This window comes from Bos indicus x Bos taurus, chromosome 7 (genome assembly GCF_003369695.1).
Source record: "Bos indicus x Bos taurus breed Angus x Brahman F1 hybrid chromosome 7, Bos_hybrid_MaternalHap_v2.0, whole genome shotgun sequence".
NCBI classification, from domain to species: domain Eukaryota; kingdom Metazoa; phylum Chordata; class Mammalia; order Artiodactyla; family Bovidae; genus Bos; species Bos indicus x Bos taurus.
In genome coordinates this window covers 69966904-70111082 of record NC_040082.1, presented here as the reverse complement: position 1 = coordinate 70111082, position 144179 = coordinate 69966904, and the positions used below count along the sequence as shown (strand labels likewise).

General features: G+C 41.6%; 1 protein-coding gene and 2 pseudogenes across 2 annotated transcripts; 1 reads left to right on the top strand and 2 right to left on the bottom strand.

The window, feature by feature from the left end:
* The first annotated feature begins 45929 nt into the window (after positions 1-45929).
* Positions 45930-49404, top strand: LOC113896310 (annotated as a pseudogene).
* A 31106-nt stretch (positions 49405-80510) lies between these two features.
* Positions 80511-127034, bottom strand: ZNF496 (zinc finger protein 496). 2 transcript variants are annotated; one of them, XM_027546772.1, is made up of 10 exons: positions 126819-127034; positions 126425-126650; positions 124928-125044; positions 124153-124579; positions 123558-123741; positions 117322-117398; positions 91704-91815; positions 91096-91203; positions 89899-90012; positions 80511-83963 (listed from the first exon to the last, which is right to left on the bottom strand). In XM_027546772.1, exons 4-10 carry the CDS (start codon positions 124540-124542, stop codon positions 83206-83208), a joined length of 1743 nt encoding a protein of 580 aa, XP_027402573.1. In that variant the 5' UTR covers positions 124543-124579; positions 124928-125044; positions 126425-126650; positions 126819-127034; the 3' UTR covers positions 80511-83205. The 2 variants fall into 2 exon arrangements, with proteins under 2 accessions (XP_027402573.1, XP_027402571.1); XM_027546770.1 differs by having other exon boundaries at positions 91704-91836; positions 126819-127033.
* Positions 127035-138092: 11058 nt separating this feature from the next.
* LOC113896309 lies at positions 138093-138474 on the bottom strand (annotated as a pseudogene).
* Between the last annotated feature and the right edge of the window lie 5705 nt (positions 138475-144179).

The window sequence follows — 144179 nt, the reverse complement described above, 5'->3', positions numbered from 1 at the left end:
AAGTTTTTAAGTTTAATTAGATCCCATTTGTTTATTTTTGCTTTTATTTCCATTATTCTTGGAGGTGGATCATAGAGGATTCTGCTGTGATGTATGTCAGAGAGTGTTTTGCCTATGTTCTCCTCTAGGAGTTTTATAGTTTCTGGTCTTACATTTAGATCTTTAATCCATTTTGAGTTTATTTTTGTGTATGGTGTTAGAAAGTGTTCTAGTTTCATTCTTTTATAAGTGGTTGATCAGTTTTCCCAGCACTGCTTGTTAAAGAGATTGTCTTTTCTCCATTGTATATTCTTGCCTCCTTTGTCAAAAATAAGGTGCCCATAGGTGCATGGATTTATCTCTGGCTCTCTATTTTGTTCCATTGATCTTTATTTCCGTCTTTGTGCCAGTACCATACTCTCTTGATGACTGTAGCTTTGTAGTATAGTCTGAAGTCAGGCAGGTTGATTCTTCCAGTTCCACTCTTCTTTCTCAAGATTGCTTTGATTATTCAAGGTTTTTTTGTATTTCCATACAAATTGTGAAATTATTTGTTCTAGTTCTGTGAAAAATACCGTTGGTAGCTTGATAGGAATTGCACTGAATCTATAGATTGCTTTGGGTAGTATACTCATTTTCACTATATTGATTCTTCCGATCCATGAACATGGTATATTTCTCCATCGATTTGTGTCATCTTTAATTTCTTTCATCAGTGTGAGAGAGTAACAGGCAGGAAGGCCAGGGGTCTCCAAATGGAGGAAATAACCTGCAAGTGTCAGACATTTTTATCTCTCTTAAGCGGCAGGAGGAAACAAACTAGCAATATTTTTTCCTTCTCTATACAAATTTAAAGGGAGGTTTCTCTTAAAATACTGTGTTGCCATAATGACACCTGGTTTTGCCTGAAGTTAGCTATTCTCGAGCCTAGAGATAACCAATGCCTTTTTCTTATGGAAATGTCCGTCTTAAGCTATGTTAATGTACTATGCCTTTACCCCAAACTCTGTCTCCAAGTCGGTTCCGCCTCTTGGCCCAGAACCTACTTGACAAACCAGTATGGATATTGTTCCCCTAATCTATGTAAATGAAACTATTTGTATGGTGGTCTGCCCTTCTTCAAGATTCAAGTTAATCATTTTATGGCCCAGGATAAACCATTTGGTGCCAAGATTATCCCAAAATGCATCTTACGGGTGAGGGGCCTGGTGCCATTCCTAATTTTAAGACATTCCTTTCTTTCATTAACAGACTGCTAGTGACTATATAACATCCAGCTAAAGACTAGCAGAGGGGTACTCTTTCTGCCCCCTTCTGATGCCTATGTCAGAAGCTTTCTCTGTCTCCTTTATACTTTAATAAAATTTTATTACACAAAAGCTCTGAGCGATCAAGCCTTGTCTCTGGCCCCGGATTGAATTCTTCTCCTCCGGGGGCCAAGAATCCTGGTGTATTCGCGTGATTCAACAACAACCTTTCAAGTGTTTTATTTATTTATTTATTTTTTTTAGTCTCACTACTTTTACTCCCCTAAGATCCTACTGTTATGATTTCTCCCTGTCCCACTGCCTCCCATCTCACATTTCCCATCCCACGCCATCCTTTCATTATATTTCAACTTGCATCCTTTCATGATAGACAGTCATGAACTTGGCCGACAAGTCTTCACAGGGCTTGTATCCTAGTGAAGGGAACAGACAGACTAAAAGTCAACAAAGAAGCAAGGTCATTATAACATGGTGATCATCATTATAAAGATAATAATGAAAAGATGTGATGAGGAAGGAAGAAGAGGAGGGCCTACTTCAGAATCTGGGTCAAGAAAGTCCTCTCTGAGGAGGCAACTGCAAGGACAGAAAGAGAAGGAGGGAGAGAGGTATGAGTCTGAGGTGGGAAAGATAGGCAGAAGCTAAAATGATTCTGTGATTTAATGCCCAAAGACAGTTGGAGAAGGAAAGAGGGCACTATTAATAACTGTGTAGGCATGATACAGATAAAAAGGGGCTGCCCTGTGATCTGAGTGTGGCCCTAATAGAGGCCTGCTTCATAGACAGTGAGGAGAAGATTGGATTTTATTCTAAGGATAGTAGGATCCTCCAAGGGTCTAAATTAGGACAGCTCTGCTCTCTCTCTGTGTTTCAGATAAATGGATTGGAGAGGGTAAGAGTGTGATGGGGTGGAGGCCAGAGGAAAGACCTGTCAAGAGGCCTGCTTCCTCCAACTAAAGATGCTGGTATCTTGAACTGAGGTGACTGGGTTCATGAGAAAGAGAAACGAATGGTTTCACATATATTTTGGAGAAGAAATGTTGAGTTGAATCTGTTGGATAAGGACAAAAGAGAACCTAGGGATGACCCCTCAGTTTTTGGCTTTAACTAATAGGTAGAGAGTGATCTCTTTACTGAAAGGTGGAAGAATGTGAAAGACAGACATTTGGGAAACTAGAACCACAATTGGGTTCTGCATATTGAAAGGTTGTTGTTGAATCACGCGAAGACACCGGGATTCTTGGCCCCCGGAGGAGAAGAATTCAAGCCGGGGCCAGAGACGAGGCTTGATCGGTCAGAGCTTTTGTGTAATAAAGTTTTACTAAAGTATAAAGGAGATAGAGAAAGCTTCTGACATAGGCATCAGAAGGGGGCAGAAAGAGTACCCCCCTTTCAAGTGTTTTATAGTTTTCTATATATAGGTCTTTTGTTTCTTTAGGTATATTTATTTCTAAGTATTTTATTCTTTTTGTTGCAATGGTGAATGGAATTGTTTCTTTAATTTCTCTTTCTGTTTTCTCATTGTTAGTATATAGGAATGCAAGGGATTTCTGTGTGTTGATTTTATATCCTGCAACTTTACTATATTCATTGATTAGCTCTAGTAATTTTCTGGTGGCGTCTTAAGGGTTTTCTATGTAGAGGATCATGTCATCAGCACACAGTGAGAGTTTTATGTCTTCTTTTCCAATCTGGATTCCTTTTATTTCTTTTTCTTCTCTGATTGCTGTGGCTAAAACTTTCAAAACTATGTTGAATAGTAGTGGTGAGAGTGGGCATCCTTGTCTTGTTCCTGACTTTAGAGGATATACTTTCAATTTTTCACCATTGAGGAAAATATTTGCCATGGGTTTATCATATATGGCTTTTATTATGTTGAGGTATGTTCTTTCTATGCCTGCTTTCTGGAGGGTTTTTTTTTTTAATCATAAATGGATGTTGAATTTTGTCAAAGGCTTTCTCTGCATCTATTGAGATAATCATATGGTTTTTAGCTTTCAATTTGATAATGTGGTGTATCACATTAATTGATTTGTGAATATTGAAGAATCCTTGCATCCCTGGGATAAAGCACACTTGGTCAAGATATATGATGTTTTTAATATGTTGTTGGATTCTGTTTGATAGAATTTTGTTAAGGATTTTTGCATCTATGTTCATCAGTGATATTGGCCTATAGTTTTCTTTTGTTGTGGCATCTTTGTCCAGTTTTGGTATTAGGGTGATGGTGGCCTCATAGAATGAGTTTGGAAGTTTACCTTCCTCTGCAATTTTCTGGAAGATTTTGAGTAGGATAGGTGTTAGCTCTTCTCTAAATTTTTGGTAAAATTCAGCTGTGAAGCCATCAGATCCTGGCATTTTGTTTGCTGGAAGATTTTTGATTAGTTTTGATTTGCTTGCTTGTGATGGGTCTGTTAAGATTTTCTATTTCTTCCTGGTTCAGTTTTGGAAGGTTATATTTTTCTAAGAATTTTTCCATTTCTTCCAAGTTGTCCATTTTATTGGCATATAGTTGCTGATAGTAGTCTCTTATGATCCTTTGTATTTCTGTGTTGTCTGTTGTGACTTCTCCATTTTCATTTCTAAATTTGTTGATTTGATTCTTCTTCCTTTGTTTTTTGATGAGTCTGGCTAATGGTTTGTCTATTTTATTTATCTTCTCAAAGAACCAGCTTTTAGTTTTGTTGATTTTTGCTGTAATCTTTGTTTCTTTTTCATTTATTTCTGCCATAATTTTTATGATTTCTTTCCTTCTACTAACCCTGGGGTTCTTCATTTCTTCTTTTTCTAGTTGTTTTAGGTGTAAAGTTAGGTTATTTATTTGATTTTTCTCTTGTTTCTTGAGGTAAGCTTGTATTGCTATGAACCTTCCCCTTAGCATGGCTTTTCCTGAATCCCATAGGTTTTGGGTTGTCGTGTTTTCATTTTTATTTGTTTCTATGCATATTTTTATTTCTTTTTTTATTTCTTCTGTGATTTGTTGGTTATTCAGAAGGGCGTTGTTTACCCTCCATATGTTTGTGTTTTTAATAGTTTTTTTTTCCCTCTGTAGTTGACATCTAATCTTACTGCATTGTGATCAGAAAAGATGCTTAAAATGATTTCAATTTTTTTTAACTTACCAAGGTAGATTTATGGCCCAGGATATGATCTATCCTGGAGAATGTTCTGTGTGCACTTGAGAAAAAGGTGAAATTCATTATTTTGGTGTGAAATGTCCTACAGATATCAATTAGGTCTAACTGGTCCATTGCATCATTTAAAGTTTGTATTTCCTTGCTAATTTTCTGTTTAGTTGATCTATCCATAGGTGTGAGTTGGGTATTAAAGTCTCCCACTATTATTGTGTTATTGTTAATTTCCTCCTTCATACTTGTTAGCACTTGCCTTACATATTGCGGTGCTCCTATGTTGGGTGCATATATATTTATAATTGTTATATCTTCTTCTTGGATTGATCCTTTGATCAATATGTAGTGTCCTTCTTTGTCTCTTTTCATGGACTTTATTTCAAAGTGTATTTTACCTGATATGAGTATTGCTACTCCTGCTTTCTTTTGGTGTCCATTTGCATGAAATATCTTTTTCCAGCCCTTCACTTTCAGTCTGTAAGTGTCCCTTGTTTTGAGGTGGGTCTCTTGTAGACAGCATATATAGTGGTCTTGTTTTTGTATCCATTCAGCCAGTCTTTGTCTTTTGGTTGGGGCATTCAACCCATTTACATTTAAGGTAATTATTGATAAGTATGATCCTGTTGCCATTTATTTTGTTGTTTTGGGTTCAACTTTATAAACATTTTCTGTGTTTCCTTTCTAGAGAAGACTCTTCAGCATTTGTTGGAGAGCTGGTTTGGTGGTGCTGAATTCTCTCAGTGTTTGCTTGTCTGTAAAGCTTTCGATTTCTCTTTCATATTTGAATGAGACCCTTGCTTGGTATAGTAATCTGAGTTGTAGGTTTTTCTCTTTCATCACTTTAAGTATGTCTTGCCATTCCCTCCTGTCTTGAAGAGTTTCTATTGAAAGATCAGCTGTTATCCTTATGGGGATCCCCTTGTGTGTTATTTGTTGCTTTTCCTTTGCTGCTTTTAATATTTGCTCTTTGTGTTTGATCTTCAATAATTTGATTAGTATATGCCTTGGGGTATTTTGCCTTGGGTTTATCTTGTTTGGGACTCTGTGGTTTTCTTGGACTTGGATGGCTATTTCCTTCCCCATTTAGGGAAGTTTTCAATTATTATCTCAGGTATTTTCTCATGGTCTTTCTTTTTGTCTTCTTTTTCTGGGACTCCTATGATTTGAATGTTGGGGCATTTAACATTGTCCCAGAGGTCTCTGAGGTTGTCCTCATTTTTTTAAAATTCTTTTTCTTTTTTTCTCTTTGTTTCATTTATTTCCACCATTCTATCTTCCACCTCACTTATCCTATCTTCTGCTTCAGTTATTCTACTGCTGGTTCCCTGCAGAGTGCTTCTGATCTCAGTTATTGCATTATTCATTATTGATTGACTCTTTTTTATTTCTTCTAGATCCTTGTTAAACATTTCTTGCATCTTCTCAATCCTTGTCTCCAGGCTATTTTTCTGTAACTCCATTTTGTTTTCAAGATTTTGGATCATCTTTACTATCATTATTTTAGGTTTTTTTTCAGGTAGACTCCCTATATCCTCCTCTTTGGTTTGGTTTGGTGGGCATTTATCATGTTCCTTTACCTACTGAATATTACTCTTTCTTTTCATTTTGTTTAAATTTCTATGTTTGGTGTGGCCTTTCTGTATGCTGGAAGTCTGTGGTTCCTCTTTATTATGGAGGTCCTCCCTGTGGGTGGGGTTGGACGAGTGGCTTGTCAAGGTTTCTTGGTTAGGGAAGCTTGTGTCAATGTTCTGGTGGGTGGAGCTGGATCTTTTCTCTCTGGAGTGCAATAAAGTGTCCAGTAGTGAGTTTTGAGGTGTTTATGGTTTTGTTGTGACTTTTGGCACCTGTATTTTAATGCTCAAGGTTATGTTCCTGTGTTGCTTCAGAATTAGCATGGTATGTCTTGCTCTGAAATTTGTTGGTTCTTGGGTGGAGCTTGGTTTCAGGGTAGGTATGGAGGCTTTTGGATGAGCTCTTGTCGATTAATGTTCCCTGGAGTCAGGAGTTTTCTGATGTTCTCAAGTTTTGGATTTAAGCCTCCTGCCTCTGGCTTTCAGTCTTATTCTTACAGTAGCCTCAAGACTTCTCCATCCATACAGCTTTGATGATAAAACATCTAGGTTAATGGTGAAAGATTCTCCACAGTGAGGGACACCCAGAGAGGTTCACAGAGTTACATGAGAAAGGAAGAGGGAGGATGGAGATAGAGGTGACCAGGAGGAGAAGAGGGGGAATCAAAAGGGGAGAGAGCAATCTAGCCAGTAATCAATTCCCTATGTTCTCTTCACAGTTTGGAACACTCAGAGAGGTTCACAGAGTTACACAGAGAAGAGAAGAGGGAAGAAGGAGAAAGAGGTGACCAGGAGGAGAAGAGGGGGAGTCAAAAGGAGAGAGACCAGTCTAGCCAGTAATCAGCTCCCTAAGTGTTCTCCACAGCCCAGAACATGCAAAGAGATTCACAGAGTTAAGTACAGAAAAGAAGGGGGAGGGAGGAGATAGAGGTGATGTGCGGGAGAAAAAGGAGAGTCAAAAGGGGAGAGAGCAATCAAGCCAGTAATCACACCACTAGGTAAAAATGGGTACTGAAGATTAGATTCTTAAAGGTACAAAATTGATAACAAATACCAAAAAGCAAAGGTTAAAAATCTAGAGTAGAAGTTAGACTTTCAAAAATATAATATTAAAAATACAAAACAAAATCACAAAATATATATATATGAAATTTGTTTTAAAAATAGAAGGGGTTTTTTTTTGCAAGGTAATAATAAGTTATAAAAATGAAAATTAAAAGAGTAATAAAGAACTTAAAAATAAAAAATGATAATAGCAAGATATATCTAGGAATTTCTCTGGAGCTGTTGAGGGCAGTATGGGGTCAGTTCAGTTTCAGATAGTTCCTTATTCCAGCTTATACTTCTTCTCAAGGTCTATAGGCCCTTTCCAATGCTTAGTCAATGGTAACGACAGGGTTTTAATCTGTTGCATCTGTCACTTCCAGAGCAGTTCCCTCTTCTTGTTTATTTTGGCTTCCTCTGTTTGCAAGTCTCTTCAGTGTTTAATTTCTGCCCTGACATAAGGGGCCGAAGGTGGTCACTTATTTAGGCTCACTTGTTCAGATGTGCTCTGGGAAGGGAGGAATACTGCAAACAAATATCACTGGCGTGTGTGGGGAGTGTTTGCAGTGTATGGACCACGCTGGGGTTGCCCCAGCTCACAGCGTGTATGCTATCCTGGTCTATACTGCTGAGGCTCCGTGTTGCTCTGCAGGGGAACTCCAAAGTGGGCACTGGGTTTCGTGCACTTCCTAGGTTATGGGAACCTAAGCTGTTCAGGTTCAGGTTCTAGGGTACTCCACAAAGGTATAGATTTTTTTGGGCATGTGTTTTTTGCTGATCACCTCCTCTTTTACCCCAGACTCCTTCCAGGGCAAGGGCATGTTTGGGCTATAAAAAACTCCTCTGATTTCACATCTGGTATTCTACATCCTCAGCTCTTCCTCTCTCTGATTTTTCCTTTATCTCTTACTCATAGCTTCTTCCTCTGAAATTCCCCAGAGTTAACACAAGATCTTCAGAAATGTTATCTCTACACACATGGAACTATTGAGGGAGGAGATCAACTTCTTCAAAATCAAGTCTGTGCTGTGATGAGCAGCTGCCCACAGGCACAATCAGTAGACAATATTTCAACATGGACTCTTCACACCTTTATTTCTAAAATAAAATTATCAAGAAGAGAAAGGAAACACTGTTTATACAAAATGCTGGCAGGAGGGAGCTGTAGATATGGCTTTTAAGGGTGCTAGGGCCTAAAGCTGAAGGGCCCAGAGCTTTGCAGAGGAGGTGACATGTGCTGAAGTAAAATTTAGAAGTGACATGATGATGGTTTGTGGTTCTCAGAGAATAATCCCATATCTTCAGTATCACCGTGCCCTGAGGTCTTGTTAGGAATTCAAATTCTAGGCCCCACTGTAAACTTCCTCAATTAGAGAGGCAATGGTGGGCCCAGAACCAGTTTTTAGGACCTCTTCTCCTCTGCAGGACTCTGCTATATGCTCAAGTTTGAGACCACCCTTGTAGTGGTGGTACACATGAGGAGTGTTTCTAATTATTTGCTGAAAGAAGATAAGTTGATGAAGCCCTCACTGAAGGGATATGTTAAAGTGTCAGCACTTATTTTTCTCAGGCTCTGTTTTCCTTGGAAATTGGACTAAGACACAATTCAACATGCAAAGTGAAGGAACTGTCTAACCCAGTGCTTGCCCACGTCTACCCTCAGGGTGGAAAATTCATAAACAGCTGTGTGTGTGTGTGTGTGTGTTTTTTAAACACCTAATGTTTACCTTATATTTATGCTTCTACCTTGTTTTTAAATTTATTTAAGGCAAAACATTAGATGCATGCAAACAATAAAAAGAAAACATGCTTACTTCTGAGGTGCCCATTAATTTGATCTGATACTATCTAGGTACTCTATTCACAGGACCTGGACAGTCTATCAAATCTCTTGATAACTGGATCTTGAGGAGCAAGAGTCAGTCTCTCCAGAGTGGAGTCTTGTCACCCTGACTCTGAATTTGCTCAGAAAGGAAGTAAACAAGTGATTGCTCCAAATCTCTCTGTTCCTGCCTCCCTCAAGTGACCAGCAATCCCCTGTAATCCAGGTGATTGCTTTACAGAAGGAGGAAAGAAAGGAAGGAGAGGGAAGAGTAAGACCAGGCAGAATTATCCTGGCAAATAGTAAGGTCCTCACTGCTCTGGAAACAGGAACATCAGATGACAAACAGTGCCGTGAGTAATAACAGACTGATAGGGCTTCCCTGGTAGCTCACATAGTAGAGAATCTGCCTGCAGTGCAGGAGACCCAGATTCATTCCCTGGTTCAGGAAGATCCCCTGGAGAAGGAAATGGCAATCCACTCCAGTGTTCTTGCCTGGAGAATACCATGGACAGAGGAGCCTAGCAAGCAACAGTTCATAGGGTCGCAAAGAGGAGGACATGACTGAAGCGACTTAGCACTCACAAGTCTCCTCCCATTCCACTGCTTTGAAATCTGCTCTTAGTCATGCCTCTGCAGCTCTTCACATAATCTCAGTTCCTATGCTGTCTTCCAGGTCTGAAACCATCTGCTCAGGAAGATAGACAGCGTCAGCCTCCCTGGACCTTGAACAACTTCCCTGGGCTGTGACTTCCTTGCACTTCTCCTCTCCTAAGATGTCTTTCCCACCTACATGGAGCTGGCAAAAGGAAGCAGGTTCTTGGTACCTAAAAGGTTTCCAGAGAACGAGTCTTGGAACCCAAGAGTTGCCTTGCTAATTCTTGGTCCTTGGCACATCTACATGAATTTTAGAATCAGGATGGCAATCTACACTAAAAAAAAAACAAATATAGACCAATGGAACAAGCTACAGAGCCCAGAGATAAGCCCATACACATTTGGGTACCTTATTTTTGACAAAGGAGGAAAGAAAATACAATGGGGCAAAGATAGCCTCTTTAATAAGTGGTTCTGGGAAAACTGGACAACTATGTGCAAAAGAATAACTTAGAGGCAGTCTTCCTCTGTGAATTTATCTTTTATGGATTATATATATATATATATATTTAGTTTTTGTGCCAGTATCATATTATCTTGATGACTGTAGCTTTGTAGTATAGCCTGAAGTCAGAAGGTTGATTCCTCCAGCTCCATTCTTCTTTCTGCTTTGGCTATTTGGGGTCTTTTGTGTTTCCATATGATTGTGAAATTTTTTGTTCTAGTTCTGTGAAAAATGCCATTGGTAATTTGACAGGGATCACATTGAATCTGTAGATCACATTTTGGTAGTATAGTCATTTTCGCAATATTGATTTTTCCTATCCAGGAACAGGGAATACTTCTCCATCTGTTTATGTCATCTTTGATATCTTTCATCAGTGTCTTATACTTTTCCATATACAGTTCTTTTGTCTCCTTAGGTAGGCTTATTCCAAGATATTTTATTCTTTTTGTTGCAATGGTGGATGGGATTGATTCCTTAATTTCTCTTTCTGATTTTTCATTGTTAGTATATAGAAATGCAAGTGATTTCTGTGTATTGATCTTGTATCCTGCGACTTTGCTAAATTTGCTGATCAACTCTAATAATTTTTGTGTTAGTTTCTTTTGCATTTTCTAAGTATAGTATCATGTCATCTGCAAACAGTGAGAGGTTTACTTCTTTTTCAATCTGGATTCCTTTCATTTCTTTTTCTTCTCTGATTGCTGTAGCTAAGACTTCCAAAACTATGTTGAATGATAGTGGTGAGAGTGGACACCCTTGTCAACAGTAATCTCTTGATGGTCCAACAACCTGGTCATTTTTGCAGAATGTCCTATATATCCTGGCTCCTCCCTTACCTCTTCAGAGAAGTCCCTTAGAGATATTTGAGAGCCTGCATTCCAGGCTTAAGTCCTCAATTTTGTCTCTGAATAAAAAACTCTAAACTTTTAGGTTGTGCATTTTTCTTCAGACTCAGAAATCAGACAGTGGAATTCTCCCCTAGAACCTTGGAAATATCATGGTTCTGCCAACATATTGATTTAAGACTCTTGGCCTTCAGGACTGTGAGAAGATGCATTTCCATTTCTGTATGCTTACCAGGTTATTGTACTCTGTTGTAGCAGTCGTCAGAAACTGAGAGGTGCTAGAAGAATCAGAAGAGGGGAAATAAGAGTAACTGCTTAATGGGTAGAGAGTTTCCTTTTCAGGTACTGAAAATGTTCTGGCAAATATTCCAAAGTTGCATTGCCAATAAAAATATTTGGAACTACATGAATATTGTGCAACACTGTGAATGTTAAAGCCAGGAAGTTGGTCATTTAGAATGGCAAATGTTATGCTATGTGAACTTTATCTCTAGTTTTGAATATTAAATTGGTAAACCCATCCATTGCACTATTGGTGGGAATGTAATGTAATTAATTAATGTAATGTAATTAATTAATGTAATGTAATGTAATTAATGTAATTAATGAATGTAAGCCACTATGGAAGACGGTATGGAGATTCCTTAAAAAACTAGGAATAAAAGCACCATATGACCCAGCAATCTCACTCCTAGGCATATACCCTGAGGAAACCAAAATTGAAAGAGACACATGTATCCCATTGTTCATTGAAGCACTATTTACAATAGCTAGAACATAGAAGCAACCTAGATATCCATTGACAGGTGAATGGATAAAGAAGTTTGGTACATATACACAACGGAATATTACTCAGCCATAAAAAGCAACACAGTTGAGTCAGTTCTAATAAGGTGGGTAAGCCTAGAACCTATTATACAGAGTGAAGTAAGTCAGAAAGAGAAAGATAAATATCATATTCTAACACATATATATGGAATCTAGAAAAATAGTATTGAAGAATTTATTTACAGGGCAGCAATGGAGAAACAGACATAGAGAATAGACTTATGGGCATGGGGAGAGGGAAGGAGAGGGTGAGATGTATGGGAAGAGTAACATGGAAACTTACACTGTTTAACATTTATCTATGTTAAATAGATTAACTTACACTAAATAGATAGTTAATGGGAATTTGCTGTATGTCTCAGGAAACTCAAACAGGGGTTCTGTATCAACCTAGAGGGGTGGGATGAAGAGGGAGATGGGAAGGACGTTCAAAAGGGAAGGGATATAAAAAAAACACAAGCCCATCCATCCACCCATCCTTCCATCAGTCCACCCATCCTTCCATCAGTCCATCCATCCATCTGTCAATCCATTCATCCTTCTGAAGTTTTGACTGAGATTGAATTGAATCCACAGAATGACTGATCATACTACATACTGGTCACTGCTGCTGCTGCTGCTAAGTCGCTTCAGTCGTGTCTGACTCTGTGCGACCCCATAGATGGCAGCCCACCAGGCTCCCCCATCCCTGAGATTCTCCAGGCAAGAACACTGGAGTGGGTTGCCATTTCCTTCTCCAATGCGTGAAAGTGAAAGTGAAGTCACTCAGTTGTGTCTGACTCTTCCCGACCCCATGGACTGCAGCCTACCAGGCTCCTCTGCCCATGGGATTTTCCAGGCAAGAGTACTGGAGTGGGGTGCCATTGCCTTCTCCGATACTGGTCACTACACTACTACAATAGTGAAGTTCTAACATGTGAATAAATCTTTATGTAAGTCTTTTATGTCTTTTAAAATGTTTATTTATTTGTTATTTATATTTCATGTGAGTCTTCTTACATGTCAGCCTAATTTTTTGTAGATATATTTTCATAGCTTCATTATGCATATGTGAGGAAATAACATTGAATTTTTTTCCTCTGCAAAAATAGCACAATAGACATCCATTCTCACTAAACGATCTAGTGTAGAGATCTTTCTACGTCAGCACATAGAAAACATTCTCATTCTTTCATGTCACACAATAGTCTACTCATATGGATACATCATCACATACCTAGCTAGTCTCCATGGATAGGTTTTGGGTTCTTTCCATCTATGGTAAATCTGTAATAAACAATTATGGACATATGCCACTTCACAAATGCACAGGTTTATTTGAGCAACAGCTCTGACTCCCCACTCTCCTTTAACCTGGTGTGTATGACCCCAACTTAATAGGGATCAGAAACTAAAAAAACAGAGTCTGGAAGAGGTTTCTCCTAATCAAGCCCCCTATTTTCTAGCTCATGGGTGTTGGGAACTCCAGGGTACAAGCCTTTTAGTCTCTGCCTCACCCTAATTCCATTTCTACTAGTCCAAATTCAGTACCCATCAGCAGAGGTTGACCCCATGCACACACACTAACCAAGGTGGAAAGAAACCATTTTCAAGTTCTGTGGTCTTAGCTACTTCTGTCAACTAAAAAAACAAAAAACAAAAAACCGTAGAATCTAAAAGTTGAGAATTATCTTTTATTAAGGGCATTATTGAAGATTTCAGCTTGGGAAACAGCCTCTCAGATAGCTCTGAAGGACTGTTTTGAAGAGCGTTAGGGAAATTAAATGAATAGTCTTGCTTAACTTCAGAGACAAAGCGGAGTGGGCCTCTGACCTTGCTTCTAACCTGCTGGACACTGCCTTGACTAGGAGTGACTGGGAGTGACTGCCTGGTATGAGTGTAAGACTTGCAGCAGCAGAGATAAAATGGGGGAGGAATCTTGAGATTGTTGAGCCCCTGGAGGGGGCCCAACTTAGATAGCATATTAAAAAGCAGAGACAAAGGTCCATCTAGTCAAAGCTATGGTTTTTCCAATGGTCGAGTATGGATGTGAGAGTTAGACTATAAAGAAAGCTGAGTGCCGAAGAACTGATGCTTTGGAACTGTGGTGTTGGAGAAGACTCTTGAAAGTCCCTTGTACTGCACAGAGATCAAACCAGTCTATCCTAAAGGAAATCAGTCCTGAATATTCATTGGAAGGACTGATGCTAAAGCTGAAACTCCAATAGTTTGGCCACCTGATAGAACTGACTCATTTGAAAAGACCCTGATGCTGGGAAAGATTGAAGGCGGGAGGAGAAGGGGACAACAAAGAATGAGATGGTTGGATGGCATCACTGACACGATGGACATAAGTTTGAGCAAGCTCCGGGAAGCCTGGCGTTTTGCAGTCCGTGGGGTCACAAATAGTCGGACAAGACTGAGCGACGGAACTGAACTGAATTGGAAGGGGCCTGGCCAACCAAATCCCAGTCTTAACAACATTCCAAGTTTTACAAGGCAAAATAAACAGGATTAACAGGAAACCAGGCTTGCAATTTGGTCACAAATTGATGATGATATCAGTTCGCGTCCATCCTGGGATTATAAGCGGGAACTCTGAACCGCAATCTTTGAAGTCTCACCCACAGAGCAGATGTGCTACCTGGGACATTTTCCCAATTGGGAGCCCAGATGGGCTGTAACACGGGACTTCCCAGCACTAATTAAGTCTGAATGTTGGTCAAAACCCAATTTAGGGATGTATCTTCTGCTCTATTTCTTTTTTCTTTTAGTGTTAGTATGTTGAAAGTAAGCTAGATAATTCTCTAATAAATATTTGTATTATTTATTTGCAAATAATGAGTGGTTTATTTTGTTAACAAATCTTTTGAACCTGAGATGAAAGTGAAAACTTTCGGCAAAACATTAATTGGCGCTGTGAGTGGGATTTGTGAGACAATGCCACTCTTTAAGAAGCAAGAGATTAAGGTTGATGACGTTTTTATTCCTGGATGGAAAGATTCACCTTATTGCTCATTAGCTAATGAATGGGATGTATTCACTGAATTGTGTGAGAATTGGAAACTTAAAGCAGGCCAAAACTTTAGAAGCTATTGAATGTTTGCGGCTTGTGCTGATTGAGAAAGGTTAAGAATGACTGAGCAAGGTTAAGAATGTGCCATGCTAGGTGAGAGGTTGGATCTTCCTCTCCTTACTGGAAGGCACATGAATTTAACTTGAAATTGTCTGAAAATAAGTTACAGTTGGAAAAAAGAATTATGCTATTTGTGAGGACGATTGTTCATGTTACAATGCCAAAATTATATTTTAGTTGATCATATCGTCACTTTTTAAGTCGGCTCTCCCTTGAGATAGCCCACAGCTCTAACAGTGTCCCCCATCCCCCTTTCTTTCTCCTTTCTTTGTCCTGTTGCTGCCTTACACCACTCCGCCCCCTCCCCACACCCCATCCTCGCCCCCCGCCCCGCCCCCAACCCCACCCCGGGCCCCATCTGCCACTGTCTCCCTCTCCATCAGCTAATCCCCTTCTATCTTTCCCTATCTCTCAGTAGGGGCAAGGGAACCCCAACTTCCTCCACTCCTTCTCCTCTAGCAAGCTTTTTTTTTTTTTCCCTGCCCCTGTTACCAGAGTCAATTTGAACACTATTTGGTCTATATTTTAGCTGTAAAACTATGAAACACAGGAGAAAGGAAAAATGACTTTTATGACACAGGATGGCCATGATATTCTTTAGACTCTGGAGAAAACTGGTTAAAATGATTTTTTTTTTCCTTCGAAACTGCAAAACCAGTTCTTTTTGCATATGCAATTTAAAACAGCTAGCTTTTTACAAAGGCCTGCCTAGAAAAAAACTTGAAGCTAACCTTTGCCTGGGCTTTCCAGATGGTGCTAGTGGCAGAGAATCTGTCTGCCAACGCAGGAGATCCAAGAGACACGGGTTTAATCCCTGAGTTGGGAGGATCTCCTGGAAGATCCCATGAACAGAGGAAACTGGTGGGCTACAGTCCACGGGGTCACATAGACTTGGAGACAACTGAAGTGATTTAGCACAGCATGCAACCTTTGTCACGTCCTTGAAATACAGAGCCCAGTTTGCCAGAGCAAATTAGAATTTCAAGCCAAGGTTAAAAAAAAAAGAGAGAAAAGAGTCAAAGAGACATTTTAAATCTCAAGTGGAAAACTATGAGATCTTTGTCTGTCTGGATTTATCTATGTCTCAGTATGTGTCTTTGTTTTTGGATAATATGGGGTTGATTTCTAAATGAGCTCTAATTCAATTGGCTTAAAGAATAGTTAAGTTACAAATCAATTACAAGAGAAATTAACCTAAATGAATTTCAGGTTCACGTGAACTGGGAAATATTCAATATTAAATATCTAGTATTAATGTTTATTTGCTGATCTAATTGTTAGGTAGTTAGAATAGGAAACAGAAGTCCAGAATGGTGGTGGCTAAAAGACAAGGAAGGGAAAAGCCCTCAAAAATAGAACAAAGGAAGGACCTCAGGCAGAACAAACAACACTCCTGGCTAGTCCAATTTACATAGGGCAGGCCCAGGGGGAGAAAAAAACCTATAAAAAGAAGAGCCAAAGGGCTGGGGCTCTCACGCGCGCGTGTGCACGCGGTCTCAGGCTCTCTTCTCTTCGCATCTTTGGGTCGACATGTCCTCACGCCTCGAGGATGGATTTTCCTGTTATTATCTAAATAAAATAGAGCTGTAACACGGAGCTGTAACACTGATTTGTCTAAGAGCTATAAAACAGTCCTTTTGAGACCTGAGAGCTATAACACGGTCTGTCCAAGACCTGAGAGCTGTGACACGCCGAGGGCTTTAATGTCCGTCAGTCCAAATCTTTGTTGTGATGAGACAGAACTGAGGGGAATACACTCGCCTGACATAATTAAGACATGTCTTGAGTCATCAACATTGTATAATACTTTTATTGTGCCTAGCTTTAATGTAAGCTAAATTTGTCAACAAGGAAAATAACTCAAGTGAAGAAAATTTTTCTTAAAAAAAGAGAAATATAAATGGGACAAGGGCTTTTAAATGAACTCTATTAAGAATAATTGTATTTTAGAATTGTCTGTCTAAATTAGTCTCTCCAGGTTGGGGTAACTTGAATTTCTAGAGTTCTGCTAAACTAAGTGATGAAAATTTATTGAATAGCTAGGTCAACAAAATAAGATTTGAAGACATTAATTACTGAACACTAACTTCCTCTCACAGAGCAGCTAGAGAGATTTTGGACTATTAATGAATATGTTTGGTGCCATCCTGAGATGTTTTGTATATGAAAGCAAGTATTTTTAGAAATTATCACTGGTATTTATGTTCAACAATCTACAGTATGCTAATATAAAGGACAGTTAATGGTTGCTTAAGGAAAATAAGATGTGTTTTTAGAAAAGAAAAAACTATGAGAAATGAAATTACATTTTATTAAGAAAAAAAAGAAAGTAGGTCTGACTTACAGGTGGTTGTTTTAAAATGAACAAAATGATTTTTTTTAAAAGAGATATTTTATTGAAAGTGGACTCCAAGAAAAGAGTTCTGTGCATAAAATAATTTTTCTTGAGATGTTGAACTGCCTTTGATAATGGATTTTAAATGTCTTTACCTCTGAAGTGATCTGTTATATGTTCACCTTTGAAATCTTTTGTTAACTGTGGCTAAGCAAATAACTGCTGTTTCACAATGACCTATATGATCCTATCTGACTGAGTGTTATAAACCCTGTTAATTTTTGGCAAAACTTCCTAAGACTAATGAAGTTCTTTTGACCTCTAGCTGACTTTGGGAAGCTTCAGAGAGCCCTGAGATCTCCCATAGAGGTAATAAACTGCATGGGTTCATTTGACACATGAAAGTACATGGGAAGTACTGTTGAAGTAATGATAAATCTTCTCAGGTTATACTGTATGGTTGATTTTACTAATATAGATATCCTAAATTCTGTGGAATTCATAAAGATCTGATATGTCCTGATAAAATATTGTCAATTTTAATTCTGGTTATCATATTAAAGTGTTACATGTCACAGCAATTACCAGGTTCCTTTGTCAATTGCAATATAATCAGATGTTAAACATACTTTCCATGGCTTTGCTCTGATGCCTTTAGAGGAATACTGCTAGTTTTCAAAATTTATGAAAAAGACTTTTCTAAGATTAACCAGATAAACAAATTTTGTTATTAACAGTAACCTGGTAGCAGACTGGAATTTGGTTTTATCTCTCTGTTAAGAGGACAAAGTTTTCTTAGAATGCAGCTTTTGATAACAGATTGTGAATTTCTTTGAATTTAAGTGATTTATATTTGTTTTTTAAAATCTTTTGCTACTTTGGTGAAGTAAAGAAGTATTATTTTACAGGGATCTATGAAGATTATGGTACATGTAGATAAAGCTTCTCATGCTTCTACAAAATTAACCCCTGACTGTCCAACTATTGCTATCTTGATGTCCTTGACAGTGAGTGTCGCTCAGCCATGTCTGACTCTTTGTGACCCCATGGACTATACAGTCCATGGACTTCTCCAGGCTAAAATACTGGAGTGGGTAGCCTTTCCCTTCTCCAGGGGGATCTTCCTGACCCAGGGATTGAACCCAGGTCTCCCACATTGCAGGCAGATTCTTTACAAGCTCAGCCACCAGGGAAGCCCCTTGATGTTCTTAAAACATGGGAATAATCTCCTCCTAAATCGGGAGGTTTAAAATGAGTAAGCAATTAAATTGTAAATTGCTGAAGTTGTAAATTAAGCAGTCAGGGCTATGGGAAATTTGAGACATCTCCTTGACAAACCTCATTTTTATATACAGGTTTAAAGCCTTCCCTGGCTGCAGGGTTAATGCCCTCACAATGAAAAATGTTTGTTTCACCTAACATCTAATTCTAATCTTGTTATTCACTTCTGAGATAGTTCCCTGTTGTTATGTTGTATTGTTTAGATTTTAATTAAGTTGTTAAAAGGATACTCTAACTTTGTTTCTAAAACTTGTATCAGTAGTTAATCTTTGGATAAAGATCAAATGCTCCATGATGTATAAACCAGGAGATTAACCCCTGGCTATAATCATTTAAGTAAGTCAGATAACTTGTGGTATACTGGGCTATACCTAATGAAAGTTCTTGACTTAAATTCTGGCTTGTGACCCTACTGATAACTGCTAGTTATATTATTTTCTATGTTGCCTGTTTCAAAAAATTTCTGTCTCTTACATTACCAAGTAGGTGATTGAGCCACTGACAAAATTATATATATATATATATATATAGTTCCATATGAGATCAATGATTGATGATTGTAATAATGTAACTCTAGATATGGGAAGAAGCGACAAGAGGGAATATTTTCGTGGACCAAGAGACTTTTGCTATTCACAGGGCCTGGTCCAGTAACAGCACACTGAGTGGCATACCAATGGAATCTTCACTAGACCTGGAAATAAGCCTTTCCAGCACCATGAGACATAATGGCCATGAAATTCCCCCAAAGCATGGTCAAATCAGTAGCTATAAAGGGGCCCTGCTGACTGGAAACTGGCACTTGTAGACTGCGCTTGCAAAGATGAAATCATGGCCACTACAACTGCTGAACTTCACAACCCCTTGAAAGGAATTCAGGGTGGATATCAGAAAAGCACTCATTCTGTGGAAAAAATGGACAAAGCAGGCCTTCAGATAGTCAGATTTTTCAAGTAATGATTTTTTTTTCTTTTTTTTTAATGAGCCCAAATTTTTGAGCCTTCTCATACCTAGAACGGCTATCCACTCTAGTATTCTAGCCTGGAGAATTCCATGGACTGATAGTCCATGGGGTCGCAAAGAGTCGGACAAGACTGAGTGACTTTCACTTCACTTTACTTCTCATACCTACAGAAACACTAACATCATGGGCCAGTGTCTGGTCCTGATTCTCCTCTCTAGCCTTTCTTCTAGGCACCTTGACAGCTCTTCTGCTTTTATGCATTTTTAACCCTCTTGTAAGTTTGTTTCTTTGAGAATATAGCAAATGGATCTCCAAATGGTAACACAAAAATATCCCCTGCCCTACTGTTGGCCAGTAGAAGCATAAAATCATATAATTTTGCAAAGGTGGTTAAATTATCTAGGCTTTGATAGCACCCATTTGCTGACAGACTGTGACAGGGCTATGGCAGGACTGCTGTATGGACCAACTGAAGTTTGAGAACTCTGCTTATTGGAACACTCCATCAATTATTGTGAATGGACTGTTTTCACTAAAACCTAAATATGTTCTACATCGTTACTTATAGAATGAATAAGACTCTATTATTTTGCCTTGTTCCTATGTTCTTCAGCCTAAACAATCCTGGGGCCGACTGTTAGGGAAATTAAATGAATAGTCTTGTTTAGACTTCAGAGACAAAGAAGAGCAATCCATCCTGAGATTATAAGCAGGAACTCTAAACTGCAGTCTTTGAAGTCTCACCCATAGAGCAGATGCGCTGCCTGGGACATTTTTCCCAATTGGGACTCCAGATGTGCTGTGACACGGGACTTCCCAGTGCTGATTGAGTCTGGATGTTGGTCAAAACCCAATTTGGGGATGTATCTTCTGCTTTTTCTGTTTCTCTTTTCTTTTACTGTTAGTATGTTGAAAGTAAGCTAGATAATTTTTTAATAAATATTTGTATTATTTATTTGTATATAGCGAGTGGCTTATTTTGTTAACAAATCTTTTGAACGTGAGATGAAAGTGAAAACTTTCAGCAAAACAAAAAGGTAAGTGAGGAGTCAGGACATATAGGAGTTTTTGCAAACAAAAGCAAAGAAGCCCAGGTAGTCTGAACATGAAAAGATTACTTCTAATGAAAGAAAATCTGACATCTCAAGTTAATGAATTTAATGCTTTTCTAAGTATGAGAAGCTGCAAGTGCCTAGGCGTATTGAATTACACCTTTGATATGCATCTTAACTTCTAGGGACAGCATCCTATTTATCTCCATCCCATCCACAGTTCCCCTAAGCATGCACAGTCTGAATTGGCTGCAGAGGCTGATAACTTGGAAGCTACAACATTCTTCATTTACCAAAATGACAGGTGACATTCTTGGTCTAAATTTCCCTCAGGAAATCAATGCTTGGATGGCTACTGGTCAGGAAAGAGCTGACCCAAGGTGCAGAGCACACTGAAAAGTGGCCTAGGACAAGCCTCCAGACATGAGGCTCCCTTATACAGAAGTGAGCATGTGTGGAGGCCATCACTGGGGAGATGCTGAGATGTACCTGCCAGGCCTGTGGGAACCTTTCTGCAACCTGTGGTGGAGAGTGAGAGCAGAACAAGAGAAGAATGAAGAGGGGGGCATCTGGGATGGCAGCACAGGGCAGGCAAGCACCTGGGGACACCTTCCCTCTCCAGACCTGCTACTCACCTTCCTGTCTAGACTGTTCCAGCACTTCACTGCTGTCCTTTTCAAGCCAGAAGTGATCAGAGTTGTGGGTAGAGGAAGAAATGACAGTTGGAATGAAGAAGTGAAGATGGATTGAGAAGTCAGTGGTCATGCTGGGGCATGCGCCCCTGAATGGATGAATACCTGCTCTCATCCTCACCCCCAGTTCTCTGTTCACTTTTTGTTTCCAGTATTACAGACATTTTCCCTCACATAAAGGATAAAAACAAATTCTCCAGAACCAAGTATAGTCAAGAGAAGAAGTTAAGTTCTATGAATCCTCATATGTCAAACTGCTATATCAGAGCCAAAGTGTGTAATGGCTCAAAATGTGTGATGGTTCATTTCTTGCTTGGTTACTTGGCAAACTACCTGGCCAGCTGACCAAATCGGTACTCACATAAGTGAGTAAATTAACAAACTTGAATTACACTCTCTTTTTTCCCTTAAACTGTTAAGACCAATCCAGCAAGAAAACAGGTGAGGTGTTTACACCTCACTGATACAAAATTAAAAGGAGTAATCTGTCTGATAACAGATGACGCTTCATTAGTTTGACTTTGACTTTCACTGTTCAGTGTGGTTCCAACCAGACCAATCCTGAATGATCTTGCCCAGACCTTGGCTCTGGGACTGGTTTTTACCCACTGAGGAATCCACTTGGGTTTGAACTGAAAACACTGACAGGGTGCAAGGGGCTTGATATTAGAAGTAGGTTTTTGCCTCTGCCCATCTTGTGGGGCTATCACAGAACATGCCTTTCCCAGCAGTCTCTCTCTCTGCTCATTTTTTGTCTCTCTGTCCTTATCTAGTCTCTCCCACTTCTGTCCTCTCATTTTGTTCCTTTTGGCAGTGGGATGCCAGAATTGTTTCATTTGAAAGGATCTGCAAGAGTGCATTTCTAAGTTAATTGTCACCTTTCCCTGGTCAAAGGGACTTTATTAAATCTTTGAGCAATAATCCCCTACCCACCCACCACTACCACCAACCCGAAAAAGCACACACTTAACATTTAATACACAACCTCAGAGTATCCCTATGTCTGCTGGAGCTACAGAACCCAGGAGACATGATCTGAATCCATTTTCTCTCTTCTCACATGAGTGTGTGGACAAAGATCACCTGCCTTTTCAGTAAATGAAGGATGTTGGGGCCTTAAAGCCATCAGCCCCTGCAGCTATACCCTGAGGGGAATTCAGTATGGAGAAAAATGTGGTACCATCATAGATGATTAAGATATATCTCAAAAGAATGATTTCAATAGGCCCAGACTCTTGGATCTGCCCTTACATAGAAAAACACCAAACTTATTAACCTCAGATGTCTGGCTTTTTTGTGTGATTACCAGTAATTTTTTGGTGTTCAACTATATGTTGTTGTTGTTTTTTTTCCTAGCAAAATCTCTTATATATCCTGGCCCCCTCCTTACATTTTTGGAACTGTTCCTCAGAGCTATTGGAGAGATTGTATCTTGGCTATTGATCCTCACTGAGGTCACTGAATAAAACATAATTCTCAACTTTTAGTTTCTGCAATATGTTTTAGTCAGTAAGGCAAATATCCTAAATTCTAACCTCGGAATTTCTAGGGACAAGAATGTTGTCCTGTGTAAGCTAAAAATAGCATATGAGTAAATAACAAGAAAATACAGTGTTCTTCTACTACAAAGATTATTAGAAAATAGAAAGCATAAGTGGACTCCAGAGGTCATTCTACAAGAAAGAATTAACCTCTGGCAGGTGTGGGGAGGCGGTTACAGACAGAAAGGGGACTGAGTGGGCCTTATATAGATGTTGAATCCAAAAACTAGTTCTCAAAATATGTTTATGTCCATTATGAAAATTTAATTGTGCACCAGGCATTAACCAATACCAAGGATTACTTCTGATTTTGTCTGATGTGCCAAGGTCATGACATTCTGTAAGAAAATGCCCCTGGTTTTTAGAAATTCCTTCCTGAATTATGTTGGAGCAGAATAACAAGTTGTCTAGGATTTGATTTGGGATTGTATTCTGCAAAGAAATGGACAGAGACACAGGAAACGTGGTATTAATTGTTATGTAACCAGGGAGGCCTTGCGTGCTGCAATTCATGGGGTCGCAAAGAGTCGGACATGACTGAGCGACTGAACTGAACTGAACTGAACTGAACCTGGTTGGTGGGTATAAGGAGAGGTCATTATATTCTTTCTACTTCAGTGCCTGTTTGAAATGTTTCTAAAATGTTTCTAAAAAGCTTTTAACAGCCTTTTTTTTTCTTTAGGAAAGCAGGCCTAGGGCAAATGCACAAGTGATTTTTCATTTCAAGTTATAATAAGTTGCTATTCTTCTGCCTCAACTGCTTATAGCTACTCTAAAAATACAGTTAATCTTCTTCAAGAAGTTTGATCTTCATCCTTTCCCCTGCCAGTCTTGTATTTGTCCCACAGTCCCCAGGGTCCCTGTACCCAGTAGGTCAGGCTTCAGACCTGGCAATGGCTGGGAAGTGAGGGTAACCCAGTTTCCTCTCAGATGACCCAGTATCTTGTCCATTAAGATAAGGAACCTGTGGAGCAGTAATTTTTGGTACAGTGAGATCAAATCTGCATGTGATCTGCACAGCTCTCTGAGAAGGATTTTAGTCTTGGTCTCTTTCTTCATTAGCTAAAGCAATTTCCATATGCAATATAATAATGTAGTAAATAATCCTTGCAGTCACAACTTTCATCTTAGGCAGTTGCTCTTACAGTTATTACTGTAGTCACTTACATTCCACAGCATTCCCTCATATCAATAAAGAATGAGTTCTGAACTAGGGGGTGGTAAATCCAACCTTGTGTTTGTGTAGGCAACATTGTTCTATTTAATTTACTAGAGAGTAGGTTCTTGTCTCATTGCAGAAAGAATTCAGAGACAAGACACGGAGTCCAAGAAAGCAAACTGAGGATTTATTAAGTGACAGTACACTCTCAGAAAGGGAGAGTGGGCAGGATCATGTGAGTGACTGCCCTGAGTTCCTTTGGCAAACTGGTTAAAAATGTTTGGGCAGAATATCCATTGAGGATGGAAGGGTATTTTCTGATTTTTATCCCAGTTCCACTTTCCCAAGGGGAGGAGGGATTTTTGTTCTTGTTTGTTTGTTTTTTTTTTTTTTCCAGTTTGTCGTCATTTTAAAATATTTATTTACTATCAATTGATTGATGATTGCTTTATAATATTTATCTGATCTTGGTTAGATGTATCAAGGCATTGATGCATGATGGGAACTTCTTATCTGTAAGCCTAATTATATTGTAATGAGAGCATAATGAGGGAAAACTTACCTTCTGACACCAGAGATTCCCACCTTTCTTCACCTTTCTTTGTCTGCCTCTAGGATCCTTGTCACCCAAGATATATGGTTTCTATCAATCTGGAGGTTACTGTTTTGTCTGCCCAAGACTCCCTGTCATTCACAAGATGTATGATTTCCTGCCACCTGATCAATGAACCGTTATTCTCTGCTCATATCTAGCTATCTTCCTGCTCTTACATTTAGAAAGCACTTCCTTACACACCTGCCACTTTCCCTACAGCAGCTGCTGTCCCTGTTGCACCCAGAGTTCAAAGCAGAAACCAGCTAGAAGCAGACTCTTAACAACACAAGCAAGGGGGGTGCTGCTTTTCCTGCTTTTGCCTCACTTACACCATCTGGAAGACACGACAGAATGACCAGGGAGGCCCAGTGGAAACAAGGGGTCTTATATAAACAAGAGTACTGCCTTCTCTACTCCATCCTGGGCTCCAGACTCCTGGGAATCAAGACCTTGTTACCTAGCATCTTACTCTCAAGGACTTGGGAGCAGTTTTTTCCATGAGCCAAACTGGTAGCAACAGGTAAAATTTTATATGGCTGCAGAACTAGCAGAGCCAGAGAAACTGCCTAGACTCCTTAGTCTGCTACCAGACAAAAAATGAGGGAAATGCCGAACTGGGCAGGCACTCACCCATGGGAAAACTTGCAGAAGTCAAGCTCATCCTTGGAGTGAAAAGAAAAATGCCAGTCTGACTGCAGCAGGGACAGTAAAAGAAACTTTCCCTGTGCTGCCCTTCCCCAAGGAAATATTGAGTAACACTGATTTATCAGATGGAGGTGACCACTCCTTGTAGGAAAAGAAAAGTGTTGAGTAAGTGACAGTCACGGCTGGAAAGATTCAGTTTTTTCCACCAGCCTCTCAAGTAGTAAGGTGGGAGTTCTACAACTGATGGCATGGAGGATATTGGGAAAGAGACAGAAAAGAATTTAAAGGTTATTAAAAAGATTGTGCTCAACAGGAAAACATCCCATAAGCCTCTCAGGGCACCATCCCCAGGGATTTCCCTAGCAGGTGCACTGGTAACCCAGATGGGCATGAACACTAAGCCCAGAACTCCCATCTCTGCCACAGGCGCCTTGTGTGCACTCCCAAGTGTGTCTGGGAGAACAAGTTCTGATAAACATGGAGTGATGCCTGAAGAGAGAGCATGACGGTTGGCAAGAAAGACTATAATGCCACCTTGTGGAAAACAAAAGAGCAGTTTCCAATAACCAGCCTGGTATATTGTAAGAGCTAGTTCAGTTTAGTTCAGTCTCTCAGTTGTGTCCGACTCTGCGTCCGTGAGATAGCACTTCACACTGGTCAGAATGACCATCATCAAAAATCTACAAAGAATAAATGCTGGAGAAGATATGAAGAAAAGGGAATCATCTTACATTGTTGGTGGGAATGTAAAAATTCCTGAAATTGATAACAGACACCATGAAAAACGGTATAAAGATTTCTTTAAAAACTAGAAGTAGAACTTCCACGTGTGGGTGCATGCTAAGTTGCATCAGTCATGTCCGACTCTGTGCGACCCAATGGACTATAGTCTGCCAGGCTCCTCTGTTCATGAGATTCTCCAGGCAAAAATACTGGAGTGGGTTGCCATGTCCTTCTCCAGGGGATCTTCCCAACTGAGGGATCAAACCCACATCTCCTATGTTTCCTGTATTGGCAGGCAGGTTCTTCACCACTAGCACCACCTAGGCGTGACTCAACAGTCCCACTACTGAGCATATACCCTATGGAAACCATAATTTAAAAAGACTCTTGAACACCAATGTTCATTGCAGCACTATTTACAATACCTAGGATATGGAAAGAACCTAGATGTCCGTTGAAGATGAGTGCATAAAGAAAGGGAGGTACATATATACGATGGAATATTACTAAGCCATAAAAAGAAATACATTTGAGTCAGTTCTGATGAGGTAGAAGAATCTACAGTCTATTATACAGAGTGTAGTAAGTCAGAAATAGAAAAATATCATATATTAACACATATATATGAATTGTAGAAAGATGGTACTGATGAACATTTTCATAGGGCAGCAGTGGAGATGATGACATAGAGGACAGACTTGTGGTCACAGGTGGGGAGAGGGTGGGATGAATGGAAAGAATAGCATGGAAATATTTCTTGAGTCCCTTGGACTGCAAGGAGATCCAACCAGTCAATCCTAAAGGAAATCAATCCTGAATATTCATTGGAAGGAATGATGCTAAAGCTGAAACTCCAATACTTTGGCCACCTGATTGGAAGAATTGACTCTTTGGAAAAGACCCTAATGCTAGGAAAAGTTGAAGGAGGGAGGAGACAGGGATGATAGAGGATGAGATGGTTGGATGGCATCACTGACTCGATGGACATGAGTTTGAGTAAACTCTGGGAGTTGGTGATGGACAGGGAATCCCAGCGTGCTGCAGTCCATGGGGTTGCAAAGAGTCGGACACGACTGAGCGACTGAACTGAATTGAACTGAACTGATATACATTACCATATGTAAAATAGATAGCCAGTGGGAATTTGCTGTATGAGTCAGGGAACTCAAGCCAGGGCTCTGTGAGGAGTGGGATAGGTTGAAAGGTAGGAGGGAGGTTCAAGAGGGAGGGCACATAAGTATACCCATGGCTGAGTAATGTTGATGTATGACAGAAACCAATACAATATTATAAAGTAACTATCATTCAATTAAATATAAATTAGTTAAAAATGCTAAATATATGTGGAACCACAGAGCAGTGCAAATAGCCAAACCGGTCAGGAAAAAGAAGAAAGAAACAAGAGGCATCATACTTCCTGGATTCAATGCTAGAGTAATTAAAACAGCAAGACACTGACTCCATAGTTCATTGGAACTGAGTAGAGTCCTCAGAATTAAACCCTAATATATGCTGAGTGAAGAACTCCCAAGGGGGATGGTATCTTCAACAAATGATGAGCAGAAAACTGGATAACTACATGCCGAAAAATAAAATTGTACTCTTGTGGCACTCACAAAAATTTAAATCAATATAGATCAAAGATTTGAATATTATCTGATACCATGAAACACCTAAAAGAAAACATGGAGGAAACCTCTTCCACGGTGATTTTTAGAATGACACCTAAAGTAACACCAATGATAGAAAAAAATCAATAACTAGAATTAAATCAAACTAAAAAGCTTCTGCTCAGCAAAGAAATAATTAACAAAATGAAAAGTCACCATACATGGGTGAGATCAGAGTGGAAAAGGAGAAACATCCCAAATTGTTCTTATCCCATGAATACATCAAAACTACAAATCCATATATAAAAACCTGAGAATGGCCTAAAGATTTGTAGAACATCTATCTAAAATGAAGAATGTAAGGAAAAGCACACTGAGATAGGTAGGAAAGACAAAAGCACAATTTAGTCAGGACCCCACCCTTGGAGCAGTGACCCACAAGCAGGAGTCTGTGTGTGTTGGTTGCTCACTGATCTGATCTGAGTGACCAGTGGTTGCACAGGGGCTGTCAGTTGTCTTGAATGTGTTAGTCACTCAGTCGTGTCCGATCCTTTGTGATCACATGAACCATAGCCCACCAGGCTCTTATGTCCATGAAGTTCTCCAGGCAAGAATACTGGAGTGGGTTGCCATTTCCTTCTCCATGGGATCTTCCCTACCCAGGGATCGAACCTAGATCTCACACATTTTAGGCAGATTCTTTACCATCTGAGCCACTTGGAAAGTGTCCAAATCAGGAGAGGCTATCACAAATATAAAACTCCTCCCTAAGGAGTGAGAGGTTTAAGCCCCACACCAGGCATCCCAGTCCTGGGAGCATGACCCAGAGGATAAGTCTCCATAATGCCTGCTTTTAAGCCAGTAGGGCTTACACCGATGAGAGCTAGAGAACTGTTGGAACCCAGGATTCTGCTGTTAGAGTGCTTATGCACAAGCTAATTTACATCAAGTTCCAGAACAGATGCAGTAGCTTGAAAGCGTGTTTTGCTCCAGCTACATTGACAAGGCTACCCCAGCATGTCTCTGAGCCTGTGCCTATTGCAGCAACAGATACCCTAACAAGACAACTCCAGCTGTCTGGGCATGCCCAGGGACCTCTGCCACTTATACTCACTCTAGCCCTAGTCATGTGACCAAGGCAACCTCAGGCCAACCCAATGCACTCTGAAAAATCTGGCCTGCACTGGCTCAAACTACAGTCATCCTACAAATGTGGTCTTGGCACAGTGCACCTTGAGACCAACCCCTCCATTTTCCTCACTTCAAGAACAACTGTCCTAAGAAACAAGCTCAGTTCTAGCACATTCCAGGAAAAACTGGCTTGTGCCTGCTCCAGCTGGATTCAGCCTGCTGGGGAAAAAGCACATATCATCTACATATGGGATGTGCTTACACAAGGCCATGCCTTCAAGACTGGAGGAAGTAAATATTTTTCCAAATTCAAAGAAACAAACACAAAAAGTCAAACAAAATAAGGAGACAGAGAAATATGTTCAAACAAAAGAGTGAGACAGTGAAATGGGGATAAGTGACTTACCTAATAAAGGGATTAAGTAATGATCATAAAGATGCTCACTGAACTCAGGAGAAAATACAGGAACACAGTGAAAACTTCAACAGAATTAGAGCCAATCAGAGCTGAAGAGTACAATAATTGAAGTGAAAAATACATTGCAGAAAAACAACAGATTGGAAAATATGGAAGAACGCATAAGATATCTGACAGAGAGAATAGTGGAAAATCTCCAATCACAACCACCACCAAAAAAAAAAGAAATAACAACTAAAACATTAAGGATAATTTAGGAGACCTCCGGGAGAACATCAAAAATATCAGCATTTGCATTATAGGAAATCTAGAAAGAGAAGAGAGAACGTGGCAGAAAATTTATTTGAAGAAATAATAGCTAAAATTTCCCCTAGTTTGGGAAGGGAACAGATACCTAGGTCCAAAAAACACAGAAGGTACCAAATAGGATGTACACAAAAAAATCCACAACAAGACATCCTAATTAAAGTGACAAATGTTAAAGATAAAGGAAGAATTTTAAAGGTAATCAGAGAAACACAACTAGTCCCATTTAAGGAAAAACTGATGAGGTTATAAGCCAGTATTTCAGCAAGAATCAGGTCAGAAGGGAACTGTATGCTGTATTTAAAGTTCTGAAAAGAAAAAATAAACACTTACCAGATTATTCAGCAAGGTTATCTTTCAGACTTGGAGGAGAGAAAAAGTGTTTCCCATAAAAGCAAAACTAAAGGAGTCTATCACCACTAACCAGGCCTTACCAGAAATGTTAAAGGGTCTTCTTTAAGTGGAAAAGAAAAGACAATAAATAGATATATAAAAATAGATTAAAGAAAAAATTTCATTGATTTAGACAAATATATAGTAAAAGCAGTGGACTGGGCCCTTAAAATGCTAGTGCAAAAGTTCAAAGATAAAAGAGTAAAAGCGACTATATCTACAACATATATAACTATATATATAACTATATCCTAAGTAAAAGGATGTAAAATATAACATCTATAAGATAAAATGTGGGGTAAGGGAGTAAAAATGTACTGTTTTTAGAATTTATTTGAACATAAGCAACTATCAGCTAAAATAAACTGGTATAAGCAACTATAATTATATATAAAATTATATATATAGAGAGAGAGAGAGTGAGAGAGAAAGAGAGACAAGCAGGGAGAGATAGAAAGAGAGACAGAGGAACAAAGAGAAAAAGATAGATAGATAGATATAAACCTCATAGTTTATAAATAGTAACCACAAACCAAAAATGAATAATAAAGACATAAAAAAATTTTTTTAAAAAGCAATCAAAACATAACACTAAATAAAATCACCAAACAACAAGAGAAATGACTAAAACAAGAAGAAAGAAACAGAGAAAAACTACAAAAATCATCACAAAACATTTTTAAAATTTATTTATTTTCTAATTGAAGGATAATTGCTTTACAGAATTTTGCTGTTTTCTGTCAAACCTCAACATGAATCAGCCATAGGTATACATATATCCCCTCTCTTTTGAACCTCCCTCCCATCCTCCTCCCCATCCTATCCCTCTAGATTAATACAGAGCTCCTGTTTGAGTTTCCTGAGCCATACAGCAAATTCCTGTTGGTTATCTATTTTACACACAGTAATGTTAAGTTTCCATGTTACTCTTTCCATACATCTCACCCTTTCCTCCTCTCTCCCCATGTCCATAAGTCTGTTTTCTATGTCTGTTTCTTCATTGTTGTCCTATAAATAAATTCTTCAGTACCATTTTTCTAGATTCCATATATATGTGTTAGAATATGATATTTATCTTTCTCTTTCTGATTTACTTCACTCTGTATAATAGGCTATAGGTTCATCCACCTCATTAGAACTGACTCAAATGCATTTATTTTTATGGCTGAGTAATATTCCAGTGTGTATATGTACCACAATTCTTTACCCATTCATCTGTCGAAAGACATCTAGGTTGCTTCCATGTTCTAGCTATTGTAAACAGTGCTGCAATAAACAACGGGCTCCATCTCACAAAACACTTTTTGATGGCAATAAGTTCATATTTATCAATGATCACCTTAAATGTAAATTGAGGAAATGTTCCAAACAAAAGATGTATTGGTGGCTGAATGAATAAACAAGCAAAATCCATCTATATGCTGCTATGAGGCTCACATCAGATCTTAAACGCACACAAAGTGAAAGATGCAGACAGATAGTCCATAGAAATGGAAGTGAAAATAAAGCTAGAGTAGCAATATCATGTAAGACAAAATAAACATTAAAACTAAGAATGAAATAGAAGAAAAATGAGGACATTAAATAATGATAAAGGTTAATCCAAGAAGTGGATATAAAATTTGTAATAATGTGTTCACCAACCTTAAGAGTACTTAAATATAGAAATGAAATATTAACAGGCAAAAAGGGAGAAACTGACAGTAATACAACGATAGTAGGGAACTTTAACACCCTATTTATACCACAGATCATCCAGATAGAATATCAAGAATGAAACACAGGCCAAAACAGACCAGATTGATTTTAAAGATACACACACACACGCACACACACATATATATAAAATATTCCATCTGAGAACTTTAGTAAATTATTGCAGAACATACATTGTTTACAAGTACAAAAAAATTATTCCTCAGGAAAGATCACATTTTAGGTCACAAAACGAGTCTCAATAAATTTTTAAAAATTGAAATCACATGAAGCACTCTTTTTCTGACCATAACAGTATAAATTTAGAAATTAATTGACAAAAGAAAGCTTGGAAAAACATAAACACATGCATCATAAAGAACAACCAATGTCTTCATTTCTCAATGAAGAAATCAAAGAGGATATCCAAAAATACATTGAGACAAATAACAATGAAACATAATGTTCCTAAATACGTGGCATGTAGCGAAAGAAGTTCTAGGAGGGAAGTTCATAGTCATATTCTGGAGAAGAGAATGGCAATCCACTCCAGTATTTGCCTGGAGAATCCCATGGACAGAGGAGCCCGGTGGGCTACAGTCCGTGAGGTCACAAAGAGTTGGACATGACTGAACAACTAAGACTACCTGAAGAAACAAGAAAAGTCAGAAAAAAAACAATCAATCTTTGCACCTAAATAAACTAGGAGAATAAAAACCAACAAAGCCCAAACTTAGTAGAAGGAAGAAAATAATGAAGATCAGAGGAGAAATGAAACAGAGACCAAAAAAATGAGATCAGTGGAACTAAAAAAACTATAGTTCTTGGAAAAGATAAGGAAAATTAATAAACTTTTATCCAGACTCATCAAGGTAAAAAGAGGGACAAAGTAAATAACTTCAAATATAAAAAAGGGGAAAGTTACAAACTTCCTGTTGAACTATGAACTATCATAAAACTCTCTTACAAAAAACTATATGGCAACAAATTACACAAACTGGGAAAAAAGGGTAATTTTTGGAAACATATCATCTTGCAAGACTGAGTGAAATGAAACATGAATAGAACAATTATGAAATCTATGGAACATATGCCAAATCCTAGTACAGAGTCTTTTCATAATGTCCATAGGGGTTCTCTAGGCAAGAATACATGGAGTGAATTCCCATTTTCTTCTGAATTCTAATGTCAGAAAGTGAAAAGAAACTAAAGAGCCTCTTGATGAGGGTGAAAGACCAGAGTGAAAAAACTGGCTTGAAATTCAACATTCAAAAAACTAAGATCATGGCATAGATTCCATCACTTCATGGCAAATAGATGGGGAAAAAGTGGAAACAGTGACAGATTTTATTTTCTTGAGCTCCAAATTCACGGCAGATGGTGACAGCAGCCATGAAATTAAAAGATGCTTGCTCCTGGAAGGAAAGCTATGACAAACCTAGACAGCATATTAAAAAGCAGAGACATCATGGAGAGGGTGGGAAGATTTGGGAGAATGGCAATGAAACATGTAAAATATCATGTAGGAAACGAGTTGCCAGTCCAGGTTCGATGCACGATGCTGGATGCTTGGGGCTGGTGCACTGGGACAGCCCAGAGGGATGGTAGGGGGAGGGAGGAGGGAGGAGGGTTCGGGATGGGGAACACATGAATACCTGTGGCGGATTCATTTTGATATTTGGCAAAACTAATACAATTATGTAAAGTTTAAAAATAAAATAAAATTAAAAAAAAAAAGAATAAAGAATTCACAAAATGGAAAAAAAAAAAAAAAGCAGAGACATCATATTGCCAACAAATGTTTGTACAGTCAAAGCTATGGTTCTTCCAGTAGTCATGTGTGGATGTGAGAGTTAGACCTTAAGGAAGACTCAGCACCAAAACATTGGTGCTTTTGAATTGTGCTGGAAAACTCTTAAGAGTCTCTTGGACTGTAAGAAGATCAAACCATTCAGTCATGAAGGAAATCAACCCTGAATATTCATTGAAAGGAGTGTTGCTGAAGCTGAAGCTCCTGTACTTTGGCCACCTGATGGGAAGAGCTGACTCACTGGAAAACACCCTGATGCTGGGAAAGATTAAAGTTAAAAGGAGAAGTGGGAACAGAGGGTAAGATGGTTAGACAGCATCACTGACTCAACAGACATAAATTTGAGCAAACTCCAGAGGATAGTGGAGGACAGAGGAGCCTGGCATGCTGCATGCTGTCCATGGGGTCTCAAATAGTTGGACATGACTTAGCAACTGAACAACAACAAAATTATGATGTTATAAAATATGAGACATAGTAGTGAGAAAAATACATTGCCTGACAGGATTTTGAGTTTATTAGAATTTGTAGTATAAGATTTATGATGAAAACACTCCAGTGTTTTTGTTGTTGTTTTTGTTGTTCTGCTTATGCAGTTACACATTCTTTTCTTATGACTTTTCCCTGGGGAATGGGGCTGAGAATTAATATCTTCAAGTTATATGTATTCTTTCCAGCAAACATCGTGTCTCCACCTGCGCCATACATTAAATTCAATTGCCATGCAATGTGAAATTCATTTTACTTATTCATGGTTTCTGATGCAGATTTTATATATTACTTGCTTTGTCTACATTTCATAAAGGTCTATTTATAAACTAATCATAGTGGGTAACATTTTCCGTTAATAATATTGCCAGCTTTATTTTTCTTGTTACTAATCTATTATCACTTAAACAAATCTTTCTCATGTTGTCTCCTTCAATTTCCATTATTATTTTATGTTACTGATGTCCACTCATAGATCTTATAAAGATATTCACAGTATACAGTAAATCTGATGAGGAAAATAACTTTTACATTGATATAACAGTAAAACATTGCACAAAATGTTATTTTGTCATATAGAATACATACAAGACCTTCTGGAACTAACACCAAAAAATGATGTCTTTTTCATCATAGTGGACTGGATTGGAAGAAACTCCAGTACTTTGGCCACCTCATGCGAAGAGTTGACTCATTGGAAAAGACTCTGATGCTGGGAGGGATTGAGGGCAGGAAGAGAAGGGGACGACAGAGGATGAGATGGCTGGATGGCATCACTGACTCAATGGTTGTAAGTCTGGGTGAACTCCGGGAGTTGGTGATGGACAGGGAGGCCTGGCGTGCTGTGATTCATGGGGTCACAAATAGTTGGACACGACTGAGCAACTGAACTTAACTGAACTGAATCCTCCTATCACTTCATTGAGAAAATTTTGCCTCATCCCACAAGACACCTGAGTCTTGAGCACTCGCATTAATGAACTTGCAAAACAGAAACTCACCAGGCTGAGTCAATGAAGTGAGTCCATGTATGTGATATGAGGCTCTCTAGATATAATTATAAGGAAAGGATGCCATCAGCCCATCTCCCTCCAAGCCCATAATTTTCATGCCATACATAGAAACATGACATCTCTGGTCTTTGGATTATTAGCATAGGGATCCCCCAAAGGGGGCTTATCTCATTCCTAGAAAAAACAGAGTAGGACGAGCTGGTCCCAAATTGTTCCATGTGGGAGCTCATTTTCCTAGGTCTTTTGGCCTGATGACAAAAAACAGAAGTCAAACAATAACCCTCAATTCAGAATGAGTAAAGCTCAATGTCAGATTTTCCGTGTATCCTTGCTAGTTCCAGGAACTCCTGGTGTCTTACACACATGGTCGCCAGTATTACTTAGTTTTCAGGGTCACACCTAGACTATAAGCAGCTTTGAATGATTTAGGAAAGTGACCCTTCAGCCACAACTCTGAGCCAGGGCACCAAACACAAAAAGCAGAATGCAAGATGCTTTTTATATTTTATCAATATATTTATTGACAATAGGAAGGTCAATTTCATTTCAAGCAGTACTGAAATTTGGGGTATGGACTGTCCTTCCAGAGATATTTTACTTGAAGTATCAGACTACTGTGGCAGCATATTTTGTCACTGTCATTCTTCAGTATTCTCTGTTTCATTTCACGGGAGAGTTTGGTAGTGATTTCAACTGCCAACTTTAGGGCACCCATTCTTCAGTAAATGTCAATTTTTCTTTGTTACTTTGACACCTACCAACCACATTGTTTTTATAACTAACTCTAAGTGAAAGTGAAAGTCACTCAGTCATGTCTGACTCTTTGTGATCCCATGGACTATATAAGTTCATGGAATTCTCCGGGCCAGAATACTGGAGTTGGTATCCTTTCCCTTCTCAAGGGGATCTTCCCAACCCAGGATTTGAACCCAGGTCTCCAGCATTGTAGGCAAATTCTTTACCAGCTGAGCCATAAGGGAAGCCCAACTAACCTTAAACTTAACTTTAATTATGACTGTGACATTTGTGTTCCTCTTTGTTAAGCACCATTTGATTTTAAAGTGGTAAACATAATCCTCTAGCACTAGGAATATTAGCACAGATCATAAACTCTCAACCTGTTTGGGCTTAATATGATGTACATCTCACATTTCATTTTGACCCTCTTCAAACCATTTATTTGGACTCATGAACATATATCTCACAAACTGAAGCAGTCTGGAACACACTTCTCCCTGCTGTTTTCAAACCATCATTAGCTACCATTGTAATAACATCATTGTGCATTCCATATGACTTTCTTTAGCCTCTTTTCTTTCTTGGAATTTTCCTTTCTTAAAATTTTTAAATTTATTTTTAATTAGAGATAATTGCTTTACAATGTTGTGTTGGCTTCTGCCATTTATCAACATGAATCAGCCATAGGTATGCATATGTCCCCTTACTCTTGAACCTCCCTCCCACATCCCACCCTATCCCATCCCTCTTGATTGTCACAGAGCACCAAGTTGAGCTCCCTGCTTCATATAGCAAATGGCCATTGGTTACCTATTTTATATATGGTAATGTATATGTTTCAATTCTACTCTCTCAATTTGTCCCACACTCTCCTTCCCCAACTAGGTCCATAAGTCTGTTCCCAATGTCTGCATCTCTACTGCTTCCCTGCAAATAGGTTCATCAGTATCATCTTTCTAGATTCCATGTGTACACAATAATATACAGTATTTGTTTTTCTATTTTGACTTACTTCACTCTGTATAACAGGCTCTAGGTTCATCCACCTCACTAGAACTGACTCAAATGCATTCCTTATTAAGGCTGAGTAATATTCCATTGTATGTAAGTACCACAAAGAAATATTTTAAATTTTATGTCAAAAAATTTCTGCCAAGTGCTCAGTGAAAAAAACTGTGAAGCAAGAATATTATACCCAGCACAATTGTATATGTAAAAAATACAATAAAGGTATCATTTGACTATTGATGATTTGCATTTCCACTTTGAAAAATGTCTATTCAGTTCTGCCTATTTTAGAGTTGTTTTATTTTTTGATGTTGACTTGTATGATCTGTTTATATATGTTGGATATTAATCTCTTATCAGACATGTCATTTGCAACCATTGTCTTTTATTCAGTAGGCTGCCTTTTTGTTTTGTTAGTGATAAATAGCTTAACATTGCTAATCATCAAAAGAATGCAAGTCAAAACCATAAGATATTACCTCAAACCAATTAGAATGGTTATCAGAAAAAGAACACAAGTAATAAATATTGGTAAGGATGTGGAGGAAATGAGACCCTCCTGTGCTGTTGCTGGGAACATAATATTTGGTCAGCCACTGTGGGAAACAGTGTAGAGTTTTTTCAAAAAACTAAAAATAAAATTCCCAATGACCCTGCAATTCCATTCATGAGTGTATATATATATATATATATATATATATATATATATATAAACACTAATTCAAGAAGATGCATACACTCCAATGTTCATAACAGCATTATTTACAGTTGCCAAGATAAGGAAGCAACCTGTATCCATCAACAGATGAATGGATAAAGTAGTGGTACATATAGATATATGCAATGAATACTACTAAGCCATAAAGAATAAAGTTTTGCCATTTGGAGAAACATGGGTGGACTTGGAGTGCATTATGTTGAGTGGAATGTTAGAAAACACAAATATTATATGATATCACTTATATGTAAAATCGAAAGTATACTAGAAACTAGTGAATATAAAAACAACAGAAAAAGGGAGCAGAGAACATATTAGTGGTTTTCAGTGGTGAGTAGGGAGGAACAATAAAAGGATGTGAGAGTGAGTGGTACAAATAATGGTACAAGAAGGCAATGGCACCCCACTCCAGTACTCTTGCCTGGAAAATCCCATGGATGGAGGAGCCTGGTGGGCTGCAGTGCATCGGGTCGCTAAGAGTCGGACACGACTGTTCGACTTCACTTTCACTTTTCACTTTCATGCATTGGAGAAGGAAATGGCAAGCCACTCCAGTGTTCTTGCCTTGAGAATCCCAGGGACGGGGGAGCCTGGTGGGTGGCCGTCTATGGGGTCGCACAGAGTCGGACACGACTGCAGTGACTTAGCAGCAGCAGCAGCAGGCTACAAGTATGTATTGTATGACACAAAGAATACAGTAATATTTTGTAATAACTGTAAATGGAGTATAACCTTTAAAAAATGTATAAAAATTCCAAAATATACAAAGAAGACATTCCAGATCAATAAACATTGAGACAATTTAAAACTAGAAGATCTATCTAAAAGAAAAACTAAAAAACGCTCTTTAGTCTAAAGACATACGCTACTTCAGGCTTTTAGCTCAAGATGGTGGAGTAGAAGAATGTGCGCTCATCTCCTCCTGCAAGAACACCAAAACTGCAACTAGAAGTTGAACAGCCATCAACAGAAGTATGTTGGAACCCACCAAAAAAAGATATTCCACATTCAAAGACAAAGAAGAAGCTGCAGAGAGATGGTACTTCAGTTCAGTTCAGTTCAGTCACTCAGTCATGTCTGACTCTGTGCAATCCCATGGACTGCAACATGCCAGGCTTCCCTATCCATCACCAATTCCTGGAGCTTGCTCAAATACATGTCCATTGAGTGGGTGATGCCATCTAACCATCTCATCTTCTGTTATCCCCTTCTCCTGCCTTCAATCTTTCCCAGCATCAGGGTGTTTTCCAATCAGTCATTTCTTTGCATTGGGTGGCCAAAGTATTGGAGTTTCAGCTTCAGCATCATTCCTTCCAATGAATATTCAGGACTGATTTCCTTTAGGATCTACTGGTTTGATCATCTTGCAGTCCAAGGGACTCTCAAGAGTCTTCTCCAACACCACAATTCAAAAGCATCAGTTCTTCAGTGCTCAGCTTTCCTTATGGTCCAACTCTCACATCCATACATGACTACTGCAAAAAACATAGCTTTTACTCTAGATGGACCTTTGTTGGCAAAGTAATGCCTCTGCTTTATAATATGCTGTTTAGGTTTGTCATAGCTTTTCTTCCAAGGAGCAAGTGTCTTTTAATTTCATGGCTGCAGTCACCATCTGTAGTGATTTGGGAGCCCAAGAAAATAAAGTCTGACACTGTTTCCATTGTTTCTCCATCTATTTGCCATGAAGTGATGGGACCATATGCCATGATCTTTGTTTCTGAATGTTGAGTTTTAAGCCAGCTTTTTCACTCTCCTCTTTCACTTTCATCAAGAGGCTTTTTAGTTCCTCTTCACTTTCTGCCATAAGGGTGGTGTCATCTGCATATCTGAGGTTATGGATATTTCTCCTGGCAATCTTGATTCCAGCTTTTGCTTCATCCAGCCCAGCATTTCTCATGATGTACTCTTTATAGAAGTTAAATAAATCAGAGTGACAATATACAGCCTTGACTTATACCTTTCCCAGTTTGGAACCAGTCCATTGTTTCATGTCTGGTTCTAACTGTTGCTTCTTGACCTGCATACAGATTTCTCAGGAGGCAGTAACGTGGTCTGGTATTCATCTTTTGAAGAATTTTCCACAGTTTGTTGTGATGCACACAGTCAAAGGCTTTGGCATAGTCAATAAAGCCTAAGTATATGTTTTTCTGGAACTGTCTTGTTTTTTCTATTATCTGATGGATGTTGGCAATTTGATCTCTGGTTCCTCTGCCCTTTCCAAATCCAGCTTAAATTGGTGGGACTATAAATTGTTGCATCCACTATGGAAAGCAGTCTGGATTTTTCATTCAAAACTAAAAGTAGAGCTATCATGTGATCCTGAGTATATATCTGGTAAAAATGAAAATTCTAATTTGAAAAGACACAAGCACTTCAATATTTATAGCAGCACTATTTACAAATGCCAAGACATGAAAATAGCCAAAGTGCCCAATCAATCAACAGATGATTGGCTTAAGAAGTTGTGTTATCCATATGCAATAAAATATTGCTGAGCTGTAAAAAAATAATAAAATATTGCCAATTGCAGAAACATGGATGGACCTAGAGAATATTATACTTAGTGAAGTATATCAGGCAGAGAAAGAAAAATACTATATGATATCACTTATGTGTGGAATCTAAAAAATAATACAAATGAATCTATATACAGAGCAGAAACAGACTCATGAAGGTAGAAAACAAGCTTAGATTTTGTAATGTATTTCAATCACAAAGTTTTATTATGATTCATATGGCCTGATATCAAGGACTATTTTCATAGACATAGAAAACTAAATAAAATCTTTTCTGCATCTAGAAAATCTTGTCTTGGGCCTTATTACTGGGACTCACAATTCTAACCTGACTTTATCCTCTTTTGTCATGTGAAATGTGGGATTGCCTCACATGACACAATGTTAGAGAGAGCCTTGCCCGAATGCTTTTTACAGCCCATGTTCTCAGTAGCAGCTGGTCCGCTTTCCTGCTTGTAGTCTATGTTCTAAGCAATAGAGAGTCTATAGTCTATGTCCTAAGCAATAGAGGCATCACCCACTCTAATCTTAGTTAGCAATCTGGGTTTGCATGTGTTTCCACATGCAGTCATGGATCTCCTCTTGGGAGTTCAATGCAACATCTCTCTAATATTTATATAATCAACTGTGAAATGTTGCTAACTTTTATTGGTTACTTCAGCCTCATTCGTAATTCAATGTGTTTCATTTTTTGATGAAACTTGCAATTGCTTTACATAAGTTTCTTCAAAAATACTCCAATTTTTTAACTCTGTGCATCAAAGTTGACTTATTTACACATTTTTTATGGATAAATGACAGTGCTTTATAAGAGCTTAAAAGTATCCCATACGGGGGAAAAAAAAAAAACAAAACAGGTGTGAATATGGACTGATTCCAGAGTCTGGGAAATATTTGGCATAGGCAGAGGGTACCTCCTCTAAATAGCTGATGGGTAGGTGTAGCCTTCTGATACTCTTATTTCTACTTTTTATCTTGAGTTACAAATGCACTCAATGAATGAAGAATCCAAAGCTTGTCCAAGAAAAGCTTCTATCCAAGATAGGCAGAGAGAATAGAGACAACATATTGCGTTTTCTAGGGTATTTAGGGCTTCCTTGGTGGCTCAGATGGTAAAGAATCTTCTTGCAATGTGAGAGACCCAGGTTCAATCCCTGGGTCAGGAAGATCCCCTGGAGAAGGGACTATCTAGCCACTCCAGTATTCTTGCCTGGAGAGTTTCATGGACAGAGGCTACAGCCTACGGGGTCGCAAAGAGTCAGGTATTTAACAGAAAAAAAATTATCTTTTTATTGTCCTTGATAAAATCAATTCTTTTTTTACATCAGTCACATATGTCTTTCACAGGAACTTTGTACTTCTAACAATGGAAATTAACAAGACTTGAATTACCAATAATGCCAAATAAAGCTGAGGCTTAAGGACACTTAAAAATGTCTAAATATTTGATGTTTAAGAAGAGAAGATTGGAAATTTGTCTGTGCTTATGAGCTGATTTGATTAATAGCAATTGGATTGATCTGTTTTGAAAACAAGCTATTAGAAACTGAGAAAAAGCTCCTTATGAACTATTTATTATTGAATTAATATTGTTAATTGAATTCAATAATGTGGTTTGTGTATGGGGTTACAGCAAAGTTCCTCATGCTTGAAAATGCCACTGAGATGCTCTTGAAGTCTTTGTTTTTGACCCTCTAGATAACTGTTTTCCACTTTGATATGTATGTGGTCCATTTAAAGACTGGATGCTTCCTCAGGACCTTCTGAAAAGCCCCCAAAACATCTTTGTTTCTCAAGCTATAGATGAATGGATTGAGCATGGGTGTGAGCACAGTGCAAAATACAGACACAGCCTGCTCCTGATCAGGGGTATGAGAAGAACCAGGTGTCATGTACATATAAACACATGGTCCTAGATAAAAGCTTACCACTGTAAGATAGGAGAAGCAGATGGCCAAGGCTTTGCTCCTGCCTTGGGGGGATTTCATATGAAGGACAGTGTGGAAGATGAGCATGTAGGAAGCCATAATAAATCCAAAAGGGATGATGATGAAACAAATGCCCATCACGAAGACCACCACTTCATAGATGGAAGTGTCTTTGCATGAGATCTTCATGATTGCTGGCATCTCACAGAAGAAATGGTGGATTTCTCTGGAGCCACAGATAGGCAGGCTCATAGTATAGAATGTGTGGGCTGTGGAAGCTAAAATTCCCCCAGTCCAAGACACTATGACCATTTTCAGACAGACCCCATGGTTTATAATGACTGCGTATCTCAAGGGGTTACAGACAGCCACATATCGGTCATAGGCCATGAGAGTCAAGAGGATACATTCAGCACCCCCAAGAGTAAAAAAGAAAAATACCTGGGTTCCACAGGCTGCCCGAGTGATGTCTTTCCTTCCAGAGAAAAAGTTTACCATCATCTTTGGAACAGTGCTGCTGATGAGGGCCAGGTCTATGAGAGAAAGCTGACTAAGCAGAAAGTACATTGGAGTGTGGAGACTCAAGTCCATCCATATCAGGAGGAACAGGAAGAAGTTTCCTGTTACTGCAGCAAGATAAATTAAGATGATAATGTAGATAAGAATACTGACATAGTTCATATTGGGGAAGAGTCCTGAGAGAATAAAATCTGCTGTTAATGTCTCATTTTCTTCTTCCATGGTTGACTGATCTGGTTGAGCTATAAGAAGAAGGAAAGGGAAACAGAAGTAAAATAAAATAAAAGCTTTTGAAAATATTTTTATTGGTCAGGTATTGCTGTAATAATATGAGGTAAAAAGTAACTCCACAAATTTCAGTGGCTTATGATAGTAAACATGTGTTTTCTTGCTCCCATGTTTGTAAGTCAGGTGGAGGCATTTTGCTTTAGGATGCCCGTCAAGTACAGATATACTCCACCATAAGTCTCTCACTCTGGGGCTTGCTCTTCTCAAAGAAGATGGCAGGAGCCAAAAAGGGACAAGCAAATTACCTGATTTCCCCTAAGTGAGTGAAGTGAAGTTGCTCAGTCGTGTCTGACTCTTTGTTACCCCATGGACTGTAGCCTACCAGGCTCCTCCATCCATGGGATTTTTCAGGCAAGAGTACTGGAGTGGGTTGCCATTTCCTTCTCCAGGGGATCTTCCTGACCCAGGGATCAAACCTGGGTCTTGGATGGAACCTGGGTCTCCCGTGTTGCAGGCAGATGCTTTACCCTCTAAGTCACCAGGGATTTCCCCTAAGGGCAGAACTTAAAGCTGACTCTATTACTTTCTACCATGTTCCACTGACTAAAGTAAGTCACAAGCAGAAACCCAACATCAATATGATGGGGAAGTAAGCTCCACCGACAGCAAACTCTAAAATGATGAGGCATGAAGAGAGAATTAGAAACAATTAATATGATCTATTACATTTCTCAGAATTCCTGCCTCTATCATTCTCAATTTTATGATCTTAATGCTGGGTATTCAGATATTTCATAATTTCTTAGTATCCTATTTAATACGCTCTACTAAGACTCAGTAATAAAGATCTATGGGTTTCCTATGATCACAAACTATTTTCACTATAAAGAATGCCTTGAGGTCATATGTAGCAATTTCTTACATTCATGACTAGACATGCAATAGGTAAATACATAAATTTTTTCTTAGCTCTCCTCTACCTGTGGATCTAGTTACATATATTTATGGAAGAAACCATAGATAAATATGAAATAGAGTATGTCAAAATGAAACTGTTGTCTTGTACTTGAATCTAGGGGGTCATTTTCTAAAACAATATACATTAGCCAAGAAATCAACCAATATAGTCAAAGCTGTGTTCTCCTTTATATTTTTTCATAGAAACTTATATAAACCACATCAAGATAAATTCAGAAATAATAATGAAATTAGATTTCATAAACTCTAAATGAGAAATAAGATTGTGCCTACATTCAAGAGGGAGGATGTTCCTCTCTACAAGTTTATGGAAATAGAAATGGAGAACTTTCTACTCTAAGTAGCTTGAAACAGATTAGAAGCAACTAAGCATGAACTTTAACTTTTATGTCTGTATCACTAGTTACTCAGGTTGTATGTAGGCAGTAAGAAAACTTCAATCTACAAGGGACAAATTTCAAAGGGAAAGCTCTGATTGGGATATGAAAAGCTCTAAGATTTCCCATTTTCCCAACCAATACCACCAAGTACCTCCTGGTGGCAACTGTGATTATGTGTAAATTTCATTTTCATTTTACCACTGAAAATGAAGGTAACACTGACAATTTACTCTTAATGTTGTTTCATTGATGTTTACTAGATTTACTTACTCCTGGGACCCAATAATTGCATTTTCCCATCAGCTGACTACTAAATTTCTAGACAGAAGTTATGGAAAACTCTTATGAACAGTGAGACAAGGAGGTGAAAGTTGAAGAAAGAACCAGATGCAAGAGGTGATTTAGTTTAATAAAAATGTTCCTAATGTTTGTTCCATATCCTTAAGTTGCGCCCAGTTAATTGAACAAAATATTCCCCTCTGGTTGTTCAAGATGCTACAAAGGACTCTATTAAGTGGAAATACTCCCTTGAAGAGAGGCAAAACAGTAGGTAGAATTATTGGAAGCCAGGCCAGTCTCTTCATTTTACCTGCACTTGTGTACCTACACACACTGGGTTTTCCTCAACACAACATGCTTCCCCCAAAGAAGTGATGCTCCTGGTTACTTCCCCAAGAAGGCTTGTTGTGGGAGACTGGAGCATTTTGTTTTCCATGTGCAAGCAATATTTCTGAGATCATATAGACAATTACACATACATTTGATAAAAGTAAGTACTCCAGAGGATCCTTGAGAAAAGTAGGAAACCACAGAGGAAGGGAGTCCCTAGATACCCATTAAACAATTTGTTTTTTTCTATTGCCTTGCATTTTGCTTAAAACAAGACTCTATGTGGGAGGGTGGGCAGGGTAAATCACTTTGTTTATCTGGTATTTTATTATCCTGGGTTGCTTAAATACGTCCCTCATTTTGGCTTCTTATGGAGCCTCATTTATTTGGGTGAATTTCTGACTCATCAACAAGTATGTTCTGTTAAATCTTTATTGAATTGACCTGAACATAGTAAAATTTACCTTTTCCAGTAGCAGCCACATACAGAAGGGATATTTCTCTCACACAGATTCAAAAGGCATTGTCCCTCAGGACAAACATAGCTATTCATCATCATGAAAACTGGCCATCTTGGTTTTCAAATAATTTCTTTCCTAATGGCTTTCCACAAGTGAAATTTAAGTATATTAAAAGAAATAAAGTTTTTTTTTTTTTTTTTAAATATTCACTTGCAAGACCAGGGAATTCCCTGGTGACCCAGTGGCTAAGACTCCATACTCCCTATGCAGGGGGCTCAGGTTCAATCCTTTTTCAGGAACTAGATCCCACACGTCACAACCAAGAGTTCACATGCTGCAACTAAAGATACTGCATGCTGCAACTAAGACCCAATCCAATCAAATAAATAAATAAATAAAAATTTTGAAAATACTCAGTTATATAGAATAACAATGACAAAAATCTCAAAATTTGTATGCAGACACAAAAGACCTGAGTGGCCAAAGCAATCTTGACAGAGAAAAACAGAGCTGGAGGGATCAGGCTCACTGATTTCCAACAATACTACAAAGCTACAGTCATCAAAACAGCATGGTGCTGGCACAAAAACAGAAATATAGATCAATGGAACATAACAAAAAACCCATAAATAAACCCATGAACCTATGGTCAGTTAATCTATGACAAAGACTACACAAGACAAGACTACACAATATTGGAAACATCGTCCCTTCAACAAATGGTGCTGGGAAAACTGGACAGTTTTACATGCAAAAAAATGAAATCAGATCATTTTTTAACACCATACACAAAAATAAGCTCATTATAGATTAAAGGCCTAAATATAAGGCCAAACACTATAAAACTTCCAGAAGAAAACACCAGCATAACACTCTCTGACAAATCACAGCAGTATCTTTTTCAATCTGTCTTCCAGAATAATGGAAATAAAAACAAAAATAAATAAATGGGACCTACTTAAACTCAAAAGTTTTTGCACAGCAAAGGAAACAATAAACAAAATGAAAAGACAACCTACAGATTGGGAGAAAATATGTGCAAATGATGTGACTAACAAGGAATTACTCTCTAAAATTTACAAACTGTTCATGATGCTTAACAGCATACAAACAAACAACCCAATCAAAAAATGGACAGGGGGCAGAATCAAGATGACAATGAGGGAAGACACAGACTCTGTGTCTCCTCAGGCCTAGGATACTTAGCAAGTGCTGGTGGGGGGCCTCTGGCAGACAGGCTGCAGGAGAAGCCCAGGGGGCAACCTGGTACTGGGTAGGGGGAAATGGGGGAGGCTGAAGTTGGGGGACCAGCGGCTGAGGGGCTGCTGGGGGAAGGGGAGAGATTTGGGCTCAAAAAACTGTTTGGGTGCAGGAGTGGTTTTGGTTCCTTGGGTGCCGGTAGAAACACTTTGGCACAGCCAAAAGGGAGGAATCTCCTGGGATTGGAGGATCCACTGAGGGAAGCCTCTGGGGCTCTCCATCACTCAGCCAGGTTGACTGAGGGGCTGCTGGGGGAGGGGGAGTCATCTGGGTGTCTTTGGGTGCTAGGAGCAACATGATTGCTTGGCCAAGAGAGACCCCTGATGGGATCAGAGGATCCATCAAGGAATCCCTTGTGGTTCCCATTTCACTTGGTCCCAGGGAGCCTTCTGGGGACCCCTGGGCCTCTGAAGCCCCATCTACCTCCAGTTGAGCCCTCACCCCTTTGGGGCACTCTCTACTCTTCAGGGGCTCCTCTACCTGTGTGGGTCCTATGGACATGAGAAGGAGGGAGGAGGTTCCTGTGGAGAGAGGAAAAGGTGGGCCAGTTAGGGGAGGACCTTGCGGGATTCCAGGAACAGATAACTGACTGGTCTTCTCCCACCCGCTCAGCCCTGGGGAGCCTCCTAAGGTCCCCAGGCCACCTTCTCCACCCTTTGGAGCCAACTCCGTCCTCCAGGGCCCCCCTCTACCCTCCAGGCTGCCCTCTGCCTTCTAGTTTCCAACTCCCTCTGGGACCCCTTTTTCCTGGGGCCCCCATCCTCTTTCTAGGGACACCCATCTGGCCTCTGGACTGGGCCAGTTTCTCTTCTACCCTCCAGGGCCCTCTTCTTCCTTTGAGGCCCTCTTCCTCCCTCCAGGCTGATCCCTCTGCTATCCAGGAGTCTCCCTCCATCCTCCAGGGTCACCCTCTATTCTCTGGTTCCCTCCTCCCTCCAGGGTCCCTCTCCTCTGTGGACCCCTTCACTGCTGCAAACTCCACTGCTGGAAACCTCAGGCCAAACAACTAGTGAGACAGGAGCAGAGACACACCCATCAAAAAAAAAAAAAAAGAAAGAAAGAAAGAAAGAAAGAAATGACAAAAAATAGATTACAGATGAAGAATCAAGGTGAAAAACTACAAGACCAAATAAATGAAGAGGGAATAGGCAACCTATCTGAAAAAGAAATTAGAGTAATGATAGTAAAGATGTTTAAAAATATTGAAAATAGAATAGAAAAAATTCAGGAAATATTTAACATATTTAACAAAAACATAAAAGAAATAAAAAGCAAACAGTGATGAACAACACAATCACTGAAATTAAAAATACTCTAGAAGGAATTGATAGCAGAATAACTGAAGCAGAAGAATGATTCCAGTGAACTGGAAGATAGAATGATGGAAATAACTGCTAAGGAGCAGAATAAAGAAAAAAGAATGAAAAGAGACAGTCTAAGAGACTGCTGGGACAATATTAATATTGAATATTAAATTAAATATTAAATCCCTAAGAAAAGGAAAAGTTATGAGAAAATATTTTAGGATATTATAGTCAAAAACTTCCCTAACATGGGAAAGGAAATAACCACCCAAGTCCAGGAAGTCCAGAAAGTCCTGTACAGAATAAATTTAAAGAGAAATGCACCAAGACACATATTAATCAAACTAATCAAAATTAAACACAAAGAAAAACTATTAAAAGCAGCAAAGGAAAAGCAAAAAATAACATACAAAGAATCCCTATGAGGGTAACAGCTGATTTTCCAGCAGAAATTCTGTAGATAAAAAGGGAGTGACAGGATATATTTAAAGTATGAAAGGGGGGGAAATATGTATATATTATATATATAGTCATATATATATTATATATATATATATAGTCATATATATTATATATATATATATATAGTCAAGATTACTCTATAGATGTTCAGATAAATTTGAATGGAAGAGTGAGTCTTAATTTTAAAGACCTCGAAGCAGTCAGAGCTCTGACTTGTACTCTGCTAAGGGAAGATTTTGGATTTTCTACTGATATTCCTCCAGAGAGACTGATTTCTACAGTTCCCTTGAGACTCAATTATATTCACTGGGTAGAAGATCTGATCGGTCATCAGAACTGTGACAAAAGTACCCTCCGAAGAGGAATTGACATAGGTACTGGGGCATCCTGCATCTGTCCTTTACTTGGAACAACCTTAAACGGCTGGTATTTCCTTGCAACAGAAGTAGATGATATGTGCTTCAACTACGCAAAGAAGAACGTGGAGCAGAATAACTTACCTGATCTTATAAAAGTGGTTAAAGTACCACAGAAGACACTCCTGATGGATGCTTTTAAAGAAGAATCTGAGATAATTTATGACTTTTGCATGTGCAACCCTCCCTTTTTTTTCCAATCAGTTGGACGCCAAGGGAGTAAATTCTTGAAATCCTCGAAGATCCCCACCCAGTTCCATAAATACAGGAGGAATCACAGAGATCATGCCAGAAGGAGGTGAATTAGAGTTTGTTAAAAGGACCATCCATGACAGTTTACAGCTTAAAAAAAGATTAAGATGGTATAGCTGTGTGCTGGGAAAGAAATGCAGCCTGCCTCCTCTGAAGGAAGAACTTCGCATACAAGGGGTTCCTAAAGTCACCTATACTGAATTCTGCTAGGGTCGGACAATGAGATGGGCTTTGGCTTGGAGTTTTTATGATGACGTAACAGTACCATCACAACCCAGTAAGTGAAGAAAACTAGAAAAGCCAAGGAAGCCCATTACGTTTGTAGTCCTGGGGTCTGTGATGAAAGAATTAGCCCTCAAAGCGTCATCTCTGGTCCCTGAGATAGTGGAAGGCATCGTGGTTGTGACAACATGGATTGAAAAAATCCTCACTGATCTAAAGGTCCAGCATAAATGAGTTCCTTGTGGAAAGGAGGAAATCAGCCTTTTCCTAATGGCCATAGAAAACTCCTGGATTCACTTAAGGAGGAAGAAAAGAGACTGAGTGAGACAACTGAGAGAAGTGCCCCTAGCTCCCAAGGATGTGATTGAAGCCTTGGAAGAGAAAAAGTCTCCCCCTCAGAGTCTGGCAGTAGCCAGGATGTTGCCCAGGGCCCCCAGGAGAGTGACCTGGGGGGCCCTGCTCCACCGGAAGGTGAGTCTGCCACTGTGAGGGGCCACGGCCCCAGCCAGGACTCGCTTTCCCAGGAGGAAAACCGAGAACCCACGGAGGATGAAAGGAGTGAGGAAAAGGGGAGCATGGAGGTTCTGGAAGGTTGTAAAGGCTCTAGTAATGGAGCCCAGGACCATGAGGCTCCTGAGCCCTTCAGCAGCCCAGTATCTGAAAAAGGGAACCATCTCCAAGGAGTGGCTGGACGTTACTTATTCAAGTGTCTGATAAACGTTAAGAAGGAGGTAGATGACACCTTAGTTGAAATGCCCTGGGTTGAAGGCCAGAACAGGGATTTGATGAACCAGCTTTGTACTTATATACATAACCAAATTTTCAGACTTGTTGCTAGTTAACTCCAAAATTCTCACACATTTGGGGAAGTTCTATAAAGCAGCTTGCTTTGAAGAGTGGCCTGGTGGGGGTGGAGTTGGGGGAGGAGGGGTGGCAAGCTGAATTCCATCATTAGCCCACTAGTAACATTATGTGGAATTGTCTTAAAAAACCAACAAATGAGTGCATTTTTAAACACCTGCCTCCTTTAAAAAAAAAAAAATTACAAGGCATTGTAGTATGGTAGTTCAGAGAAAGAATTGTGGTGATCAGCATCAACAAAATGCCATCAGCAAACTCATAAGGGATTTAAACCTGACTTAAGCTGATCACCTTTGGAGAAGGAAATGGCAACCCACTCCAGTATTCTTGCCTGGAGAATCCCAGAGACAGAGGAACCTTGCGGGCTACATAGTCCATGGGGTCGCAAGAGTCAGACACAACTGATTGACTTTGACTTGACTACTCTATAGCCAAGATTACTTCCAACCATAGAACTCTAAAAGGTCAGTTTTCATAATAATCCCCAAAAAAGACAATGGCAAAGAATGTTCAAATTACTATACAATTGCACTCATTTCACATGGGAGCAAGGTAATGCCCCAGAGCCTTTAAGTTAGGCCTCAATGGTACATGAACTGAGAAGTCCAGATGTACAAGCTAGATTTAAAGTGGCAGAGGAATCAGAGATGACAATACTCATCGAAACATAGAGAAAGCAAAGGAATTTCAGAAAAACATCTACTTTCTGCTACACTGACTATAATACTAAGGCCTCTGATTGTGTGATCGCAACAAACTTGAAAGTTCTTAGAGATGGAAACATCAGAACACCTTACCTGTCTCCTGAGAAACCCGTATGCAAGGCAAAAAACAAGTTAGAACCAGACATGGAACAATGGGTTGGTTCAAAATTGAGAAAGGAGTACATCAAGGCTCTATATTGTCATCCTGTTTATTTAACATCATGCAGAATGCAGGTTGAATGAACCACAAGCTGGAATGGAGATTGCCAGAAGAAATATTAACAACCTTGGATATGCAGATGATACCACTCTAATGACTGAAAGCAAAGAGGAAGTAAAGACCCTCTTGATGAGGGTGAAAGAAAAGAGTGAAAAGGCTGGCTTAAAACTCAACCTTCAAAAAACTAAGATCATGGCATTCAGTCCTATAGCTTCATGGCAAATAGACACATGGCAAAAAAGACTCTAATGCTGGGAAAGATAGAGGGCAGGAGGAAAAGGGGGTGACAGAGGATAAGATCGTTGGATAGCATCACCAACTCAATAAGCATGAGTTTGAATAACTCCAGGAGATAGTTAAGTACAGGGAAGCCTGGCATACTGCAGTCCATGGGGTTTCAGGGAGTCGATTGTGACTTGTTGACTGAACAGCGAGATTACTCTTCCAGTAAGGATCTCATTAAGATTTGATGGTGAAATCAAAAGCTTTATAGACAAATAAAAGCTAAGAGAATTCAGCTCCACCAAATCAGCTTTACAACAGATACTAAAGGAACTTTTCTAGCAAGAAGCATAAGAGAAAAAAAAGTTCAACAAAAACACACCCTAAACAACTAAGAAAATAGCAATCAGATCAGATCAGATCAGTTGCTCAGTCGTGTCCAACTCTTTGCGACCCCATGAATCACAGCACGCCAGGCCTCCCTGTCCATCATCAACTCCTGGAGTTCACCCAGACTCACGTCCATCGAGTCAGTGATGCCATCCAGCCATCTCATCCTCTGTCGTCCCCTTCTCTTTCTGCCTCCAATCCCTCCCAGCATCAGAGTCTTTTCCAATGAGTCAACTCTTTGCATGAGGTGGCCAAAGTACTGGAGTTTCAGCTTTAGCATCATTCCTTCCAAAGAAATCCCAGGGCTGATCTCCTTCAGAATGGACTGGTTGGATCTCCTTGCAGTCCAAGGGACTCTCAAGAGTCTTCTCCAACACCACAGTTCAAAAGCATCAATTCTTCGGCACTCAGCCTTCTTCACAGTCCAACTCTCACATCCATACATGACCACTGGAAAAACCATAGCCTTGACTAGACGGACCTTGGTTGGCAAAGTAATGTCTCTGCTTTTGAATATGCTATCTAGGTTGGTCATAACTTTCCTTCCAAGGAGTAAGCGTCTTTTAATTTCATGGCTACAGTCACCATCTGTAGTGATTTTGGAGCCCAGAAAAATAAAGTCTGACACTGTTTCCACTGTTTCCCCATCTATTTCCCATGAAGTGATGGGACCAGATGCCATGATCTTCGTTTTCTGAATGTTGAGCTTTAAGCCAACTTTTTCACTCTCCTCTTTCACTTTCATCAAGAGGCTTTTGAGTTCCTCTTCACTTTCTGCCATAAGGGTGGTGTCATCTGCATATCTGAGGTTATTGATATTTCTCCCGGCAATCTTGATTCCAGCTTGTGTTTCTTCCAGTCTAGCGTTTCTCATGATGTACTCTGCATATAAGTTAAATAAGCAGGGTGACAATGTACAGCCTTAACGAACTCTTTTTCCTATTTGGAACCAGTCTGTTGTTCCATGTCCAGTTCTAACTGTTGCTTCCTGACCTGCATACAAATTTCTCAAGAGGCAGGTCAGGTGGTCTGGTATTCCCATCTCTTTCAGAATTTTCCACAGTTTATTGTGATCCACCCAGTCAAAGGCTTTGGCATAGTCAAGAAAGCAGAAATAGATGTTTTTCTGGAACTCTCTTGCTTTTTCCATGATCCAGAGGATGTTGGCAATTTGATCTCTTGTTCCTCTGCCTTTTCTAAAACCAGCTTGAACATCAGGAAGTTCACGGTTCACATATTGCTGAAGCCTGGCCTGGAGAATTTTGAGCATTACTTTACTAGTGTGTGAGATGAGTGCAATTGTGCTGTCGTTTGAGCATTCTTTGGCATTGCCTTTCTTTGGGATTGGAATGAAAACTGACCTTTTCCAGTCCTGTGGCCACTGCTGAGTTTTCCAAATTTGCTGGCATATTGAGTGCAGCACTTTCACCGCATCATCTTTCAGGATTTGAAATAGCTCAACTGGAATTCCATCACCTCCACTAGCTTTGTTCGTAGTGATGCTTTCTAAGGCCCACTTGACTTCACATTCCAGGATGTCTGGCTCTAGGTCAGTGATCACACCATCGTGATTATCTGGGTCGTGAAGATCTTTTTCGTACAGTTCTTCTGTGTATTCTTGCCACCTCTTCTTAATATCTTCTGCTTCTGTTAGGTCCACCCCATTTCTCTCCTTTATCGAGCCCATCTTTGCATGAAATGTTCCTTTGGTATCTCTGATTTTCTTGAAGAGATCCCTAGTCTTTCCCATTCTGTTGTTTTCCTCTATTTCTTTGCATTGATCACTGAAGAAGGCTTTCTTATCTCTTTTTGCTATTCTTTGGAACTCTGCATTCAGAAGTTTATATCTTTCCTTTTCACTTCTCTTCTTTTCACAGCTATTTGTCAGGCCTCGCCAGACAGCCATTTTGCTTTTTTGCATTTCTTTTCCACGGGTATGGTCTTGATCTCTGTCTCCTGTACAATGTCATGAACCACATTCCATAGTTCATCAGGCACTCTATCTATCAGATCTAGGCCCTTAAATCTATTTCTCACTTCCACTGTATAATCATAAGGGATTTGATTTAGGTCATACCTGAATGGTCTAGTGGTTTTCCCTACTTTCTTCAATTTCAGTCTGAATTTGGCAATAAGGAGTTCATGGTCTGAGCCACAGTCAGCTCCTGGTCTTGTTTTTGCAGACTGTATAGAGCTTCTCCATCTTTGGCTGCAAAGAATATAATCAGTCTGAGTTCGGTGTTTACCATCTGGTGATGTCCATGTATAGAGTCTTCTCTTGTGTTGCTGGAAGAGGGTGTTTGTTATGACCAGTGCATTTTCTTGGCAAAAGTCTATTAGTCTTTGCCCTGCTTCATTCCGTATTCCAAGGCCAAATTTGCCTGTTACTCCAGGTGTTTCTTGACTTCCTACTTTTGCATTCCAGTCCCCTATAATGAAAAGGACATCTTTTTTGGGTGTTAGTTCTAAAAGGTCTTGTAGGTCTTCATAGAACCGTTCAACTTCAGCTTCTTCAGCATTACTGGTTGGGGCTTAGACTTGGATTACTGTGATATTGAATGGTTTGCCTTGGAAATGAACAGAGATCATTCTGTCATTTTTGAGATTGGGCATATATATAGAAAACTACCTTAAACGTAAGTGGATTAAATGCCCAAACCAAAAGACACAGATAGGCTGAATGGATACAGAAGCAAGACCTGTGTATATGCTACCTGCAAGAGACCCACTTCAGACCTAAGGAAACATACAGACTGAAAGTCATGGGATGGCAAAAGATATTTCATGCAAATGGGAATCAAAAGAAAATGGAAGTAGCAATACTCATGTCACACAAAATAAACTTTAAAATAAAAACTGTTACAAGAGGTAATAAACAGCACATAATGATCAAGGGATCAATCATCCAAGATTTAACAATTATAAATATTTATGCACCCAACATAGGAGCACTTCAATGCATAAGGCAAATGCTAACAACCACAAAGAGGAAATCAGTGGTAACACAGTAATAGTAAGGTATTTTAACATCCCACTCACACCAGTGGACAGATCATTCAGATAGAAGATTAATAAGGAAACAGAAACCTTAAATCACACATTAGACCAGATGGACCTAATTGATATCTTCAAGACATTTCATTTCAGAACAACAGAATACACTTTTTTCTCAAGTGCACATGGAACATTTTGCAGGAGAGGTCACATCTTGGGTCACAAATCAAGTCTTGGTAAGTTTAAGAAAATTGAAATTGTATCAGGCATCTTTTCCAACCACAACAATATGAGACTAGATATCAATTACAGGGGAAGAAATACAAAAAAACACAAGCACATGGAGGCTAAATAATACACTTCTACATAACCAAAAGGTCACTAAAGACTTCAAAAAGGAAATAAAAAATGCCTAGAAACAAATGACAATGAAAACACGATGACCCAAATCCTCTTCAGTTCAGTTCAGTCACTCAGTCGTGTCCGACTCTTTGTGATCCCATGAATCACAGCACACCAGTCCTCCCTGTCCATCACCAACTCCTGGAGTTTACTCAAACTCATGTCCATCGAGTCAGTGATGCCATCCAGACATCTCATCCTCTGTCGTCCCCTTCTCCTCCTGCCCGTAGTCCTTCCCAGCATCAGGGTCTTTTCCAATGAGTCAACTCTTCTCATGAGGTGGCCAAAGTATTGGAGTTTCAGCTTTAGCATAAGTCCTTCCAATGAACACCCAGGACTGATCTCCTTCAGAATGGACTGGTTGGATCTCCTTGCAACCAAATCCTATGGAATTCAGCAAAAGCAGTTCTAAGAAAGAGGTTTATAGCAATTCAAGCCTACCTCAAGCAATGAAAAAACCATCAAATAAACAACTTAACTACAGCTAAACCAACTAGAAAAAGAACCAAAAAAAAAAAAAGCCACAGGTAGCAGAAGAAAAGAAATCATAAAGATTAGAACAGAAATAAATGAAAGAGAAATGAAGGAAAAAATAGCAAAGATCAGTAAAAGTAAAAACTGGCTCTTTGACAAGATAAAATTGACAGACCACTAGCCAGACTTGTTAAGAAAAATAAAAACTCAAATCAATAAAATTAGAAACAAAAAAGGAAAAGTTACAACAGACAACTCAGAAATACAAAAGATCATAAGAGACTACTATGAGCAACTATATGCCAATAAAATGGACAAACTGGAAGAAATGGATAAGTTCTTAGAAAAGTACAATCTCATAATACTGAACCAGGAAGAAATAGAAGTGATCAGACCATTCATAAGCACCAAAATCAAAACTGTAATAAAAAAATCTTTCAACAAACACAAGGCCAGGGCAAGATGGTTTCCCAGGTGAAATCTACCAAAGTTTACAGAATAGCTAACACCTATCCTGCTCAAACTCTTCCAGAAAATTGCAGAGGAAGGAAATCTTCCAAACTCCTTCTATGAGGCCTCCATCCCTTTGATACCAAAACAAGACAAAGATAACACCAAAAAAGAAAATTAGAGGCCAATATCACTGATGAATGTAGATGTAAATATCCTCAACAAAATTCTAGCAAAGAGAATCCAACAACACATTAAAATGATCGTACACTGTGATTAAGTAGAATTTACCCCAGTGATGCCAGGATTCTTTAACATATGCAAATCATTCAATGTGATACAACATGTCAACAAACTGAAAGAAAGAAACCATATGATCATCTCAGTAGATGCAGAAAAAGCTTTTGACAAAGTTCAACACTCATTTATGATAAAAACTCTCCAGAAAGTAGGCATAGAAGGAACATACCTCAACATAATAGATGCTATACACAACAAACCCACAGCAAACACTATTCTCAATGCTGAAAAAACTGAAAGCAGTTCCTCTAAGATCATGAACAAGATGAGGGTGCCCACTCTTGCCACTATTATTCAGCATAGTTTTGGAAGTCCTAGCCATGGCAATCAGAGAAGAAAAATAATCCAGATCGGAAAAGAAGTAAAACTCTCACATGCAGATGACATGATACTATACATATAAGACCCTAAAGATGCCACCAGAAAATTACTAAAGCTAATCAATGAATATTGTAAAGTTTCAAGATATAAAGTTAATACACTGAAATGCCTTACATTCCTGTATGCTAACAATGAAAAATCGGAAAGTGAAGTTAAGGAAACAATCCCACTCACCATTGCAAATAAAAGAATAAAATATCTAGGAAGAAACCTACCTGCATACAATTATAAGACACTGATGAAAGAAATCAAAGATGATGCAAACAGATGCAGAGATATTCCATGTTCTTGGATTGGAAGAATTAATATTGTAAAAAAGACTACATGGCCCAAAGCAATCTATAGATTTAACACAATCCCTACCAAACTACCCAGGGTATTTTTCAGAGAACGAGAAAAAAAAAAATCACAGTTTATATGTAAACATGAAATATGCTAAATAGCCTAAGAAATCTTGAGAAAGAACTGGGAGCTGGAGGAATCATCCCTTCTGACTATACTACAAAGCTACAGCCATATATCAAGACAGTATGGTATTGGCATGAAAACAGAAATATAGACCAATGGAACAGATAGAAAGCCCAGAGATAAACCCACACCCCTATGAACCCCTTATCTTTGACAAAGGAGGCAAAAATATACAATGGGGAAAAGACAGCTTCTTCAATAAGTGATGCTGGGATAACTGCATAGCTACATGTAGAACAATGAAACTAGAACCATTCCTAACACCAAACACAAAAATAAATTCAAAATGGATTAAAGACTTAAATGTAAGGTGAGAAACTATAAAGCTCCTAGAGGAACACATAGGCAGTACACTCTTTGATATAAATGACCACAAGATCCTCTTTGACCCACCTCCCAGAGTAATGGAAATAAAAATAAACAAATGGGCCCTAATTAACTTAAAATCTTTTGCACAGCAAAGGAAACTAAGCATAATTAAAACTAAGCATAATTAAAAGACAACCCTCAAAATAGAAAATAATTACAAATGAAATAACTGACAAAGGACTACTCTCCAGGATATATAAGCAGCTCGTACAGCTCAATATCAGGAAAACAAACAGCCTCATCAAAAATTGGGCAGAAGGCCTAAACAGACAGTTCTCCAAAGAAGACATACAAATGGCCAGTGAACATGTGAAAAGATGCTAAACATCACTAATTATTAGAGAAATGCACATCAAAAATGCACCTCACATGAGTTAAAATGGTCATCATCAAAAAATTTACAAACAGTAAGTGCAGAAGAGGGTGTGGAAAAAAGGGAACCCTCTTGCATTGTCAGTAGGAATACAAATTGATACAGTCACTATGGAGAACAGTATGGGGATTCCTTAAAAAACTAGGAATAAAATGATCATATGACCCAGCAATCCCTATACTGGGCATATATTCTGAGAAAACCATAATTGAAAAAAATCATACGCACTCCAAAGTTCATTGCAGCACTATTTAAAATAGCTAGGGCATGGAAGCAACCTGGGTATCTATTAATAGACGGATGGACAAAAAAGTTGTGGTGTATATATATATATATATATATATATAGTAGAATATTAGTCATAAAAGGAACACATTTGAGTCTGTTCTAAAGAGATGGATGAACCTAGAGCCTCTATAAAGTGAAATAACTCAGAAAGAGAAAAACAAATATCATATATTAATGCATATATATAAAATCTAGAAAGATGGTATTGATGAACCTATTTGCAAGGCAGCCTTGGAGACACAAATATAGACAGTAGACTTGTGGACAAAATGGGGGAATGAGGGTAGGACAAATTGAGAGAATAGCATTGAGACATGTACATACCATGGGTAAAACGAATAGCCAGGGGGGATTTGCTGTATGATGGGGGGATTTGCTGTATGATGAGGGAATGCAAACCCAGTGTTCTGTGACAACCTAGGCAGAGGGAGGTGAGAGGGAGGTCCGGGGGGAGGACATGTGTATACCTATGTCTGATTTGTGTTGGTACGGCAGAAACCAACAAAATATTGTAGAGTAATTATTTTCCAATTAAAAATAATTTTTTTAAGAGGACAAATTTACTCAATTTTCAGAGCTTGTATATCTGCAGTTTCTTTAAAATAATCAGCTTAAGATAATCCTAATAAAATCAAATTTACATTTTATGACAAGATACAAGCTTAAATATAAACTTTTCTATGCCCATTTAGTCCTCTTTCCTCGCTTTTGATGTGTTTCATGCTCTGTATTATCTAGACCTCCATAGGAGAAAACATTCCTTTTTAATTCAGTAAGGGTTCACAACGATTCACTATTCACTTTATAGTGCAAATCTGGATTGTGTAAACTGTCAATACATAGTTTAAAATATAGCCCTTTGTCTCAAAAATGTATGTAACTGTTTCTTGACCTCTAATGGGTGGAACAGGCCTCACAGCTTTCTGAAAGACTGTCTCCCTGGTTATAATCCTCAGGTTGGCTCATATAAAATTTTTTATTTTTTAGTTTGACTATTTATATTGATTAAGTTTTTGGCCTACATTTTTGTGGCAGAACCAGCAGGATATCAAAGATACCCAGTAAAGAGAAAAACAAATATTGTAAATTAATGCACATATGTGGAACCTAGAAAAATGGTACTGATGAACCTATTTGCAGGGCAGGAATAGAGACGTAGACGTAGAGAACAGACTTGTGGACACAACAGGAAAAGGAGAGAGTGGGACAAATTGAGAGAGTAGCACTGAAGTACATATATTACCATATATAAAGTAGATAGCTAGTGGGAAGTTGCTATATGACACTGGGAGTTCAACCTGGTGCTCTGTGACAACTAGAGGGGTGGGGTTGGTGGGGGCGGTGGATAAGAGGGAGATTCAAGAAGGAGGGGATATGTATACTTGAAAAAAAGAAAGTGAAAGAGAGAGTTGTTCAGTTGCATCCGACTCTTTGCAACCCCATGGACTATACAGGCGATTGAATTCTCCAGGCCAGAATACTGGAGTGGGTAGCCTTTCCCTTCTCCTGGGGAATTTTCCAACCCAGAGATCGAACCCAAGTCTCCTGCATTGTGGGCAGATTCTTAACCCACTGAGTCACAAGGGAAGCCCAAGAATACCAGAGTTGGTAGCCTATCCCTTCTCCAGCAGATCTTCCCCACCCAGGAATCAAACCGGGGTCTCCTGCATCGCAGGCAGATTCTTTACCAACTGAGCTATCAGTATACTTATGACTTATATGTATACTTATGACTGATTCACATTGTTATATGGCAGAAACCAATACAACATTGTAAAGCAATTATCTACCAATTAAAAATAAATTTTAAAAAATTGGGGGGAAGAAAAAAAGGCACCCAACAGTGAACATATAGTCAGTCTACCCTGAACTGGTGCTCAGTATCGGCACTTTCAGTTCAGTCGGCTCAGTCGTGTCCGACTCTTTGCGACCCCATGAATTGCAGCACGCCAGGCCTCCCTGTCCATCACCAACTCCCGGAGTTCACTCAGACTCACATCCATCGAGTCAGTGATGCCATCCAGCCATCTCATCCTCTGTCGTGACCTTGTCCTCTCGCCTTCAATCTTTCCCAGCATCAGGGTCTTTTCAAATGAGTTAGCTCTCCTTATCAGTTGGCCAAAGTATTGGAGTTTCAGCTTCAACATCAGTCCTTCCAATAAACACCCAGGACTGATCTCCTTTAGGATGGACTGGTTGGATCTCCTTGCAGTCCAAGGGACTCTCAAGAGTCTTCCCCAACACCACAGTTCAAAAGCATCAATTCTTTGGCGCTCAGCTTTCTTTATAGTCCAACTCTCGCATCCATACATGATCACTGGAAAAACCATAGCCTTGACTAGACAGACCTTTGTTGGCAAAGTAATGTCTCTGCTTTTTAATAAAATTGGCACTTTGAGCCCCACCAACTTCTTGGTACTCTTTAGTGTTCTGATGAGTTCCCCTGATATCTGGGTTTCACCTTTTTTTAAATGGTAATCTTAAATTTTTTTTATTTGAACCGTTTTTACTTAAGACTTAAGACTGATGCATTTTCTAGGCATGAGCCTAAGGAGGTTATGGGTAGGAGGTCCAGGGAAACAGAGGTGGGTGGGTTTTTGTTAAATTTGGTTTAAATTGGGGGAAAAAAAGTTGAATTATGGTCTGAACAAATGGCTCACTACTGAATTATTTAGCCCAAGAAGACATTTGCTTCTTCTAGCCACAAGGTGTCCTCAGGTGACTGAGAACCTAGTGGAATTGTCTGAGGATCAATCCTTTTGATAAGGAGCTGTCTCACATGGTATCCCACTACAACAGTTAAGTAAATTTTCCTCTTTCAGGGATGCATAATAGAGACTGATCACCTAGTGGTCTGAGCATTCATAGTGGTTTTAGACTGTCAGAGGGAGAAGCTGAGACATATACCCTGAGGAAACCAAAACTGAAAAAGACACATGCATTCAGTGCTCATTGCAGCACTATTTACAAGAGCTAGAACACGGAAGCAACCTAGATGTCCATCGACAGATGAATGGATAAAGAAGTTGTAATACATACACACAATGTAATATTAGTCATAAAAAGGAACGCATATGAGTCAGTTCTAATGAGGTGGATGAACCTAGAGCCTATAATACAGTGAAGTAAGTCAGAAAGAGAAAGATAAATATCTTATAATAACTCATATATACGGAGTTTAGAAAGATGGTACCGAAGAATTTATTTGCAGGGCAGCAATAGAGAAACAGATATAGAGAACAAACTTATGGACATGGGAGAAGGGAGGAGAGGGCGAGATGTATAGAGAGAGTAACATGGAAACTTACATTACCATATGTAAAATAGATAGCCAACAGAAATTTGTTATATGGCTCAGGGCAAACAGGGGCTCTGTATCAACCTAGAGGGGTGGGATGGGGAGGGAGATGGGAGGGAGGTTCAAGAGGGAGGGGACATATGTATACTTATGGCTGACTCATGTTGAGGTTTGACAGAAAACAACAAAATTCTGTAAAGCAATTATCCTTCAATTAAAAAATAAATAAAGAAAAAAATGAATCTACCTGCCTATGCAGATGGCACAGATTCCCTCAGAACTAGCATCCCGCATGTCTCATGGCAACTGATCGTATGTGCCACAACTACTAAAGCATGCACACCCTAGATGCTGTGCTCTGCAACAAGAGAAGTCACACAAAGAGATGCCCATGCACCACAGCTAGAGAATATATCTCACACTCCACAATTAGAGAAACCTTGTGTGCAGCAACAAAAACCCAGTGAAGCAAAAAAAAAAAAAAAAAGAAGAAGTCTATGGGGCAAATGTTTAAAAAAAAATAAAATGTATTTCATAAGTCCAGGGAGGATCCTCAAAACTTTTTGTAAATGGCTACAAGTTGGGATGCCACAGGTCAGACTACAGTCAAGTTGTTCAGTCACTCAGTCATGTCCAACTCTTAGCAATCCCATGGACTGCAGCAGGCTTCCCTGTCCATCAGCTCCTGGAGCTTGCTCAAACTTATATCCATTGAATCAGTGATGCCATCCAATCATTTCATCTTCTGTCATTCCCTTCTCCTCCTGCCTTCAATCTTTCCCAGCATCAGGGTCTTTTCCAGTGAGTCAGTTCTTCGCTTCAGGTGGCCAAAGTATTGAAGCTTCAGCTTCAGCATCAGTCCCTCCGATGAATATTCAGGATTGATTTCCTTTAGAATGGACCGGTTTGATCTCCTTGCAGTCCAAGAGACTCTCCAGAGTCTTCTCCAACACCACAGTTCAAAAGCATCAATTCTTCAGTGCTCAGCCTTCTTTATGGTCCAACTTCCACATACATATATGACTACAGGAAAAAATCATAGCATTGATTATACGGACCTTTGTCTGGCAAAGTAAGGTCTCTGCTTTTTAATATGCTTGATCACAGCTTTTTTTTTTTTCCCCAAGGAGCAAGCATCTTTTAATTTCATGGCTGCAGTCACCATCTGCAGTGATTTTGGAGCCCAGTAAAATGAAGTCTGTCACTGTTTCCATTGTTTCTGCATCTATTTGCCATGAAGTAATGGCACAAGATGCCATGATCTTCATTTTTTGAATGTTGAGTTTTAAACCAGCTTTTTCACTCTCCTCTTTCACCTTTATCAACTGGCTCTTTAACGCCTCTGCATAACGGTGGTGTCATCTGCATATCTGAGGTTATTGATATTTATCCCGGCAATCTTGATTCCAGCTTTTGCTTCATCCAGCCTGGCATTTCACATGATGTACTCTGCATATAGGTTAAATAAGCAGGGTGACCACATACAGCCTTGACTTACTCCTTTCCCAATTTTGAACCAGTAATCCCATGTCCAGTTCTAATTCTTGCTTCTTGTCCTGTATACAGGTAAGGTAGTTTAGAATTCCCATCTCTTTAAGAATTTCCCACAATTTGTCATGATACTTGTAAACTGGAAAATGTCCTGAATTATTCTAGTTTTCTATCGACTATTCAAACATTTCCATTTTTCTCCCATTCTCTTAACTTGAAATTGTTAAGAACCGAAACTGCTCCTTTTCTGAAGACACTCAAGCTAACATTGGATAACATGACATAAACTTCAGAGAAATCACCATAACAGCTCACATGAAATTTTCATGTCTAATGCTGTATGAGTTACTCAGAAAGTTTACCTGAACACCCAATGACATAATCAGAGACATTTCAAATTGCAAGAAAAAAAAAAGCTTCAACCCATAAAATCTTCTTCACTTGGCGCCCTTCTTGTCTTGATGCCTTATTGTGATCTGGATTGCACCTGGTTATACTGGTTATTTTAATTTGTTCTCTATTGGCTGCTTTCAAACCATTCGTGCTTTGTATGCTTCACTGCTAGACTATGACACCCTCCACAGCAATAACGATAGCTGAATAGCTGGAGATGATTGACAATTCCTATAAGGTTTCTCTTTATAAGGATTCATTAACTCCTCCTATTTTGAACACCACCCAAGACTTACTTCTTGGAAAACTCCATCTCATTCTTCATAGTGGCTGTAAAATCTACATTCCCATCAACAGTGCAAGAGGATCCCCTTTTCTTCACACTCTCTCCAGCATTTACTGTTTGTACATCTTTTGACAATAGCCATTCTAACCAGCATAAGGTGACTCCTCATTGTTGTTTTGATTGGCATTTTTCTAATAATTAGTGATGTTGAGCATCTTTTCATGTGCATATTGGAGAAATGGCTATTTAAATCTGCTCATCTTTTGAGTGGGTTCTTAATTTTTTTATATTGAGCTGCATGAGCTGTTTGTGTATTTTGAAGATTAATCTCTTCTTATCAGTTGCTTTACTTGTGATGGATATGTTCATGTTTTCTATTTGTTCCTGGTTCAGTCTTAAAAGATTCTACCTTTCTAAAGATTTGCCCATTTCTTCCAGCTTGTCCATTTTGTTGGCATATAGTTGCTTGTAATAGTCTCTTATAATCCTTTGTATTTCTGTTGTGTTAGTTGTAATTTCTCCTTTCTCATCTCTAATTTTACTGATTTGAATCCTGTCTCTCTCTCTTTTTTTTTTTGATGGGCCTGTCTAAAAGTTATCAATTTTGTTTATCTTCTCAAAGAACTAGCTTTTAGCTTTATTAATTTCTATTATTTTCTTTGTTTCTGTGTCATTTATTTCTGCTCTGATTTGTATTATTTCTCTCCTTCCAGGTTTGTTTTTTTGTTGTTGCTATTGCTGTCCTCATCCTCCACCACCCCTTTTCACTGATTGTTTCAATTTATTTTTTATTAGTTTGATTAGTATGTGTCTTGGTATGTTTTCCTTAGGTTTATCTTGTAAGGGGCTCTATGTGCTTCCTGGACTTGTGTGGCTATTTCCTTTCCCATGTTAGGGATGTGTTTGATTAAAATCTCTTCAAACATTTTTTGCATATCCTGTTTTTCTTCTTTTTCTGGATTCCCTATAATCAGTATCTTGTTGTGTTTTATGTTGTCCCAGAAGTCTCTGAGATTGTCCTCGTTTCTTTTCATTCTTTTTTCTTTATTCTGTTCCATGACAGTTATTTTCATCATTCTATCTTCCAGTTCATTTATTTGTCCTTATGTCTTAGTTATTCTGCTATTAATTCCTTTGAGTGTATTTTCATTTCAGTTATTGTGTTTTTCATCTTATTTGTTGTTTAGTTCTTCTAGGTCCTTATTAAACAGTATCTTAGAGCCTATATGGAATCTAGAAAAATGGTACTGATAAATCTATTTGCAAGGAGAGAATGGAGACACATTTTCTTGATCTGTGCCTCCTTGTTATTTTCTCCTTTTCTCCACTTTCTATCTGGCATTTATTGTTTGTAGATTTTTTTTTTTTTTATTATGGCCATTCTGACTGGTGTGAGATAATATCTGACTGTTGTTTTGATTTGCATTTCTCTAATAATGACCAGTTGAGCTATTTCAAATCCTAAAAGATGATCCTGTGAAAGTGCTGCACTCAATATGCCAGCAAATTTGGAAAACTCAGCAGTGGCCACAGGATAGGAAAAGGTCAGTTTTCATTCTAATTGCAAAGAAAGACAATGCCAAAGAATGTTCAAACTACTGCATAATTGCACTCATCTCACACACTAGTAAAGTAACGCTCAAAATTCTCCAAGCCAGGCTTCAACAGTATGTGAACCATGAACTTCCAGATAGTCAAGCTGGATTTAGAAAAGGCAGAGGAACCAGAAGTCAAATTGCCAGTATCTGCTGGATCATCGAAAAAGCAAGAGAGTTCCAGAAAAACATTTACTTCTGTTTTATTGACAATGCCAAAGCCTTTGACTGTGTGGATCACAACACTGTGGAAAATTCTTCATGAGATGGGAAGACCAGACCACCTGACCTGCTTCCTGAGAAATCTGTATGCAGGTTAGGAAGCAACAGTTAGAACTGCACATAGAACAACAGACTGGTTCCAAATCAGGAAAGGAGAACATCAAGATGGAATATTTTTACTCTGCTTCTTTAACTTCTATGCAGAGTACATCATGTGAAATGCTGGGCTGGATGAAGCACAAGCTGGAATCAAGATTCCTGGGAGAAATATCAATAACCTCAGATATGCAGAAGACACCACTCTAATGGCAAAAAGTGAGGAAGAACTAAAAAAACCTCTTGATGAAAGTGAAAGAGAATGAAAAAGTTGGTGTAAAACTCAACATTCAGAAAACAAAGATCATGGCATCTGGTCCCATCACTTCATGGCAAATAGATGGGGAAACAATGGAAACAGTGACAGACTTTATTTTTTTGGACTCCAATATCCCTGCAGATGGTGGCTGCAGCCATGAAATTAAAAGATGCTTGCTCCTTGGGAGAAAAGCCATGGCCAACCTAGACAATATATTAAAAAGCAGAGACATTACTTTGCTGACAAAGGTCCGTCTAGTCAAAGCTATGGTTTTTCCAGTAGTCATGTATGGATGTGATAGTTGGACCATAAAGTAGTCCGAGCAAAAAAAAAAAAAGGCTGAGTACCCAAAGAATTGATGCTTTTGAACCGTAGTGTTGGGGAAGATTCTTGAGAGTCCTTTGAACTGCAAGGAGATCCAACCAGTGAATCCTAAAAGAAATCAGTCCTGAGTATTCATTGGAAGGATTGATGCTGAAGCTGAAGCTCCAATACTGAGAGAGGCATTTCCTAGGCAGGTTGGTAGGGTGTCTAGGGGTCCCCAAGGAGAGAAGGGTCTGGAATTCTCAAGGAGGAAGAAAGGACAAACTTTTTCTTTCTCCACATTCCTTAGGACTATATAACAATAATGTGTTCTGCCTAAGGACAGTCTTTGGATTCAACCTTCTGTTATTTTAAAATGTTAATTATGGGAGTAGACCTGGTCTTTACAAGGGTGTATCTTGCCTGAGGACAGTGTTATCTTAAAATGTAAATTATGGGAGTAGGTCTGATGAGGTCTTTACAACCTCCAGACATTCTTTGGATTATATAACCTCAGTGTTAACACTAGCAAGCGGGTATTCTTTCTGCCCCCTTCTGATGCCTATGTCAGAAGCTTTCTCTATCTCCTTTATACTTTAATAAAACTCTATTACACAAAAGCTCTGAGTGATCAAGCCTCGTCTCTGGCCCAGGATTGAATTCTTCTCCTCCGGGGGCCAAGAATCCTGGTGTCTTCGCGTGATTCAACAACAACCTTTCATCTTGGGGGCTCGTCCGGGATCCTTCAGGACAAGGTAAGGATGCTTGGAGCTTTAGTTCTTTCTTCTCTTAGCGAACACGTTTTTCTGCTGTGCTTTACTAACTCTACCGTGTGCTTGTGTGAATGAATGGCATGCCCTGAGTGAAGCAAGTAAGGGGCCCTGCTCTGCGGTTCCACGGTGATCTCATAGGGCTTATGGCAGAAACCTGTCGGGGCGTTATACCGACCTGCCAATGCCAAGAGGCACCCAATGTCTCCTTCGGGAATCGACCAGAAATGGGCAAAGCGTGTGGACCGAACTCTCCTTTCTCGGTCAAACTTTTCGGTCTCTTTGACCATTTCATAACTCCTTGGGAATTAGAAGTACTAACCTAATCTATCGGATCATAGACTTTCAAGGGACTTGTGATCTATACTGTTATTGTATACTGTGATTTAGGTCCCAAACTTGGATCGGTAGCCAATAAAGTGCCTAGTCTCGCTAGGAATCCAAAGTTCGGAAGCTAGATGGAGCTCTAGCTCCCAGAACATCTCTGAGGTTACAGGTTACTCAGATTGGGACTGCAATGGTTTTTTTCCTTTGGTAACGCCAGCTCTTAGTGGATCAGAGGAGGCTGTTATACTGGTGTGGTGATGCTTGGAAAGAACATCTCAGTTTTATGTTCGTGTAGGTCTTATTGTAGTCAGGAAATACTCAGGGTCGTGCACAGGCACTCAGGTGACGAATGTTTCCCCCGGTAGTCTTAGCTTGGGAGGCATTCCGGAAGGTTACTCTGACTCACCCCGGGTGACATCAGAGGCAAGCAAGGTTAAAGGTGAAGAGCTGGATGTCAAGTAGGGATGCTATCAAGTCTACCCCTGGTACATCCCCACCCCATCTCGGTGGTAGAACCGGAGGGACGAGTACGGTGCCTGCGTCGGTAAGGGACAGACTAAGTCCAACCAGGAAGGAAAAGCTTTTGGTGTAACGTCTGTCTACACCCCCATCTAGAGCAGGGAGGGACGCCTCCGGTAGAAAAATGGCCTTGGTCGCTTTTTTTCTCTCTTACAGATGGGAGCTAACAATTCCAGCCTCACTCCTTTGAACTGTATCCTGAAAAACTGGGATAGATTTGATCCCCAGGGCTTAAAGAAGACACGCCTGGTCTTCCTATGTGATACTGCATAGCCACGGTATCCATTGGAGGCGAACGGTGGCCAGTTGGAGGGTCTCTTAAGTGTAATACTGTTCTACAATTAGACCGGTTCTGTAAGGAACAAGGGAAATGGAAATGTAGCATATGTGTTGCCCTTTTTCTCTCTGCAAAATATGCCAGACTTATGTCTTAAGGGTATAGATTTGGCGTGAAACCTTCAGCTCCCTCCTGTCCTCTTACTTTGCCCCCATACTGGGGACTCCAAATTGGGATTCAAACTGCCCACATGGAGGTCCAAACAACTCCTGTCTCAGTACGACCTCAGACTACTCTGATTTCAGTAGAAACTCAGACCATCGATGTAAGAGATGAGATGGAGGACAGGAGACAAAGAGAAGAGAAAAAACAGGTTTCTCCAATCTATCCCTGGGATCATATGCACAGAGCAGCCAGAGAGACTGAGGAACAGTCACACAAGCTGTTGCCTCTTTATGAAACACTCACTGGGAGAAATAATCAGTCTGTGAGAGTCAATAAGCCTTTCTCTTATCAAGAAATACAAAGAATCAAGGAGGATCTGGGAGACTATTTAGAGGACCCAGAAAAATATATTAGAGCTTTTAAAGGTGTTACTCTGCTTTATGACCTCACTTGGAAGGATGTGATGTATATCTTGGGACATACACTGACTCCTGAGTCAAAGACTCGAGTTTTGGAAAAAGCGGTTGCTTATGGAGATGAATGGCTTGGTAATGAATCAGTAGGGAAGGAGAACGAGATAGCGGCCCTCCCCACTGGGAATCAGGCAGTCCCAACTATAGAACCAGACTGGGACTACAACACAGCTAAAGGAAGATGGGATCAGAGTCATTTTTTTTTAAATTTTATTTTATTTTTAAACTTTACATAATTGTATTAGTTTTGCCAAATATCAAAATGAATCCACCACAGGTATACATGTGTTCCCCATTCTGAACCCTCCTCCCTCCTCCCTCCCCATACCATCCCTCTGGGTCGTCCAATAGCAAATGAAGCAACTGACAAACAACTAATCTCAAAAATATACAAGCAACTCCTACAGCTCAACTCCAGAAAAATAAATGACCCAATCAAAAAATGGGCCAAAGAACTAAATAGACATTTCTCCAAAGAAGACATACAGATGGCTAACAAACACATGAAAAGATGCTCAACATCACTCATTATCAGAGAAATGCAAATCAAAACCACTATGAGGTACCATTTCACACCAGTCAGAATGGCTGCGATCCAAAAGTCTACAAATAATAAATGCTGGAGAGGGTGTGGACAAAAGGGAACCCTCTTACACTGTTGGTGGGAATGCAAACTAGTACAACCACTATGGAGAACAGTGTGGAGATTCCTTAAAAAACTGGAAACAGAGTCATTTTGTTAGATGTATTCTTGAAGGACTTAGGCAGGCGTGTTCTAAGCCTTTAAACTGTGGCAAATTGGCAGACATAGAACAGGAGAAGGAAGCTCCTGGTAAATTCCTAGATAGACTGAGAGAAGGCCTTCGCAGATTCACTGAGATTGATCCCAAAAGTGAAGAGGGAAAAGTGATCTTAAAGGATAGATTTCTCACTCAGTCGGCTCCAGATATCCGCCGTAAGCTATTAAAACAGGCGTATGGACCAAATCAGTCTTAGATACTCTGTTACAACTGGCTCAGACAGTCTATTTATGGTAGGGAATATGAGGAAAAGAAAGGCAAAAAAAGACAAAGGAAAAGGCGGAAGCCTTCGCCATGGCTATGAAAAACGTTCTTAAACAGCCTGAGAAAAATGCCCAGAGGGACCTAGGTGAAAAGGGATGGGCTTGCTATTACTGTGGAAAGGAGGGACACCTCAAGTGGGATTGCCCTCAGGCATCTAAGCTGCCCCTGGCTCCATGTCTGGTCTGAAAAGGACCACACTGGAAGAGAGACTGCCCCCAGAGGCGTAGGTCTCCGGGGTCGGACTCTCAAGACAATCAGGACTGAAGGTGCCCGGGGGTCCCCACACAAGCTCCCATCCTAATTACACCTGAGGAACCCCGGGTATTAATAATTGTGGGGGGCCAATCCGTCGATTTCCTTTTAGATACTGGGGCAACTTATTCTGTGCTTACTGAAGCCCCTGGCCCACTTTCTTCCCGATCCGCTTCCGTAATGGGACTGTCTGGACGAGCCAAAAGGTATTATTTCAGTTATTCTTTATCTTGCAACTGGGATTCTGTGCTGTTTTCACACAGGTTTCTGATCGTGCCAGAATCTCCCTCACCCCTTTTGGGAAGGGATATACTGAGCAAGGTCCATGCCTCTGTTTTCATGAATATGGAGCCCTTCCTTTCTTTAGTTGAACAAAATGTAAAACCTAGAATATGGGCTGATGGAAAATGTGTGGGTCGAGCACAAAATGCTATTCCTGTAGTTGTTAAGCTCAAAGACCCACACGTACTTCCACATAAGAAGCAGTATCCACTGAAACCTAGTTAAGGAAGGGTTAAAACCCATCATCGAAAATTTAAAGGAGCAGGGACTATTAATTTCCCTGTAACAGTCCTCGCAACACTCCTATTTTGGGTATAAAGAAATTGAATGGTAAATGGAGACTAGTTTAAGATTTACGAATAATAAATGAGGCTGTAGTTCCTTTACACCCCGTGGTGCCTAATCCTTATACTCTATTGTCTGAAATTCCTGAACGGGCCAAATATTTCTCAGTAATTGATTTAAAGGATGCCTTCTATTCAGTGCCTTTGGTGGAAGAAAGTCAATTTCTATTTGCCTTTGAAGACCCTACGCAGCCAGCTTCAGTTAACCTGGACAGTTTTGCCCCAGGGATTTCATGACAGTCCTCACTTATTTGGACAAAGTTTGTCACGGGATCTACAAAACTTTAATAGTTCTGAAGCGGTGGTGTTACAATATGTAGATGATATTTTGCTCTGTGCTGAGACAGAGGAAGCTTATTCGCAAGCCTCAGAAGATTTCTTAAACTTTCTGTCAGGCTGTGGTTACAAGACATCAAGAGAAAAGGCTCAGCTTTGTCAACAATCGGTTAGATATCTGGGTCTAATCATATCAGAAGGGACTAGGGCCATAGGCCCTGAGAGAATTAAACCTATACTAAATCACCCCCTACCTATGACTTTAAGACAATTGAGAGGATTTTGGGGAATCACAGGTCACTGTCGCATTTGGATTCCGGGTTACGGGGAACTTGCCCGGCCTTTATATAAACTTTTAGCTGAAACTCAGCAGGCCCAAACCGACAAACTTGTTTGGTCTCCAGAAACTCAAAAGGCTTTTAAGGTTCTTCAGACTGCTCTCCTGCAAGCTCCAGCTCTGAGCTTGCCCACAGGGTCAGAATTTAATTTGTTTGTCACTGAAAGAAAAGGTGTGGCACTGGGAGTTTTGACATAACCCCGAGGGCCTCACCAGCAACCTAGTGCTTATCTAAGCAGAGAATTAGATGTAGTTTCACGTGGATGGCCCCACTGCCTAAGAGTAATTGGGGCAGCGGCTTTATTAGCACCTGAAGCTTTAAAAATAATTAATGGACGAAACCTTACTGTACTGACTTCTCACGATGTGAGTGGAATCTTAAATTCTAAGGTTAATATTTGGATGACAGACAGTAGGCTTCTTAAGTATCAGTCATTGTTGTTAGAAGGACCAGTAACTAAGCTTAAAGTTTGTGGAAATTTAAATCCTGCCACTTTCCTTCCAGAGAAGGAAAATGAAACACCTGATCACGATTGTTCTCAATTCCTAACTTTAAACTATGCAGCTTGGGAGGATCTAAAAGATACCCCATTAGACAATCCTGACATGGAAATATTTACAGATGGCAGTTCTTTTGTTCAGGATGGAAACCGTAAAGCAGGTTACGCCGTGGTGACTGCTGAACAGGTTTTGGAAGCAAAATCTCTCCCCCAGGGAACCAGTGCTCAGTTAGCGGAGCTTGTGGCTCTGACCCGAGCTCTAGAGTTAAGCAAAGGGCAGCGGATGAGCCTGATAATCTATGTGAGTCTACTTCTGCTGACTCCAAAAATCCTGAGTCTGCTGTTTGAGCCTCAAGACAATGCCTTCCTGTCCTGGGCTCACTCCTATGCTGCATTCCACAATTGGTCTAACTGCTGGGTCTGTGGAGCACTCCCCTCTTCATCAGTGGAAGGCTTCCAGAGGTAGACATCTCCACTTCAAGGAAAAGACTTTCTCCAAGTCTGTGAATACCTTCGACAACAATCACATGCAATGCCTCTTCTTCATCTGATGACATCTACCAACCATAAAATGGACAGATGCAACACGTTGCACTTTAACTGTGGACACAATGTGACTTTTAATTTTGATTCTGATTGTTTTGTTCTTGCTGTCTGCACCCTGCATCTGTAACTGTATAACTGGATTTGTTTCTAGCCACATGAAAGCTTTTAAGTTACAAATGGTTGCTCAAATTCCTGCTACTGCTGTAGCTTCCTCCAACTACTCTTTGGGGCCCCTGGATCAGATATCCTCAATATGAGGATTAGGAGAATATGTTGCCTCACCAATTTAGGGACAACGCCCCTTGTCAGCTCGGAAGTAGTTATGGACCGAGAACGATGCCCCTTTTCCCTAGGCAACATAATTCTCCTAAAAGAAAAGGGGGGAATGAGAGTTATTTTCTAGGCAGGTTGATAGGGAGTCTAGGGGTCCCCAAGGAGAGAAGGGTCTGGAATTCTCAAGGAGGAAGAAAGGACAAATAGGGACAACGCCCCTTGTCAGCTCGGAAGTAGTTATGGACCGAGAACGATGCCCCTTTTCCCTAGGCAACATAATTCTCCTAAAAGAAAAGGGGGGAATGAGAGTTATTTCCTAGGCAGGTTGATAGGGAGTCTAGGGGTCCCCAAGGAGAGAAGGGTCTGGAATTCTCAAGGAGGAAGAAAGGACAAACTTTTTCTTTCTCCACATTCCTTAGGATTATATAACAATAATGTATCCTGCCTAAGGACAGTCTTTGGATTCAACCTTCTGTTATCTTAAAATGTAAATTATGGGAGTAGACCTGGTCTTTACAAGGGTGTATCTTGCCTGAGGACAGTGTTATCTTAAAATGTAAATTATGGGAGTAGGTCTGATGAGGTCTTTACAACCTCCAGACATTCTTTGGATTATATAACCTCAGTGTTAACACTAGCAAGCGGGTATTCTTTCTGCCCCCTTCTGATGCCTATGTCAGAAGCTTTCTCTATCTCCTTTATACTTTAATAAAACTCTATTACACAAAAGCTCTGAGTGATCAAGCCTCGTCTCTGGCCCCGGATTGAATTCTTCTCCTCTGGGGGCCAAGAATCCTGGTGTCTTCGCGTGATTCAACAACAACCTTTCAATACTTTGGCCACCTGATGGAAAGAACTGACTCATTGGAAAAAACCCTGATGCTGGGAAAGATTGAAGGCAAGGGGAGAATGGGATGACAGAGGATGAAATGGTTGGATGGCATCACCAACTCGGTGGACATGAGTTTGAGCAAGCTCCACGAGTTGGTGATAGGGAAGCCTGGCTGCAGTCCAGGGGTCACAAAGAGTTGGACACGACTGAGTGACTGAACTGAACTGAAAGTTTATGTGCCTGATGCACAGTGAGGCCAAATAAAAATAAACATTAAAGTTTGGAGCAAAGAAAGATTTACTAAAGGGCCAGGCAAAGAGAATAGGTGGCCCAGGCTTAAAAACGTTGAATTCCCCTATGGTTTAGGAAGGAAAATTTTTATAGGCACAATGTGAGGTGATGTGTGACTTTCTTCTGATTGGTTGATAGTGAGATAACAGGGCAGTGCTCCAGAGATCTTTTACTCAGCAGGAAGTTACCATCTTCCAGCAGGGTAGGGCTTTAGTTCCAGCAGAACTTAAAGAAATTGTTATTATATTTCTTGAGGGGGAACCAAGACAATGTCCCAAGGCTGCACTATTGTTTCTTGACCACTCCTCCCTTGTTTCTGCATTCCCTCCTTTTCCAGATTAGCAAATGCTTGGATCTGCCCTTTTGAACTCAGGGAAGGTAAGGAGGCTGAATGAAGCCTCAGTTCAGTTCAGTTCAGTTGCTCAGTCGCATCTGACTCTTTGCAACCCCATGCACTGCAGCACATTAAGCCTCCTTGTCCATCACCAACACCCGGAGTTTACTCAAACTCGTGTCTGTTGAGGCGATGATGTCATCCAACCATCTCATCCTCTGTCGTGGCCTTGTCCTCTCGCCTTCAATCTTTCCCAGCATCAGGGTCTTTTCAAATGAGTCAGTTCTTTGCATCAGGTGGCCAAAGTATTAGAGTTTCAGCTTCAACATCAGTCTTTCCAGTGAATATTTAGGACTGATCTTTAGGATGGACTGGTTGGACCTCCTTGCAATACAAAGGACTCTTAAGAGTCTTCTCCAACACCACGGTTCAAAAGCATCAGTTCTTCAGTGCTCAGCTTTCTTTATAGTCCAACTCTCACATCCATACATGACTACTGGAAAAACCATAATCTTGACTAGATGGACATTTGTTGGCAAAGTAATGTCTCTGCTTTTTAATCTGATGTCTAGCTTGCTCATAACTTTTCTTCCAAGGAGTAAGCATCTTTTTATTTCATGGATACAGTCACCATCTGCAATGATTTTGGAGCCCCCCCAAATAAAATGTTACTGTTTCCACTGTTTCTCCATCTATTTCCCATGAAGTGATGGGACCAGATGCCATGATCTTTGTTTTCTGAATGTTGAGTTTTAAGCCAACTTTTTCACTCTCCTCTTTCACCTTCATCAAGAGGTTCTTTAGTTCTTCTTTACTTTCTGCCATAAGGGTGGTGTCATCTGCATATCTGAGATTATTAATACTTTTCCCAGCAAACTTGATTCCAGCTTGTGCTTCCTCCAACCCGGCATTTCTCATGATGTACTCTGCATATAGGTTATATAAGCAGGGTGACAATATACAGCCTTGATGTACTCCTTTTCCTATTTGGAACCAGTCTGTCGTTCCATGTCCAGTTCTAACTATTGTTTGCTGACCTGCATAAAGATTTCTCAAGAGGCAGATCAGGTAGTCTGGTATTCCCATCTCTTTCAGAATTTTCCACAGTTTATTGTGATCCATACAGTCAAAGGCTTTGGCATAGTCAATAAAGCAGAAGTAGATGTTTTTCTGGAACTCTCTTGCTTTTTCGATGATCCAGCAGATACTTGCAATTTGACCTCTGGTTCCTCTGCCTTTTCTAAATCCAGCTTGAACATCTGGAAGTTCACGGTTCACATACTGTTGAAGCCTGGCTTGGAGAATTTTGAGCATTACTTTACTAGCGTGTGAGATGAATGCAATTGTGTGGTAGTTTGAGCATTCTTTGGTATTGCGTTTCTTAGAGATTGGAATGAAAACTGACCTTTTTCTGTCCTGTGGCCACTGCTGAGCTTTCCAAATGTGCTAGTGTATTAAGTGAAGCACTTTCACAGCATCATCTTTTAGGATGTGACCTTTCAGAAAAGCAGTTTTCATTCCAATCCCAAAGAAAGGCAATGCCAAAGAATGCTCAAAATACCACACAATTGCATTCATCTCACACGCTAGTAAAGTAATGCTCAAAATTCTCCAAGCCAGGCTTCAGCAATACGTGAACCATGAACTTCCAGATGTTCAAGCTGGTTTTAGAAAAGGCAGAGGAACCAGAGACCAAATTGCCAACATCTGCTGGATCATCAAAAAAGCAAGAGAGTTCCAGAAAAACGTTTATTTCTGCTTTATTGACTATGCCAAAGCCTTTGACTGTATGGATCACAATAAACTGTGGAAAATTCTGAAAGAGATGGGAATACCAGACCACCTGACCTGCCTCTTGAGAAATTTGTATGCAGGTCAGGAAGCAACAGTTAGAACTGGACATGGAACAACAGACTGGTTCCAAATAGGAAAAGGAGTACATCAAGGCTGTACATTGTCACCCTGCTTATTTAACTTCTATGCAGAGTACATCATGAGAAACGCTGGGCTGGAAGAAGCACAAGCTGGAATCAAGATTGCCAGGAGAAATATCAATAATCTCAGATATGCAGATGACACCACCCTTATGGCAGAAAGTGAAGAGGAACTAAAAAGCCTCTTGATGAAGGTGAAAGAGGAGAGTGAAAAAGTTGGCTTAAAACTCAACATTCAGAAAACGAAGATCATGGCATCTGGTCCCATCACTTCATGGGAAATAGATGGGGAAACAGTGGAAACAGTGTCGGACTTTATTGTTTTGGGATCCAAAATCACTGCAGACGGTGACTGCAGCCATGAAATTAAAAGACGCTTACTCCTTGGAAGAAAAGTTATGACCAACGTAGATAGCATATTCAAAAGCAGAAACATTACTTTGCCAACAAAGGTTCGTCTAGTCAAGGCTATGGTTTTTCCAGTGGTCATGTATGGATGTAAGAGTTGGACTGTGAAGAAAGCTGAGCGCCAAAGAATTGATGCTTTTGAACTGTGGTGTTGGAGAAGACTCTTGAGAGTCCCTTGGACTGCAAGGAGATCCAACCAGTCCATTCTGAAGGAGATCAGCCCTGGGATTTCTTTGGAAGGAATGATGCTAAAGCTGAAACTCCAGTACTTTGGCCACCTCATGCAAAGAGTTGACTCATTGGAAAAGACTCTGATGCTGGGAGGGATTGGGGGCAACAGGAGAAGGGGACGACAGAGGATGAGATGGCTGGATGGCATCACTGACTCGATGGACATGAGTCTGAGTGAGTTGGTGATGGACAGGGAGGCCTGGCATGCTGTGATTCATGGGGTCGGGAAGAGTCAGACACAACTGAGTGACTGAACTGAACTTAACTGATGCAAAGCACACAATGCTTCCTGGTTTTCTGTCTCATGAATTCCCCTCAGGACACACAGTCAGGAGAGTAGGGGGTGGGGATGGTAGGGCTACAGTGGCTGATAGCTTGATCCTTGTTTACAGAATGATAGGCAATATTCCCTATCCACAGTGGACACCCACCCAGTTGGTGTTAGAGCAGTGGTGTCAGGGTAGCAGCAGGCTCCTCTCAGCATCTGGACCCAAGCTGGTTTTCAGGAGTCCAACAGGAGTCCATTCTCTCTTGGGAGGCCAAAAGTGACAAGGTGCACATTGCACATTATCAATATTCCACTCTGTATCAGATACTGAGCTGACAATGTAGACAGATAAACTCAATGAGATTTCTGCTCTTGGTGATTAGCAGTGGAGAAAGCATTGAGCAATCTCCTTCCCAACTACAGTGTGGATCTATGCCACCCTCTCTAAACTCCAATACTGCCCACCTGCCTAGCACTTTCTCAAAGGACAGAGTGTGCCCAAGCCAAAGTTATGTGTTGTCTGTCATCAAAGGTAACCACATGAAACTCTCCAAAGGCATGAGAGAAAGCTTTACGGATGCTGGGCCCCTGTTTCAGTAGCTTTAAGGATGCTGGGCCCCTGTTTCAGTAGCTTTAAGGATGCTGGGGCCCCTGTTTCAGTAGCTTTAAGGATGCTGGGGCCCCTGTTTCAGTAGCTTTAAGGATGCTGGGGCCCGTTCAGTAGCTTTAAGGATGCTGGGGCCCCTGTTTCAGTAGCTTTAAGGATGCTGGGGCCCCTGTTTCAGTAGCTTTAAAGGATGCTGGGGCCCCTGTTTCAGTAGCTTTAAGGATGCTGGGGCCCCTGTTTCAGTAGCTTTAAGGATGCTGGGGCCCCTGTTTCAGTAGCTTTAAGGATGCTGGGGCCCCTGTTTCAGTAGCTTTAAGGATGCTGGGGCCCGTTTCAGTAGCTTTAAGGATGCTGGGGCCCCTGTTTCAGTAGCTTTAAGGATGCTGGGGCCCGTTTCAGTAGCTTTAAGGATGCTGGGGCCCCTGTTTCAGTAGCCATCTTTGCTGGAACACCTGGTTCTGCATCTATAAATTTGGTGAGTTCACATCTGGTTAGATTTTTGGCTTCTCGAGCAGATGGTTAAAGGAAGTTGCTAGTTACGTTTTCAGATCATGACTCCCATATCATCTTGAGATTAGGCAAGCCATTCTAGAAAAACATGCGTGGCAAAAAAGGGAGTTCAAGATAAATTTGGTCCAGCCACTCAGCAAACCCACACCCCACACCCCACTCCCCCTATCTGCAACCTGACAGCTTAAAGTTTGCTGAAGATGAAAACTGTTGGTGTGATTCCCATATGAGTTTACATACTTTTCCACCCAGATCTTCTTCCTCAAAAATACTCAGGGAAAACACTTAAAAATGTGTAGAAATCTCATTTTGAATTTACCTTTGATGGACTAGAAGCAGGCTCCCATCTCTTCTGAGCACCCAGACACCTTCAAAGGGGATGCAGCTTGATTTGGATAGGATCAATTTACCCCAGCTATTAAATCTGCACTTTTTCATTTTCAGGGCAGGTATCCTGGCCCCTTTATATTTTGACAAGATGTAGCAAGACCTGTATATAATAGGCTAGTATAGACACAACTGTATCAAATTTTTTTTTTTTTTTAATGAGTGATGGAAAAGGTGATGCCATTTACTTACATGCTAAGAGTACAGTCCTTTGACTTGTGAAGGTTACCAACCTGGCTGTAACACTGAGGTAGAAATTGTTAGGCAGTTAGTGTAGGAACTCTGAGACCTCAGCCTATTTCAATAAACATCCCACTCCATTAACCTAAAATTATATCCTTTGTCCCAAATTCCTGGCTCTCAGAGAAATGTGTTCTGGGTCTGATAAATTATCAGCACTCAGATCCAGGAAAGGTAATTAACTTCTGTTCCATATGCCTGAGGGAAAAACAACTGGTGATCATTAATTTTTAGCACATACATCCGGTCCATTGTAAAATGGCTGGAGGTCATATAAAAGGGTCATGGTTGGCAACTAAATGTCTAAGACAACTTAAAACTTGAGGATCAAAAGATAACTCAGGAATGCTACAATAAAAATTGTGACCTTTAAGTTGATTGGTTAAAAATGACACATGCTAAGGGTAGAGCCAACCAGAAACGTATAGATCAATACTAGTAAGAATATAAACTACTACAGACAACGCTTTCAGGGGACACTTCATCCCCTATCAATGTCTACGCTGAGAGTTTTGTACTTGTCTTCTCTCTGAAATAAATTCTGTCTGCTTGCTACCCTGAGTGTTTGCGTGTTTGTGAAGTTCTTTCTTTAACTCTGAGAACAAGAACTCAGATTCCCGTTTCAGTATCCTTGGCTATAGCCTAGATACAAAAGGGAAGCCTGGCCCTTCCCACTTATATATGAATCTGGTCTTCCATTTCGTCTGCATTTTTTTTTTTTTTAAATGGGGAATTGATAACACTGCAATGTACCTTGGTGATGATATGCACATTAATCATGGTACCTTGGTTGTTGACTATGATTTAGAGAGAGGATAAAATTCCCAGTCTGTATGGGATGGTCAAAGCAGGTTTGGATGGAACCCAGGGCTTTGTACTTGATGAACTTATGGCCCTTAATAACTAGCCAGCAGATGCTGGATGCCTTAGATGTGGGATGAGGCAGCAGGAGAGCCTGTCATCCAAACTTCATCCTGATGTTCATTTCCTGGTCAAGCACAGGTTCACATGTTACCTAATCTGTAGACTTGTTTGCATTGGAGCACTGGTGGGCATTGACTATTACTTATAAGATAAAACAGCATTAACTTCTGTTGCTAACAGAAAAACACCTGGGCTTGTTTGGTGGAACGGGGTGTGTGTGGGAGGGAGAGGTGACATAAATGTCATCAAATTCCCTGTATTACACTGCAAGCAGAAGTGTTTGTGCCTGATCAAAATTCTGCTTTTGGTAGAGGATGGAAACTATCCCATGGCAGAAAAGCAACCAGGACCAATCTCTAAGTCTAAGGTTGGCACAGACTTGTGCCTTCTCTTCCACTTGTATCATGATTTTGTTGATTAAAAAAGACGCACAACTTGAGAGTTTTGAGATAAGTTTTATTTCAGGGCAAAATGAGGACTGCAACCTGGAGGACAGCACCTCAGACAGCTCTGAGACTGCTCCAAAGAGGCGGTGGGGGAACGGCAATACATAAGATTTTGGTGAAAGGGGAGTTCAATACAATGAAATGTTCACTTTATGAAAGTCTTTCTGCCAGTCATGAGGAGCTGATGGCATCATTTAGTGATTTAGTGCTTTTCAAGATATGAATAGATGCAAGGGTTGGGATCATGAAATCAGTTCCTGAAAAACTATCTGAAGACCTGGTTCCACGAGATTCCCTGGAGCACAAAGTGCCTCCATTCCATCCTGAACTCCCTCGGGGTGTTGAAGGTCAACAGCTGCAGCGGCACAGGGTTCAATGTCCGCAGAGGCAGATCCTCTTGTTCAGTCACTGGCAATGCTCTTGGCAAGTGCCAATTTGTAGTTGACAACTTATTAGCAAGGGACCTTTCCACCATTGGCTTAATCTTGGTTTTTCCCAGCTGGGGCAAGAGGTTAGGAGAGGTTGTATGAAAATGGCTGAAGTTGGGTGAAACAGCTAACAGCTATGGTGCGATCAGGAGTGTATCCTAATCCTGCTCCTGGTTACTGGGATTTCCCTAGTGGTCCAATGGCTAAGATTCCATGGCCCAGGTTTGATCCCACATGCCACAACTAAGAGTTTACATGTAGCAACTAAAGATCCTGCATGCCAGAAAAACCCCACATACCACAACTAAGACCTGGTACAGTCAAATATATATATATAAACAAAACATTAAAAAAAAAGTAAGTCATTACTTCCTCTCTCTTCTAAAAAGAGAGGTAATCAGATCAGGTGACCAGAACTACCTATCTGAGGCCTAAAAGTTTTATAAGGTGATGTCTGACATCCAGAAGGGCTATTTTCAGCATCCTCCCACTTCAAGTTCTTTTCTAAAACTTATATTTATTTCACTGTGCTGGTTTTCCTTGCTTTGTATAGGCCTTCTCTAGCTGTGGCGAGCAGGGACTGCTCTCTAGTTGTGGCGCTCAGGGTTCTCATTACGGTGGCTTCTCTTACTGTGGAGCACGGGCTCCAGAGCACAGGCTCAGTGGTTGTGGTGCACAGGCTTAGTTGCGCTGTGGCATGTGGGATCATCCAGATCAGAGACTGAACCCGAGACTCCTGCATTGGCAGGCGGACTCTACCACTGAGACACCAGGGAGCCCTCAAGTTCTCTTTGTCAGGCCAACTGATGAGCTCTCTCAGCTGTGCTACTCATACTGTTTTAATTGAAAAGTCAAACACGAATATTAATTCAGCAAGTCAAATTTTTATTTTGCACCTGTGAATTTATGGGAACAATGCCAAGGGATCAGAGGAAGGGGGAGGACAGATACTTTTTGGATGTGGGGTCTGCACATCCACGGGAAGGTACACACACAGTTCATCTGTCTGCCCAGCCACCCAGGAAGGGAGGGGAGGAAGGATGAAGTGAGTCGGTTCTATCTTCTGGAGAAGCTTTTTCCAGAACCCAATGGTTCCTCTGCATGGGAAGAACCTAGGATTTGAGCTGCACCATCCAGAGGGGCTTCTGAATCCAGGGGGAAGGTGAACTTCTGATTAGCTAGGTACCCTGGTCAGGTCTGAGTCAGTGAATTTGATACTCCCTCACAATATCTGGTGGGTACTGATAAGATATATAGCCTCCCCATGGGTTTCAATTCTGTTACACCCCCTTTTGTCTTTCTTACTTATGATCTGATTTTACAGATAAAATATACTAAATAGACCAGTTTTCTTCTTTTATACAAATATCTAAAGTGGGTGAGTTCATAACTTCCTCCCTTAATGGGACTGTTGGGCAAGAGTGCATACGTGGGTAGGGCAAATGTACACAGAATCTGGCCTCTATTTGAAATTTTCTCTTCCCTTGTCCTTCAAGATACATATTTTCCCCTTTTCTGGCAAGGTCAACCCAAGAGGGAAACTATTTAGAAAACAAAGAGCCCCAATAGTTTATTTCTTGTTCAGGGTATAACCAAATTATTTTATTGTATTTACTGTTCCTGGGTATATAGATGCATCTACACAGGCACAGAACTCATAACTGTAAAACTGTTACTATTCCATTGGCTTTGTTATCTCTTGATGTGGTAATGAAGTGACAAAGAGCAAAGGGTCTTGCATTCATTTGCCCGGCCTTACTGCCTGCTAATGGGACCTGACATATAAATATAAAACACAGGCCTGGTGGCCGGCTTTCTGAGTCAGTCATCGATACACCACAGCTTCCATGCTTTTTCATCACTGAGCTGAGCCAACCTGGCCAGTCTTTCAGGATCAAGACGATGGTTTTCATTGCTTGAGGCTTCACTACCAGTGTCACTCCCAGTCCAGAACCCCAGGCTACGAACTTTAAAGGCTATCCTGCAGAGGATCCCCAACTCTGGGAACAGAATCTTGAATCTGAGTTCTGCTTCCAATGGAACTCAGAGTAAGCTAAATCAACTTTGTACTAATTCATTTGAGAATGAGAAATATCAGCAGAACCTCAGGATTATCTAGTATTGTGGGTTAAATTGTCTTCCCATCCCCCAAATTCATATTGAAGTCCTAACCCCAGTACCTCAGAATGTGAACTTATTTGGAAATAGGGTCATTGCAGATATAATTAAGATGGGAACAGTCTGGAATCAGTAGGGCAGGCCCTACTCCATATGACTGGTATCTTTACAAAAAGGGGAAATTTGGAGACAGACACATACACAGGAACACCATGTAAAGACAGAGAAGATGGGGTGATGCTTCAACAAGACAAAGAACATCAACAATTGTCAGCAATCACTGAAGCTAAAGGAGAGGCAAGGAACAGATCCTTCCTTTACAAGAATCCAACCTTGCTGACACCTTGATCTTGGACTCCAGGCCTCCAGAACTGAAATGATGAATTTCTGTTGTTCTGAGCCACCCAGCTTTTAACTTTGTTACAGCAGCCTTAAGGAATTAATACAACTGGCACACGAAGTTAATATATATATAGAATGACTTCACCAAAAGTTATGTTTCTCCTGCTCAGCTCATCCAGACACAAGAACTTCTCATTCATGGGACCTGAGCTCTCCTTTACGGGACCTGAGTGAGCTCTCCTTTCCTAGACATGACACAATGGGGAAGGGAAAGTTAAGCGCCTTTCAAATGATGGTGCAGTCACTTCTATCCCACAACCGAGTATACCAAGGACCTTCAAGGTACAAAGAAAGGACACTTTCTTTGTAGTGTGTGCCAACAAACAAATTAAAATGTGGGCTTTAACGTGGGCTTTGCCATGAATGAGCTCACAATTCCCAATAACCAGTCACCACCATAAAAGAAAGACTTCCCTTTGGCAAGCTATAAAGTCCCCCACAAAGGCTTCTGAGCCTGGAAGGGCCATCTGATCATTCTGAGGTGTTCTTATGGACCAGATGGTGCCTGGGACACAGACTTCTGATGACGTGACATGGCTTGGTGTGCTTGGCCCTGCTGCCCTTGTGCCAACAGGTCCAGCCCCACCTTACTGTCTTCCTCCTAACCTATCACCCCACCTGCAGCTTCCTGCTGTCAGGTAGGAAGAAATTACCTCCAGACGTCAGGATGGGGTAGGAATTCAAACAGGGCAGGAAGGGAGTACACTGCAAGCTGGCAAGGGACAGACCCCTCAAAGGTTTCCTGTGGTAGGGGGTACCCCAGTCCCTTCACCAGGTGGGAAGCACTGAACAGGGTTCTCTTAGACCCGAAACACCGGGCAAGTCAAAGCTGGTGCTGACACACTCTCCTGGTTTTCGGCACAGCAGAGACAGAGCAAATACTTAACTGGCCACTATCTCGTTTCTACCTGAGAGTTAAAGGTCAGGAGGACGTGGTCTCTGTCCTGGGGGAGTCTGAAACCAGTCAGTACCAAGCACAAGTGGGATACACTCTACCCACGCTGGAGCTGCACGCAAAAATGTGTGCTAAGCCCCCGACTCAGTAGGAGTTCAGAGCCTGCTTGGACCGGCGCTTCATGTGCAGGCGCTGGTGGCGGAGGAGGTCAGAGTTCTGGGAAAAGCTTTTGACGCAGTACCTGCACTGAAAGGGCTGGGACTTGTCCATGTGAATGTTACTGCGGTGCCGGGCCAGGTGCTCAGGCCGCTGGAACACCTTCCCGCAATCACAGCACTGGCAGCGCAGCTTGGCCTTGCCCTTTGTCAGCAGGTCGTCGGAATCCCCACCCGTGGTCCCTGACGCCTCCTGTTCTTTCTTCTTCACTAACTCTAGTCCGTCTGGCTGCAAGTGTATCCGCCTGTGTGAGAGCAGGTGGGAGTTGAGGCGGAAGCTCTTCCCACAAGCACCGCACCTAAAAGGTTTCTGGACCTCGTGGGTCTCCAGGTGCCCATCTAGGTCCTCGCTGTCACTGAACAGCTCCCCGCACACCGAGCACTCGTGTGGCTTCTCCTGCTCTCTGCGGCTCCGCAGGTGTCGGATGAAGTTGACCCTCCAGCGGAAGATTTTGCCACAGTTAGGGCACACGTAGGACTTTTTAGAGGAGGTCTGCACCTCACCCGCTGCCTCAATGCCGCTCCGGTGGGAGATGGGGAGGCTGTGCTGCTTCTCTGTGGGGCTCCGCGGCTCGTCTGTGCAGTAGGGGCCAAGCTGGGAGTCCTCATCTCCAGAGCTGGACAGCACAATCTCGATTGTCACCTCCTCATCCAGGCTATTCTCGGGGAATGGTGCATCACCTCCCACTACCAGAAAGCAACAAGGTGATCAGTGATGCTGCCCAGGCCACATCCGAGCCCCTGCAAACCCTACCCAAGAAGGTTCTGCGTTGGTCCAGAAACCCACATTTTTGTAAGGAATCTTCCCCTGCAGCTATCTCTGTGGTATGCCTTGTGAGAAGGAATCCCTTAGCATGGGCCACACTGCTAACCCATTCTGCATACCTCTTTCTTCTCTCACTTCCCTACCTTTTTCTCCTAAATCCCCAGATCCAGTCCTTTTATTCGTTTCTTTTCTAGCCACTGAGATCCCTCCAAGCTTTAAGACTGTATCTATCTGTGTAAGCCTTGACCATTTACACATTATTTAACTCTACCTTTCTTAATCAGACAAGGGAAAAATTGTCAGGGTGCATTAAAAGCCTTAAGACAGAGAAGGGTCCTGTATTCTATAAACAGTGACAGGAGGCTGCCAGCTACCATATTTTAGGCACTTAAATTCCCTAGGGGCTGTTCAAGACTTCTGACATGCACAAGGCCATTTGATCCTGGACACAAGCCAATAATGTACTACTTGCCATTATAAACATAGGCAAACTCAGGTCACATGCTTAAGGGCTCAGGGCTAGTGATATTGAGCCCTGCTGTGATGGTAGGGCTTTTCAAAGGCTCCAGATTACTCAAGGTCATCTCTCCCTCTCTGTATCATATCAGAGGCCAACCAACAGCCACTAGTGGTAATGCATAAAGATGCACTGGACTTTATAAACTAACTAAAGCTGGCTCAATGGATCTTGAGTCTGTGATGTTGGAAAGATGTACTGTGGGGAGGAGCTGGGTGGGCAGTGGGGACCCTGATATGAGGTCCTTGCCTGCAGCCCAGAGACCATTACACAGCTTTCCTTACAGTTGTTTCCTCATTTTTGTGAAATGAGGGGCTCAGGTCTAAAACAGGGGTGGGGGATAGTGGTGCCAGGTCCTTTGAGACAATAATAGGCATATGGTTATTCTGGACTTAACTGCTAGAAGAAGGAGAGTTGTGGCAGCTTAGGGAAGTGAGGGCAGGTGAAACTGGACAGAACCTAGCAGGAACACCCAATACCATAGCAAGCAGGAGAGACACTGGGCAGTGGAAGAGTCTATGCGGGTATTTACCCATACATCAGAGCACAAGTGTGAGGGGACTGGGTACAATGTGAAATGGGGGAGTAGGAAGGAAAGACTTGAAGATTTAGAAAATTTTCAGTCTATCTATTCTGCAAAAAATGAGAAAGTACGTTCTGGAGAGAATACCAAGCATGTGGCAGGACAACCACGGATCCTATCGACCATCTAAGAAGCCAAGAGTGGAGATGAGATAATCCAGGAATGGTCTGTAGAGGACCCTCTTGTCCGATGGCCTGGATCCTTGTCAATTTCATGGGCGACCAACAGTGTTTCTGAGAATATCCATCTTGGAATAAAAAGGAAAGAGGATGAACTAAAGGAAGGCTTTCAGATGTCAAAGGCAGTCCATGATGTCAAAGAGTTGGACAAGACTGAGCAACTAACACTACTACCTCTATCAAACTTCTAAAATAAACTAATAGAGCTATCTGGATGCAAACATGGATTATCCTTGAAAGAAAAGGAAGACAGCCCCAAAGGCAGTTCAGAGGTTGACAGAGCTGCCACTGCATCCACAGGCACATGGGATGGACAAAGCACTGAGCCAAAGATGAATCTCAAACCCTAACATCTAATGGAATTTGCCCTGTTAGGATTCAGACTTTCCTGGGAACCATCAGTCTTTCTTCTTAGATGATATTTAGATTAAGTTATGATTTAGAGCTGATGCTGGAAGAGATTAAGGGATGTTGGGATAGAATGGATGTATTTTATATATGAGAAGTATGAATTATGGGAGAACAGAGAGTGAACGGGAACAAGTATGGATTATGGGGGAACAGAGGGTGAAGTATTACAGGCTGAATTGCACCCTCCTAAAAATACATGATGAAGTCTTAACCCCCAGTAATCAAGAATGTGACTATAGTTGGAGATAAGATCTTTCAAGAGATGATATGCAAGAGACCTCTTGGAAGAAGAGATTAGGACATAGACATGCAGAGAGATGACCATGCGAAGACGCAGGGAGAGGACAGCTGTCTGCAAGCCAAGAAGAGAGGCCGTAGGAGAAACCTCTCTACTGAAAACTTGATCTCAATCTTCTAAACCTCCACAATGTTGAGAAAATCAGTTTCTGTTGTTTGAGCCTCCCAGTCTGCAGTACTTCATTATATCATTCCTAGGAGACTAATGTAGTACATATGGGATTCATGCATATGTGCTAAGTCATTTCAGTAGTGTCTGACTCTTTGCAACACTGTGGACTGTAGCCCACCAGGCTCCTCTGTCCACGTGATTTTTCAGGCAAGAATACTGCAGTGGGTTGCCATGTCCTCCTTCAGGGGATCTCCTAAACCCAGGGATCGAACCTGTGTGCCTTAGGTCTCCTGCATTGGCAGATGGTTTCCTTATCACCAGTGCCACCTGGGAAGCCCACATATGGGATGACAGCCCCCTGAAACCAGATGAAGTGACTAAAAATGGATGCAAAGTTTCTAAAAAGGGGAAAATAATTCAACAATAATGTTGCTGTGTGCCATTGACACAACAGTGTAAAGAATTTCTAGTAGATGAGATGAGACTTACAGAGGTGTGTCCATAACACTGCAGAGAAAAAGTAACATTAGGGATGTCTCAGCTCAGCACTGAGATAATATTATGGGTGATTGGGGGAAGGTGCAGGGCAAGAGAGAAGCTAAACTGTTAGGATAACAGTAGAGAAAACAGGGAAAAGTTACTGGTTATAAGTGCTTTTACTTGTATTGTATCAATCTTCAACAATAACCCCATAAGGTAGACTTGACTATTATCTCTATCTTACAGGAGAAAAATTTAAAACAGAGGTAAAATAGCCCAAGGTTCAGGGGAACTGTGCTTAACTGGGGATGGGGGTAGGGGTATGTACTAAGATTATGACTATGCTCTTCCAAGGCCAAGGAACAAAGGCTGCTTTGTATTTTCAAGAACAAAAAGCTCATGACCAGGTTGATGGCTAACTCCTCAAGAAGGGTAAGCTGTGGCTTGGGAATAAATCATTCCCTGTCAGCTGGAGGTGCTAAGGAGAGAAGCAGGAGGATAGGAAGCTATATGTAAAAAAATAAGTAAATAAAGACACCGTAACAAATATATCCTTATAACGTTAGGATGGGGAGGCTTTCTTAAGCAAGATACACAAAAAAAGAGATGAATAATTGTATTTACATATTTAAAATGTTTTTTAAAAGAACATTTCTGTGCAGACTTCCCTGGTAGTCCAGTGGCTAAGAATCCGCCTGCTAATGTGGGGGACACAGGTTTGACCCCTTCTTTAGAAAGAGCCATGTTGTCACAGGGTAGCTAATCCCATGCGCCACAGCTACTGAAGCCTGAGTGCCTAGAGCCCATGCTCCACAACAAGAAAGGCTACCGCAATGAGAAGCCCATGTACCACAATGATGAGTAGCCCCTGCTCACTGTAACGAGAGAAAACTGGCAAGCAGCAATAAAGACTCAGTACAGTCAAAAATAAATAAATAAATAAAATTTAAAAATTATGTGCTAAAAGACACATAAAGTTAAAAAGTAGTAAGAATTATGTACAAATAATTAGAACAGGGTTTCCCCAGTGGCTCTGCAGTAAAGAATCTACCTGCAATGCAGGAGACACAGGAGATGCATCCTGGGTTGGGATGATCCCCTAAAGGAGGGCATGACAACCCACACCAGTATTCTTGCCTGGAGAATCCCACGGGCAGAGGAGCCTGGCAAGCTACAGTCCATGGTGTCGCAAAGAGTCGGACATAACTGAAGCGACTGAGAACGCACGCATGCACTTAGGAGGCAATTCACGGAAAAGGCAAGCAGATATGGAATAAAGAGCATGGGGTCTGGAGCCTAATCACATGGGTTCAGATCCTCAGTCTGATACTATGGGCCAAGGATTTGTGTCTTTCCAAAATTTCTATGCTGAAGCACTAATTCCCAATGTGATGGTATGTAAAGTGGGGTCTTTGGAAGGTAATTAGGTTTATATGAGATTTTGAAGGTGGGACTTTTGTGATAGGATTAGTACTTTTATAAGAAGAGGAGACAAGAGTTCTGTGTACCAAGGAAAGGTCATGTGAGCACATTAGGGAGAAGGAAGCCAACTAAAAGCCAGGAAGAGAGTCCTCACCACACACTGAATCTGCTGCTGACCTGATCTCCGATTTCTCAATCTCCAGAACTGTGAGAAATATATTTATACTGTTTAACAGAACATATCTCTTTGGTATTCTGATCTAGTAGCCTGTGCTGACTAAGATGGTATTTATCTCAGAAGGTGCATAAAGATACATGAATATAATCACATAAAGACCTTATACTGGTGCAGTGCTTGGGACATAAAGACACAGAGCTTACCAAATGTGAAGGGGGAAGGGCAAAAATGAAGAAAAAAGAAAAGGACCAAAGAGTATTCACTAGGCAATTCACAGAAAAAACACAATAAACAAGATATTCAGTCTCAGTGGTAGCATTATAATGTGTGGTTGGACTGACACAAATGGAACTGGTTGGAAGGATCCTTTGTTGAGCGTGGATGTGGCTATGCAGACCCTTCACCTGCTGTGAGGAAGTGTGGGAAGAACTACCAAAATAAAAACGATGCCTATTCTCTGCAATCTATCATCTCACTGATCTTAGATAGATAGCAACCCTTAGCTTCTTGCCATTTCAAAATAGATTTGGTATCAGAGCTCAGCAATGGGAGAGTAAAAACTCCCCTGTGGTAATGAAAATCCACATTCTGTAAGTATGCTGCCAGGGCTGAGACTTCCTGTGAGCAGGCAGAAGCAGAGAGGATTCAAACTTCATCCTGAGAATCAAGCTGAACTGGGAATAAGCCACACAGGGACGATCACCCTCGGCACGCAGAAGCAGGCTCCTCAGAAAACCAGGGCATCAAAGTTTGTGGGGAGGGAGTACTGTCAACCTAGATCTGCTGTAGATTTACAAAAACAGAAAATCCCTTTAGTCTACACAGGATAGGGGGTGAATGCAAATGACTGTGAACTCTGCATGATACTAGGTAGAAATACCAGAATATCACGCAAATCTTGCCTCCAAAAGGTATCAAATTGTGCATGAGTCACTGTAGTGGATTTAAGTAAGGACTGGAGACTCAGGAGTCTAAATGTTGCTGGGCACACTCTCCAGTGGTCCTCCTTTTAGCATTCTGCTAACCTGTTCTTTAATTGCAACATTGCCCAGGGACTCTGGTCTTTATGCTCAGAGAAGAAATACACAGACCATGTGTCCAAAAGCACTATGTCAGCACCCTGCCTCAACCAACCCACAAGAGAAAGGCATGGAGGGGAAGGCCTCAGATTGGGAGTCAGCTGGAAAAGATCCTAGAAAAACAAAGCTAGGGCAAGCAGCCTCAGGAACTCTCAGTAACTGTCAGCAGAAATTTCAGAAAGTTCAATTCCTGAACCTACATCACCCCCACCACCACCAGCACAGATGTATATACATATACAACACACATGCATGCACATATATCACATATGCACAATTTCACACACACAACACAGCAGACATTATATAAACATACATGTACCACATACATAAATGCCCACAGGCATGCTCACATGTATACAACACATGCCACATACCCTGCACGTGTACACACTCACACACAATACACCAAACATACTACATACACACACAGCATACATGCCATTACCACATTCATGCACACACATACACGGATGCACATGTACACATCATACCCCCATGCTACATGCACCCACATACTACACACATATATACACACTCAAGCCACACATCACACACAGGTGCACCCACCCCCACACCCTCCTAAGAATTCCTTTACCTGGGCAGGTGCTTTGAGGGAGCACTGTCTGCTGGCTTGTCTGGAACTCTGGCACCTGCAGCTCATCCCGCTTTCTTCTTTCTTCTACCTGGAATGGCTGGAGACTTGGAAAGTCTTTCCAGAGAAGAAAATGAAAAATTCATTTTTCCTACTGCTGCAGCACTACCTGGAAAAGGCATCTTAAGAGATGTCAGGCTATGATCCAAGAGCAGGCCTGGGCTCTCTCTCAGGACAGTCTCTCAGTAAATTAATGTCTGATGAGCAAATGAATCTGCCAGCAAAATGGGCCAACACCATAAACGTGGGTTTTGAAGCTAGAGAGCATGAACGTGGATCTGGGTCCTGCCCCGTCCACTTGACTGCGGACAAGGAACTGCCACCCACGCTGTCATTTTCACTTTCCGTGGTGGGATTTCCAGTACTCCACGCAGACCCTGCATAAACACGGTCTGGACAGTCTGCTGGGGCAGAGACGGGATGGGAAACTGAGCACACCAGAGGCCCTGGCTGCTTGTTCCAGGTGGGGGTGGCGAGTGGAATACTGGTCTGCTCTGTGCCAGCTCAAAGTCCCAAGAGAAAGGAGGCCTGGTGGTACTGCTGGCACGGTACAAAGCTTTTCCCCTGAAGAAGCAGGCATCTTAAGGCATTAAAGCACAGTGGCTACAAACACAAGCTCTGCTGACATGGAAAGCTGGGGGTAGGGGCAGAGGGGTGGGAAATGCTGCTTCTGAGCTGTGGCATGTCAACCAAACCCCAGCACCTCCCCAAGCCTCAGTTTCCTTACACTTCCTGAAGTATGTGGCTGGAAGAAGACAGGTGAGGCACCCAGAGGCACTGTGTCCAGTGCCCAGCTAAGAGGTGGCATGCCCTCCTCTTCTCCTACCTGACTTTTGGAGAGTATCTGACCTCACTTTTAAAGGGGTCATTGCGTTGTTACCACAAGCCAGGTGTTACTTACAGCAGAGGAGAAAGATATTCCTATTATATCCTAGGTCCTGGTTGAAAGAGGGCAATCCCCACACCTGGGAAAACTGAAATACCACATCCTTTCCATAATGAATGAGGGATGGGGCAGGATTCATTCTACCAAGACATGGTCCAGGGGTGATAGAGGGCTCAGGGAGTGGCAGAAGGAGCAGGCCTGCCTCTGGCCAGCAGCAGCCTTCCATTCCACTGAGTTCTGGTATCATTCCTCACCCAAGTAGGAGACCTGGGACACGTCCTTCCCCTGGAAGTCCTGCAACTCTGGAACACGTGGCTCATTCTCTTCTCCCTGGGAGAGATCCAGCTGAGCAGCTGCATCATCTATTCACAGAAAGGGAAGGATATGCATTTATCAGGCCTCTGCTCCCACAGGAAACCAGGGTGGGAGGACAGTGGTGACTCTGAGACAGGTAGAGGAGAGAGAAGTTGGAGGGACACACAACACACCAAGAACACCAACAGGGGCCATGCAGGGAACGTGGAAGGACCAGGGCAAGCAGGGAGAGGGCAGGGGAGGGGGACACTAAAGGGGAAGTTGTGGGCTTGGGATAACTCTTTCAGGCCTATCAGAAAACCAGCAATGAAAAGAGTCAGAATAAGAACGATAGAAGAAGAGTAATGCAAGGGATACAAGTTATATTTGATTGTGTACGTAAAACAGGTAACAAGCCTAACTTTCATGTGATAGCACCAAGCAATGGTTAATCTGCAGAGTGGCCTTGGCACCGCTGTGCACAGGTGCCTCCCATTAGGGTGGACAGTGAGGTAAGATGTGGACCCCCAGGTCCCTGGTCTCAGGAGAGAGCTGAGTTAAGTCTTACTTGGAGGCAGTGAGACCCCACAGTCTTCTCCAATGATGAACTCTCCGTAGAAGCCAGTCTGGGCAGGGTCTAGAAGGGACCAGTCCTCTTCTGAGAAGCAGAAGATCATATCCTTGAAAGGAGAAACCCGGTTCTGAAACCACAGAACAAGTACACCTCAATCCAGGCACAAGCTAGGGGAGGGATGTGGGAAGGAAGATGAGTCTGAGGCAAAGCCCCTAGCAACACATACAGCTGGGATAAAGACAAAGCAGAGAGGCTGCTCCAGAGCTCACAGTCTCCCCAGTTCTAGCCTGAGATCCACCCTCAGATGTATATGGTTTGGCAGAATCCAAACTAGTGGCCAAGGATGTGTAGGACAGGTCTTCGTACACAGTGCTGGAGAGGCTGCATATCTACAACCCTAAGCAGGCAAATGCAGAATGTGCTCAAATGATCAATGTAATGCAGAGATCCCAGTTCTAGAATTTATTCTACACATGTGCAGCATGAGGTCTATATGAGCTCCTCTGCTGCAGCACTGGTGATGATTGTTAAATTTATTCTCAACAGAAGACTGTTTATGTATGCTGCAGAATATCCTATAAAGCATAATCACCAGTATTAGAAAAAAATAAGAGCTTATTTGTCCTGAGTAGGAAGCCCTCCAAGGTGTATTGTTACATGAAAAAAGCATCGTGCAAAGATGGTCTAGATCCCACCTAGAAGTCTTGACCATTGGCTGCTTCTGCAGAGTGAGCTAGGACTTCCCAGATAAGTGTAATATTGAGACTTTTCTTATACTTTGTGTCATGAACCATGGGAATGTATCAAAAATTAACTTTGATTTGTGACATGATGGCACATCCACATAATATCAAGAGACCATAAAAATAAGTCTTTTACAATATGGAATTACAATACTTTGCCAGTTAGAGCATGATGTTAGGTTCTCAAATTACCTGTAAATACTGATATAACAATAGATTAATGGCAAATGTAAATGTCACTGAAAAATTACTCAGTTTGTAGTAATCTGGAACCTCGATCATTTGACAGAATAGTTGGGAGATGTAAAATGTGAAAGATGGACAATTACTGGTCTAGTTGAGATTTCTGTTTGCAACTTCTAATTCCAGAACAGAAATACATAAGTACATTTCTACTAAGCATGTCACTATACATTGGCTTAACGTGCACATATTTTCTGCAAAGGGTTTTAATCACAAAGCATTTAAAATAAAATTCTATTTGGGGTTTTTAAAAAGAGCCCTTTATACACTTAATTGGAAAAGACTTCAAAATATTACCAGTTATTGCCATACGGTTGCCCTGGGGCCAGGTGCCAGGAGGAAGGGACATGGGAATGGCTGGGTAAGGAGAATTTTTGTTAATTTTCTGTTACTGACCATGTGGTATGTGGGATTTTAATTGCCTGAACAGGGGTTGAACCCATGTATCCGGCATTAGAAGCATGGAGTTTTAAAAACTGGACCACCAGGGGAGTCCCAGGAGAGTTTTCAGTGAATCTCCTCCAGTATCTTGGGACCCTTCCTCCCAGCCACATACATACTTTTTAATTTTTTCAAATTAAGCATAGAGAAAACAGAGTAATACAATAAACATGAAGGATATACAATTCTGCAACTAGAGTCAATAAATTAACATTTTGTCCACAGTACGTTTCTCCCAACATGCATCAATGTGAATCTCCTACTACTAAAAAGTTATCTTCCGACATCAGTACAATTTTTTTTTTTGTTTTTAGCACAGTGGTTCTCAACCAAGGAGGACTGATTCTGTGCTCAGAGGATATCTGGCAATGTCTGGAGACATTTTTATCACCACTGAGGGGTGGGTGCTACTGGTATCGAGGGGGTGGAGGCCAAGGATGCTGCCTAACACATCCCTGGGTGGTGGTGCCCAAGACAGCCCAACGCGACAAAGAATTATCTAGCCAAAATGTCAACAGAGCCAAGGGCAAGAAACTGTTCTACAACACCCAAGAAACAACACTGGTTCAATAAGCATCTTCTGAATTATGAAACAGCATTATACTTTCAAGGAAAAAAATCATGAAGAATTACATAGGTAACTATGACAAGAAGTCAAGATAGGAATTTGCTGGGTTAAAGCTTTCTAATTGGCCCCTAGAAGTCTTTCTAAACATGCATTGCCTTAAAATGTCAATCATCTGAATATAAATAAGATTCAACAGTCTTATGCTCATATAACCATAGGTGTATGCTTACAATTACTTATTTATAATTTTGGTGTGTTTTTTTTTTTGCCAAAATCCATTGATTAGAAAAAATTAAAAGTGTGATTCTCCCCTAGGTACTTCAGGATGTAGAAAAGTAGGCCTTTATACACAATTAGGAAAAATGAACACTTGAACAACATTTGAGAGAGTGTAGCAGAAGGATACCCTGTGATCTACTAATTCTATTTCTAGTAAATCATTAGAGATGTAAGTAAAACTGAAGGTCCCACCACTAAACCTTCCCAGAAGGAGGCTTAGCTATGGAATTGGTGTTTAATATTCTGTGCATGTCTTTCGAACTCCCACTACATACGAATACAGCATGAAATGACAGCATTGCTCTGTAAGTTTTCATCTGTCACCTCATCCATGTGTAAGAGTGTCTCCAGAGTACATGTGTAGAGGGAGCAATGGGAACACACATTTTGACTGATATTAAGTATTTCCACATTGGTTTTCAGGCAGAGTACCTAAAGGGCATTTCCACTGGCAACCCAGTGGCATGCCTGTTTCCATACACCTTTGCCAATACATTGGGTATTGTGAAAAATCTAAGGTTCTAGCAACACTGTGGGTATGAGGCAGTCATGGCAGTGCAACTCCCCTTACCTCGATGAACATCTTGTTGTGGATTTACTGGTCAATTGGGTTTTGTCTTAAGAGGCTCATTTATTCATTTATGCTAGTTTTCACTGAAGTATAGTTGATTTACAATGTTGTGCCAGTCCCTGCTATACGGACTCAGTTATACACAAATGTGCATTCCTTTTTTTCACATACTTTTCCATAAAGGTTTATTACAGGATACTGAATACAGTTCCCAGTGCAATACAGTGGGACCTTGTTTATCCATTCTAAATGTAAGAGTTTGAATCTACCAATCCCAAACCTCAGTTCAACCCTTCCACGCTTCCCCAACCACAAGTCTGTTCTCTGTCTGTGAGTCTATATTTTGTAGATAGGTTCACTTGTGCCATGGTTTTAGAGTCCACATGTAATACCATATGGTATCTGTCTTTCTCTTTCTGACTCACTTAGTATGGTAATCTCTAGTTGCATCTATGTTGCTGCAAATGGCAATATTCCATTATTTTTTATGGCTGAGTAGTATTTCATTGTATATATGCACCACATCTTCTTTATCCATTTATCTGTCCAAGGACATTTAGGCTGTTTCCATGTTTTGGCTATTGGGAATAGTCCTGCTATGAACATTGGGGTGCATTTATCTTTTTGAACTATAGTTTTATATGGGTTTATTTCCAGGAGTGGAATTGCTGAACCATATGGCAGTTCTATTTTTAGTTTTCTGAGGACCCTCCATATGTTTCCATACATTTTTTCCCACTTACTTTTTACAGTGGCTGCACAAGCTTGCATTCCCACCAACAGGGTACAAGGGTTCCATTTTCTCCACACGCTCTCCAGCATGTATTATTCGTAGGTTTTTTAATGATGACCTTTCTGACGAGTGTGACGTGGTAACCTCACTGCAGTTTTGATTTGCAGTTCCCTAATAATTAGCTTAGGGCTTCCCTGGTGGCTTAGTGGTAAAGAATCCATGTGCCAATGCAGGAGACATGAGTTTGATCCCTGGGTTGAGAATGCCTAGAGAAGGAAATGGTAACCACTCCAGTATTCTTGCCCTCTGTCCTGGGAAATCCCTGGACAGAGGAGCCTGGTGGGATTGAGTCAGACACAACTTAGAGACTAAACAACAACAATAATAATTAGCAATGTTGAGAAGATGCTTGTTTATCTAATGAGTTGCTCTTCCTTTTTTTAAGAAAAATCAGCTTGTTATTAACTGTGGCTATACTTAACTATCATAAAATAAAAAATAATAATACGATTTCAATTAGAAAAATTCTAAGTATACTTCAATCACTTTATGGTGGTATGAGTAATTAATCAGTAATATTAGTGACACAGAAAGAATTGCAAGAAAATGTTTAACAAGTTAGTAGGGTGGTCATTTTAGAAAAGAGCTTCAATATCAGAAATGTGGCTTTGGAACAAAAACAGGGCAACACAGAAGAGAAGAAAAAGTTCAGAAACAAAATTTGGTAATATGTAAAAATTTAATTAATAAATTTTACTTATGGAAAAAAATCTATAAGTAAAAACAGGACCCTAATCAGTGGGGGGGGGGCGGGGGGGGGATATGATTTTCATCTGATGTGCCTGATACAGTTGGCTAACTACTTAGAAATAAAACTAGATTCTGGTCTTTTATCATAATTACTACAAAAAACAAAAACAAACAAAAAAAAGCCTTGAGGCCCATCCCCCAACTAAAAAGCTTTCAAGCACTAAAAATAGAGAGGCCATATGAAAAAGTAATTGGCAGATATTCCACATAAATTATAAATATTCATAGTAATGAAACATCATGAATGAAATTAAAAGACAAATGACAAACTGGGAACAAAGATATACCATTAATGAAAGGCAAAGAGTACTTAAAGTATATGGAGCCCTTACAACACAACTGGTATAGCTTTCTAATATAGTAAAAAAAGGTGAGGGAACCAAGTAAATATTTTAAAACATATAAAAAAAAATTCACCTGTACTAGTACATGAAAAAAATGTATATAAAATACCAGTACCAATGTTCTCTTTGATGAAGTTTCAAAAAGAAAGGTGATAAATTTCATCTGACCCCAGAGGTCAAAAGTCCTACAATCCAATCACAGAAATCCCCTGGAATCTTCATAAGACCTTCTATACCAATACGTAAAATTAACAAGGTTGCTGGATAGAGAGTCAATATTCAAAAATCAATTTTATTTCTATATATGAACAAGTGGAAGACGAAATATTAAAAAACCATACCACTTACAATAGCATCAAAAATCATGAAATTCTTAAGGAAAATGTTTACTAAATATGTACCCTATCCAAACACTGAAGAACTAAGTAAATGGAAGGATTTAAATGTTTCTAGATGGGAAGACTTCAAGCTATTAAGATGTCAATTGCCCCACAATGATCTATAAATTCAGTGAAATTTCATATAAAAATTCTAGGAGGCTTTATTTATTTAAGTTGATGTGTTGATTCAAAAATTTATGACATACTAAGAACTTAAGTATGGATGTGAGAGTTGGACTGTGAAGAAGGCTGAGCGCCAAAGAATTGATGCTTTTGAACTGTGGTGTTGGGGAAGACTCTTGAGAGTCCCTTGGACTGCAAGGAGATCCAACCAGTTCATTCTGAAGGAGATCAGCCCTGGGTGTTCTTTGGAAGGAATGATACTAAAGCTGAAACTCCAGTACTTTGGCCACCTCATGCGAAGAGTTGACTCATTGGAAAAGACTGTGATGCTGGGAGGGACTGGGGGCAGGAGGAGAAGGGGACGACAGAGGATGAGACGGCTGGATGGCATCACCGACTGGATGGACGTGAGTCTGAGTGAACTCTGGGAGTTGGTGATGGACAGGAAAGCCTGGCGTGCTGCGATTCATGGGGTCGCAAAGAGTCAGACACGACTGAGCGACTGAACTGAACTGAACTGAACTGAAGAACTTAAGAGTAGCCAAAAGAACTCTGTAAAACAAAAATCAACCTGGAGGACTCACTACCAACTGCAAGGACAAAGTATAATGTTATAGTGTTCTTGACATAAAGGATCAAAACATAAATCAGTGCACTGTATAGAGCCCAGATGTCCAGACATATGTGGACAATCAATTTATGACAAAGGTCCCAAGGCAATTCAATGGAAGAAAGGGAAATCTTTCAGTAAATCGGGATAACTAAATATCAACATAAAAAAACCAAACCAAACCAAAATAAAAACCAAACCCTACGCCTCGTACCATACACAAAATATTTTAAAAGGAACCAAAGGGACTTCCCTTGCTGTCTAGTGGTTAAAACTCCATGCTTCCATGGCAGGGGGGCTCAATCCATGGTCAGGGAGCTAAGATTCCCACATGCTGCTCATTGCAGCTGGAGGGGAAAAAAGAGAAAAAAAAAAAAAAAGGAAGCAAAGACCTAAATGCAAAACCCAGAACTATAAAACACAGTAGGAAAATATTTGTGGCCATAGGCTAGACAAAGATTTGTTAGATAGGACACAAAAAGTATTAAATGATAAAAGAAAAAACTGATAAATTCAGTCTCACTAAGATTGAAGATATACGATCTTCAAAAGTGAAAGTGAAATTGCTCAGTCATGTCTGACTCTTTGCAGCCCTATGGACTGTAGCCTACCAGCTCCTCTGTCCATGGAATTTTCCAGGCACGAGTACTGGAGTGGGTTGCCATTTCCTTCTCCAGGGGATCTTCCCGACCCAGGGATCAAACCCAGGTCTCCCGCATTGCAGGCAGACGCTTTACTATCTGAGCCACCAGGGAAGCTACGATCTTCAAGATCATTAAAACAATGTAAAGGCAAGCTGAAGACTGGTAAAACATACTTTCAATACATGTATCTGACAAAGGACTTAATCTAGAACATATATGCTTTAAAAAGTTCCTAAAATACAGAAAGACAAGCAACCCGATGAGCAGGAAAACATTTGGACACTTCCAAAAAGATGCAGAAATGATGCACAAGCACATGAAAAGATACCCAACTTCATTAGTCAACAGAGAAGTACAAATCAAAACCACATTAAGATATCCATTTCAATAACCAAAATACATGTTTTTAAAAATGACAGTGCCAGGTTATGGTGAAGAAATGTAAAAACTGGAACTCATATTCATTGCAGGTAGGAGTATAAGTGGTTAGATCACTATAGAAAACAGCCAGTTCTATAATTCATTATATACACTTCCCCTATGGCAAGTGTATATACCATATTCATTCCTAGGTAATTGCCCAAGAGAAAGGAAAACATATATTCACAAAAAGACTTGCATATGAAGGTTCATAAAAGCTTCATTCATAACATTCAAAAGCTGAAGTGACCCAAATATTCACCAACAGGTCAGTGGATAAAGCAACTATGTGTGTTTGTTTTTGGCCACACTATATGGCTTGTGGGATTTTAGTTACCTGACCAGTGTGGGCCCTCTACAGTGAGAGGGGAGTTTTAACCACTGGACTGCCAGAGAATTACCCTGGATAAACTAACTGTGACACAGTTATACAACAGAATACTACTCGGCAATAAGAAGGGACAAACTACTAATACACACAGGATGAATGATGCTTAAATCACTGGGCTGAGAAAGAGAAGCCTGGCTCCAAAGATACATACTATATGATTCCATTTATATAAAAATTTAAAACAAGAACAAACCTTATTGTGACAAAAAGGAAATCAATGCTGGTCTGGGAAAAAGAGCATGCAAAAGGACACAGGGAACTCCTAGGATGATGGAGATGTTTTATATCTTGATTGGTTAATGGTTACATGGGTAGACAGTTGTCAAAAACTCTCTAAACTTTACATTTAAAACAGGTGTTGTTGTTGTTCAGTCGCTAAGTCATGTCTTGACTCTGCAACCTCATGGACTATAGCATGCCAGGCTCCTCTCCTCCACTATCTCCCAAAGTTTACTCAGATTCATGTCCAAAAATAGGTGTGTTGTATGCAAATTATAGCACAAAAACTAGATTAAAAAAAGTGAAAATATAGAGACCATCTTCAGCCATCATTTCAACAAAGATTTAAAAACAACATTAATATTAAAAAATACCTATGTAACAATTATACATAAATTCTACATATGTGGGTCACATTAAAAATCACCTGAGATCCTTACCCCTGAGGTCAGAGTTGGCATCACCCATATAGGGAAAACCACTTCAATGGCCAAAACATGCCACACGGGGAAAGACACTACCCAGCTTGGCACTTCCACCAAAACATGCAACCTGAATCTCAATGTGAGTTAAAACCTATCCGAGCAGAGTCTGCAGTATGACTAGTCTTCACCCTTCAGAACTGTTGACACTGTGCAAACACTGAAATTCCAAGGAGAGAATGTCAGACACAGGACAACTAATTGGGAAGCATGACGGTCTAAGATTACTATTTCAATGCTGAATTTCCAGAATGTAGTAACTGCATTATGGTTATGCAAGGAACTGCCCTGGCTTTTAGGAAATATGCCCCCTTGGCATGAACAAAGCGATAAAAGGGGTAGAATTTCTACATATAACTCCCTAAAAATTCTGGGGAAAAAAAAATGGGGGAGGGGGTGGGTAGAGGTGAGGCAGAGACAGAAAGACAGTGGGAGAGAGGGAGGGACAAGCGAGAGAAAGTGACCGAGGATGGGGGAATTAAAGCAAAGACCAGGGCTCCCCTGGTGGCTCAGTGGTAGAGAGTCCGCCTGCCTATGCAGGTGACATGGGTCCCATCCCTGATCCACACAGTAACTAAGTCCATGTGTCACAACTATTGAACCTGTGCTCTAGAGCCCAGGAGCTGCAACTGCTAAGCCCACATGAAGCCTGTATGCCCTATAGCCCATGCTCCGCAACAAGAGAAGCCACTGCAATGGGAAGTCTGTGCACCACAACTAGATGAAAACCTGGCAGCAATGAAGACTCAGCACAGCCAAAAATAAAAATATAATAAATTACAAATAAATAAAGTAAGGCTCTTTGCAAGTCTACTATCCTGGCAATCTTCCCCCAAATTGATATCAATGCCAAAGAAAAAGTTAAAAATAAAAATAAACACAATATTTCAGGGACTTCCCTGCCAGTCCAGTGGTTAAGGCTCCTTGATTTCATTGCAGGGGGAATGGGTTCAATCCCTGGTCAGGGAACTAAGATCCTGCATGGTGTGCAGTGCAGCAAGGAAAAAAAAAAAAAAAAAAAAATCAAAACTTTCTAAGGCTGAATCAGTTTGGAACTGGACTTCTCAAACTTGGATACATATCACTCAAGCACCTTGGTAAAAATGCACATTCTGCCTCTGCAGGTCTAGGGTGGAACCTGAGAGCTCACATTTCTCAAGGGGTTTTATTGCTAGCCAGAGGCCAGTGGGGGAGAGAAATCTGTCCTTCAAGATAAGTTCCACAGAATGGAAGACAAGGCTCAGGAAGTCACAGGCTCTCCTCTCAAGGGCCTGCAGGAGAGAAATTATTATTGGTCTTAAAGGAAATACGCCGCCCTGAAATACACTGCTTTGGCCCAAAGATCTTTGAGTTGTAGGGAATGGATAAACAGAAAGACTGCAAAAAAAAGTACCCTCCCCCCATTTGCCTAAAGGCAGGTCATAAATGTTCCTCTGTGAAAGTATGCCTCCCCTCCTACCAGGGAGGTAAGGTGACTTAATCACCAGACAGAATTCTAGACTCTTATCAGCCCAGAGACAGCATAGTGAACTTAACTAAATCATCTTTATCTTCCATTAGTTTACATATCTACCTTCCCACAATTTATTAGCCCTTGAAGCTCAAAATCCTCTTGTCATTTCTCCATAAATGAACTGCCTGTGGTTAAAATGGGTTTCCCAGGTGGTGCAGTGGTAAAGAATTTGCCTGCTGGTGAACGCAATGGCACCCCACTCCAGTATTCTTGCCTGGAAAATCCCATGGACGGAGGAGCCTGGCAGGCTGCAGTCCATGGGGTCGCTGAGGGTCGGACATGATTGAGTGACTTCACTTACACTTTTCACTTTCATGCATTGGAGAAGGAAATGGCAACCCACTCCAGTGTTCTTGCCTGGAGAACCCCAGGGAAGGGGGAGCCTGGTGGGCTGCCGTCTATGGGGTCGCACAGAGTCGGACATGATTGAAGTGACTTAGCAGCAGCAGTAGACACAAGAGACTCCGGTTTGATCCCTGCGACAGGAAGATCCCCTGGAAGAGGAAATGGCCACCCACTCCCAGTATTCTTGCCTGAAAAATTCCATAGACAGAGGAACCTGGTGGGTTACAGTCCTTGGGATCACAAAGAGTCTAACATGACTGAGCACACACACACGTGGTTAAAGTGGTATACAAATCTCTGGATCTGGTAAGGCATCCCATAGGCATACAAAATAAAAAATTTTCACCTGTTAATCTGTCTTCTATTAGTTCAATTTGCAGTTTCCTGGCCACTAAACCTTAGAAAGTAGAGGAAAAAGTTTTATTTTCCCCCTCCTTGGGAAGTCTCTCCATATGAGAAATTGATAAGGAAAAGATAGTAACTGACACTATTGATGAAATATGAAAGAAATCAGAAAAAATAGAAAAGAAAGAAATTAATGAAAACACTCAGAAATCTCAGAAAACTGGAAACATGTAATATTGTTTTGCTTTTCTAAAATCATGCCAATTTTTATAAGAGGAATGGGTGGGGGAAATATACAGGTCCACTTAAAATCAGATTTGCAGAGGAGAACCTCTGTTTCCTTCTTGAAGATGGAGGAGACATACCTTTCTTTAAGTGCTCCCACTAAGTAAAACTAAAATCCTAGGAAATGATATATTAAAAAACAAGCAAACACAGCAGACTATGAAAAGTGGAGAAAGAGAGGGACACCAGCTAGAAACCTTGGATCAGGAGGAACAACAGTGGTGAGTACCCTCATTTTTCTTTCGGCCTCATATATTAAATCAAAACTTGAAGCTGAAGGAGCCAGTGACTCCAAAACCCCAATACACAGAAGTTGCTCAGTCGTGTCTGACTCTCTGCGACCCCATGGATTGTAGCCCACCAGGCTCCTCGGTCCATGGGATTTTCCAGGCATGAAAACCCCAATAGGCACAGATAAAAATAAAACCTTAACAAAAGCCTGTTCTCTCAGGCACAGGACTGAGAAAGTAGCTAGACAGACAATACCTGCTCTACTCCAGCCAAGCACCACAGAAAAAAACTCTCCAACCTTGTTCATAATAGGAGTGAGTGAGAGTCTAAACTTCCACCCTCATTAGGCTGCAATGAAGTGTCTAAACACCCCCACTGGGGTGGTCTCAGAGAATGCCAAGCAGGGATCTGGAACTTCCGTCCCTGCTGCTGCTAACAGTCCTCCCCACTACCACCACTGCATCAGTGGAGACCATATCAGGAACTACCAACCAGTATCAGGAACTACCAACCCCCCTCAGGAGCCCTCTGACTTTGGAGCCAATGGAGACAAGTTAAGGAGGAAGCTTGATTTGTTCCCTCACCTATCAGTAATATGGTAGCCTACCTGCTCGTTTTCCTCTCTCCACCTTTAAGATTTTACTGTGTTTTTAAAAAATGTATAATTTCCTGGGATTTTAGTTGTACTTAATGAGCGCAATTAAAGAGATGGGAATACCACACCACCTTACCTGTCAAACCTGTATGCAGGTCAAGAAGCAACAGTTAGAACTGGACATGGAACAAGAGACTGGTTCAAAATTGGGAAGGGAGTATGTCTTACATGCAGAGTGCATCAGACTAAATGCTGGGCTGGATGAATCACAAGCTGTAATCAAGATTGCCAGGAGAAATATCAATAAGCTCAGATATGCAGATGATACCACTCTGAAGGCAGAAGGCAAAGAACTAATGAGCCTCTTGATGAGGATGAAAGAGGAGAGTGAAAAATCTGGCTTAAAACTCAACATTCCAAAAAGTAAGATCCTGGCATACAGTCCCATAACTTCATGGCAAATAGATGGGTAAAAAGTAGAAACAGTGGCAGATTTTATTTTCTTGGGCTCCAAAATCACTGCAGAAAGTGACTGCAGCCATGAAATTAAAAGACGCTTGTTCCTTGGAAGAAAAGCTATAACAAACCTTGACAGCTTATTAAAAAGCAGAGACATCACTTTGCCAACAAAGGTCCACAATCAAAGTTATGGTTTTTCCAGTAGTCACTTAGGGATGTGAGAGTGGGACCCATAAAGAAAGCTGAGAGCCAAAGAATTGATGCTTTTGAATTGTGGTGTTGGAGAAGACTCTTGAGAGTCCCTTGGACTGCAAGGAGATCAAACCAGTAGATCTTAGAGGAAATCAGTCCTGAATATTGATTGGAAGGACTGGTGTTGAAGCTCCAATACTTTGGCCACCTGATGTGAAGAGCCAACTCACTGGAAAAGACCCTGATGCTGGGGAAAACTGAAGGCAAAAGAAGAGGGCAGCAGAGGATAAGATGGTTAGATAGCATCACCAACTCAATGGACATGAATTTGAGCAAACTCCAGGAGATAGTGAAGGACCCAGAAGATACATCATAAGAGACTTCTGAAACCTAAAGACAAAATTTTAAAAAATGGGATCTTTCCTATAGGAAGAAAGGAAATTCATGTGATAGCAGATTTCTGGTCAGAAACTGTGCACGAAACGTACTTATCAAGTGCTGAAAGATAACTGTCAACTGTAGATTTTATATTGATGAAAATATACTTCAGGAGTGAAGGGAAAATCTAGACATTCCCAGAGGAATAAAAAATAGTTACACTTGCCACCAGCAGATTTATCTTAAAAGAATGGCTAAAGAAAGTTCCCTAAACAGAAGGGAAACAAGGAAACAATAAAAGGAATTGTGGAACATAAGAAAGGAAGAAAATGTTAAGCCAAAATATGAGCAAAGACAATAGGCTTTTCTTCTTTTTAGGTTTATTAAATAATGTTTGACAGTTGAAGCAAAGGTTGTAACACTGTCTAACATAGTTCTAAGTATCAGACATGGTTCTTAATGTATGCAGAAAAAATATTTAAATCAATCGTATTATAAAATGGGAAGGGTGAAGGGATGTAAAGCATTGGGATAAGTTCCGTATAATACCTAGAGAAAGTGAGACAGGAAGGAAGAGGGCAGGGCACAACCATTATGACACAACCATTAACAACAGAATAGGATATAAATGGGTTAGAACCAACTAAGCCCAGGAGGGTGGAAGATTTCCCTTCTAGTGGACTTGAGCCTCATTATACACTCTTGAAACACATTAGTATCTAAATGACATATCCACAGAGGCCACGGCAGTTCAGAGGACAACCATAAAAGGCCAAAAAGTGAGTGGTGGCCCAATTCCTGGAAATCTCTGCTCCTTCCCCAAATTAGAATAATCTTCCCATTCGTTAGCCTATGAAGTTACTCAGCTAATAAAAATAACCACCATCACACCTCAGGGCCACTCTTGCCTTCCCAGACCATATACACTGTGGAGTATTTTCTCCCAGCGCCTCGTACTTCCCCAGACCCTGACCTCATGCTCTGGGGCTGCTGCTCTCAACTTTTGAAATGACCCACATTGTCCACAGAGTGTGAAAGTTAAAATGTTAGTTGCTCAGTCATGTCTGACTCTTTGTGACCCCATGGCATTCTCGAGGCAAGAATACTGGAGTGAGTAGCCATTCCCTTCTCCAGGGGATCTTCTCAATCCAGGGATGAAACCTGGGTCTTGCACACTGCAGGAGGATTCTTTACCGCCTGAGCTACCAAGGAAGCCCATCTACAGAGTGTGTATTTCTCTAAACTCACTTCCACTTTACTATGGTCTGCTAGTGTATTCCCTCCTGCACAAAGCCAAGGACCCTCACTTGGTGGACTGTCCCAGGGAATCATTCAAGACCTAGGACATGACCATCCTCTCCTGTGTGCCATATTTTTTCTGCAACACTATCACTAAAAAGTTATATGACAAAAATTCTTTGCTTGATCAAACTTTAGTCAGGCTCCTGAACCTTCCCCTATGCCCTCTGTGCACTTCCTCATAAAACCCAATTTCAGCATTAAGTCAGTTTAACCAGCAACTAAGCTTAGCACAGCAGAGTGGTTTAACCAGAATCTTCTGTCTTCCACAACTGATTGTGTTCCTCATCCCTTACCACCCCCTAGGTCATGTCTGATCACCCTGGTCCAGGGGTCCCCAGTGCCCGGGCCATGTACTGGTACCGGTCTGTGGCTTGTTAGATACCAGGTCACACAGTTAAGAGGTGAGTGGTGGACAAGTGAGCAAAGCTTCATCAGTATTTACAGATGCTCCCCATCACTGCATTACTGCCTGAGCTCTGCCTCCCATCAGATCAGTGGCAACATTAGATTCTCATAGGAGTTTGAAGCCTACACTGAACTGAGGAGATACCCCACATCCAAGGTCAGGAGCTGCGGCTAAACTTTGCTGGAGTGGCCGTGACCGGGTACCCCACATCCAAGGTCAGAGAAACCTCAGCAAGACAGAAGGCACTGGAATGGCGGCTGTGTGGTGCTCGAGCAGCTGTGAGAAGATACCCCAAATCCAAGGGCAAAGGAGATGCCCCAGCAAGAGGGTAGGAGGGGCAAATTCGCATTTAGAATCAAACCCCATTCCTGTCAGAGACGCTCAGAGGGCTCAAACAAACCTTGTGCACACCAGGACCCAGGGACCCCATAGAGACTGAGACAGAACTGTTTTGAGTGTCTCCTGGTGATTGCAGCCATGAAATTAAAAGACGCTTACTCCTTGGAAGGAAAGTAAGCGAAAGTTGACCAACCTAGACAGCATATTAAAGGGCAGAGACATTACTTTGTCAACAAAGGTCCGTCTAGTCAAGGCTTTGGTTTTTCCAGTAGTCATGCATGGATGTGAGAGTTGGACTATAAATAAAGCTGAGCACAGAAGAATTAATTGATGCTTTTGAACTGTGGTGTTGGAGAAGACTCTTGAGAGTTCCTTGGACTGCAAGGAAATCCAACCAGTCCATCCTAAAGGAAATCAGTCCTGGGTGTTCATTGGAAGGACTGATGTTGAAGCTAAAACTCCAATACTTTGGCCACCTGATGCAAAGAGCTGACTCTCTGGTTGGATGGCATCACTGACTTGATGGACATGGGTTTGGGTAGACTCTGGGAGTTGGTGATGGACAGGGAGGCCTGGCGTGCTGAGGTTCATGGGGTTGCAGAGTTGGACATGACTGAGCTGACTGACTGTGGAGGTATGGGTCAGCAGTGGACTGCCACAGGGACAGGGGCTCTGGGTGCAGCAGACTTGGGTATGGCGTAAGTCCTCTTGGAGGAGGTTGCCATTAACCCTACCATAGAACTGCCAGAACTTATACAGGACTGGGAAATAGACTCTTGCAGGGCACAAACAGAACCTTCTGTGCACCAGGAGTCTCCAGCGGAGGTGTGGGTTGGTAGTGGCCTGTTGCGGGGTTTGGGGCAGTTAGTGTAGCAGTGCTTGGCATGGGATATTTTGAAGGAGGTCCTCATTATCTTCACTACCTCCACCATAGTTTAGCCCCAGGTAAATAGCAGGGAGGGAACACAGCTTCACCCATCAACAGAAAATTGGATTAAAGATTTACTGAACATGGCCCCACCCATCAGAACAAGACCCAGGTTCCCCCTCAGTCAGTCTCTCCCATCAGGAAGCTTCCATAAGCCTCTTATCCTTCTCCATCAGAGAGCAGACAGACTGAAAACCACAATCACAGGAAACTAACCAGTCTGATCACATGGACCACAGCCTTGTCTAACTCAATGAAACTATGAGCCATGCTGTGTAGGGCCACCCAAGACGGATGGGTCATGGTGGAGAGTTCTGACAAAATGTGGTCCACTGAAGAAGGGAATGGCAAACCACTTCAGTATTCTTGCCTTGAGAACCCCATGAACAGCATGAAAAGGCAAAAAGATAGGACACTGAAAGATGAACTCTCCAGGCCAGTAGGTGCCCAATATGCTACAGGAGATCAGTAGAAGAAGTAACTCCAGAAAGAATGAAGAGATGGAGCCAAAGCAAAAAGCACACCCAGCTGTGGATGTGACAGGTGACAGAAGCAAAGTTCGATGCTGTAAAGAGCAATATTGCATAGGAACCTGGAATGTCAGGTCCATGAATCAAGGCAAATTGGAGGTGGTCAAACAGGAGATGGCAAGACTGAACGTCGACATTTTAGGAATCAGCAAACTAAAATGGACTGGATGCAAAAAAAAAAATAATAATAATAAAATGGACTGGATGGGTGAATTTAACTCAGATGACCATTATATCTATTACTGTGGGCAAGAATCCCGTAGAAGAGATGGAATAGTCATCATGGTCAACAAAGGAGTCTGAAATGCAGTACTTGGATGCAATCTCAAAAACAACAGAATGATCTCTGTTCATTTCCAAGGCAAGCCATTCAATATCACTGTAATCCAAGCCTATGCCCCAACCAGTAACGCTGAAAAAGCTGAAGTTGAATGGTTCTATGAAGACTTACAAGAACTTCTGAACTAACACCAAAAAAAGATGTCCTTTTCATTATAGGGGACTGGAATGCAAAAGTAGGAAGTCAAGAAACATTTGGAATAACAGGCAAATTTGGCCTTGGAATAAGGAATGAAGCAGGGCAAAGACTAATAGAGAAGACTCTACATATGGAAATCACCAGATGGTCAATACCAAAATCAGACTGATTATATTCTTTGCAGCCAAAGATTGAGAAGCTCTATACAGTCAGCAAAAACAAGACCGGGAGCTCAGATCATGAACTCCTTATTGACAAATTCAGACTTAAATTGAATAAAGTAGGGAAAACCACTAGACCATTCAGGTATGACCTAAATCAAATCTCTTACGATTATACAGTGGAAGTGAGAAATAGATTCAAGGGATTAGATCTGACAGACAGACTGCCTGATGAAGTATGGACGGAGGTTTGTGACATTGTACAGAAGACAGGGATCAAGACCATCCCCAAGAAAAAGAAATGCAAAAAAGCAAAATGGCTGTCTGCAAAGGCCTTACAAACAGCTGAGAAAAAAAGAGAAGCTAAAGGCAAAGGAGAAAAGGAAAGATATATCCATCTGAATGCAGAGTTCCAAAGAATAGCAAAGAGAGGTAAGAAATGCAGTGATAAATGCAAAGAAATAGAGGAAAACATAGAATGGGATAGACTAGAGATCTCTTCAAGAAAATTAGAGATACCAAGGTAACACTTCATGCAAAGATGGGCTCTATAAAGGACAGAAATGGTATGGACATAACAAAAGCAGAAGATATTATGAAGAGGTGGCAAGAATACACAAAACTATACAAAAAAGATCTTAATGACCCAGATAAACATGATGCTGTGATCACTCACCTAGACCCAGACATCCTGGAATGCAAAATCAAGCAGGCCTTCTCTACAAACAAAGCTAATGGAGGTGATGGAATTTCAGTTGAGCTATTTCAAACCCTAAAAGATGACGCTGTGAAAGTGCTGCACTCCATATGGCAGAAATTTGAAAAACTCAGCAGTGACCATTGGACTTGAAAAATTTCATTCCAATCCCAAAGAAAGGCAATGCTAAAGAATGTTCAAGGTACCTCAAAACTGCAGTCATCTCACACACTAGCAAAGTAATGCTCAAAATTCTCCAAGCCAAGCTTCAACGATACAAGAACCATGAACTTCCAGATGTTCAAGCTGGATTTAGAAAAGGTAGAGGAACCAGAGACCAAATTGCCAACATTCTCTGGATCATAGAAAAAGCAAGACAGTTGCAGAAAAACATCTACTTCTGCTTTATTAATTAGGCCAAAGCCTTTGACTGTGTGGATCACAAGAAACTGTGGAAATACCAGACCACCTTACCTGCCTCCTGAGAAATCTGTTTGCAGGTCAAGAAACAACAGTTAGAACTGGACATAGAACAACAGACTGGTTCCAAATTGGGAAAGGAGTAAGTCAATGCTGTATAATGTCACCCTGCTTATTTAACTTCTCTGCAGAGTACATCATGTGAAATGCCAGGCTGGATGAAGCACAAGCTGGAATCAAGATTGCTGGGAGAAATCAATAACCACAGATATGCAGATGACACCACCCTTATGGCAGAAAGTGAAGAAGAAATAAAGAACCTCTAGATCAAAGTGAAAGAGGAGAGTGATAAAGTTGGTTTAAAGCTCAACGTTCAGAAAACTAAGATCATGGCATCCAGTCCCATCACTTCATGGCAAATAGATGGGGAAACAATGGAAATAGTGAGAGACTTTATTTTCTTGGGCTCCAAAATCACTGCAGATGGTGACTGTGGCCATGAAATTAAAAGACACTTGCTCCTTGGAAGAAAACTATGTTCAACTTAGATAGCATATTAAAAAGCAGAGGTATTAATTTGCCGACAAAGGTCCACCTAGTGAATGCTATGGTTTTTCCAGTAGTCATGTATGGATGTGAGAGTTGGACTGTAAAGAAGCTGAATGCCAAAGAATTGATGCTTTTGAACTGTGGTGTTGGAGAAGACTCTTGAGAGTTCCTCGTTCTACAAGGAGATCAAAGCAGTCAATCCTAAAGAAATTCAACACTGAATATTCAATGGAATGACTGATGCTGAAGCTGAAGCTCCAATACTTTGGCCACCTGATGGGAAGAACTGACTCATTTGAAAAGACCCTGATGCTGGGAAAGATAGAAGGCAGGAGGAGAAGGGGACGACAGAGGATGAGATGGTTGGATGGCATCACCGACTTGATGGACATGAGTTTGAGCAAGCTCTCAGAGTTGGTAATGGACCATGCTCTAGTCCATGGGGTTGCAAAGAGTCAGACAGAACCAAGCTACTGAATCAAACTGAGCAACAAAGATCCAGTAAAGTCAAAAAAAAAAAGCAACTTTTTTAAAAAAGAAAAGAAGCGTGAATATAGAACTCAATAGCACCATCAAAAATAAGATCTAAGCAACATTTATACACTACTTCACTCAACAACTGCAACATTTTTTTAATTTAAATGCTCACAGAATATAAACTAGACAACCCTATACTGGATCATCAAAATCCTGGAAGAAGAGGAGAAACTCCCAACAAATTTGAAATCATACAATATGTTCTCTGAAAACAATGAAATTGAACTAGAAATCAATAATAGAAACATAAAAGGAAAATTTTCAAATCTTTGGAAACTGAACACCACACTTCTAAAGTATGGTGAAGAATAAGGCTCAAGAGAATTTAAAAATACACTAAAGTGATTGATAATAAAACAAAAACACACTGTACTACAATTTGTGGGATGTTGTTAAAGCAGTATAGCATGAAAATGCTTACATAAGAAAAGCTTACATTTGGGGACTTCCCTGGTGGTTTACCAGAGAAGGCAATGGCACCCCACTCCAGTACTCTTGCCTGGAAAATCCCATGGACGGTGGAGCCTGGTTGGCTGCAGTCCATGGGGTCGCTAAGAGTCAGACACGACTAAGTGACTTCCCTTTCACTTTTCACTTTCATGCATTGGAGAAGGAAATGGCAACCCACTCCAGTGTTCTTGCCTGGAGAATCCCAGGGATGGGGAAGCCTGGTGGGCTTCTGTCTATGGTTGCACAGAGTCGGACATAACTGAAGCGACTTAGCAGCAGCAGTAGCAGCAGCTGGTGGTTTACCTGTTAAGAATATTGTCTTCCAATGAAGGAGACACAGGTTTGATCCCTGGTCAGGGAACTAAAATTTCACATGCCTTGGGGCCAACTGAGCCCACAAACACTAGAGCACATGTGCCATAACTAAAGCTTTTGCATTGCAATGTAGATCCTGCATGCTGGAGCTAAAATCTGATGCAGCCAAATAAATAGATAAATATTTTTTAAAAAGGAAAAGAAAAACACAGATTACCACAACTCATCCATTGTGAAATAGATAGCATGACCAGTCCTATACCATTAAGGAAGTTGAATCTATAATTAAAATACCACACACACCCCACTCCACCCTCAAATCTTTATAGTTCATGTAGTTTCCCTGAAGAATCCTACCAAACATTCAAAGAATGAACACTAATTCTACACCATCTCTTTTAGAAAACAAGAAGAGGAAACACTTTACAGTTAATCTTCAGAAGCTAGTATTACCCTGGCCAATTTAGGCAAAGACAGTAAAGAAAACAAACAAAAACCACTGACAGACATCTCTCATGAATAAAGAATAAAAAATCCTTAATGACATAATAGCAAATAAAATTCAGCAATATATAAAGAGAATTTCACATCAAGAAGTCATGAATGACAAGAAAGCATTTATTCCAGGGATGAAAAGCTGGTTCAAATTCAAAAGTCAATCAATACAATCCACAATATTAACAGTCTAAAGAAAATTCAAATAATCATATCAACTGATAAAGGAAAGGTTTTGACAAATTCAACAATCACACATAATAAAAACTCCAGAAAAACAGGAATTAAGAAACTTGAACAACTTGATAAAGAGAATTTATTTAAATTTTACAGCTAACATGTTTAACTGTGAAAGACTAAATGCTTTCCCCTCAAGATGGGGAATAGGGCAAGGATGGAGATTTGTTCCCGCCTCTGCTACTCAACAGTATGCTGGAAGTTCTATCCAGTGGAATAGGGCGAGAGAAGGAAATAAAAGAATAAAAACTGAAAAGAAAGAAATAAAACTGCCCTAATTTGCAGATGACATAATTGTACAGAAAATCCAGAACTGCTTAAAATTAAAAACAAAAGCCAAAACCCCACCAAAACCCTTCTTAAACTCACCAATGATTCTAGCATGGTCTCAGAATACAAAATAAACTTACAAGAATCAAGTATGTTTCTTATCCTATAAATAAATGTGTTGTCACCACAATTTTAAATATATTATAATTTACAACTGCTGATAAAGTGAAGTACCTAGGTCTAAATCTAACAAAACACATAGAAAATGTATAATCTAAGAATTTATATAACAGTGATGAAATAAATGTTTAAAAAAGTAAATGAAGAACAATATTGCATTCACAGATTGGAAGACTCAGATGATAAAAATGCCCATGTTCCCCAAACTGAAATATAGGTTGGTTTAACAAAATCCCTATCAAAATATCAGTAAGATCCTTTGTAGTCATGGACAAGATTATTCTAAAATTTACAGAGAAAAGAATTAAAATAGCTAAAATCAAAGGGATTAAAATAGCTAAAATAATTTTGAAAAAGAAAGAATAAAATAAAAGAATCAATCTACCCAACTTTAAGACTTAGCATATAGCTACAGTAATCAAACTTGTACAGTACTAGCAGAGAAAGAGACAAATAAATCAATGGAACAGAATAGAGAACCTAGGAAAAGACTCACACAAATATGCTCAACAGATTTTTGACAAAGGGACAAAAGCAATTCAGTGGGGGAGAGACAGCCTTTTCAACAAATGGTATTGGAGCAACTGGACATCCACTGGTAAAAAATATGAACCTTGACCTCAATCTCACATTTATACAAAATTAGAGGTCATGGACTTAAATGTAAATGGATCACAGATCATGGATTAAAGGTAAAAAGGACTCAAATGTAAAATGTGAAACTATCTCACTTTTAGGAAAAAATAGGAGAAAATCTTTGGGATCTAATACTAAGCCAAGAGTTCTTAGACTTTATACCAAAAGCCTGATACTTAAAAGGAAAAACTAACAACCTGGACTTAATCCAGATTTAACACTTTTGCTCTGTTAAAAACTCTGTTAAAGGGATGGAAAGACAAGTTTCAGAGTAAGAGGAAAAATCTGCAAAACACATATCCAACAAAGGACAAATATATATTGAGTTCTTAAAACAATAGTAAAAAAGTAAATGGTCCAGTTAGAACCATGGGCAAAAGTCATAAAGAAACATTTCACATAAGAGGATATTCAGATAGTGGAGAAGCATAGGAAAAGATACCCAACTTTATTAGCCTTGAGGGAAATGCAAATTTAAACCACAATATCACTTATCAGAATGGCTAAAAAAAAAGTGACAATAATGAACAGTGAGAGGATGTAGACAATGTCGTTATTCATACATAGCTCACAGGAATGCAAAATGGAACCGTTACTCTTGAAAAGGAAGTTACTCTGGAAAATAAAAGTTTCCCTACAAAACTAAATATACACTTCCCATTAAACCTAACAACTGCATGCCTGAGCATTTATCCCAAAGAAACAAAGACTGACATTCACACAAAACCTGTACACAAATGTTTACAGCAGCTTTATGCAAAATGGCCTCTGTGGGGAGAGAGCAAATTAGCCAAGATGGCTGTGTTCAGGCTCTCTCACCCCACATTTTGTAAATAATGACTATTAACAGTTGAAATCATTTTTATAGCACTGCACATGCACTCATGAGGTACTCCCTTGGCTACTTTGTGGGGTATCCCTGTATGAGCTTCACCATGAAAAACTCTGGCTGCTGCTACATTGGGGCCATGCTGGAGGAACATCATGATTATGGTATATGAGATTATATTATGGCTCTGTTATGGCTACATTATGATTACATTGTGGCTGCTGCTATGGCTCCCACAACAGCCAGGAGAGAGGCTGTATTATGGCTGCCATGCCAGCCAGGAAAGAATAAACATGTCTGCAGTTCCTATGGCTCCTCAAGTCTTCTTCCAGCCTCTTAGCTTGTGCCTTGCCTACCCTGGGTTCAGCGAACAGTGTGGACAGTGTGAAAAGAGAGACAATTGGCACTGTGAACAGGATCAGCAAGACAGCCCCAACTAGAAACAACCAAAATGTCCTTCAATGGGTGACTGGTTAAACAAACTGTAGTATAGCCGTACCAAGACATTCTACTCAGTACTAAAAAAGGAACAGACTACTGATACATGCAAAACCCTGGCTGAAGCTCCACAGAATTATGCTGTAAATTCCCAAATGTTACATACTGTATGAATCCATTCATATAATTTTCTTGAAACGGCAACATTCAGTTCAGTTCAGTTCAGTCCAGTCACTCCGTCACGTTCGACTCTTTGCGGCCCCATGAATCGCAGCACGCCAGGCCTCCCTGTCCATCACCATCTCCCAGAGTTCACTCAAACTCATGTCCAGCGAGTCGGTGATGCCATCCAGCCATCTCATCCTCTGTCGTCCCCTTTTCCTCCTGCCCCCAATCCCTCCCAGCATCAGAGTCTTTTCCAATGAGTCAACTCTTTGCATGAGGTGGCCAAAGTACTGGAGTTTCAGCTTTAGCATCATTCCTTCCAAAGAACACCCAGGGCTGATCTCCTTTAGAATGGACTGGTTGGATCTCCTTGCAGTCCAAGGGACTCTCAAGAGTCTTCTCCAACACCACAGTTCAAAATCATCAATTCTTCGGCGCTCAGCTCTCTTCACAGTCCAACTCTCGCATCCATACATGACCACTGGAAAAACTATAGCCTTGACTAAACGGACCTTTGCTGGCAAAGTAATGTCTCTGCTTTTCAATATGCTATCTAGGTTGGTCATAACTTTTCTTCTAAGGAGTAAGCATTACAGAGATGTAAAACAAGTTAATAGTTGTCAGAGAAAGATGAGAGCATGGTGTAAAAGAGAAGTGGGTTTGGTTATAAAAGGCAAAATGAAGGATTCTCCAATGAAGCAAATGACCTGTATCCTTTATGTATCCATGTCAACTCGCTAGTTGTGACACTGTATATTTTCACAAGATGTTGCCATTTAAGAACTTTACACAGTTTGTTATGATCCACACAGTCAAAGGCTGTAGCGTAGTCAATGAAACAGAAATAGACATTTTTCTGGAATTCCCTTGCTTGTTCTATGATCCAATGGATGCTGGCAATTTCGTCACTAGTTCCTCTGCCTTTTCTAAATCCAGCTTGTACATCTGGAAATTCTTGGTTCACGTACTGTTGAAGCTTAGCTTTAAGGATTTTGAGGACTACCTTACTAACATGTGAAATATGAGAGAAATATCAATAACCCAGATATGCAGATGATACCACCCTAATGGCAGAAAGCACAAAGGAACTAAAGAGGCTCTAAGAGGAGAGTGAAAAAGTTGGCTTAAAACTCAACATTCAAAAAACTAAGATCATGGCATCCAATCCCATCACTTCATGGCAAATACGGAAACAATGGAAACAATGACAGACTTTATTTTCCTGGGCTCCAAAATCACTGTGGATGGTGACTGCAGCCATGAAATGAAAAGACACTTGATCCTTGAAAGGAAAGCTATGACAAACACAGACAGCATATTAAATAGCAGAGACATCACTTTGGCAACAAAGTTCTGTATAGTCAAAGTTATGGCTTCTCCAGCAGTCATGTATGGATGGATGTGAGTTGGACCATAAAGAAAGCTGAGTGCTGAAGAACCGATGCTTTCAAACTGTGGTGTGAGAGAAGACTCTTGAGAGTCTCTTAGACTGCAAGGAGATCAAACCAGTCAATCCTAAAGGAAATAAGTTCTGAATATTCATTGGAAGGACTGATGCTGAAGCTGAGGCTCCAAAACTCTGGTCACCTGATGCGAAGAGCGGACACAATGGAAAAGACCCTGATGCTGGGAAAGACTGAGGGCAGGAGGAGAAGGGGAGTGACAAGAGGATGAAATGGTTGGATGGCATCATTGACTCAATGGACAAGAGTTTGAGCAAACTCCAGGAAATGGTGAAGGCAGGAAAGCCTGGCATGCTACAGTCCATGGCGTCAGAAAAAGTCAGACATCACTTAGTGACTGAACAATAACAAATATTACTTAGTATAAAAGTATAAGCAATCTTATACTTAGTATAAAAGTGTAAGGGATCTCTTATGAGTATAAGAGATTCAACTTCATGTAAATTGAACTATATGTGATTTTAGTTATGTAAAAAAATTAAAAATATATAAATTTCATGTGCACCATGATCTCAGAACAGCATTACTAACAATAGCCAAAAGGCCGAAGCAACCTAAGTGTCCATCAATGAATGAACAGACAGACAAAATGCATTATATACATAACAGGGAATACTATTCAGCCTTAAAAAGGAAGGAGATTCTGCACATGTTACTTCAAGGATGAACCTTGAGGTCATTATGCTTAATGAAATAAGCCAGTCATGAAAAGAAAAATGCTGTATGATTCCACTTATAGGAGATATCTGGAGTAGTCAAATCATAGAAGTAGAATGGTGGCTTCAAGGGGCTGGGAGGTATGAGGAATGGAGGGAGTTACTTAATTTGTGAGGAATTTCAACTTGGGCAGATGGAGAAGGAAATGGCAACCCACTCCAGTATTCTTGCCTGGAGAATCCCATGGACAGAGGAGCCTGGCAGGCTATAGTCCACGGGATCACAAGAGTCAGACATGACTTAGAGACTAAACCACCACCACCACCAGATGAAAAAACACTAGAGGTTGGCTCCACAACAATATCAATATGTTTAATATTACTGAACACTTAAAAACACTATGTGAAAAATGGTTAAGATAGTATATTTTGTTATGCCTATACTACCATAAATATTTTAAAACCAAAAAGAAAAAAAGATTTTCATGATGGTGATTTCTAGTTCATTAGGCAGCAACTATCTTCAACAGAGTGATAAAACAACACTGAATATCAAAATATACATCTTTTTTCCCACAAGATGCATATCAAGGCTCATTAGATATTAAATTTACAATATCTCCCTGTGTGTCACACTAATCAAAGATATATCAATTTTTAATAAGAAATATGAGTTTCATCTCCTTTGGGTCGTGTATGTTCAACAATCATCACAGTACCTGATAGATACTGAAACACATGTGCCAAGCACTAAGGCTCATGAGTGACTGCCCCAGAAATCACTCACCGGGGGTAGCTGGAAGGTAGTCACCTGCTGTGCATCCCTCAAACTCGCTTCCTGAAGAATGGAAGTGTCTTGCAGGACTGAAAGAGATCAGAAAAGAATCCCATAAAAATCTGAGTCTCTTTTCTTACCTGTAGAAAAAGGATTACCAGATGATGTACGTAAAAAGCATTTGCAAATCATAAGGGTTTCTATTGCTTTGCTTTAAGACATGTCAATGTGGGCTTTAAAACGAAATGTTTGGGTTCCAGTTGGCTCTGCCACCAACCAGCTATGTGACTCCCTGCAGGTCCAGGGACCTCAGCTCTATCATCCATAATATGAGGGAAATAAAGGTTAAAACTCCACGGAGTAAAAGGTCAGTAAGAGCTGTTGGCAACAAAGATTTTGTGGGACTCTAGTGTCATGTAAATTTATACATTTATAAGTTTATAAATTGCAAAGCTCCTTAAGGAAGCCTATCTTTCTTATCTCTATTAGATGCTCCTGGAAGAGTACTTGGCACAATACCCTAACCACTAATCACACAAAAATGTACACAAAACATGTAGAGTGTAGCATTGGGATCATCTCACTCTCCCTTATCCTGGGCTATCAAGAGCCTCTGCTATATTCTCATGTGATTTCTCTCCCCTGACAAGCTCCTGCCTGCACTTCTGCAAGAAGTGAGCCATATACCTGGCTCATGTATATGCAGTGCAGTCATGTCAAATGAGCTGTGTTTCAAAAAGTGCTCCTTTCATAGAATTAACTTGGAAGGATGTACTATCATCTCTCAGTTTAGAGAAAATTCAGATTAACCCCAGTTCATAATGCAAAATCAGTGCCAAATAGAAGCCAATGCTCCTCACCTTTCACACCTGGGATGCAAAGCTTTCTGCAAACAGGGGCAGGTGTGACTACTTGGAACAAGAGCCCAAGACAGGAGCCAGCTCAGCCAGCAGTGACATTTGGGGAGCAGTTCCCTATGGGATGCAGCCTCATCACTCTGCTGCCAGAAGCTCAGGGTTGGTGGGTATGGATTTGGGGAAGGGATTTTTTTTTAATAATTATTTTTTTAATTTATTTGGCTGTGCCAGGTCTTAGCTGTGGCACTCTGGATCTTTTATCTTCATTGTGGCATGCTGGATCTTTAGTTGTAGCATGCAAACTCTTAGTTGCAGCATGTGGGATCTAGCTCCCTGACCAGGAATCAAACTTGAGCCACCTGCATCGTGAGCATAGAGTGAGTATCAGTCACTGGACCACCCAGGAAGTCCCTTGAAGAAGGGATGTTTTAATTTTGCTCTCATATCTACCACCTTCTGAGGGATAAAACACAGCCCTACCCTACCTTTCAGCATGATAAATGAGCATATCAATACTTTGAGGATTACTTTGAAAAGCTTTCAGCCTCTAAATAAAAACTATATTTTGGGGAAAATCTTCAAGACTAGTAACTATATGGTTTTTACTGGAAATTCTTCCCAGTGATCAATCACCTGAACGTTTAAGGTATTGCTAATAGCTAACTCTCATCATGCTTTCTTTGTCCATTTATTATTGCTCAGGGAAATGGCAGCACTGACCCTTTTGACACGCAGCAGCTGGCTTATCTCAGAACTCTACCAGGAAGTGAGTAGGCTGACACAGTTCCTTAAGACCCTCTCATAGCCACCTGTAGAACCTGTAGAACCCAGGCTGCTGGCATGGGCATGCATGCTATGTCACTTCAGTCGTGTCTGACTCTTTGCAACCTTATGGGCTATAGGCCACCAAGTTCCTCTGTCCATGGGATTCTCTAGGCAAGAATATTGGAGTGGGTTGCCATGGTGGTTCTCCTCCAGGGGATCTTCCCAACCCAGGGATTCAACCTGCATCTCCTGGGTCTCCTGCAATGGCAGGTGGGTTCTTTACCACTAGTACCACCTGGGAAACATTGTTTATCTGGGCAAATGGTTGTTTCTCATGCCTGTGGTTGTGGGCTGAATTGCATCTCCACTGAATTCATATTAAAGACCCAACCCCCAATACCTCAGAACGGGAATATATTTGGACATAGGATTTTTCAAGCAGTAATTAAGTTAAAATGAGGTAATGGGAGGGGGATTTCCAATATGCCTGATGCTCTCATAAGAAGAGGAGATTAAGACACAGACATACATAATGAAGACCATGTTAGGACACAGAAATTTCTGTTGTTTCAGCTGCCCAGTCTGTGGGACTGTATTACAGCAGCTCCAAAAAACTAGCACATCTGTCTTGACTTTTAACCAAGGAAAGGTTGGAGTTTATTTGATTTGTACAAAAATTAGTATAGTTTCACACATAAAGAAACGTACTATGTAACTTTTCTATACTCCAAAGCTTATTACAGTAAAGACAATTTCTGTGAATCACCAAGAATGGATTTCTGGTCTCCTTATGCTTTCTTCTGCCATCTATAACTGTAGTACAAGGTGATAAGTCCACCTGAGCTAACCCTCACACCATACAGGTCACTCTCTTCCACCTGAGAGCACCAATTTTTTCCATGGTGATTACAACTAAAAATCATGGGCAGGGGACTTCCCTGGTGGTCCAGCGTTTAAGACTCCATGCTCCCAATGTAGGGGCTCAGATTCAATCCCTGATTAGGGAACTAGATCCCACATGCTACAAGGTGCAGCAAAAAAAAAAAAAAAAAAAATCTTAAAAAAACTCCCTGGACTTTCATGGTGGCTCAGTGGCAAAGAATCCACCTGCCAATGCAGGAGGTTCAATCCCTGGTCTAGGAAGATTCCACAAGTCTTGGAGCAGCTAAGTGTGTACGCTACAACTATTGAGCCTGTGCTCTAGAGTCTGGGAACTACAACTACTGAGCTCATGCGCCGCAACTACTGAAGCACACCTTAGGGTCTGGGCTCTGCATGAAAAGCCCATGTACCCCAACTGGAGAAAAACCCTCACAGCAACGAAGAGCTGGCACAGACAAAAAGAAATAAGTAAAATTAAAAAACAAAAACCCTAGGAGTTTGCATGCCACAACTAAGAGTGTGAACGCCACAGTGCAGCCAAGAAAAAATAAAAAATCATGGGCAACTCACCCCCCAGTCAGTATTTTATGGGTAGCCAGACATACCTCATTTTATTGCACTTTGCAGATATTATGTGTTTTAAAAAGTAAAGATTTTTGGCAACTCTGCCTCAAAGCAATCCTACTGGTGCCAATTTCCCAACAGCATTTGCTTACCTCATGTTTCTGTGTCACATTTTGAGAGTTCTCGTAATATTTCAAACTTTTTCATTATTATCCTATCTGTCACAGTGACCTGTGATCAGTGATCTTTGATTACTATTACTATACAGTAACTTTGGTTACTATTGTAATTGTTTTGGGGTGCCATAAACTCTGCCCACATAAGCAAATTTAACAGATAAATGTTGTGTGTGGTGCTGGCTCCCTGATTTCTCTCCCTCTTTTTGGACCTCTATTCTGTGAGACACAACAATACTGAAATAAGGCCAATGAACAATCCTACAAGGGCCTCTAACTTTTCAAATGAAAGGAAGGGCCACATACCTCTCACATTAGAAGATTTAAAACAGTGAGGAAGGCATATCAAAAGCTGAAACAGACTGAGACTCTTCCCTTGTGCGGCCCAGTGGCTAAGACTGCACTCCCAATGCAGGCGGCCTGGGTTCAATCCCTGGCCAGGGAACTAGATCCCACAAATAGCAACTAAGAGTTTGCATGCAGCAATTAAAGATTCTGCATGCCATCAGCCAAATAAATAAATATTAAAAATAAAAAAAGCTGAGGCAGGCTAAAAGCTAGGCCTCTTGCATCCAACAGCCAAGTTGCGAATGCAAACAAAAAATTATTGCAAGAAATTAAAAGTGCTACTCCAATGAACACACAAGAAGGTACAATAGCCTTATTGCTGGTACAGTGGAAGTTTTAGTGGTCTGGATAGATCAAACAAGCCTCAACATTCCCTTAAGCCAAAACCTAATCCAGAACAAGGCCGTACTTCTTTTTATTCGACAAAGGCTGAGAGAGGTAAAAAAGCCATAAATAAAACGTTTGAAACTAGCAAATGCTGGTTCACAAGATTCAAGGAAAAAAGCTCTTCTCCATAATATAAAAGTGAAAGGTGAAACAACAAGTTATCCAGAAGATCAAGTTAACATCATTAATGATGGCGCCTACACTGCACAACAGACTTTCAGTGTGGATAAAGCAGCCTTATATTGGAAGAAGATGCCACATAGGACTTTCATAGCTACAGAAAGGGCAATGCCTGGCTTCAAAGCTTTAAAGAACAGGCTGACTCTTTTGTTAGGCACTAATACAGCTGGTGACTGTAAGTTGAAACCAATGCTCATTTACCATTCCAAAACTCCTAGGACCCTGAAGAATTATGCTAAAGCCACTCCGCCTGTGCTCTATAAATGGAGCAAAGCCTAGATGACAGCACATCTGGTTACAACATGGTTTACTGAATATTTTAATCCCCACTGAAGAGACTTACTGCTCAGAAATAAAGATTCCTTTCAAAATAGTACTGCTTTTTGAATAGTCTCCCAAGAGATGTCTGTTGGAGATATACAAGATTAATGTTGTTTTCATGCCTACTAACAACATCCATTCTGAAGCTCATAGATCAAAGAGTAGTTTCAACTTTCAAGTCTTATTATTTAAGGTAAGAAATACATTTCACAAAGCTATAGCTGCCATACACAGTGCTTCTTCTGATGGATCTGGACAAAGTAAACTGAAAATCTCCTGGAAGGGGTTCACTGTTCTAGATGCCATTAGACTATTCATGAGAACATTCCCGGTGGTCTAGTAGTTAGGGGCTTCCCACATAGCTCAGTAGGTAAAGAATCTGTCTGCAATGCAGGAGACCCAGGTTTGATCCCTGGATCAGGAAGATCCCCTGGAGAAGGAAATGGCAACCCACCCCAGTATTCTTGCTTGGAGAATCCCATGCACAGAGGAGTCTGGCAGGCTACAGTCCATGGGCTCGTAAGAGTTGGACACAACTTAGCGACTAAACCACCACCACCAGTGGTTAGGACTCAGCACTTTCACTGCCAGGGCTCAGGTTCAATAGCTGGTCGGGGAACAAAAATCCCACAAATCGGCATGGCCAGGAAAAAAAAAACCACTCATGGGAAGATACCAAAATATCAACATCAACACAACAGGAGTTTAAAAGAAGTTGACACCAATCCTCATGGATGACTCTGAGTGGTTCAAGGCTTGAGCGGAGAAAGAGATGACATATGTGGTAGAAACAGCAAAGAAACAGAATTAGAAGTGGAGCTTGAAGATGTGACTGACTTGTGAAAATCTTATGATAAAACTTGAAGAGTTGCTTCTTATGGATGAGTAGAGAAAGCAGTTTCTTGAGATGACATCTACTCCTGGTGAAGGTGCTGTGAAGACTGCTGGTGAAATGGCAACAAAAGCTTTAGAATATTACATGAACTCAATTGATACAGCAATGACAGTGAGAGGACTGATTCTATTTTAAAAAGAAAGAAGTTCTGTGGGTAAAATGCTATGAAACAGCATTATATACTATAGAAAAATTGTTCCTGAAAGGAATGATTCAATCGATGAGGCAAAAGTTAATTACTGTCTCATTTTAAGACACTGCCAGTTACGCCAACCTTCAGCAACTGCCATTTTGATGAGTCAGCAGCCACCAACACGGAGGCAAGACCTTTCATCAGCAAAGATTTCAACTTGCTGAAGGCTCACACAATGGTTAACAATAAAATATTTTCAATTAAGATAAGTACAATTTTGAGACACACATATCACCCTGTTCCCTAGGGGGCATTTTTATATTTTCTTTCAACATTATAAAATCTTGAGAGCAGAAGCTACTTAAGTGAGAAAAGAGATGTTCAGAGAGATAAGAGGACATGGCTACACTCAGCTCCCCACGCAGGCCCTATTTGGACAGTGATGGTGCCCAGCTGTCTCCAAACCAACAAAACAAACTCAGAGATGCGCCCTCAAAGCAGTGAGATGATGCAGCCTCAAAAAACACCTACTCACAGAAGAGGTCCCTCTGGGCAGACCTGGCACCACGAAGAGGACACTCTCATGAGATTCTCATTCAATTGTTCTAGGGAAGGACCAGACCCTGAAAAAGGTTCAGAGCCACTCAGGGGGCAGGAGAGAACCAAAAATCTCAAGAGCTACTTCCAAGCGCACAGGGCCAGGAACAAACGCCCCTCCCCCACTCCCATGGGCACCCTACCTGGGTCCCCGCTGAGCTGGCCTGAGAGCCTGCTTGGAAGCCCAGGGCTCTGAGCCAGAGCTATGGGCTGGGCATCCTGGCTCTTTGCAAGGTCACTGTGGGGCTCTGCTGGCAGCTGCTCTTGCTCTTGGTCTGGAGGGCTGTCCCCATCGTCAATCACCACAGGGTCTTCACAGTGCTTGAGCTGCAATCCCAGAGAGGGCTCTTTAGAGCTCGGTGGAGAGGTCCCTGGCCAGATGAGGACCAGCAATTGTGCCAGGGACTGGGCAAACTTCCCCCTCCCTGGGCCTCATTAACACAACCACTAGAAGCACAGACCCACCTTGTTCAGGCTATAAAGAGAGATGACATAACCGTGTCACAAATTAGAGCCTTTAGGTAATGGATTCTGCCTTTTGGGGGTATCAAACTTCAATGTGGACATAACGAAAGCACATGGCTCTAGATGGAATTCCTCATCCCTGGCCAGGGAATACGTGACCCCACCAAAGCATCAAAGCGCGTGGCCACCCTCTCCACATCTGCTGCCCAGCCCCACTCTCTCCCTTTCCCTTCCCATCCTCCCAGCCAGCTTAGCCCAGCCCCCTCTGCTCACCCATTGCCAGGGTCTCCCTGGCTCTCGTTCCAGGGCCTCCACAGCAGACACAGCCTGATCACCACTCTCAGGTTCCTGGGCCCGCACCCAGCCCTGGACCTCCCGGGGCAGGATGGCCAAGAACTGCTCCAGCACCAGCAGCTCCAGGATTTGCTCCTTGGTGTGCCTTTCAGGTCGCAGCCAGCCCCGGCATAGGTCCCAGAGGCGGTGTAGGGCCTCCCGGGGGCCTGCAGCCTCCTGGTAGCAGAAACGTCGGAAGAGGCGGCGGGAGGACTCGGGATTGGGAAGCTCACCCTGGGAGGAAGGGTTCTCTCCCGGTGGGCTCCTCATTTTCCTGGGCTCCTCACTTTCCTTTGGAGCCAAGACTCGGGGGCACAGGGCTGTGGGCATGATGGGATTTGATGGGGGTCAGCAGCAGAAGACGACCCTATTTCCAAACAGAAATCACTGGCTTCAATGTTCTGGTCTCCTGTAGTAGTTTTTTGGGGGTGGTGATGGGAAAAGTGAAAAAGCCCACAGAGATCAGCCTTTGGGAGAAGCACCAGGATATGTGACATTTGTCAGTGTGGATGATCCTTACATAAAGGCAGAGAAGGAACAACCCCATTCCCAAAAGCATCATTATATGATTTCCCTAACTGAGGATTGGATGAACAAGGCAGGCAGTCCAGGAGAAAAGCAGTGACATTTCAACGTGGCACTGGTGTTCCAAGCATCCCAGGAGACCAATGGGGCCGCATGCAGGAGAGAGATGGTAATTAACACTCTGTGGTACCTTCGATGGCCAGGTCCTCCTGGAAGGGACCTGAAATGGACGAGCTGAGAAGGCCGCTATCTTGAGGCTTCAGAGCCAAAGTCACCGTCCTTGCCCTTGAGACCTTTACAAAATGAGCTGAAAAGACAAAGACAGACATGCACAGGAAAAGCCTTCAAAGCTGATCCAGGACAGGAAATTCACCCTGCTGGTAGTGAGTGCTATCAGAGTTAGACCAACACAGAGCGAGTAAGCCTTGCTCAGTGGAGTATGCACCAGGAAGCAGGGAAGAAAGCAGACAGCCCAGAAGACACCCAGACAAAAGAAGCATGTGTGCATGTCAGTTGCTCAGTTGTGTCTGACTCTTTGTGATGCGATGGACTGTAGCCTGCCAGGCTCCTCTGTCCATGGGGATTCTCCAGGCAACAATACTGGACTGGGTTGTCATGCCCTCCTCCAGAGGATCTTTCCGACCCAGTGATCTAACCTGCATCTCCTGAATTACAGGCAGATTCTTTACTGCTGAGCCACCAGGGAAGCCCCCAAACAAGAAATGGGGAGAGTCAAAAGAGGCACACCCTGAGTTAACTACAGAAAAATAACAGTAAGTATTTAAAAGCATCGGGGTTTTAAAAGGAGCCTCCACCCATTTCACTAAAGTCTGAATAGTAAACTTCAGTATATATTTAAAGATGTCTGGACTTTTGACCTGGCCTCCACCCATCTTGCCTTCTCTTCTCTTGTCATCTTCAAACCACAATGAAGAAAACCACACACACCTCACAGACCTTCCCCAGGCAGGACAGAGGTGGGGCACTAATGGCACAGCCTCCACATATGAGGGGCTCAAGAGCCCCTGCATCTCCTCAGTGAACATATGCAGGGCAACATCAGAGTAGCAGCCACTAAACCAGAGTACGGGACCCAGGGAAAACGAATGGCAAATACGGTCCCCTCCCCCACCATCAGGCCTCTGAGATCATTGGACGTGGTCCCTTGCTCTCAACACCCGGTTTAGGAGGCTCCCCAGCATGCCAGCACACATTACAGTTTGCCCCACCACCGGATTTCCCCCAGTGTCTGCTCATGCATCTGACACCCAATCTCAGTCCTACTCAACTCCACCTTCCCTGAACTCGGCCATCACACACCTCCAGGGCCTTGAGGTTCCTCAGGTCTGCACCCACCCTTAGTACTCTAGGGCATCTGGCTCTGGGCTTAGCCCATCATCCCTAACCAGACAGCCTGTCACCCTGGCACCGGCACGTAGGAAGCTCAGAAATGATGAGTGATGAATGAATTAACGTTGATTAATTCAAGAGGATCCAACAGGGGGCGGGGCGTACTTATAAGCCGCTCTACGAGAAGGAACGGAGCTGGATGAGCTGAAAGGGAAGGGGATGAGCATACCGTATGCCAAGGAAAGGGGCAAGCTTTCCTTTGATCCAGATTTCTCTCCTTTTCCCCTCCCTATACACCCGCACCCACCTCCACTCTAGCCAGCTCCCGGCTCCTCACCTCACAGCATGGAACTCCTTCTCAGCGTCTACCTCAAAGCCCTCCTGCGGCGGAAGTCTACAGCGGCAGCTCCTCATCCTTCCAGCCCGGTCTCCCGGGTGTCCTTCCTGAGGCGGGTTCTCTGCGAGGGCCACTCTGTCCCTGGCTAGCCAAGATCCTGTTTCCTGCTCATCCAGAAAACCACGGCTCCGCTTAAGAGGGAAGAAGTGGGATCAAATGCAGGCGCCTGAAAAACATTTGTGTCGTCTCATCCCCCTGCCCAGAGATTCAGAGCTCAGCCCTGGGAAGGGAGGCCGGAGCGCGCGGGGCTGGGAGCCAGGGGACCGAGGAGCGCGCAGTCGCGTGCGCTGGCCGCAGAAGCCGGGGCCGCCCGGGCCGCCCGGGCCGCACTCACCTCCTCGCCGAGTCCCAGTTGGCGGGCCGTACAGGCCTGACCGCCTCCGGAGCCCGCCGGACGCTGAGGAAAGGAAAGGCCGAAGCCCTCCGGCTCCCTCCCCTGGGACACTTCCTGCTCCGCTCTAGGACCGGGGAGGTCTCCGCATCTCAGTGGTTCTCTCCTCCGCCCCCCGGCCGAGGTGTGCGCTAGGGGTGACATTCGACACCCCCGGCCCGGCCCGGCCGGCGCGCCCCGCCCTGCCACGCCCCGCTTCGCGCGCGCCCAGGCCTCGGCGCCTGGCCGGGGGCTTTGTGGGTCCGTCAAGCCGCCTCTGCCGGGCCTCCCCGCGGGCTTGCGCCGGGGGCGCGCGTCGAGGCGGGGCTGGAGGCAGGGGCCTCGAAGGCGCGACGGGGACCGCGCCTGGAGGCGAGTGGCGAAGTGGCGGGGCAGAGAACCGGGCCAGCGGGAGGGTCGCGCGGGTGCGCCCTTCTGTGGGCGGCCGCCTGTGGGAAGGTTGGTCTCGGGGCTCCTCTCTTCTCTGTTCTCCGCCTTGGGACTCGTACGAGGGGCTTATTTACTCCCAGAAGGGCCGATCCGGGAGCCGAGGCTGAATGCTGGAGTTGGGAGGGGGAGCGGAGGAAGAAGGCTGCGGCGCACCGCGGGCCGTTACATTTCAGAATCCCGGTGTGGCACCCGCCCCCCCCCCCACGCCTGCAGGCCCAACCTCCTTCCAGCCTAAACCCCTCCTCTACCCTCGACCCGCGGCCGCTGGAGAGGCAAGGAAGGCTCGGGAAAGGAAGACTCACCTCCCGCCTCTGTCCTCTATCTGATGCCCAAGGTGTCAGCCCTGGCTTTCAGAGGGTTTGCGGAGTTTCACAGCTACTCGTTACACGTCCCTTCTGGGCATCAGGACAACCCAGGGAGAGCCCAGAGGGACTTCGGTCCGTCTTGGCCCCCAGTGGGTGGTCGGGGTGCTTATTGCTCCCTTAAGTGTAGGGTGTAGCTAGCTGTTCACACTGGGTCAGGGGAACGGGCTAATGGACTTTGACTTGAAGTCGAGTCGTGGCGAAGGCCAGGAAGAATTAGGGCCTCTGGACTTCTAGACAGGGCTCCTTGCCACTACACTATGCTGAACATGTAGCTCGAAGACAGGTCTTCCTGGGACCATCCTTAATCTTCCAGTTCTGGAGCTTGGGAGAAAGCATGTCTGGGGGTCCTGAGCAGAGCTGATTGACACCGACAGTTCTCTTTTTTCATCTGCTGAGCACTGAAGTTGAACTTTCCCATAGAAGAAGGCAGAGATGTCTCTATCTGCTGAAGAGGATGGGCTTCCCAGGTGGCTCAGTGGTAAAGAATTGGTAAAGAATCCTCCTGCCAATGCAGGAGCCACTGCATATGCGGATTGGATTCCTGGGTCTGGAAGATCCCCTGAAGGAGGAAATAAATGGCAACCCACTCCAGTATTCTTGCCGTGACTGAGCATGCAGACAGACTAGAGAGGATACACTACTGCAGATAACTAATGTCCGGTCAGATCAAGCAGAACAATACCAGTTCCCCTAAAGAAAGGAAGTGGGCTGGTTGAACAGATGTGAAAGAGGTGGATGGACCCTGAAACTTTATTTATTTATTTATATATTTTTTGGTGGTGCTGCATGGCATGTGGCGTCTTAGTTCCCCAACCAGGGGTGGAACATGCACCCTCTGAATTGGAAGCACAGAATCTAAACCACTGGACCACCAAGGGGGGTCTGGAACTGGATTTCTTGGCATTGCTTTCCTCATTTCAAGGACTTGGGAGCCTTTTGTTTCTTCCTCTAAATAACAAATAATCATTCCTGAGTAAGGGAGTTAACAGGGAGCCGCCGTTTGGGATATGCTTGGATTCTGTGACTTTTGCAGGAGATAAAGCAAAGGAGTAAAATTCATTTTTGTGAACAGTGATTGGTCCCCCAAATGACAGCCAGGTGCAGGCAGGGTCAGCCATCTCCCTGGAACCTGCAGATACCAGTGGGAACTACCCCCTTCAGATTTAACTGGATTCAACAGAACTCATGTGTACCCCTTTCTCAGGAGCACCAGCCAGGTACCATGGCTTGGAGGAGAGCAGGGGAGGAACCAAGGATTAGCCAAGGCAGGTCAGACTAAGGTGCTTTGGCAAATAGTACAGCCGGCTCTAAAAGTCCAGATCCTATATGCCTGAGTTTCCAGCCCTGTGATCGCTTGGGTGAGGGAACTACCTGTTAAGTGTTGGTAATCTGAGCTCATAGTTCTGTCCACTGCAGTTCTAAAGCAGGTACATTCATAGCCCAGAAATCCCTAACTCACAGCATCAGATCAGTCCTCACTGCCCTGTCTGGTTTCTTCCCCTGAACTGACACCTCCCTGTGAACTCTCTCTTTGAAGCTTTGTGTTTATTTACTGCATTTTGCTCAGTACAGTGGTTATGAGTCAGAGCACCCAGGTTAAAACCTGCCTTGTCAATTCCTAACCAGATGATCTTGGCTATACTTAACCTTTCTGTGCTCAGTTTCTTCACCCAAAAAATGGATAATGCTGTCTACCTTACTGAATGTGTGGGGCCATTCAGTTATTTGACAAATGTGTACTGAGTACTCACTAGGCATTCATGGTGCTAGGTTCTATTCCAGGTTCTCAGGGTGTGTCTGTGATTGGCTGAGGGGATCGGTGAGAAGGGCAGGACAAAATCAATAACATGATCTGCTATGTTTGATTCGCACTGGAGAGGAAGAAGAACGTTGAGCAATATCAGGTAATGGATACTGGGGATGAGCTGGGGATGGTCACAGTATTAAGAAAGAGGTCAGGGCAGGTTCCATTGTGATAGTGACATCTGAGGTGAGGGAGTTGATCAAGCCCAAGCATGGGTGAAAACAGGGTCCCAAGTGGAGGCCACCATGACAGCAAAGGCCCTAAACATGTAGAAGCACAGGGAGGCAGTTAGTGAGGGCCATGGTGTGTCAGCTTGGGCTGGAGGTGGGGTGGCAACTGGAGACCATGGGAAGGTACTTTCTTTGACATCAAATGGGATTATGACAGATACCACGAGTAAAGCAACAGAAAACCCTGAATGTAAATCCTACTTAAGGACCATTGAGCCATCTCACAAGTAATGTTTCATTTGGTTTCTATTATGTTGCTGATTGAATGTATTTTTATAAAGTGCTGTGTGCCACCAATTTTGTCAACCTTGGGGAGATCATAGTAGATAGACAGTCCTGGCTTTTAGAAGCTAGAAGAGGAATCAAATGATAGATGGCATTAAAAAATAAAACAAAGTAAGAAGGAGCCTGCTAGGGTGGTTGGGTAGGACCTTCATAAGATAACATTTGAGCAGAGAGCAGGTGGAGGGCAAATTGAACAGAAGTGTGCAGCAGAGGAACAGCATATGCAAAGGCCATAAAGAAGGAGGTTTGTCCCCTGGTTAGAGAAAGGGGAGACTGGAATGGAGTGACCATGGATTTTACACTTAGAAATTTTCAAGTGAGGGCATGGCTTGATGGGGTTTTAATTTTATCATTATCACTGTGCAGAGCAGATTGGATCTGGATAGAGGGAGGCAGAGGCTATTTTTGAAGCAGCCACAGAAATGCAAGCAGGACATGGGCCATTCCAGAGTCAGCTGGTGGAGGTGAGGCTGGTGAGCAGTAGTGGTTTCCTCCATGGTGTGCTTCTGGGTGTGAAAGGAGTGAGAAACATGTGTAGTTTTGGCCCCAGTTGGGTGACTGGAGAGTCTTCCCAGGAAACTGCAAAACAGTTTCTGGGAAGGGGTTGGGAGACAAAGATGAGTTTTGGACTTGCTAGGTCTGAAATGCTCAAGACAAATAGCTATGATGGTTCTGGGAGAAAGCCAAGGCTAGAGGTGGAAATCTGTTGTCACAGCACGCAATAGGAGTTGAGATCCTAGAATAGACTAGCATGGGTAGAGGAGCTGTCTTGGAGGAGTTGAATGGTCCACACTAGCTTTGGAGACTGGAAAGAGAGGAGAGAGATCCAGAGGGGAAAAAGAGGAAAGGGGGAAGGGGGTAGGGGGAGGAGAAGGAGCAGCCACTATGAGGTGGAGAGAAGTCTGGGCGGTGCTGAGCCTTGGAATCCCATACAGGCAAAGGTGTTTTCAAGAAAGAGGGATAGTCAATGAGGATAAGTGCTGCTGCAAGATCCAATGAAATGAGGAAAAACCACTGATAAGAGCATTGACCCAGAGTATTTGGTATAGAGGCTCCCTGAGCAGAACAGAGGTAGAGCTGCTGGGATAGGGTAGTTTGGAGAGAGAAAGGAGGTGAGGGAGTGGAGACAGTTGGGTAGAAAAAAGTGGCAGTGGCTGAGGGAGAATGGGTCCCATCTTAAAGATGGGAGAATTACAGTGTGTGGCTTAAAGGAAGGAGGGGCTGGGCAGGAGCCAGGAGGAGCAGAGAAGGGAGAAGAGGAGGCAAGGTGGTCTTTGGACCCTGAGCCTAACAGGGAGCAAGTGAGTGGAAGTCCATGGTGGACTTCTGAATACACAGACACTTCAGCAAAAGAAGAAGCAGGATGTGATGGTTTATTTTATGCATCAATTTGGCAAGGTCTTGGTACCCAGTTATTTGATCACACAGAAGTCTCAAATTTGCTGTGAAGATACTTTTTGAATGAGATTAACATTTAAATTGGTAGACTTTGCATAAAACAGATTATCCTCCATAAATAAATGGGCTTCAATCAGTTAGTCTCTAAGAGTAAAGACCAAGGGAATTCCCTGGTGGTCCAGTGGTTAAGACGGCACAGAGTTTTAACAATGTAGGGGGCATGAGTTTGATCCCTGGTTGAGGAACCAAGATCACACATGCCCTGCGGCACCGCCAAAAGATTAAAACAAGAGTAAAGACTGAGGTTTACACACACTGTCCTCCCCCCATCCCACTCTTAAGGAATTCTGCCTGCAAACTGCCTTCTATCTTGAACTGCAACATCATCTCTTCCCTTGGTCTCTGATCTGCTGGCCTACCCTGCACATTTTGGGCTTGCAAGCCTCCACAATTATGTGAACCAGTCTTGTGAAATAAATCAATCAGTCCCCTCCCCTCTTCATACACACACACACACACACACACACCCTATTGGTTTTGTTTCTCTGGAGAACCCTGACTGACAGGAAGGAACGAGAGATAGTAGAGATGTGAGAGCAGGAGGAAGGCATGACACACTCACCTTGCAGAGTAGAAAGGTGAATGGACTGTAGCAAAGGAAACCATAGATTATGCCAAACATGGAAAGTGAACTTTGCACCATAAAGTACCATGTATAGCTTTCCTAAAAATGCCGTATCTACAAACAGAAGGGCAGCAATTACATCTTCCCCTGGGGAGAAGGTCATCATTCCACAGGATGTACTTGTAGATGAATGACAAATACAGGTGTATAAAATGTGCCACCTTGTTGTCTGATTCCTGGACAGCCACATCTGGCTTACCTGAGAGCTCATTAGAAATAGAACCCTTGGGTCCCAAACACAGTCTGAATCGTTAACCAAATACTAGGACTAGACTTTCTAGTTACTTGCAATTTGTTTTGTTTTGTTTTTTGGGTGAGTTGAATGGCATGTGGGATCTTAGTTCCCTGACCGGTGTTTGAACCCATGCCCCTTGCAGTGGAAGCTCCACTTCCACTTCCACCAGGGAAGTCCAGCTCTTTGCAGTTTGGGAAGCTCTGTTGTAAAGGAGTCAGCATGATTCTGGGCAGAGTAGATGCTCAACAAACTATAGCTTGACTAGCAGTCCTAGGAATAACAGTGCTGAGTATTACTATGACTTATTCATAGACTTCTAGGAAGCAAGGACAGTAGGGTTCTGACCTGGTACCCCAATATCCAGCAGAGGTTATGGCTGATAAAAAGGGCTCTGAGAACCCACTGAGTGAAGAAATTTGGCTTGATTAATTTTCTTGCAATACAGGCCTCCCAGCTGTCACATGAAGGCTGCTCATCTATTTTTATATTTTGTTTTGTTTTGTTCCTTTTGCCAAAGTCAAAAAGACTTTGAGAACTACACAAAGACGAACATAACCAACTATTCAAGGGCTCCAATGAAAGCACCTAAAATAACCCAGTTGTTCACTGGAAAAAGGTGCCAAGGATGGAGGAGAAGGGGGAGGGTGTTAGGGAAGTAGGGGTCATTTGCACTTTGGATGCTCTTTAGAGGTGGACTCAGGACAGGTGGGATTAACTAAGGATCATGAGTTGTCAGGAGGTGAGGGTGACATAATGGAATAGTCACAAATGAGTGTAGCAAGCAGATCTGGGGTGTGGGTGGTAAGAAAATAAGAGTCACTCCAAGATGGGTGCACTGTGGCATTTCACAGTTGTGGCAAAACCTTAGGAAAGCCATGTTTCCTGTAAACACATAGATACTTTCTTGTGTCTGTCTTTCCTGCCTGTTCTTTTTTAAAAAAATTTTATTTATTAAAACCTTAGGAAAACCATGTTTCCTGTGAACACATAGATGCTTTACTGTGTCTGTCTTTCCTGCCTGTTTTTTTAAAAAATTTTTATTTATTTTGGCTGTGCTTGGTCTTCATTGCTGTGCACAGGCTTTCTCTAGTTGCAGCGAGCGAGGGCTACTCTTTAGTTGCTGTGCTCAGCCTTCTCATTGTAATGGCTTTGTGCCTTGCAGAGCACGGGTTCTGGGCAAGCAAGCTTCAGAAGTTGTGGCTCACAGTCTCTAGAGCTCACCCTCGGGCTTGGTTCTCTTAAGGCAGGTGGAAAATCCCAGAGCAGGGATGGAACTTGTGTCTTCTGCACTGGCAAGCGGATTCTGAACCACTGTATCATGAGGGAAATCCTCCTGCCTGTTTTCTCTGTCCACTCTAATTTTCAGTTTTGCTCCTGCATAGTCTTTGACTCTTTCTGGAGGGAATCAACCCTGGCTATTGCAGTTCTTTGAATGTTCCCTTTCATTCTGTCTGTTCCTTAAGTGAGGTGAATCCCAGGATCCTGGAATTTCAGGAAGCTGGAGCTCAGGGAGAGAAAACTGGTCAAGGATCCCAGATGTATGGGGATCGGGGTAGGGAAGGCAAATGTCATGCACAATATGTTCAGCATATGTTAGGCTTACCATCTGCATTTTATCACTTAATGCACACTGGAATCCCAGGAAGCTGGAGCCCTCAGGGCCACATGAAGAGCTTGGAGTCTGTCCTGTAGGACAGAAGTGTTCACTACATGCTGGATCCCACACTCTAAGGTGTGTCCTGATCCCTTCTCAGAGCACAGAACCTATGCTAGCCCCTTCATCTCTATCTAGCCTTCCTATTCAAGTGTGGTTTAAGTCATATAACCATGGAGTACCTTTATCTTAGGTATTTTTTCTCAGTCAGTCTCAGGAACAGGGAAATCTTATTTCTGTTCCCTTGCTCTGCTGGTTGCTTAGATGTTGGGAGGCAGTGGATAAGTTTCTCTACTCATATATGATGATACAATACCTGGGTCACATGAATCAAACAAAATTTTTTGCATAAGTACTCCAGTGACAGGGGCTTCTCCGGTGGCTCAATGATAAAGAATCCACCTGCAGTGCAGGATTTGCAGGAGATATGGGTTGGATCCTTGGGTGGGGAAGATCCCCTGGAGGAGGGCATGGTAACCCACTCCAGTACTCTTGCCTGGAGAATCCCATGGACAGAGGAGCCTGGCAGGCTACAGTTTATAGGTTTGCAAAGAGTCAGACATGACTGAGTGACTTAGCACGTGCACACGCACCCCAGCACAGAGTCAGGGATACTTAGGAGGTACTTACATGTCATAGTCCCCCTTTCCTCCTCAGTTAGCTGTACATGAACTTTTAAACTTCTTAGTGTTCAACACCTGTAATTATAGTGCATCTCAGTTTGAGTTTCTGCTACTGAACACCTGGATGGTAGTCACTATGTATATTTGCTCCAGACATAGAGAATTCTGAATTCTGAGTCCTTATTCCTCAGATACTCTGAGTGCTTTCACTAAATCTTTTAAACATAGCATGATCTATTTCAGGAATTTCCTGACACTACTGACCCTTCTAATTTTTCCAGTCTCCCTTCAGCCCCATTCTCTCAAGCTCAGTTTATTTCACGTGCAGATAGGGATGGCAGTGAGAGTCCTGTAATGGGTCAAAATGTATCCCACAACATGATATACTTAAATCCTGATCTCTTATTACTGTGGAAGTAGCCTTATTTGGAAATAGGATCTTTGTAGTTGTGAACAAGTTATGACAAGGTCATACTGAATTAGAGTGACCTTGAAGTCCAATGATGGGTTCGTAGGTCATATGAAGATAAATACCAGGATGAAGGCCATGTGACCATGAAGCCAGAGATGGGAGTGGTGTGTCTACAAGGCCAGGAATGCCAGGGATTGCTGGTAATCACCAGACGCTAAGAGAAAGCAAGGAAGGATTCTCCCCCTAGAGTATGGTCCTGCCACGCCCTGATTTCACACTCTGGCCTCCAGAACTTGAGAGAAGAAATTCCTGTTGTTTCAGGTTACCCAGTCTGTACGATTTGTTACGGCAGCCCTAAGGAACTAACACAGGCCTGGGTGCTTCCCTGGTGGCCCAGTGGCTAAGACTCCGTGTTCCCAGTGCAAGGGGCCTGGGTTTGAGCCCTGGTTAGGGAATTAGATCCTGCATGCCACAACTAAGACCTTGTGCAGCCAAATAAGTAAATATTAAAAACAAACAAACAAACACAGGCCTTGACCCACCCACCCTCACACACCCACTAATTTGGCTTACAATATTAGAATACTTGTCACAGTCTTACTTCTGCCTGTTTGTGATTATTTCCAGCCTTGCTCATAGTCTCTTGTAGATAAATTTGAGACCCCGCATTGAAATGTGAAAGTTATCAGCTTTTCTCTGCTTTTTACCTCCCCGACCTACCTAACTGGTTAAAACTGACAGAGCCCCCATTCATCTCTTTTGCATTCTGGTTGTTTTTGTTGAGGTCATCTCCTCGGAACACAGAGATAATTGCCAGCACATATGCTGTCCTAATCACTCTCCTCTCTGAGTTAATTCAATTTAGCATTTACTGGGTGTCAACTCAGAGCAGCCTGGCTCAAGGGTGAGCAAATGGAGCTTCTTCTGGAAGATGGGAAAACCTCATTGGCACAACACGAAGATGAAATAAGTGAGTGAATGACCATTATGCAAAATACTTGTTATTTGGAGGGAATTGTGTGACCAACCTGCAGATGAGGTTAGAGGCTAAAGAATTTGGATTTCACTGGTAAGCTAGTACTTCTCATGATTTTTTTTGCCTGCAGCCCAAAGACATACAAATCATGATTCACGCCAATAATTTCTGCTCTATTCTATTGTGCAGAAAAAAGGCTGGAGTGTTGGCAGATGCTCTATTCAGCCAAACTCTACCCAGGTTTCCCTGAGCATTTTTCCAACTAGATCTGACTTTCAGGCCTCCATTCTTGCTTTACATTGTCCAACTTTAGGAGGAATCCTGCTCAGTCAGTTTAACCAGAAGCCCCCACCCTCAAGATTTCTGATTACCCTTGAAATCTCTGATCAGGTTGCTCATCCTCCCCACCATCCCTCAGGTGATATCTGATTACCCTGGCCTACCTTAAACAAGAATCCCCTTAGGTCAGGTTGCTTTATCCTGAATGCCCCTTTACTCCTAAGGTTTTCCCTTGGTAATATTCTATCCACTGACCTTGCTCCTTGGCTATGAATTTCAACCTTTCCTTTTTGCCTTTGGAGTTGAGCCCAATCATTCTTTCCATTACAGAATCCCACTTCGGTGGTCTGTACACCTATCCCAGTAGTCCCCTGAATAAAGACTGTCTTATTGTGCTTTAAATAGTGTCATGAATAATTTTTCTTTAATACTATTATGGGCTCTTATGGGTCTTTTAACACAGTGGAGTGTTAATGAAGCATTCTCCTTAGGCTAAGGGAACTGTGATGTGTACCAGAGTTCAGTTAAGTATTTTGGGAAAACCCAGGAGAGAGGTGGGCTGCTGGCTTACTGACTTGACAAGAAAACAGACAGTTGTTAGTGAGTATGGGAGTTGAAGGCCAGAAAGTCAGCTGCCCCGTAACTGTAATTGAGTCCAATCACTGATGAGGGGTCTTGTATGTCTCAGTCACCATTAGGTTGTGGAAAGGCATTGTCAGGTAAAAATTCTCTCCCAGAACTGTAGAAAGTCTGGGAACTAAAAACTCATCTTGTAGTAACTTGCTGAGAAATAACATTCTAAAGCCTGTGTTGTGGGCTTTGGGAATAAAGGTCTGGCTCCTAAACCTCATCACAAATAGTAATACCCAGAATTCTGAATTGTAGGGTGGGCCCTGGGTCTGACTCATGCTGGTAGCCTTCCTGGAGACTCCCCAGCTGTGTCAGAAGGGAGGCAGGCTACTGGGACTTAACAAATGAGACAGATGTACTGTCTATAACCAACTCAATGCGAACACAGCTGTCTTCCTCTGTGGCCTGAATGATCCAGGCCTCCCAAACTAGAAACAGATAGTTTAAATGTTACTTTGTATTCTTATTTTCTTTCTTTACATTATTTAGGCTAGATGAAAGGTTATCATCTACTTGTATCCTTGAAAGTGAAAGTGAAGTCTCTCTGTCGTGTCCGACTCTTTGCGGCCCCATGGACTGTAGCCTACCAGGCTCCTCCATCCATGGGATTTTCCAGGCAAGAGCACTAGAGTGGGTTGCCATTTCCTTCTCCAGGGGATCTTCCCAACCCAGGGATCGAACTCTGGTCTCCCGCATCACAGGCAGACGCTTTAACCTCTGAGCTACCAGGGAAGCCCTAGCCTCACTTTAAAAAAAAAAAAAAAAAAATCTGCCTTTATCCTCACAATTACTTGATATAATTGCTTGTTCTTTTTGTTGTTGTTGTTAGGAAAATATTTATGGTTTTATTGCATGATGAGGCATTGAAACATCTGAACAAATCAGTGTCTGGGTAATGAGGCTTTCTCCTTCACTTTTATGGGTTACTAAAGCAATTTGTCAGTAGATTTTCAAAAAAAGAAAAAAAGACAACCTTTTGCATTACTTAAGTCATTCCAAGGTATACGCTGGTACAACACAAGCTTCTATCAGATGCAGCTAGTCTAGAATCCAAATATCATGCAAAACAGCTCAGTAGAGCAGCACACTGCATCCATTCCCACCAAGGCCCTGCTTATTTGTTGATATTAGGAGCATCTGAAGGAATGTGAATAGTTGAATAGTAAGTGGAAGAGGAAGAAGAAATAGCATGAATGCCTGGCTGGGAGGGGTTCAGTCCAAGTTGTGCAGGGCAAGCCTGAACATGTCATTGGTACAAATCCAAGCAACCTTGATGCTCTTTAATTGGAACATCTGGTGGAACCACATGATGAGGTCTTCATTGGCCTTGAGCTGGCCAAAACTGTGCTGATGATGCAACTATCTGGCATGGGCTGATGGTCCTGAGCCATGATGCTGTGCTGGGTTTTCTGGAATGGAGGCTAGGCAATTTCTTCACAATGGCAGCTTTCCCTTGGAATTGCTGTCCTTCCCATGTGAATCCTGAGGCGTCGAAATAAACTGCTCCTAGTTGGATTCTATCATTATCAAATAACTGGTAGTAATGTTGAATGAAGCTGGAGCCAATTTGCTCCCAAACTGGCTTGTCTCCCATTCTGAAGCATCACCCAGCCTCACTGAGATCCAAAGAGCTGGCACAATGGTGGCAGAGACCCAACTTGGTCTTCCTGTTTTGTTTTAAAATTTACTTATTCTACTAGTGCAGAGTTAATACCCTGAAAAATCCTCAGAAGTTATCCAGCATCAAACTTCTTAACTGAGTTGAAAACAAAGCCTGGAAAAGTTAACAGGGTATTTAAGGAATTTCCAGGGACTCAACAAGTTCATCTGACCTCTGATTTCTGGGACTCTTTACAGGGACTGCTGCCTGGTCTGTTATAACAGAGCCTTCTGGTTGCTGGAGGCTGGACAATCCATGCCCTTGGCCTTCTCTTCTGTTCTCCACTGGACCCTCTCACCTTTCATAATTCCTCCTTGTTGTTGTTCAATTGCTAAGTCATGTCTGACTCTTTGAGACCCCATGTGTTGAAGGAAGGGAACCCCTTTTCCAAGGCCCAAGAGTGGGCTCTTGTCTGACACTCAGAAATGTATTGTTTAAGAAATGAATTGTCACATAAGCTGACAAAGCAAAAGACTTTATTAAGAAGAGGTGCCTATGCAAAGAAGAGTAGGGTAAGAGAACCCAGGAGAACTGCTGTGCCACATGGCTCACAGTCTTGGGTTATATGGTAATGGGATTAGTTTCCAGATTTTCTCTGGCGAATCACTCTGACTCAGGGTCCTTCCTGGTGGGTCAAGCATTGCTCAACCAAAATGGATGCCAGTGAGGATTCTGGGAGGTAGTAGGACATGGGGAGAAACATCAATAACCTCAGATATGCAGATGACACCACCTTATGGCAGAAAGTGAAGAACTAAAGAGCCTCTTGATGAAAGTAAAAGAGGAGAGTGAAAAAGCTGGCTTAAAACTCAACATTCAGAAAATGAAGATCATGGCATCCAATCCCATCACTTCATGGCAAATAGATGGGGAAACAATGACAGACTTTATTTTTTTGGGTTCCAAAATCACTGCAGATGGTGACTACAGCCATGAAATTGAAAGACACCTGCTCCTTGGAAGAAGAGCTATGACCAACCTAGACAGCATATTAAAAAGCAGAGATATTACTTTGCTGCAAAGGTCCACCTAGTCAAAGCTATGGTTTTTGCAGTAGTCATGTATGGATGTGCAAGTTGGACTATAAAGAAAGCTGAGTGCTGAAGAATTGATGCTTTTGAACTGTGGTGTTGGAGAAGACTCTTGAAAGTCCACTGGACTGCAAGGAGGTCAAACCAGTGAATCCTAAAGGAAATCAATCCTGAATATTCATTGGAAGGACTGATGCTTAAGCTGAAACTCCAATCCTTTGGCCACCTGATGGGAAGAACTGACTCATTGGAAAAGACCCAGATGCTGGGAAAGATTGAAGGCAGAAGGAGAAGGTGACAACAGAGGATGAGATGGTTGGATGGCATCACTGACTCAATGGACATGACTTTGAGCAAGCTCTGGGAGTTGGTGATGGACAGGGAAGCCTGTCATGCTGCAGTCCATGGGGTCACAAAGATGCAATTGAACTGAACTGAACTGAGGACACGGGGCGTCTCCTTTTGACCTCTTTCAAATTCATCCATTGGTGATGGCTTGTTAGTTCTGTGTTCCTTACTGGGACCTCCTGTCTTAAAATATAATTCATGCAAATGGTTACTGTGGTGCCTGGCCAGGGTGGGCAGTTTCAGTCAGTGTGCTTCCCCTAACACATGGACTGCAGCATACCAGGCTTCCCTGTCCTTCATTGTCTCCCAGAATTTGCTCAAACTCATGTCCATTGAGTTAGTGATGCCATCCAATCATTTCATCCTCTATCGACCCCTTCTCTTCCTGCCTTCAATCTTTCCCAGCATCAGGGTTTTTACCAATGAGTTGGCTCTTCGAATCAGGTGGCCAAAGTATTGGAGCTTCAGCTTTAGCATCAGTTCTTCCAGTGAATATTCAAGGTTGATTTCCTTTAGGATTGACTGGTATGATCTTGCTGTCCAAGGGACTCTCTAGTGTCTTCTCCAACACCACAATTTTAAAGCATCAATTCTTCTATGCTCAGCCTTCTTCTTTATGGTCCAACTCTCACATCCATCTATTGAAAAATAGTAACTTTGACTATATGGACCTTTGTCCTCAAAGTGATGTCTCTCCTAGACCATTTCAACCTGTGGGCACCCCCCACCCCCCACCAACACACACACACACACACCAGCCTCCAGGATTTTCTGGGGGCCTGCCCTGCCAGAGCCAATTTCTCTGACGCAGGGGTGGTTGAGCCTTACAAAGGCCACGAACTGAGGGAGGGATGGGCTGGCCATAAGGGAGAGTCTAGAACTGTGGCCTCCTAATCAGTCACTTGGACTGGGAAGGGGAGGGTCCAGATGTGTGCACATCTAGCCAAGTACATTTTGCCCTGGCTCAGGAATTTCTGAGGGTGGGCAATATATTTCAAATAGCCTACCCCCTGGCGCTGGACTCCTGCAAATGACCAGACCCAGGAGCTGCCCATCACAGTAGGTAATGACCCGTTACCAACTTTGGTTCTGTGACACCAACTCTGTTGTAAGAAAATCTCGTGTTGGCCCTAACACCACTGTAAGGGTGAAATTGCGGGAGGTCTCGGGGATCAATATCTATTCCAAAAATGCCGGGCAGATGTTTGAAATCAGAATTAACCAGAATTTCAGTTCTCCCATTTCTAGGGTGAAAGGTTGTTTAAAGAAATTTTAAATACAAGTAGTTTTCTTAGGGAGATTTATGAAAAAAAGAAGAGGAAGAAGGAGAAGCTAGCAGGTTCATGCCTCTCTATTGTTCGGATTTGATGACAGAAATAGAAGGAATGAGCAGGAACAAAAGGCATGGCACTCCCTGGGCTTTCTTGCGCCCCCTGCTGGTCTGTGCCTGCGGGGATTCCTCACATCTGCAAATAAAAAACTGGTCTTACATTTGAGAACCATCGCCACAGGGAAAATCTCGCCCGATTCTGAGCTTCCATTTCTCAAACTACAACTACTCTCCAGGTTTTGTGAATTTGCCTTCCCTTTCTTGCCACTTCCAGTGACTTCTCTGATAGCACCTTTTGCACATTTCCTTGGAGAAGGCAATGGCACCCCACTCCAGTACTTTTGCCTGGAAAATCCCATGGACGGAGGAGCCTGGTAGGCTGCAGTCCTTGGGGTCGCTAGAGTCGGACAAGACTGAGCGACTTCACTTTCACTTTTCACTTTCATGCATTGGAGAAGGAAATGGCAACCCACTCCAGTGTTCTTGCCTGGAGAATCCCAGGGACGGGGGAGCCTGGTGGGCTGCCGTCTATGGGGTCGCACAGAGTTGGACATGACTGAAGCGACTTAGCAGCAGCAGCAGCACATTTCCTGTTGTTGTTCTGAGTCTTTGTGACTCCATGGACTGCAGCACACCAGGCTTCCCTGTCCTCCACCATCTCCCCAAGCTTGCTCAAACTCATGCATGCCCTTTGAGTCGATGATGCCATCCAACCATCTCATCCTCTGTCGTCCCCTTCTCCTGCCTCTGATCTTTCCCTTTATCAGGGTCTTTCCTATTGGGGGCTTAAGAAAAAAAAAAATCTGCAAGTTACCTATTGAATGCCATTCAGAATGAGAACAGGGAGCTCTTTTAACCTGGATTGTTCTGTCCGGTATGACTTTTTGCGACCCCACGGACTGTAGCTGGCAAGGCTCCTCCATCCATGGGATTTCTGAGGCAAGAATGCTGAAGTGGGTTGCCATTTTCTTCTCCAGGGGAGCTTCCGGACACAAAGGATGGAACCAGCATCTCTTGTGTCTTCTACATCGGCAGGCAGATTATCACTAGCACAACCTGGGAACCCTTTAAACCTGGGACCTTGCAGCAAATCCTCCTTTCCCAACAGGTCTTAGACTGGTGCATTTCACCCTGTGAGTTGCACATGGGTTAATCAATGTAGTGGGGCAACACTCACTTTTTTTTTTTTTTAAAAGAAGAGACTAGTGGAGATGAAATATCAGAGCACATTGCTCTAGTTTGGAAATGAGTCCATAGACTCAGGTATTTCTGAAATAGGGCTTTTGTTTTCTCAATATCTGCAAGAAGGAAGACTGAGGGGAGTATCCATCATCAAGAAACCACTAGTTAACTTCATTACAGTTCCCATTTCCACAATTTTATGGGTGCTTTTAGAGAACAAAAGGAGACACCCTCACCTTCCAAATACCGTTGGTTTGAATATCTACACTGCAGTCTGGGAAGTCCTGAAAAGTAAACACAATCTACCTTTGAAATCACAAGCTTTGAAATCTACCCTAAATAACTATAGATAAGGTAGAATTTGCATTTGGAAAGGGACCCAAATATACATTTAAAAGAGAAGTGGAGGACTCTCCCCTTTATGGGGAACAAAAAAGAGAAACTGGACCTAGAGGGAGGAAAATGAAATTTTTTTGTTACATTAACCTTTAGAATTTTAGGCTATGTCAGGGTAAGTGTGTTCCCAGAATTTTGTACCCATTTTGAACATACATGCATATTTACATATACATACATAAATATGTACTCAATAAAAGGTTAAATGTATTTCTTTGGCTTGCAATTTTAGAAGTGTGAGAGACAGTAACCATATCATTATATCATTAGTTCTTTATTTTTTTCAATATTTATTTGGCTGCGTTTGGTCTTAGTTGTGGCAGGAGAGGTCAGGTATTGTGGCTTAGTTGCCCCGGGGCACATGGGATCTTACTAGGGATCAAACCCGCATCCCCTGCACTGGAATGCAGATACTTAACCACTGGACCACCAGGGAAGTCCTTATCATGAGTTCTCAAAGGGCAGTCTTCGGAATACCTGTGTTGAATTCCAATTGTGTGTATAATGAAAACCCTGATTCCTGGCTCCTTCCAAAACCTTGCAAATGGCAAGCACTAAGTGGGAGTCTTTTCAACCTGCATTTAGCACCATCTGACCATCATTTATTCTCAAAGAGCAGTGGAATCCTGTCCGCATCAAAACTACCTGGAATTTTCTCTGAAAGCAAGGCTTCCTTAGTCATAGAACTGCTGGAAGGTGGACCCAAGAAATCTTCGTTTTTCCTAAGTTGAGGTGAGTTTCTGAAACACTGTAAAGTTTGAACTGCGTTAGATGATTTGGGTACACTCTAAAAGTTTTTCAGTCATTACCCCATAGACTCATTTTTTTGTTGTTTTCATTTGTTTTTGTTTGCTTCACCCTTGGCAGTGACAGTGTGGCCCTCCTGTGGTCCCTGAGGACCACCAAGGAATTCCCTCTTTTTTTTTTTTTTTAAATTAGCAGCAGTTAGAACCGCACATGGAACTACTGACTGGTTCTGGATTGGGAGAAGAGTACATCAAGGCTGTATATTGTCACCCTGCTTATTTAACTTATATGCAGAGTGTATCATGCAAAATGTGGGACTGGATGAAGCACAAGTTGGAATCAAGATTGCAGGGAGAAATATCAATATCAATATGCAGATGACACCACCCTTATGGCAGAAAGTGAAGAAGAACTAAAGAGCCTCTTCATGAAAGTGAGAGAGTGGAAAATTTGACTTAAAATTCAACATTCAAAAAATGAAGATGATGGCATCCCTACATTTCATGGCAAGAGATGGGCAAACAATGGAAACAGTGACAGACTTTATTTTCTTGGGCTCCAAGATCACTGAAGATGGTGACTGCAGCCATGAAATTAAAAGATGC

Excerpts from the sequence above, each read along its gene's own strand:
- ZNF496 (XM_027546770.1), bottom strand. The coding sequence starts at position 124,542 with ATGCCCACAGCCCTGTGCCCCCGAGTCTTGGCTCCAAAGGAAAGTGAG. Across the intron at positions 123,742-124,152 it reads CAGGGAGACCCTGGCAATGG|CTCAAGCACTGTGAAGACCC; the intron begins GTGAGCAGAGGG and ends CTGGGATTGCAG. Across the intron at positions 90,013-91,095 it reads GTCCCAGGTCTCCTACTTGG|ACTTTCCAAGTCTCCAGCCA; the intron begins GTGAGGAATGAT and ends TTCTCTGGAAAG.